The sequence below is a fragment of the Caretta caretta genome, chromosome 3 (genome assembly GCF_965140235.1).
Source record: "Caretta caretta isolate rCarCar2 chromosome 3, rCarCar1.hap1, whole genome shotgun sequence".
NCBI lineage: Eukaryota > Metazoa > Chordata > Testudines > Cheloniidae > Caretta > Caretta caretta.
This window is the reverse complement of record NC_134208.1, coordinates 47616969-47761147: the sequence shown is the minus strand read 5'-3', so window position 1 is coordinate 47761147 and position 144179 is coordinate 47616969. Positions and strand designations below refer to the sequence as shown.

The 144179-nt window shown below is 40.8% G+C and overlaps 2 protein-coding genes across 3 annotated transcripts; both read left to right on the top strand.

Annotated features, from left to right (window-relative positions):
- Positions 1–14096: 14096 nt before the first annotated feature.
- LOC125634901 (paraneoplastic antigen Ma1 homolog) lies at positions 14097–15008 on the top strand. The gene has a single exon (XM_048846241.1). The coding sequence runs from the start codon at positions 14097–14099 to the stop codon at positions 15006–15008; it is 912 nt and encodes a 303-aa protein (XP_048702198.1).
- A 16784-nt stretch (positions 15009–31792) lies between these two features.
- Positions 31793–103340, top strand: BMP5 (bone morphogenetic protein 5). Of its 2 annotated transcripts, XM_075126474.1 has the most exons (8): positions 31793–32019; positions 32605–32972; positions 60112–60304; positions 68237–68385; positions 87222–87419; positions 95360–95436; positions 98583–98693; positions 103019–103340. In XM_075126474.1, the coding sequence occupies exons 2-8, from the start codon at positions 32723–32725 to the stop codon at positions 103166–103168; spliced, it is 1128 nt and encodes a 375-aa protein (XP_074982575.1). In that variant the 5' UTR covers positions 31793–32019; positions 32605–32722; the 3' UTR covers positions 103169–103340. The 2 variants fall into 2 exon arrangements, with proteins under 2 accessions (XP_074982575.1, XP_048701209.1); XM_048845252.2 differs by having other exon boundaries at positions 31793–32972.
- The last annotated feature ends 40839 nt before the right edge of the window (positions 103341–144179 follow it).

Below are 144179 nucleotides of genomic sequence, written 5' to 3'. Positions count from 1 at the left end.
GTTCTGTCATCAGCTACCACCGAGAACAGTCTAGATCCATCCTCTTTGGAAGCCCCTTTCAGGTAGTTGAAAGCAGCTATCAAATCCCCCCTCATTCTTCTCTTCCGCAGACTAAACAATCCCACTTCCCTCCGCCTCTGCTCATAAGTCATGTGTTCCAGTCCTCTAATCATTTTTGTTGTCCTCCTCTGGACTCTTTCCAATTTTTCCACATCCTTCTTGTAGTGTGGGGCCCAAAAGTGGACACAGTACTCCAGATGAGGCCTCACCAATGTCGACGGACATGATCATTCCCCTCTATTCGATCTGCTGGCAGTGCCCCTACCTATACTGCCATTGGCCTTCTTGGCAACAAGGGCACACTGTTGACTCATATCCAGCTTCTCGTCCACTGTAACCCCTAGGTCCTTTTCTGCAGAACTGCTGCCGAGTCATTCGGTCCCTAGTCTGTAGCGGTGCATGGGATTCTTCCGTCCTAAGTGCAGGACTCTGCACTTGTCCTTGTTGAACCTCATCAGATTTCTTTTGGCCCAATCCTCTAATTTGTCTAGGTCCCTCTGTATCCTATCCCTACCCTCCAGCGTATCTACCTCTCCTCCCAGTTAAGTGTCATCTGCAAACTTGCTGAGGATGCAATCCACACCATCCTCCAGATCATTTATGAAGATATTGAACAAAACCGGCCCGAGGACCGACCCTTGGGGCACTCCAGTTGATACTGGCTGCCAACTAGACATGGAGCCATTGATCACTACCCGTTGAGCCTGACAATCTAGCCAACTTTCTATCCACCTTATAGTCCATTCATCCAGCCCATACTTTAACTTGCTGGCAAGAATACTGTGTGAGACCGTGTCAAAAGCTTTGCTAAAGTCAAGGAACAACACGTCCACTGCTTTCCCCTCATCCACAGAGCCAGTTATCTCATCATAGAAGGCAATTAGATTAGTCAGGCATGACTTTCCCTTGGTGAATCCATGCTGACTGTTCCTGATCACTTTCCTCTCCTCTAAGTGCTTCAGAATTGATTCCTTGAGGACCTGCTCCATGATTTTTCCAGGGACTGAGGGGAGGCTGACTGGCCTTTAGTTCCCAGGATCCTCCTCCTTCTCTTTTTTAAAGATGGGCACTACATTAGCCTTTTTCGAGTCGTCCGGGACTTCCCCCGATTGCCATGAGTTTTCAAAGATAATGGCCAATGGCTCTGCAATCACATCCGCCAACTCCTTTAGCACTCTCGTATGCAGCGCATCTGTCCCCATGGACTTGTGCTTGTCCAGCTTTTCTAAATAGTCCCGAACTACTTCTTTCTCCAAAGAGGGCTGGTCACCTCCTTCCCATGCTGTGCTGCCCAGTGCAGCAGTCTGGGAGCTGACCTTGTTTGTGAAGACAGAGGCAAAAAAGCATTGAGTACATTATCTTTTTCCACATCCTCTGTCACTCGGTTGCCTCCCTCATTCAATAAGGGGCCCACACTTTCCTTGACTTTCTTCTTGTTCCTAACATACCTGAAGAAACCCTTCTTGTTACTCTTAACATCTCTTGCTAGCTGCAACTCCAGGTGTGATTTGGCCTTCCTGATTTTACTCCTGCATCCCCAAGCAATATTTTTATACTCATCCCTGGTCATTTGTCCAATCTTCCACTTCTTTTAAGCTTCTTTTTTGTGTTTAAGATCAGCAAGGATTTCACTGTTAAGCCAAGCTGGTCGCCTGCCATATTTACTATTCTTTCTACACATTGGGATGGTTTGTCCCTGTAACCTCAATAAGGATTCTTTAAAATACAGCCAGCTCTCCTGGACTCCTTTCCCCCTCATGTTATTCTCCCAGGGGATCCTGCCCATCAGTTCCCTGAGGTTATCAAAGTCTGCTTTTCTGAAGTCCAGGGTCCGTATTCTGCTCCTCTCCTTTCTTCCCTGTGTCAGGATCCTGAACTCGAGCATCTCATGGTCACTGCCTCCCAGGTTCCCATCCACTTTTGCTTCCCCTATAATTCTTCCCGGTTTGTGAGCAGCAGGTCAAGAAGAGCTCTGCCCCGAGTTGGTTTCTCCAGCACTTGCACCAGGAAATTGTCCCCTACGCTTTCCAAAAACTTCCTGGATTGTCTGTGCACCGCTGTATTGCTCTCCCAGGAGATATCAAGGTGATTGAAGTCTCCCATGAGAACCAGGGCCTGCGATCTAGAAACTTCCGTGAGTTGCCGGAAGAAAGCCTCGTCCACCTCCTCCCCCTTGTCCGGTGGTCTATAGCAGACTCCCACCATGACATCACCCTTGTTGCTCACACTTCTAAACTCAGGTTTTTCTGCAGTTTCATACTTGAGCTCTGAGCAGTCATACTGCTCCCTTATATACAGTGCAACTCCCCCACCTTTTCTGCCCTGCCTGTCCTTCCTGAACAGTTTATATCCATCCATGACAGTACTCCAGTCATGTGAGTTATCCCACCAAGTCTCTGTTATTCCAATCACATCATAATTCTTTGACTGTGCCAGGACTTCCAGTTCTCCCTGCTTGTTTCCCAGGCTTCTTGCATTTGTGTATAGGCACTTGAGAGAACTCGTTGATCGTCCCTCTTTCTCAGTATGAGGCAGGAGCCCTGCCCTCTCGCGCGCTCCTGCTCATGCTTCCTTCCGGTATCCCACTTCCCCACTTACCTCAGGGCTTTGGTCTCCTTCCCCTGGTGAACCTAGTTTAAAGCCCTTCTCACTAGGTTAGCCAGCCTGCTTGTGAAGATGCTCTTCCCTCTCTTCGTTAGGTGGAGCCCGTCTCTGCCTAGCACTCCTCCTCCATGGAACACCATCCCATTGTCAAAGAATCCAAAGCCTTCTCTCCGACACCACCTGTGTAGCCATTTGTTGACTTCCATGATTCGACGGTCTCTACCCAGGCCTTTTCCTTCCATGAGCAGGATGGATGAGAAGACCACTTGTGCCTCAAATGCCTTTATCCTTCTTCCCAGAGCCACGTAGTCCGCAGTGATCCGCTCAAGGTCATTCTTGGCAGTATCATTGGTGTCCACGTGGAGAAGCAGGAAGGGGTAGCGATCCGAAGGCTTGATGAGTCTCGGCAGTCTCTCTGTCACATTGTGAATCCTAGCTCCTGGCAAGCAGCAGACTTCTCGGTTTTCCTGGTTGGGGCGGCAGATAGATGACTCAGTCCCCCTGAGGAGAGCGTCCCCGACCACCACCACCCGCCTCCTTCTCTTGGGAGCGGTGGTCGTGGAACCCCCAACCCTAGGACAGTGCATCTCATGCCTTCCAATTGGCGAAGTCTCCTTCTGTTCCCTTCCCTCAGATGTATCATCTAGTCCGCTCTCCGCATTAGTACCTGTGGAGAGAACATGAAAACGGTTACTTACCTGTATCTGCATTGCTGCTACATGGACGCTCCCCTTTCTTATTCTGGAGGTCATATGCTGCCAAATTTCATCATCGTCCTCCTGTCCCTGCTGCGCAGCCTGCTCTGATTCTTCAGAACATTGTGCCTGTAGAAGCATATCCTGAAGGGTGTATGGCTTCAGATATATCCTCTATAATTTTGCTGAGGAAGATGAAAGATGATTGCTTCAGTGTAAAAGAGGCAGTGTTAAATCTTTCATCCTCATTTTGTGGTGTTCTCCATTTATTCTTCAGTCACAGAAATGGTGTCCTCAGCTTTCAGGAACTAATCACTCAACTGCTCAGAGAGCTTGTACGGCATCTGACTGGCCAGTTACAATATGCCAGTGACAATGGAGAAAGCTACCCCCCAGAATGGAGTCAGCAACCAAAGATATTCAACAAATAACAAGTGAATATTAATTAATATTAGTATTAATTAATATTTGGGGGGAGGGATAGCTCAGTGGTTTGAGCATTGCCCTGCTAAACCCAGGGTTGTGAGTTCGATCCTTGAGGGGGCCATTTAGGGATCTGGGGCAAAAATTGGGGATTGGTCCTGCTTTGAGCAGGGGGTTGGACTAGATGACCACCTGAGGTCCCTTCCAATCCTGATATTCTATGATTAAGTTTAAAAAAACAACCAAACTTAAAAAACAAAACAAACAAAAAACCCACCCGATTAAAAATTGTTAGGGAAGGGATTATGGACAATGATCTTTGGAAGTACATGTGAGATTCCACATTCTACAAGCAATAGTCTCACACACACACACACACACACACACACACACCTCACCGTAATACTTTCAAAACATGTCTAAATATTTATTCATAATTAAGCTTGCTCAATCTCATCATCTATCTGCTTTTTTGGTTTTAAATTGGTGCTATATTTGGTTTTCTCCATCCTTTATATTATTTTGCAGTTTTCCATAATTGTTGAGAAGTAATGGTCAGTGATACAATAAATGTTAGAGTGGCTAATTTGTGTATGTTCAAATTTACCATGTATTTTACTGTAGATTTCATTATAATGCTACAGCAAACATAGTGCCTTTTTGTAAAAAGTTGGGTGTTCTGGCCTCTGTGCAGTCACAATAACTTGATTTGTGTTTGCAATCTTAGTAATTGCACATATCTGAGTTTAAATAAAACAAATAAACAACCTCCCTCCACCAAAACAACCCCCTCCCCACCCGCCATAGTGCCCTTTTGGCTTTTTTGTGACTTACTGGTTTCCCTAGCTGGGCCTGGAGTCAGTACAGCACTTCAGGTGCTTGAGTACTTCGCTGATTAGGGACCCTATTTACTCTGCTGGTTTTGTGTCTTGTTCTTCAATAGGTATGTGATTTGTACATGGTTTCTATCACACTTTGTAACCAATTTCTTCTGCTTGTCACCTTTGTTCCTCTTGCAGCTTCACACAATTTCTGATCTCTGAAAGTACTCTTTGCATTGGGTGGGAAGTGTGGCACTGCAAAGTAAGAAGGTGGTTGTCCTGTGAAAACCATCTTACATCTGGGCCAAGAAGTAAGATGTGCAGGGATTGACTGGAACAGCTGAGTGTGTGGAAGGACTGAAGTGATGGAGCTGCTTTTATCCTCTGTGGAGTAAGGAAGCTGTTTACTTTCTCCAGCATACTGTTAATCAGGCATCATGTCAGACTCTCACTTCCTCCAATTTAACCTGCCTGTAGTACACAGAATCATATGGAGGGTGAGAGGTCTTTAAAAACAAAAACAAAAAAACCCCCACAAAAGCGAAAAGATTGCCTTCCCTGATATCATCATTAAGGACCCATCATCATGCAGACTCCACCCCTAGGAGGGGGAGGGATGAAAGGCTGCATATGCCGCTGCATATGTCCAGCTCAGTTCCTCTCGCTGAGTGCTGGTGTGAGGATATGGCACATATTGCACACAGCCTTGGGAAACTTTTGAATCTCTTTTAAATTTTGGTTTTTTTTAAATGTGGTGTCAGGGCATGGGAAGTTAAACAGAAGAAATACATTAAATACTGTTAGACATGATTTTAAAACAATACCATAACCAGAATGTTCCAAGTCAAAATTTCCAATCAGATCCATCCTGCTTTTCTTACTGTAACAATTGTAACAACTGCTACCATTCACATCCCTAAAATTACCCTCTGTTAAGGTAATCTCTGCATTCATTATTAGATACAACAAGATGGATTCAGGACACAGGTGATTCACCCCATACTTAGCATTTTGGTAGATTTTGCCAGTAGACCTGATGTCAATACAAGTTGTATACAACTTAATAGGAAATTACTTTGGTTGTTGCTTAGTCCCTGCCTTCCACCCTCTTCCCCCCCCCCCCCCCCCTTCTGCCTACTACAGAAATTGACCTATGAGGTTACTGAACAGTTGAGTGTGGTTTTTTATTTGTTTATATGTTTTTGTAAAGAAGAGCTATTGCTCCAAGTCTGCTTTAAAGCTGACACTAATTATACTAAATAATAAATGTAACAATGCAATCTAACTTTCTTAAAGATAATCAACTAAAATCAAGGGCCTGAGCTAGCATTTTGTGTTCAGGCAAAACTCTCATCGACTGCAGTGTGGGAGTCTTGTCTGATTAAAGGTATGCAATACTGGGCCCCAAATTATAAAATCATAACATACTTTCATTGTAATGAGAGCTTGGAAGACTGTTAATCCAAAAATAAAATTATATGAACAAATCAGTTACTGAATGGCTATGTTATATTTTCAAAACTAATATATTTTTTATGCTTCATTCATATCGTATTGAGGGGCAGGGTGGTTGTTGTGTGTGTTTTTTTTTTTTTTTTTAAATAACCATGTATGGTTCTCCTAAATGGCAAGAGTCTCTTTGGAATATATCTGTTTATTTTATTGTGCACTGTTTAGGTATTCTAGGGGAAAAAAAGTTACAGATGCATAATTGTAGCCATCTGTTGTGTTTTAAGTCCATTCTAGCCCCAAAGTCTAAAAAGTCATGGCAACTACTTATAAAAACAATGGCAATAATATGAACTCACTATGGTTACTGGTGAAACTTTATTTTTTGCCCAAATGAAGTAAGTTTCCTTAGAGAATTATCTTAACACTTTATTTTTTTTATTAAATTTGCCCATAATATGATCAGCATCTCAGATAAGATTGTCGTATGGCTGTCTACTTGATAGCAAACCAGCATTTCTCTCAGATGTAGGACTTTGTTGTCACTCAAAGCCAAACATCAAGAAAAGCCTCTGTGTTTCAAAGTCCCTCTTTAAAATATATTTTTCTGGAGTGAACTGAGAAAAACTTTGTTAAAAATCTGTTAGAGCTGTCTGAATAATAGTTTATTTAACCAATTTTATGATAGTTTTCAAATACATTATTTGAATATTTGCCCGATCATTCACCCAAACTACACAGCTGGCTGAATAATTCATGAACATATTCAGCAAATTTATTCAATGAATTTCATGAATATATTTCAATGAAATATTTGACAGATTTTTTTTTACCCACTGTTCATCCCTCTCCCACATATATCTGTTATTCTTATGTATTACTCATGGGCCGGTGGGGGGGGGGAATTCTGCGCCTAAAAATTATGCAGATTTGGTTTGTCAACATAATGCAATATAATCACACCAGCTTCAATTGTTTTGGTGTTATTTAAACTACGATACAGAAAAAAGTCACAATAACTATTCAGCATTTCCTAAACACGTGAAAGTTAAGTTACAAATACTTGGTAACTAATACCCTGCATTCCAGTGTTAATCCTGGATTTTCATTTAAATTACATTACAGAATACCAAACAAGGGGGGAAAAAAGTAGAATGTCACTTTAAATTGCTCAGACTTTCACACATGAAAGTCATAAAGTTTTGCTAATCATTGTCCTGGACCTAGGTGGGTACTTTGAGAAGTGCTCGGTTCTGATTGTCCTGACATTTTATTGACCGCTTGGTAAATTATTTATTTGCCCTCAAAAGTCTTTTTTTTTTTAAATGGGTACGTAAAAATCTAACCCCATTGTGCCACTTTGGCAAAGGGAAAAAAGTGAGAGAGTGTATAGATCTTCCTAGTTGATTCCCTTACTATCATTTATAAGGCTTCCCGACACTGCCAGGGTGATGTAGCCTTCAAACTTCTACAGGTTTTTATGCTCCTGGGGGAATTGACTGAGAATGCGAACAGTTAATGAACAATAGAATAATTAACAATTGGCACAGAATTCTTTCAGGAGTAATATATGGACACGTTGGTTCAGAAAAGAGTAATTGTTCTTTGAGTGCTTGCACATGTCCATGCCAATGTAGGTGTGTGCGCTCCCTGAGCACAGCTGTCATATTTTTTTCCCTTAGTGGTATCTGTCAGGTTGGCTCTAGCACCCTCTGTTCCACACACTGATAGCGCCAGCATAAAGGGCCCTGCCGAGCCCGCTCCCCTTCAGTTCCTTCTTACCACCAGTAGTGGTTGCTAGAACCCCTCAGTGCTCAGACAAACTTTGTCTCGATTGTTTTCTTTTCTCCAATCTTTAGTGTAAATAGTTGTAGTATTTAGATATTTTCGAATGCCTCTGTGCTTTGTTTGCAGAATTGTCCACTTCCCCGGTGGCGGGGTGTCCTTGGTCACCAGGTTTCAAACCCTGCACTTCCTGCAGTAAGTCTGTGCCTTTGAGTAACCTGCACTTGAGCTATCTCAAGTGCTTGGGGGAAGCTTATGGGAGAGACTGCTGCCAGATCTGCAGGGACTTCAAACCCTGGACCAAGAAGGACCAAGACACTCGACTGAAGGTCCTCTCATGGAGGCAGCCTTAAAGACCTACCTCAGAGCCACGCTCGGACTTGGCACCAAGTACCTCAGCTTTAGTGCAGAGCACTCCTCCATCGACCCATGACTCTTGGCACTGGTCATCTTCCCCGGTACCCAAGAAGAAGCATTGCAAACATCAAGACAAGCAGCACCAGTACCAAGGGTGAAAGAAGACAGGGAGACAGCGAGATCTGTGTTAGGCTGCTCTTCCTCCCTGGCACCACATCATCAGGTGCCTGCAACTCCAGTGCTGCAGCAAGCTCCTCATATACCTACAAAAGGGAGAAAGCCTCAGAGCAAATGCACCAGCCGTCAACTCCTGAGGCTTTTGCATCTGCCAGGGACCTTCTTATCCTATCGGTACCAAGGTCCTTGAAGGGTCAAGTCTCAGTGCTACCGAGTAACAGGGAGCCAGCACCAGAATCTCACCTGGTGCCCCGGCCATTTTCCCAGGGAATACCCCCGATTATCACCTTGGTGACTCTCCAGCACCTTGTGGTACAGCACCACCCCGGTCTCTGCACCACAGCTTTCCATCTTCATTGGACTTTGAGGTGGACTTGTTTTCCCCTTCTCAGCACAGCCAATCTCATCGCTCTCTGTGCCATTCATATCCCACCCATGACCCTGACTTATGCAAAGCCTCCAGGCATTTGGCCACCAGGTGGGCTGGGAACTGCCAGCTATCCAATGACTGTTCTGGAACCCTTGATGGTTTACCCCACTGTAGGGCACCCCCTCCAGATGCTCCTATTCTGTTGTCTTGGTGGTCCAGGCGCCCCAGCACTGTACAGAGAGGCTATGAATCTGGACTCTGATACTGAATATGGCACCAAGACTTGGGAGGAAGCCTAGCAGACTCCTGCAGACATTTAGGAACCAGCAGAGACTCCTCAGCCTGTTTTTTTTAGCTTCCTCATCCTCCGCTCTGGACAAGGCACTAGTAACACCAGAGGTCTCCTCGCCACAGGATGCCTGCAAGGATTGCCAGGACTTGTTAAAGTGGATAGCCTTGAACATGGGGGTCCAAGCAGAGGTGGTCAAAGAGGCAACAGATGGTCTCCTAGATATTTTTGTCACCAGTGGACACCTCGAGAGTGGCCCTACCACTAAGTGAAGCCATCATGGATCCAATAAAGGTCCTGTGGCAGACTCCTGCCTCCCTCCCTCTGACAGCAAAGTGCACAAAGTGCAAGTATTTCATACTGGACAAAGTGTACGAATTTCTCTTTTCTCTCCCTTTCCTGGTTCTAGTGGCTGCCAGTGAAAGAGATCACCAGGGACAGACACTCCTATGCCCAAGGCAAAGGAAAAAAGAAATTGGACCTATTTGGATGGAAGGCTTATTCTACAGGGGGCTTTCAGCTCCACATAGCGAACCAGCAAGCCTTGCTGGGTCATTAGGATTTTAATATGTGGCAGTCCCTGTTAAAATTCAAGAACCTACTCCCTGAAGACTCCTGAAAACCATAGCACCTGTCTCCTTGCAGGCAGCCCTGGACGCAGCTAGGTCTATAGCCAGATCAATGGCTACAGCGGTATCAATGTGCCAGAGCTCTTGCTTGTAGTCCTCAAGGCTCCCTCACAAGATGCAATAGACTATTCAGCACTTCCCGTTTTGAGGGATCATCGCTCTTCTCAGAGCAAACAGACACTAGGCTGCATGTTCTCAAGGACTGGAAACCTTGAAATCCTTGGGACTTGGCATACCGGCAGAGTCAAGGAAGCAGTATAGTCCCCAGCAAGTAGGCTCCTACTTCTCTCAGCCACCTAGGTAAGACCAAGACAGGACAAAGAATAGGGGATTCAGGGACAGACCTCCTCTCCCATCCTCCTCATCAGGTCCCGCTCAACCTGGGCCCAGACACTTGCGATTGTCGAAGCACTTGTTTTCATGAGGCGCTTGAGGTTGGCATTGCAATCCCCTGTGTATCAGATCCAGAGGGACCCTTCTCATAATCATCTGTTGGAACAAGAAGTCCAGTCCCTCCTTCAGGTGGGAGCCATGGAAAAAGTTGTGTTTCATGTGAGAGAAAAGGGGTTCTATTCCCATTACTTCCTAATTCTGAAAGCCAAAGGTGGTCTCAGATCCATTTTAGACCTGCGCCATTGTTACCCCCAACTTTGGATCCGGCTTTGTGGCTGACAGACCTCTCTGGGATCAGGGACTGCAGGGGAGTCCTCCCAGCACGGCATCTAATACTGTTCTCCCTGCACCCCTGCCTGCACACTGCCCCTCATACCCCCTCCCTTCACCTTGAGCTACCCCACCCCTGCACCCACAATCACCCCCTGTGTGCACACAGCCCCAGCTACCCCTGCCTGCACCTTGAGCTGCCTCTTGTCTCCACGCAGCCCCTAGCTGCCCCCTTTCTACAATCTAACCTGGTTTCAAACTTTTTGAGCTAAGCCCCCCTCCTTTGAGTTATACGTTTTGGTTGTGCACCCCCAACCCAGACATGCAGGGTGGCCTGCTGAAGTGAGTCGGTGGGGGAGGTGGCACTCCCTCCCTGGACCCCGCCATGCAGAGGTGGCTTAAGCCCCTGCACCCGCAAATAGAAATCAAACTACACCTATGCCCAAGGCCCCTGCCCCGAGCCCCACTCTACCCTGCTGGGCCCTGGAGTTCTTCTAGCCTGTCGAGGAGGGCGTCGGAGAGAAAAAGGTGGAGAACCCCTGCCTTAAAGAACATTAAGCACCAACATTCTATGAGTGATGCTTAATCCGTCAGAGTGGGTGGGGTACAAGTCCATTCAAACATAGGCTTTCAGCTTTATTTACAATCATACTCATGCATTCCTTATTATTAAAAAGGAATTTTATGCTTATTTTTCTTTATAATCTCTCCATACCATCTTAAGAGTGCTTCTGTTTTGTCTGCAATTTTCACACTGCTGCTGTCACCTTCTCCACTGCTCACTCTTGCTCTTCTCCTGCTGTCTTCTCGTCTTGCTCCTGCTTGCTCTCCTCCACTCACACACCTACGCCCAAGCCTGCCAGTTCTCTGCCTTGTATATGATTTTTGGCCCTTTCTGATTGGTTGCTTTCTCAGTTCCAGCTATTAGCATAGATCCCCAGTGGGGCAATACCTGCTTAGCCAATCAAGCTGGACATAGTTGAGAACCTCCTTCTCACTGCTTCCTTCAGGTGTTTTGGAGTAAGCTGAGCCCCACCTTGCTGAACTTTATTTCACCTTATTCTCCTGTCTGCTCTTGGTCAATTTAGTCTGAATCCTCCATTTTGAGGTCTCTAATATAAAATCATTGTGGTCGCCATTTTGGATTTCAAACTATAAACTATCAATATTTATTATCCAGCTACAGGCTGGGGACCAACTGGCTAAGCAGCAGTTCTGCAGAAAAGGACCTGGGGATTACAGTGGACGAGAAGCTGGATATGAGTCAGCAGTGTGCTCTTGTTTCCAAGAAGGCCAATGGCATATTGGATTGTATTAGTAGGAGCATTGCCAGCAGATCGAGGGAAGATTAGTCCCCTCTATTTGGCACTGGTGAGGCCACACCTGGAGTATTGCATCCAGTTTTGGTCCCCCTACTACAGAAGGGATGTGGACAAATTGGAGAGACTCCAGCGGAGGGCAACAAAAATGATTAGGGGGCTGGGACACATGACTTATGAGGAGAGGCTGAGGGAACTGGGGTTATTTTGTCTGCAGAAGAGAAGAGTGAGGGAGGATTTGATAGCAGCCTTCAATTACCTGAAGGGGAGTTCCAAAGAGGATGGAGTGAGGCTGTTCTCAGTGGTGGTAGATGACAGAACGAGGAGCAATGGTCTCAAGTTGCAGTTTGGGAGGTCTAGGTTGGATATTCGGAAACACTGTTTCACTAGGAGGGTGGTGAAGCACTGGAAAGGGTTACCTAGGGAGGTGGTGGAATCTCCATCCTTAGAGGTTTTTAAGGCCTGGCTTGACAGAGCCCTGGCTGGGATGATTTAGTTGGTGTTGGTCCTGCTTTGAGCAGTGGATTGGACTAGGTAACCTCCTGATGTCTCCTGATGTCTTCCAACCCTAATATTCTGTGATTATGATTACTTATCAAAAGCCTTAAATCTCAAACTAACTTCATTTCTATGCATGTTTAAGCATTATGATACTATCAGCACATTTGTTATGTTAATTGGGAGAGGTGATTTCTACAATGTTTTCCACCCCTCTTTGGCTGTTTACAGTTGCGTGGCCTGACCGCTTTCTATGGTACTGTTGATTTCCTTACACAGTATAGAACAGCTAAAAGCCTCTTGTATCATCATCTTAACCGGTATCTCAAGAATTTAAAGTTCTGCATGGTCTCCTTGCTTCCATCATTCCCTCGCTGGATCCCGGGGACTGGTATGCTGCCCTCTATCTAAAAGAAGCATACTTCCACATATCGATCTTTTGTGGCCACAGATGTTTCCTAAGGTTCATAATGAACCAAAGTCAGCATCAGTTCACAGTGCTTCTGTTCGACCTCTCAGCCACCCCGTGAGTTTTCACCAAGTGTATAAGTGGGTGGTAGCAGTATTTCTCAGAAAAAAAGGGAGTCCACATATTGCCATATCTCGATGACTGGCTAGTCAAAGGCCTCTCTGGAGTTCAAGTGGAAGCTGACATCTGTCTCATCCAATTGACCTTCAGTGCATTGGGCCTCTTACTGAACGTACAGAAGTCCACCCTTATTCTGGACAAAAGGATAGAGTTTATCGGGGCTGTGACACTTTAGGACATTATGAATACCGATATTGTAAAATTGGAATGAGTTATGCCAGATATACCACGTAAGGTATCTTGCAAAAATGTTATAATTTGCCAGCTATAATCATATCATTTATGTATTTGTATCACCTTTGCACTGTAAGTTATATGTGTAACCCCTTGGGGTTTAGAGAGCATGGCCCCTTTAAATCTTTTTCCTAGTGGGGAGGGGGAGCAGTGAGAGAAAGGAGGGAAACTTGGGGGTGTGGCTCTGGTGCTCCCGGGAGAGAAGGGCTACAGCCTGGAGGCTCTGGACAAAGTGAAGCAGAGAGAACCTGCCTGAAGCCTGGGAAGTACAAGGCGGCCGGTCTCGTACACCCCAGGACAGGAGCCAGGAGGAGCACTGTGCCAGGGAGGAATCGCCCGAGAAGGACGGCCGGAGCTGGACCCAGTATCACTGCCACCCAGAGCTGCAAGGGGCTGTGAGTACTGGGGCTTGTGACTCTGCACTGGGAATAAGGAGGGAGGCTGCTAGCTAGTTACGTGGGGAGGTTGTCGCTCTATGCAGCTTTGCAGAGAGCGGCAGAAGAGGGCACCGGTGGGGTTTGTTGGGGAAAGTTCACTGGTGCCGAAGATGACCAGGAGCACCCAAGACTCAGCACTGAACTGGAACTTTGCTCAGGACTCCTGAACTCTGTGCTCAGACACATTGCTCGGTGTCTGTCCTTTCAGACTGTGCTACCACTGGGCCTGTGGGGCCTTGGTTTGGATGCAACCCTGTTTTACTGCTCCTGCTATACTTCCCTTGTTTTTCTCCTCTCATCCCTCTGTAAATAAATATCTCTCTTTGTTATATCCACTGTACTTTTCCTGTGGATGTGTGTGTTCACTCTGGGGGGTTTGGAACAGGAGCCCTTGGGGTGGAAGAAATTTTTCCTGTGGCATTCCTGCGCGCACCATCTCTTGGCCAGAGCTGCCTGCAGAGGAGACTCCCTCTTGGCCACGAGGGCGCTAAAGTTACACTTGGTGGCCCGTACGGGGACTTTGCAGTGTACACACACACACACACCCTGGGCTCTCCTTCACAGAGCAAAGAAACTCCTGAGTGACTTTCATCTCAGTTTTAAAAAAAAAATGGAGCGGGGATTACTAGAAGACCTGTGCTGAGGGGCATGAATCCCATGAACCAAAGCTGTGCAGGTGGTTGGGTTCCCAGAAGAGATGGAACCAAATGAAATTGAGGAGAGCCTAGTTGCAGCTGAAATACTGGGGAGAGTGAAGGTCCACACTCGTATTTACAACCGCAAAGTGAAGGGCATGGTAGCACTATGTACTTACTCCAAGGAAGCAGATCTTGATAAAGTACCCAAAGAGGTGCAAGTAGGAGCTATCCCCTGGACAATTCTGGGGGCAGAGCAGTCCCCTAGTAGTGTGCTCGTGTCACTTGAGATGGATTCTTTAGTGCAGGAATTGCAAGCTCTGATGGTGGATGAGAAGCGGACAAGAGAGGAATTAATTTTGGCATTAGGAGGGGCTCCAACACCCGCAGCATTCAGCGTGGTGGGATGGGCAAAAGAGCTGGGAAACGCTCTCAAAGATGCATTGAAGCCGGCATATGAAAGTGCTCCATACAAGCGGTTACATTCTTTCTCGGGGGTGTCACCTGTATCCTCAGGGGAGGATGATTACGAGACCGGGAGGGATTTTATGGTGCCACTTGTCCAAGAGTGGGAATGCTCTGATGCTGAGAAGTGGAAACGTGTGCTTGAACGTCTGAGGGGACTTGCCCTGCAAATTGTCCGAGCTCTGAAAGATTCCCAACCAGCTGCCACAGTGCAAGACTATTTAACCGCTCTTGAGAGTGTCTACGGTTCTATTGATAGCAGTGATGACCTGTATTATTGTTTCTGCCATACTTATCAGGAGCCCCACAAACAATTGTCGGATTTCATCAGGAGACTAGAGGATTTGCTACAGCAGGTAGTGCGGAAGAAGGGAATTCCCACCAAGTGCATTGATTCCGCTAGGTTAGACCATATCTGTCAGGGCACCCGACAAGATGGGTTAATGTTGTGGCAACTGCAACTGAGGGAGCAGGCCCAAAACCCACCCCCATTCCTCAAGCTCGTTTGAGAGATATGTGAAGAGGAGGAGCGATTGTTGCAAGTGGATGCAGTGGTGCAACCGAAGAGGGCAGGGAGTCATACCACCACAGTGCTTGGAGAGATGGTAGAGGCCCCATCAGTGGCAGCAGCACTGAGAGATTTGACCAGAGAAGTGGCCATGATGAAGGCTCCGAGACCTACTGTGCCATCCTCAAGAGGGGAGAGTAGCAGGAGGGCTGATAGCTGGCGAGAAGGTTTCTGTTACAACTGTGGGAGAGATGGTCACTATGCCTTGGACTGCCAAAACAAGACGGATCATGCAAGGGTATCTCAGAGATTGCAGCAAACCATTAGGGAGCTTCAGGGAAACACCAACAGGGCTTGGGGAAGGAGCAACCCAAGACCCTGAAATCCCAAGGCTCCCCAGAAAAAAAACACAAACAGGGGTTACCCAGATGGGCTGGCAGGCCCACAGGCTATAGTACCCGTTCGTATAGAAGGACGATTGTGTGAGGCATTACTGGACAGCGGATCACAGGTCACCATACTTTATGAATCTTACTACCGAGAACACCTGCAGCATTTACTCTTGCGTTCCCTGTCTGGCCTGACAGTGTGGGGCATTGACTGTGACTCCTGCCCCATCTGGGATATATCCTGTTAAATGTCCAGTTTCCAAAGAACGTTGTGGGGGTAAATAAGGAAATAGAAACACTGGCACTGCTCTGCCCAGATACAAAGGGAAGAGAGTATGCGCCTTTAATCCTAGGGACAAATGCAAACCAGTTCCAGAGATTGGCATGGAAATGCTGTGAAACGGCAGGGAACAACTATCTGCAGGAGCTGCCAATGCACGCTTTATGTCAAGCAGCATACCAGCGAGCCAGTGGCCCCCCATCCGAAGAGGAGACCAAAGCTAGACCTTTGGGGAGGGATAGTTTCCAGTTTGGGGATTTCCCCCATTCCTGCTGAAAGAATGGGACCGCCTGTTGTTTCTGGGTGGACAACTTTATTGATTGAGGGCAGATGCATCCCCAGAAGTCTCACCCAAAGCAATTGGTGCCACCACAGAAGTACCAGCAAGGCATGCTAGAGGCCTGCCACGATAGAATGGAGCATTTGGGAGTCGAGCGATTGGAGGCCCTAGTTAAGGCAAGATTCTGTTGGCCCCGGATGGGGCGTGACATTGTCCACCATGTTCGCACCTGCACAGATGTATTCAATGAAAGACTCTGCCTAAGCAGGCAGCCCATCTTGTCAGCATCATAAGTTCTGCACCCATGGAGCTTGTCTTTATGGACTTTCTATCATTAGAGCCTGACCGCCGGGGTACTGCAAATGTCTTGGTGGTCACTGACAATTTTACTCATTATGCCCAGGCTTATCCCACCAAAGATCAAAAAGCTTCCACGGTTACCAAAATCCTGTGGGAAAAGTTCTTCGTTCACTATGGGTTGCCCGCCAGACTACACTCTGATCAGGGACGGGATTTAGAAAGTCAGTTAATAAAAGAACTTTGTAAGATCTTGGGGATCAAGAAATTACACACCACTCCTTATCATCCACAAGGGGATCCACTGCCAGAAGGATTCAACTGCACACTACTGAACATGCTGGAAACTCTGCAGCCTCAGCAGAAAAAATACTGGAGCCAGCACGTGGAGCATTTGGTACATGCCTATAACTGCACTCGACACGATGCAATGGTGATCACACCATACATGCTAATGTTCGGTCGAGAAGCCTGGTTGCTGGTCAATCTCTGTTTTGGAGTGTCTTCAGATGGGGCACTCCCAGAAACATACTGGGGTATGTGACTCGCCCAAGAGATCAACTGAAGGAGGCATATTGGATAGCAACCCAAGCAGCTGGTCACCAGAATCAAAAGAATAAAACCCGATATGATCAGTGAGTGAGGCAACAGGAGATTCAGGGTGGTGACCGAGTTTTGGCCCGAAATCTCGGACTACAGGGAAAACACAAAATTGCAGTTGGGAGTCACACCCATACATAATAGAGAATAAACTTGGGGATCTACCAGTGTATTATGTATGTCCTGAGGGTAGTCATGGCCCCACCAGAACTCGCCACCAGAATCATCTGTTACCTGTAGGACAAGTATTGTTTCCCCGTAAGGATGTTTCTACAGATTCTGAGCCTCCCGGTACCATGAGTCGGACACAGTCCCAACGATGGAAATATACCTGTGCTCTGCAAACACCCAGCTCCTTGGAGAGTGAGGATGAAATGGGGTTTGGCAAACATCCAGTTTGGAATGCCCCAACTCTAATGGACCCTCTTGTTGTTGCACAAAGAGATGGTGAAGGGGAAGAACCCACACTGAGCATTCCCAAGGCCCCACTGTCCAAAGCTGTGGAGCGCCCCCCCTCGCCCCCCAGAACATGATGAGGAAGGTTGAGTGCAGGCAGAGAACCCTGTACCGCAAACAGCCACTTTAAACCTAGATGCCCTCGAATTCACTCTCATTCTCTTGAACTCAGATGTGAGCTTTAGTCTTTGGAGAAAACGTTTTGGAATTATCCTTAGTCTCTTTCTTGTACTTCCAGATCTCCTTTGTCTGTCAATCTCTCCGTTAGCTCTGATTTCCTAAATTTGTCCTAGTGTATAACCGGTAAAGAATCTCAATGAAGGAGAACCTACGGTTGTAGTTATGTTGTCATAATGCTGCTTTATCAGTCTCCAAATCAACTCCATAACTATTCTCCTGGCTTTCAAAAATCTCCATGGACTTACTCCACCCTATTTCCTTGACCTCATATCACTTCGTCCTCCGCCTGCTCCTCTCTGTCTCTTCCTCTCAGACAGAGAGTGCTCTTTTGCTTACATTGCATCATCTGTCTGGAACTCTCCGAATAAATGAGTCACTTCCATACCTTATATCTTGCCTTAAAACCCTCTCTCTTTCTCATGATTAAGGCCACTGGAAATCTGCATCTCAGAAAAAAATCTACAGAATCCTGCGGATTTGCTGTTCTCCACTGAAAAGGCCATAATCTCATACCGGAACTCTTGTGGGATGTTAATTCTCATGCTTCTAGCTGAGTGTTCCCTAGCTTATTGCTTGACTTTCAATACTTGGGAACTGAGCAGAACCCTGTCACTGAAATGAGCTGTCTAGTACTTTCCTCCCTTACTCATGGCAATTGAAATCTATTCTGTCATGATCATTACCTAGGAGGGAGGAACCAGTTGCTGCAGATATTTTGCAGAAACCATTTGATACAATTTCTGTGAATTTTCTATGGAATTTAAAGCTCATCAATTTTAGCTGTTTCTGTGTAACTTCAGTTCACTATTTACATTCTCTTTTCTGCAAATCTGTGCACTGAGGACATATTACCAAAAAGTTGTGTTGTACTTCAATCTTCCGTCAGCTGCTTGTCCATAGTAATAACACTATTTTTTCATAGTAATTTTAAGGACAGCTAAAGGTCTTTGATGGGTTTAAACAATTATAAGTATAAGCCTTGATTAGTATTTGCATTCAGACATCTTCAGCTATTTTCTTTTTTTCAATGGATATAGGGACACATTTTTGTCAACCTTCTGTTTCTTTTGCACCACTCAGAAGGCACAAAGAGTAGAGACCGGCCGTAATCCTCTTGCTGAGGGTTCTCTTGGTATGGGGAACCTCTGGGGTGTGGAGCTGGAAAAATTGTCTCTTTTGCCATTCTCCCTGGTACAGGGAGTATGTTAGAGGGAGTGGCTGGACCATAATGTATCCTGGCCCTCTCCAGCTGGTGGGTGTCTCTTGGGAAACATAGCCAAGTACCTGCTACATGTTAGAGCAGCCTCACTGTGAGGCCAGGTAGAGAGATCAGGGAGCCAACCGGTCATGTCTGGAGTGGCTCACAACCGTTAGTGCCTACCAAAGAGCAGCCATCCCAAACTGGTGGTATGTTCTATAATTAGACTTCGCTAACCCAGTACCAAACATGAACTCCTAGGATCACTATAACAGACTTACCATGGAGTCATAGACAGTCCCCTGAGACTCTCTGTTTGTAACACCTACAGACCCTGGTCATCAACAGGTGCGATCGAACCTGGGACCTCTGGAGCTTACTGCATGAACTAAAAGCCACATGGCTGTATTGCTGACTCATTAATCTCTCTAAGTGGTCTCGGTGCCCCTATGAGACAGAATACCAGGCCCGGGAGGAGTGTGGGTTATACTTCCAGTCTTATCTTGCCCCCCTGGCAAGCTGGCCTTGGTGATAAGTGGTCACTTACACCAAAAGTCACAAAATACTCAGGTTGCTTTCTGTCCCAAGAGACTAGTCACTTACCCCAGATCAATTTGTATCTTAGATCTCACACCCAAGATGAAGCCTGTAGCCAGTCCTGTAATAAATTTAACTAAAGGTTTATTAATTAAGAAAAAGAAATGAGAATTATCCATGAGTCACCATATATGGTTCCTAAAGATGACAGAGATTTGGTAATCTGTCAATTCAAAGTGTCTCTCATGGCAGAAATAGTGGCAAACCGTGGGGATCTCTGCCTTAGTTTAATGTCTCTGGCCCTCTGAGAGTTAAACAGCAAAGGGATGAAAAATTTTCATGTCAACTATTTTTATTTCCCTCTTCCAGCATTTAAACCAATGGGATGAGGCACATAGTTCTCCATGGGTGGATGGGTCAATAAATAGAGCTTTTGTCTTATAATGTCCCACTTAATTTTTGATAGTCCTCCTGGATGGGGTGTGGGGGCAAGGAACAATTCTCATGCCTGGGTTCACAAGTGTAGAGCAAACATTTTCAAAGTTATAAAGCAAAACTTACATAGTTCCTTATAGCATGGAATACAGATATTACAAGTGAGATTAATGCATGCAGCAATTTACAAGCATTTCATAGTGTAAACACCAAATACGTTCTTATAAAACTAATATTTATTTTGAACAAAAATAACATATAGGTGAGCTGTTTTGGTTTCCAGCTATGAGTTCATCAGTTCTTAGCTAAAGCCTACGTCCTTGGCCAGAGCTGGCACTTGGTTTACCAGCATCACACCCCAATTCTCTGCTGCACCCAGTGAAAGGGGGATACAGAAGAAAATCTTCCCCATAGTTTCTAGTCTGGGATTCTTTTTTTAATGTTAAAGGAACTCAACCCCCCTGCCCTCATATTCACTATCTGATAGTCTGGTGGTGTTAGCAGTAATTACTTCCCCTGCTGTTTCAACCTCTAAAGTGTGTTACCCATATGCATATTCTCCACTTCTCCCTATAGCGCACATTGTCCCCATCCTGCGAACATACTCATGTACTTGATTTTAGTTGTTCCAAGCTCCACCTACGAACCTGCCTGTTTATGGCAGATTTAGACATAAAGAATTGAAAGCATTTGGCTGAAAATGTTAAGAGGTGCAGACTCAAGGACTGTATGCTTGCTGGAGAAGGTTGGGGATGCACGCCAACAATAATAAATGAGTTAAAAATAAATCAAGGAGCAGGTTTTTAAGTCTGACAAATTACAGTATATAAACACACCAAAAACTACTATTAATGGAAACAAAAACATTGTTATTAAAGCTGAGCACTGCCATTCAGTTAGCTTCAAAATAATGTTAGTGTCATGCGAATAGTCTGTGTAACCAAAAGGTGGCAGCATTCCATTCAATATTCACAAGGAACAGCTCTTTCAATTACCCATTCTTTTTCAAGCTCATCCTGATAAAACAAATTTTACCCTATGTGCTTCCTAGTCTATTTGAATGCCATATGCAAAATGACATCAGGTGTGGAAGTAAATAGTTTTTAGCACCAGGAACGTAAAAACATCCCATGTATCTCAGCAATGGACAATACACAGCAGGATGCATAAGGATACAAAGCCATGTATAAGAGTTTTACACACCAGTCATGTCATTAGTTAAGAGAATATCTGTAGCCCTTTTGGTCTCTACCTCAAAGATGGCCGTCAAATAACGAAGTTAGTAACAAAGTTATAAATAGTAGTGTGTAATCAAAAAATTATTTTCCCACTAAAAGACCTGTATGGGGGTACAGGACAAGGCTGGTAGTTGTGTATTGGAGGATTAAACTATTTAAAAATCTAAACTGCAAACTTTATCTAGTCACAGATGAGTGGAATGAAAATGTCCCCTACAGGAACTATTGGACTATTGAAAGTTACCGAAAGACAGCTAATGAGCATAAAATATGTGCAATAATCCAGTCAATAATACTAAATTAAAAAAAAATTTAACCAGGAAAGACCACTTGAGGCAAGAGTCTCTTTTACAAGAGTATCCTGGCAAGAGGGGCAGCATAACAGTCAATTATTACAAACAAAATCCAGGTTTCTTAATTAAAATACAAAATACTGGCTCTGCTGTGTAGCCTGTAATAAGTTATGTCCTGAGAAGACTGTAATTATACTGGCGCCTGCTAGTGCCGCCATAGTTAAGTCTGTCACCATTTCCATTATAAACCCCATTTTTAAGCAATTTATAACTCGACCGTAAAAAATCATTCTGGACTGAATCTTGGCATGGAGGGTTTCAGACCAAGAAGTTTTCAGGGTTGTTTTTTTTTTATTTTTCAACAAAAACAATGCGGTTGGTCATCCTTCATATTTTTTTAGGAGCATACTTAACAAACCAGAAATTTTATGGTTTCAGAAGCTTTCTATCCATCCTATAACATAAACATAGTTGCTTTTAAAAACTGCATCTGTTTGTAAACTGGACGAGTATCCTTTACTGCTTCTTACATAGGATTTCACCTCTTCAGAGATCCATACATACATGAAAGATCTCACAATACCCCTGAGAATGGAGAAGTATGAATATCGCCATTTTACAGATGGTGAAACTAGGACTAAGAGAGTTTCAGTAGTAACTCCAGGTCCCATAGCAAGTCATTGTATGAGCCAGGATTGGAACGCAAGAGTTCCTCTCCCTCAGTCACACGCTCAGTTAATTAAACAGCACTGCCTGACTTAAATTCCAAATTATTATTGATCAAACTACTTGTGACATTCCCCAGCCTATGTAGAACAATATCCAGGGAAGATAGAATGATTGATGACTGGTACAACCTCCTATCTCTGTACTCTCTGGCTCACACTGGAGGCTGGTATTGGTCAGATACCAATGGCAGAAGGGTTGCAAGCCGGGTTGTGCTTCCATTACTGGAGAAGCACCTGTTATGGCTCTCATGGAAACAAAAAGGCTGAGGTTTCTTTGCAGATCACTAGCCTCTAGGTAGTCTCCATGCCCTGGCCCTTCTGCATCACTGCTGAGTCCACAGAACAGGGAAGGGGAATACTTTCCCAAGGCCACACATTCCAGTGCGGTGGAATGTCTTCATTAATTTGTTCCTGTGCAGACCTTAACACAGAAAGGGAACATAGGGCCCACTGACAGAAGATTCTAGTATGGTTGTACTCTGAAAAGATTAGACCTGCGTCCTGAGTGTACTCATAATTCCTGCTCACTTTTCTAGCACTCCAAGCCAACAGTGCTGTGGGACATGAGCTATACCTGCTTATGCATTATCAATAGAATCGTTAATTAAGTTTCCATTGCATAACCTGCTCTTATTGATGAGGCATGAACAGACAAAACCCAGTTTCATTTTCAGATCCAAGGCTCTATTTGCAGGAAAGCTGTTAATCAAAAAGCAGAAATGCTTTTTAAAGTCTCAGTCTAGGATTTTTTACATGTACATGGTAGGGCTGTCAAGCGATTAAAAAAATTAATCACAATTAATTGCGTGATTAAAAAAATTAATCGCGATTAATTGCTTTGTTAAACAACAATAGAATACCATTTATTTTAAATAGTTTTGGACGTTTACTACATTTTCAAATATATTAATTTCAATTATAACAGAATACAAAGTGTACAATGTTCACTTTATATTTATTTTTGATTACAAATATTTGCATTGTAAAAAACAAATTTTTTTCAATTCACCTCATACAAGTACTGTAGTGCAATCTCTTTATCATGAAAGTTGAACTTACAAATGTAGAATTATGTACAAAAACAGCTGTGTTCAAAAATAAAACAGTGTAAAACTTTAGAGCCTACAAGTCCATTCAGTCCTACTTCTTGGTCAGTCAATCACTCAGACAAACAAGGTTGGCTACAATTTGCAGGAGATAATGCTGCCTGCTTCTAATTTACAGTGTCACCTGAAAGTGAGAACAGGCGTTGCATGGCACTATTGTAGCTGGCATTGTAAGATGTTTACATGCCAGATGCGATAAAGATTTATATGTCCCTTCATGCTTCAACCACCACTCCAAAGGACACGCTTCCATTCTGATGATGGGTTCTGCTCGAGAAAGATCCAAAGCAGTGTGGACTGACACATGTTCATTTTCATCATCTGAGTCAGATGCCACCCGCAGAAGGTTGATATTCTTTTTTGGTGGTTTGGGTTCTGTAGTTTCCGCATCAGAGAGTTGCTGTTTTAAACTTCTGAAAGCATGCTCCACACCTCTTCCCTCTCAGATTTTGGACGGCACTTCAGATTCTTAAACCTTGGGTTGAGTGCTGTAGCTATTTTTAGAAATCTCACATCGGTACCTTCTTTGCATTTTGTCAAATCTGTGATAGTGTTCTTAAAATGAACAACATGCTGGGTCATCATCCGAGATGACTATAACATGAAAAATATGCAGAATGTGCATAAAACAGAGCAGGAGACCTACAATTCTCCCCCACCCACCCACCCCCCCGCCGCCAAGGAGTACAGTCACAAATTGAATTGACACATTTTTTTTAACAAGCATCATCAGCATGGAAGCATGTCTTCTGGAATGGTGGCCGAAGCATGAAGGGGCATAAGAATGTTTAGCATATCTGGCATGTAAATACCTTGCAACGCTGGCTACAAAAGTGCCATGCAAACACCTGTTCTCACTTTCAGGTGACATTGTAAATAAGAAACAGGCAGCATTATCTCCCGTCAATGTAAATAAACTTGTTTGTTTTACCAATTGGCGGAATAAGAAGTAGGACTGAGTGGATTTGTCAGCTCTAAAGTTTTACACTGTTTTGTTTTTGAGTGTAGTTATGTAACCAAAAAAAAATCTGCATTTGTAAGTTACACTTTCATGATAGGGAGATTGCACTTCAGTACTTGTATGAGGTGAATTGAAAAATACTATTTCTTTTGTTTACAAATATATGCACTGTAAAAAGGATAATCAGAAATAATAATATAAAGTGAGCACCGTGCACTTTGTATTCTGTGTAGTAATTGAAATCAATACTGAAAATGTAGAAAAATATCCAAAAATATTTAATAAATTTCAATTGGTATTGTATTATTATAAGTGCGATTAATCACGATTAATTTTTTTGAGTGAGTTAACTGCGATTAATTGACAGCCCTAGCACATGGACATGCTGCAGTTCCTCCATGATGCACAGCTCAGACCCACTAAAATGCCAGGTCAACAGCACTGAAATTTGTGAGGCTACAGATATGTAAATGAGAGAAGAGCTGTGTGATTATGCAGTGTTTAGATTATGGTGTAGTTTCAGATATGGAAGTTGGAATCGTTCTTTGACCATGCAAGGACGCAGCCTGTACATGTAAATAATTAGCCTGTTGCCTAGAGTAACCTGTGCTTTTCTTGCTCTACTGAGATGGGCCAGTTCTGTTAACTGTTATCCTTCCTAAATCTTGTCTGTTTTGGGTGGGGAGAGGGGAACAGATTACTCTAGGCCATGCGTTCTTTACCTGGGTGTCTTGGGTCGGTGAAGGGTGTTAGACTCTGTGCCATACCCATGCAATGGCTTTGCAAATCCCAACTTCACAACACTGGCTATGTGAATGGAGGAGCAGCAACTGCTAATAATTTTCATATTTGCATCTGGGAATTTCAAGGCACTGCACAAAAGTGTGTGAATATTTTCTGTTATTACAGAGGAAGTAAACTGAGGAACCACAGATCACCCAACAATAGAATAGAATAAACCCAGAACTCTCACTTCCAGTCCTGTACTTTTAACAGCCAGACCAGTTAGCTGTGCTGACGAACTTCATCGATCCAAGTAATGACAATTAATTTTAGCAACACCTGCCTAGCAATAGTGAAATAAGTTTGATCACGTGTGGCAGATGGTCCCCATCCTGCTGCATGGGGGCACTATGCCCTGGAGAGACAGTATGGTTCAGTGGCTGGGGATTCAGGACCTTTCTCTTCTATTCTCAGCGCTGCCACCTGCCATGTGACCTGGGCAAGGCACTTCACCCCTCTGTGTGCCTTGTCGAACTAGACAGTTCCTGCACTGGATGGTTTCTAGTCTTTCCCTATGTGTTTATGCAGCGTTTAGCATCATGGAGTCCTGATGTCGATTGTGGCTTTTAGGTGCTATCATGGTACAGATAATTAATAATAATAAAATCCCTGCCCTCCTGTGTCAGGATCAGTGCTGTGCCTACAAAAATCCCTTTTCGTGCGGCTCATGAGCATTTCACATGACTGTATACTTTGATTGTGTCTTGGGTGATACCACTTTTGTCTATTGTCCCAAAGCTGCTGTACAGGCATTTTGTACCCTGGTCCCTTCGTTGGCCATGAGTTACTGTTGATGATGCTCAAAGAAACCCGTGCACGAGGCTCAGTCAGCATAGTCCAAAGATTTTTAGGGTGTATGTTGTGTCCCATTAATATCATGCACGTCTAGGCACATCTTTTCCTCTGGCAATATTCTTTGCACCACATGCGGCAATTAAGCTTTTAATAATTCATAAGATAGCACTTTTCTTCAGTAGGTCTGAAAGTACTTCACAATTTTTAATATAATTATCCTCACAATACTCTTTGAGGTAGGGAAAGTATTATTATCTCCATTATACAGATAGGGAACTGAGGCACAGGGCGGTTGTGTTACTTATGGTAGTACAAACAAATTGAAAGTATTGCAGCAGCAGCTCCTTCTATGCCTCAAGGGATGCTGATCTATTACAAAAAGAGGAGGAAAGTGCTGCTAAACAAGGGAGAAGGGAAATTGTAAACAAACAAAAAATAGAAAATGACATCTGTCTCCAGAGATGTTGGAAAGAGTAGAAGAGATGTGGGAGCAGGAAGAGGAGGAAGGAAACAGTTATGCTGGGAAAGGGTTCTAAGTTAAGAAAGTAGAAAACAAATGGACATGTGCATATGGAATTAGAGAGAACACGTCAGTGCAACACTCTGTAAAGGAGAGAAACATACGGTGGGAAGATGTAAGGAAGCAAAATAAGAGAGGGCACACAAGCAATCTATGGAAAACACAATAAGACCAAAAGTTTGTAGGGCAAAAAGAGAGTGGGAAACAGTCAGATCAAAATATTTCCAGGAAAGGTGCTAAAGACATAGGTAGAGTACTCAGTGAGAATACACAATAGGGAAAAAATCCTGGAATTTTAGAATAAAGAATTTCAAAAGAAAATTGATCGTGTGACACAGGCATTCAAACTAACGAGCTATGATTTATTAACATAGTCATTTAATATATTGTACAGTAAAGAATGAAAAAGCAAAGGAAGACACAGAGCACAAGCTAGAGGACATCCCTGATAGAGAAATTAGGACAGCATTGGTGCAACAGAAAGGATATGGCAATCCTGAAGCTCGAGGACAATGAGTCTAACAGGTACCAGTTTACAGCTGGGGCACAAGAAATTTTTTTTTAAGCCTAAGCCAAGCATAAACTTTGTAAAAAAAGCTAAGCACTGCTACTTACAAATGTTTTCCACGTCCAAGTGTTTTGCGTTTGCCATTGTGCAATTCTTTTTACTAATTAGAGCCTTATTGTAAAGCAAAGGGGGTTACTGGAAGCTCTTTTGGTTTCTAAAATATGCAAATGACAATGCTTGGCTGATGGATCATTTTATTAATTGTATGTTCTGTGGTTCAAGTATTGCAAATACTATTTGTGAAAGAAAGCTTCCAATTTTTTTCAATCATCAAACAAAATATGATTTAAAAGGCGCATTTAACACATTGCAAAAAAATTTTCTGATTCTTTTGAAACTAAAAATATTGTGGTGTTTTTTATAATAGAGACAATACCATGCTGATGGTTTTTACAGCATAGGACATGGAGCTCTAAATAGAAAAGCTTTCACAGATGATTGTATTTAAAGCTAGAGGTCCTTCTTTGCCTGTAGATTGAAACAAAGTCGACTTATTCTGTTATATGCTTTCTATAAAATGCCTGAAGACATACCACCTAGGCAGGGCTGTGAATTTGTCTGAACTTTCTAAGAATTGGATGAGAAACCTGTAGAGAAAACATAAGTTCCTCTAGGAAGTTGTGTTGTTGACCGAGTTGGTGGCTCTCAGCTGTAAGTCAGTATTGAACCAATGCCTCTGTGTAGTGGGCACTGTGGTGCAATGCATTCATCTGAATAAAACAAGAAATAGAGGTCCTTGCTACTTGTGGTTCTCAATGATCCCATGATGGTACTGATAACAATATGGAAATTAGCAGAAATATCTCCTGGTAAAATTTCAAGGCCAAAGCTTACTCTAAATTTCCCTTGTGATTAAAATTTAATATGGTATCCTCCTTTTCCTGATGTGATGTAGTGGCAGATAAAGTTAGCCCTGTCCACTATATGTAACTAGTAAATGCTTTGGGATCCTCCAGAATGAAAGATGTTTATATGGGTATGCTGCATTTAATCATATGTTGCTTCACTTGTCTCCAGCAGTTAATTTCAGCAATATCCCAGCAAATTTATTCTGACTCATTAAATATAATTAAGAATTCCAAAATAGATCATATTCTCTTTTCTGCCAGCAGAATTCCCTTTCAGAGTTCTATGCATGGCTCAAGTGCAGTCCTATGCAGAGAAGTTGTTTCATTTGTACAGTAAGTAAAAATACAACTTAACACGCACTACCCTTTTCTGTTGAGATACAATTGAAAGCAGTTATGTGGATTTTATTCCTGAGTTATCTAACACGGCCAACACAGGGACATGCAAATCAAGCTCTCCATGCCATTGCAAGTAAGTCTAAGTGCGGTGGTGGTGTAACACACGTGCATTTTTCTATTTGATGATACTCTATGCACTTTAGGTAATGATCCTGTCCCAGTAAGAGAGTGGGGACTAAATACGCTTAATATATATGCCAGGCTTCCTTCCATGCTGCCACTTGTACTTAGAAATCTCACCCTTTCCTTGTTCTTCAGATGGTTTCCCCCGGGTAGTGAAATCTCTCCATAAAAGTCTCCTCTTCCTTTTTTTTTTAACCCCATCTCATGAGAGAGAACAAGTATACCAACAAAGAGCAAACCTGCACTGCTTTAAGGTTGGACCTTCATTTTATGTATGATACAGCTCTGGGTGCTGGATCTATCCCATCGGTTGCATGCATAGAATTGACAGGATGATTGGGCCCTGAGCTGTATTTTCTGTGTCTAATTTAAATTGTAAACATGTGGGAAAGGGACCATGATTTCCTCTATTTTCTATGCAGCAAAACACAGTTATTTATAGAGAACCATTCCTATGATCTGTTCCTGTAAACTGATGTGATATACAGAATGCAGCAGGGTGCTCCTCCAGGCAGCCACCTGCTACATATATTTCTGAGCACCAGACAGTGTCCTCACGGAAAAACAGTGACATATCCAGTGACTGCTGTAACTCGCTGCAGAGTTAAGAATTTTCACTTGTTGAAATGCTATGGTCAAGTATCCTGAATCTGTGAATGGCTATTTCCTGAGCACAGGGATTATTATTTTTTGTTAATCTCATCCAAGTTGTTGTTTGATCTGAACACACTGATGATGCTAATGTTGCCATTTGCAAGGTCTGGAGAGAGATTGCTTACATGCTCTCCTATGTAAATTCCAAGTTGAACCCCTGGGGATGAAAGAGGATCAAACTGTGCATCTTTATATTTCAGAATGAGGATTGTTGGTTTTAGAGAGAGCCAAAACTGGAACCTCAAATCCAAAGTAATCTGAATTTTGGATTCAAACACACTGCTGCAGTTTTGCTTCTGGATCAGATACAAAACCACCAGGGGCCTAGTTTCTGATTCCGATTTGAATGTAGCTAAAATCTTATGAAACTAGTTGGTTTCATACAGTTTCCATTACTTTTAAACTGAAATCTCATGCAAACAGCTCACAAGATTATGTTGTCATAAAATCTGAATCCTAGCTCTAATTTGATGTTGAACCTGAATCCTCACTTCAACCCAACCCAATCCAGATCCAAACATCACTTCTTGTTTCATCAGTAGTCAATTCTTGGGGGACATGGATCAGCGTGCATATCACACTCCCTGTCAGTACCTGGCCCAGGAAAGCTGATAATCCAGCCAGCGGACCAAATTCGGTGATGAATCCTGGTCATGTGCCACTTGAGGCATGTTGTGCATACACTAAGAAGAAGACTTGCCAATAAAAGACACCAGTATACTAGATTTGTGTGTGATGTCTCCATTTGCTAGCCAATCCACCTACAGAAGAGATAAGGAAAGGACCTTATCTACCTTAACTGCTTCAGGAGATCTCCTTTAGCTCAACTGATAGAGCCTTTAATTTTTGGAGCTGAAGGGTTCTGGCACCCTATGTGTGAGATATCTATGGTAAATGTCTGTTGTCTCTAGAACATGAACTTGTTATGGAAGGATGTTGGGTGTGTTCTGATAAAAATTAAGTAAAGACTTTTCTTTAAAGGTTCTAGTCAAGTGGACTTGCTGGCTCAGTAGGAAACCTTTCATATATAGGTCAAGTGTTTGGTTCTGACTTAGTTTGATAGTGACTGAAATTGTCACCATCAGCTGCATGAGTAGTGGTTTATATGATTATTCTGATTCCTGTCAGCCAGCTGTTTACATAATTAAAAAGCATCCTCACCACTGAGAACATTTAGTTGGCACTCTCAGGAGAGAAACCAAAGATTGACTGACTGGGTTTGTGCTTGAGACACTTTAGCCCTCAGCTTGTCTAAGGGGCAGCAGGCAGCACTACGAACTCCCAACATTGTCTCACTGAAGTCTCCAGGGCAATCCGTCCAAGACCTTTCATGAATGCTTATAGGGGAAAAAAATGATGTAGCAATGTTGATCCCAGGATATTAGATAAGATGAATGAGGTAACATTTTATATTGAATCAACTTCTGTTGGTGAAAGAAGAAGAACTCTGTGTAAGCTTGAAAGCTTGTGTCTTTCACCAACAGAAGCTGGTCCTATAAAAGATTCTCTCTAGAGAAAAATGGGGACATTTTGGTGGAAAAGAGAAATAAGCAAGTTTACGAGAGATATGATGGGGCCAGGTGTACAATAACATCGTAGGCACCATTACACCCCTGTGAGTAGGACAAATGGGAGCTCAAACGTAAATGCAAACTGAGATTTACTTTGTAGTGGACACAGCAAATGGTTGCTGAGGGAAAATAAATGGAAAAAGACCTCAGTAGGGTTCTGATCATTCTCCCATAAAGGAATAAGAGTTTTGCCATCAGCTTTGGTGTTAATTGTAGCCATCCCATTATGGGATAAATCCTTCCCTTGGCAATGCCCATCAACTCAACTGAACTCAGTGGGGTTGCCTGGTTGTCATCAGTGTGCCTTGAATGGGTCCTTGATTTAATGGAAAGTGTTCAGTCTACTTTAATGGGAGTTGGATTGGGCCCCAAAGGCATAATATGGACCAGAACATATGAGAAAAGCTTGTTTGTGCCTACTGTACTAGAGAAATTGTTCATGAGTGGCTTATTAGGGTGAGAATATAACTTCTGTAGTGCTCATAAGTTCACTGAGAACTATGGTCATCTGCTGAGTAGGTGCTGGTCACATGAGTGAAAGCTGCCTAAGGGCAATTTAGGAACCTGTTTTTTCTTTGATGTCCGGCATTTCAGTAACTTTTTTCATTTTTTGTCCTATTTCTTCCTTTTTCTGTATTCTTGCCCCCATCTCACTCTCCAGCTGTATCCTCATCAAGGGAAATTTCCCTAACGCTTAAACCAAATTTTAAGAAGCAGGTAACTGGCTGCAAGTAATTTTAAGCAATAGTGACACACAATACTATGATTTTGTGTAAATTATAAGAAAATCCAAGGTGCAGGCCTTAATAAAATTTGGAATGAGAACCATAATTTCAAGTAAAGCATTTGTGAGTAACTGTTTAGCTATCTAGCCAGTTATACTAAATTGGAGAAATAGTTTATTAGTAGCAGGCTATGAAGTTTAAATCTCAGTTTTGCACTTTAACTAGAAAATGCAGTACAATCATGTATTATACAAAACACACTTTAAACAAATGATTATTGCTAATTACTACCTATGTGATGTATAATTACACCATTAACTATGTGCATTTTGAATATATTGCTTGCTGACTTTAATTTAGATTGCCTTCTGTTAATTTACAGCTAAACAGAGAAATAAATTGAGCTTTAATTGATAAATTATCCTACAGGTTTTTTTTTAAAGGTAATCTTTATTTATGTAAGCATCTTAAAATATAAACACTTCTCAGAATGAGATCCTAGTTTAATATGTCATGTGACTGAGTGTGTCATATTCAAATTTACTAATTTGCGGACTCAAAGACCTATATTATAAGCATAAACAAATTTAGGACATATAGTTAAAGTAAAGCTAAATTATAGAGCTGGGGTTTTGTAGAAGATGTTTGTAAATGTCAAAAAAGGTATGTACCCAATTTACGTATATTACTGTACATTGGGGTTCTGGGGGGGTGAAGCTTTGTCTGGCAGCAGAAGGGTTAAGGACTTTTTTGCTTTGCCCGTTTCAAATTACAATGAGAAGCCTCTTCTTTCCCAGCAGGGTTGTGCTTACATTAGTCTTTAGATCTCTGTTGAAGAGAGCTGTTATATTTGTGCCTGCTAGAGTTGGAAATAACAGTTAAGAAGCTGACAGGGGTTGAATGGATTTACAGAAGTTTTTTCAAGTAAATTCAGGGAAACATATGAATTAGATTAGTACATTCTTTAGAATTAGTTTATACTAAGGTGATTCAAAAGATGTTAAAGTTATCACCAGGCTGCTGGACAAATATAAATTATACTACCAAGGTACAGATCAAGACAAATCTGTGACTCAGGACTTTATCTTTGAAAGAGTGCAAGGTGTGAGAAGAACTCAGAATAACAAGAGAAGATAACTCTGGGAACTACAGTGTATCAGAAGATCAGCTCTTGCTAACACAACCCTGAACTAAAGACCTGGTTATCTAAGGTTTTTAATAGGAATGCCTAGGTCAGCTGACAAAATACTGGTCTTCTGCTCCATAAATGCAGAAAAAACGATAACAACAGTGGAAAATTGGAAGTCTGAATTTCAGCTTTCTTAGAAATAACTGCAACCTGACACATTCCATAATATTTAAACGGAGGGTGGGTGAGAATCACCAAAGATGTTATGTTTAGAGATGACATTGACATGAAGAATAGGTAAATTTTGTTTTTCAGCCACTGGTAAAGCAGATCTCATAGGAGCTCAGAATAAGCAGGAGAAATATTTTTGTTCTTTTTCTTTTCAACAATGAACCTAACGGCACTCAAAGCTTTCCTGGGCTTACTTTGGAATTGCTGGGTTCTAGTGGGTCATGCACAGGGAGGCTTAGGAGACAATCATGTCCATTCAAGTTTTATTTACAGGAGGCTGCGGAACCATGAGAGAAGGGAGATCCAGAGAGAGATTCTCTCTATCTTGGGTTTACCTCACAGACCCAGACCATTTTCACCTGGAAAGCAGGCTTCTTCTGCACCCCTTTTCATGCTGGACCTGTACAATGCCATGACAAATGAAGAGGATACTGAGGAACTGGAGTATTCACTGAGGGAATCAATGGGAGGAGAGAGCAAAGGGGTAAGAAAAGGATACTCCGCATCTCCAAATGGATACTCACGGAGAATACAATTATCTCGCATGACCCCCCTGACCACACAGAGTCCTCCCTTAGCCAGCCTGCGTGATACCAACTTTCTGAATGATGCCGACATGGTCATGAGCTTTGTCAATTTAGGTATGTCTAAACATTTTTTTTCTGCTCTGTTTGACAAACTATCACCCTGATCCTGTAGTTTGTACAGAGGCAAATCTCCCAGTGTGAGCTTAGCCTGTATAAACAAAACAGGATTGGGCCCTGGAAGTTGTACTACTAATAAAATAGAAGTTCTGCTAATGGTAAAGTAGCTACATTGTAGGTGGCCATGGAAAAAGGTTTTTCTCACTGTTTATATAAAGTCAGTTTCTATAACTCCCCTCTCCTGGCTTCTGTTTTCTTTCTTCCATTGATGTAATGAAAGTGCTAGCCTTAGGCCAGCTCCGTTTTTTTAAAACTAAAAAAAAAAAAATCAAACACTTATGTGTGTTGGTGGGTTATTTTCCCCTCCGTTTTATGTAAAGCTCAAACATAAACAAACATCAGATGTTAATATTTTAAAGGCTAGAATGTGAAGAGGGTGGGGAATCAAGTCGTTTCTAACGAGAAGGGTTTTTTTGTTTTTTTTTCTGTTGGTAAATGTCAAATTTTTGTTATCTTTTCAGCTGAATGGCTGGATTTTGTGGCATCTGCTGCTGATTTTTTGTTGTTTCTATTTTATAACCAAGGGTTGTATTTTTAGTGTTTTGTCAGGGTGTCTGGAACCTGGGTTCGGTCTTAAAATGTTGTATGTTTATTTATAACATAAATAATAGATATAATATTTCAAAATTCCAGGAACTCTTCTTTTTTGACTTGTTTCTGGTATGAAAGTGTATGTAAATTAAGGTATATGGATGAAACCCAATTATATTTGGTCTTGTGGAGCAACATGTTTACCAGTTATGAAACATTACATAATTCAATGAAAAAATCAATTGCACGTTTCTTAACTAGAATAGGCGACTTAAATGTCATTAAGAATGTTGCAAACAATCCATTTAATTTACTCACCAGTTTTACAATCTAAAAATGAAAAAGGAATATGCTGCAAGCCTGACAGCACTATTTATACAACTTCTAATTTGACTTTAGTAGCAAAAGTGTGTAAATGAAAACCTGAAGGTTTTCTACAAGTGCTGTAAAAGATCTGATAAACTGTCTTGCTTTCCAGAGTAATCGTTATTATGGTAACTTTTTTAATATTGGCTCATGTTCTGAAATACACATCATCACACACATTTTAGACTTTTTTTGTCTTCCAGGTCCCTAAAACCTGCTGCAGGATTAAACATGTCTAATCACTAACCTTCTTAGCTACCAGAATTTGTAGGAAAATGACACCCTAGAGTTCAGTTGCCATAATAATAAAATCATATTTCACTAATTAGTTGGCAGGTTAGTGTGCTCAATTTCCAAATGTTTTTTTTTTTTTAAGAAAAATAGCAACATTTATGTGCAACTCCAAATACAATTAATAAATTAATGTAATTACATTTTTTTGTTCCCAGAAGTCAACAAGTTGAACAGAATAGAACTTATTATTTTAACGGGTCAGTTCCTTTCCAGGGATTTTCTAAATATTATACTTCTATATTATCTGCATATTAGTTTTAAAATGATTGGAAACATGATACAACTCACAAAAAGTACTCTACAGCATTTGAAGTTAAAATGCCAATATTTAAAAAAAAAACAAAAAACAAACCACTATGATCTCCTAAGCAATAGTCAAGTATCCAATCCTACAAAAGTTTACATATCTACTTAACCTAATACACTGTGGTCAAATCCTCAGCTAGTGTAAATTGGTACAGTTCCATTCAAGTCAATTGAGCTACATCCATCTACAGCGGCTGACGATCTGACCCTTTGAGTAAGCCTGATGATTTTAATAGGACTTCTTACAGGATGTAATATTAAATACGTGCATAAGTCTTTGCAGGATTGGGATCAAGACTGGAATGGTCGGATTCTGCAGTGCTTACACAAGCAAAACTCCCATTCAGGTGAATGCAAGTCTTGTCTACGTGTCTTAATATTTCTGCCTCTCATTCTGGCCTGAGGTCCATATTCCTTTAAAAACAAAAACCAAAAAAATCCCTTTAAAATAACATTATATGCTTTGTCTTACATTTTTTCAACTGAAAACTTGGAGTGAGAGTTTTCTAGTGGTTACAGTAATTAGACATGATTAAAATCTCAAGAATACTATATAAATTCCAGATTTTGTTTGGTATTTATAAGCCATTAAAAATGTATTTTAAACCTAAATTAGGTTTAACACTGCATCAGTTTCAATGACATTCCCCAGTGTTCATTCTGTGTAATTGTGGTTTATAGCATGCTTCACTATGTAACATTCATAATAAATATTGATGACTAATATAGATTAGCTTTAACATTTTTATTAAATGAGCCCATGTTTTAGCATAATAACTTATGACTAAATAAGTCATTGAAGCAGGTAACCATTTGGTATGATTTAAGATCCCAACAGATGAGAGCAAGCTATGTTAACATATAATGGGGAAAATATGCATTGATAAATTAATGCTATCACTATACCTTAAAATCAATAAAAATTGAGGTATTGTTAGTAACAGAACACAAGTCATTTTGGGTTTGAAGCACTGAGCAACATTTATCAAATTAATAAATCTTTGTAATCCTAGATTGCACTGATAACATGTATTTAATTAATTATATGCCAGTATTAATATGGTCAATACTGCTTCCAAAGCAGATTAATCATCCTGGCATTTTACATTTAAACCATTGTATTGCCAATTATAATTACTTAAAGCACATATGGTAAAACAACGAATGTGTAAGTGTCCTGCTGGAGAAGCCTTATTAGGTATGAGCTACAAAAATAAAATCATCCTTATGGGTAACATAATAAATTACAAAAGAAACTAGGGGAAAGTAAAAATCAGTGAAGGACAAATCACTTTCTACTGAAGAACAAAAACTGCAAAAAAAGCTACCTTTCAGAATGGAGTTCTAAACTTCTCACCTTTTAAAAATACAACCAAGGGAATTACAATTACAAGAATTTCCCTCGAGCAACCAGGAGCAAAAAATGAACATATTTATCTTGTCTAAAATTAAAATTGTAAGCACATGCTGCTTATATCAGTATTATGGTCTCTTCTTTCTCAAAAGATATAGACAGGGCAGGGACTATGTATTCTCCCATGTTTTATACAATGCTGAGCATATTGGCAACTCCCCATAAATATTGATGATTGAAACACAAGAGTTAACGGGGTTGGTCCAGAAGACAAAGAATAAAACCTCACCAAAATAAACCACAGAGCTTTTAATAATCTGATCATATAACCTACAACTTCAGAGCTTCTTTGTTTTGTTCATGGGTGGTTTTTTCCTGTTACGTTTTGACCCAGACTGTTGTAAGTGAGTGACTGCAGCTTAGAGTTCTGGCATCTTCTTTTTGGCTGATCTCCAAAATGACATATATGACACCGTATTCGCCAGGGAAGAGCTAAATCCTATAATAATTATACAGTCCTTGCTCACTGTGTCCAGTGGGAATTATGTCAAAGGAAGGACTTTGCTGGAAAAAAAACTTCACGGTTTGCCCACCCCACACCTTAAAACAAAAAAGCAAGATTGAATTAGAGAAAAAAAATTGGCTCAAGTTTGGACCAAAGAAACAGAAAGGATTTTAACAGTTATGTTCAAACATTTCCAGTAAAAGGATTACGTTTTCCATATGCCATCACAATGAGCACTGCTACCACTGTGCTTAAGGGTTTCTCCCCATTTCTATTAATATATTTATATATTTTCTTTTGTTTACAAGTCATCCGTAAAACTTGCTGTAAGCAGATATTTGCCTTTAATAAGCAATTCTGTTTTCTGTCTTCCTATATTTGGTTTGAATACATTTGGCCACTGTTATATTATGGAATACAAAAATAATCAAACCTTTGGTTTTCAATTATTTTCTTCTTGCCTAACATGAAAGTGGTTTGAATTTTTAAAAATGCAGATGGGAAGGTCATTATTATATTTGTCAGCCGGAACTTTATATGCTATTTTAAAGAAGGAACTGACTGTGATCTTTAGCTTTACAAAGCAGCTAATGTCTATAAACAGAAACTACTCTTTCATAAGGAGTTTTTGGGCTGGATTCTGCACACCTAATTAAAAGTGTTCCCCCACTAGACCCTTTGGAGTCAGCTACTGAATCAAAGGTTGAAATCAAAGAGAGTTTGCTTGTTTAAGGCATATTTATGCTCCTCTTTAAAATGTGAATCATGTATGGACTCATTACAGCCTATTGTTTTTCTGTATTACAAAGATGATAGAAAACAATTTTTATGAAGTCATTTTAAGGCTGTACTATGTTTTTAGTCCATACTCAAAATACTTACAAATCTATGTATTACTATTTGAGTTATATACAATAAAACGGGGGCTCCTATCCATATTTAGCCATTGTGCCTGTACGGTAGCTAGTTTCTTAAACCAAAATAATTGACTTGCTATAACCTCCCACACTAAAGTAACCAATCAATACTGAAGGATATGGCAAACTAAGCAAGAAAATGTCAAGAGTAGTGGAAACTGAGCTAGTTTTGATATATGACTGCAAAGAGCACCCGAAACCATTAACTTCTGTATTCGTTTAGCACTTAAGAATGGCCAAACTTTTTTGTATGGTTTAAAAAAAAAAAGTGGTCAGTTTCTGACCTTTTAGGCTTAATTTTAGCTATGAGTGAATTTCTTTGGATGTAGTACAGTATTTACCTCACAAAAATACAAGTTTTTAATGGAAACATTGAAACAACCTTAATGAAAGTGATGCAAGTGGTGTTTTTACTATCTGGTGTTAAACAGTCAGATGCTATTATAGAAATGAATAAAAATTAAATAAAATAGCCCACAGATCTTAATTATTTGTATAGTTGGGCAAATGCTGCAAAAAACTTCATGACGATATTGAACGGAAACTACAACAATCACTGTTTTTTCTTTGTTTTCTGTGAATTTTCATACAAGTGAAAATTTTGCAAGAAAACTTTGTAGCAAGTGAGTCTTGCTAATACTATCCAAACAAAAGCCATGCTGGCAACTTGAAATCTCCTTTGACTTCCCTTCACAATACAATTTTTAGTCATCCAGTCAGTGAACAGAAACAATCTAACGTGACTTAGAAGTCCAAACAAACATCACAAACAATGAGTAACAAGGGAATAATTTTATATGTTTACATAAAATGCCCAAACGGCTTTGAATAATGAAAAAATTAACAAATTTGTTACAGGAACAAAAATCCAAATTCATTGAATAACTTATTCACTACCAACAGCTCACCCATCTCTAATCATTTGTTAGTCAGGGCTAACCAATTTTGACATTATGACAGAGCAGGTTGTTAGGATTTCAAAAGGGAAATATTTGCCTGTCTTTCTAGTCTGAAACTATATTGCTTTATCACTTTGTATTTCTATATTTCCTTGGAAATTTCTCATGTTACATGAATGTTATGAGTTCTATAGATATACCTCTAGATAGGTTTGTGTGTTTTGCATGACTATCATCTAACAAAATAATATTTTTATAACCGTCAGTTAATTCTTTGCCAAAGTTAACACTTTAAATTCAAGTAAATTGTTGTAGCAACTTGGCCAAAAATATGTCAAGCTCTCCATTAACTGGGGCATAAAACTGTCTAACTTCCCTTGCCGACAGATTTGAAAGAAATTGCAGATAACTGAAGAGAAACTGATTTAGCAGATGGTCAGAAGTGCATGGTGAAGGGATATCTATAATCTCTCTCTCTCTCAAATTGTACATAAACATATATTTAAAATATTAATATTTTCCCATTGGAAGGATGCTGACCCAGTTCTGCTTCTTTTTCTTTAATATGTGTTGCTTTTCCAAACTAAACACAGCTTGGGTTGGGGACGTAAGGATTGTGTGTATTGTACAGTACATATTTTCCTCAGAAAACACCAATTCCTAGTGACTAGCTACAAAAGAGGATGAGAGAGGCTGGTGAGGGCTTACTCTCTGAGGAGGATCTTCAGTGAGTATTAAGTCTCTAGTGGGGCTGTGGAGATGCCTTCTTGACTTTCTAGCCATGACACTTCCTTTGTGCTGGTTTTCTTGGGCCTATGGGCTAAGTTTAGCAGAAAAGTGATGATCATTTGAGGTGCAGTCTTGTATTCCCACATAGCTGAGGATGAACAGTTTATGAAGTTCCTGCTAAAGAAAGGCTCCCCCAGGGCTTCAGGAAAACTCTGGCTGCTACCAGACTTGTAATTATTTCCCACACTCTTCCCATAGTCTCCTCCTTGTCCTCCTCCCTGCCAGCAAAGGTGGGTCACTGAACTTTAATTTTATGGCAGTTTCATTTTGCTGCTCAGACCAGTGAATTAGAACAATACTTTAAGAAAGCATTAAAGAAAGTATTAAGAAAAATGAATGCGATAAAGATGACAAAGGAGAGAATGAATGAGGACAGTTCAAGAGTGTGACCCCACTGGAATTGCTGATATGGAACGTGATGTATTCCCTTTGGTGACACTTGTATACCTTGTCATGCCAATAAAGTTCTTGAGATTGGAGGTCGTGTTAAAAGAGAGACAGGAGAATGAAAGGTTGCAAGATGAAGATGGATGAGGTGTAAATGGGAGGGAATGAGGAGGTGCTCTTGAAACCATGCAGGTGGAAGTAGGGAATTGAATACTTCATCCTCCAATTCCCCCCTTATAGCAAAGTAACTTCTTCAATGTCCCCAAACTATTCAGTTCCAGATACAAATCCTTTCATCCTAGCAAAAGAAAATAAGCCCCTTCTACTCCAGTATGTGTGTGTAGGGAGCACAGAGACTGGCTACTGACACTATAGTCATAAATAACATAGTAGCGAGCTTTTAAAAACCACAGGTTAAAGGATGAGGGCTGCCATGACGCATACAGAGAGACTGAGATCAGAGGATCAGCTAAAAGGGATCAGGAGGAACAATGAATCCTCTTGTTCCGAGTTATATTTATGAGTACTTCATTGCACCTAAAGTTCATATTTTATTGGCTAGGCCATGGGGTTTCCCCATTTGCTCTTCTCTTAAAATAACACCCCTGGCTAAAATTTCCTATAAAACACACAAGTGCTACAGCAGGCAGAACTCGTCAGCCCTGACAACAGCTCATTTAGTTTGCGGGTGGGGTGCATGGGGGCAGGAGTTGGTTTGTATTTTGTATTGTATTTTAAGACTTGATTTCTGTGCAAAAATTACTGTAAAATGAGTACAATCGTATTGGTTTTATGGTCCTGTACTTTGGCCAGAGTATTACAGAGAGATCCTTCGGTAGTCAAACCAAGCCAGTCATTTCCAACCATTTTAAGCAATTGTGCCAGTATACTAGACTATGCTGATGGTATCATCCACTCTGTCTCCTCCTATTTAGTGATGTGTATTGTACCCACAATGATAAGAGTAGAACTTGGAGCGGCCCATCCTCTTTTGCAGATAGGGGCATGCACAACTGATAGACGACAATGACACAGTGGGGCCCAGCACAAAGGCACATTACTAAAGTAATGAGTGGAAGCCTAGAAAGCTAGTCAGGAAAACCTGAAGTATCAATGCTAGTACATGGTATGCATCCATTGTTGGCAACCAACAAACTAGGGGAAAAAATTCCTCCAGTGCTCCCTTGTACGATATTGAAGGCTGAATCAGACTTTACCAGGATGACCAATAGTATTTTCATCCATATAAATACCTAATATTTACGGCTAAATTCTCTACTGGTGTATGTGATGTCACCTATAATGTCTAATATTTTACTCATTCATGTCTGCAGAGAATTTGGCCCATGAAGACCCTTTACATGTAGTTTTTTAAATGAATTAATTTCTTCACCACTATATTATTGTTTTTAACACTCGTGTATTTAAACTACAGTAAAAGGAATGAAATTAAAGGAATACCTATTGCAAAGTCCCAATGGCCTACTCAGTTGCGGCACATGAAAACATAAGAATGGTCATACTGGGTCAGATCAATGGACCATCTAGTCCAGTATTCTTTCTTCCAACAGTGGCCAGTGCCAGATGCTTCAGAGGGAATGAACAGAAAAGACAATTAATTATCGAGTGATCCATCCCCTGTTGTCCAGTCCCAGCATCTGGCAGTCAGAGACACAGGAACATCTGGAGAATGGGATTGCATCCCTGGCCATCTTGGCTAATAGACATTGATGGACCTATCCTCCATGAATGTATCTAATTCTTTTTGAATCCAGTTAGACTTTTGGCCTTCACAACATCCCCTGACAATGAGTTCCACAGGTTGACTGCGCATTGAGTGAAGAAGCACTTCTTTTTGTTTGCTTTAAACCTGCTACTATTAATGTAATTGAGTGACCTTTTGGTACTTGTACTACATGAAGGGGTAAATAACACTTGCTTATTCATTTTCTCCACACCCATCATGATTTTATAGACCTCTGTCATATCCCCCTTTAGTCATCACTTTTCCAAGCTGAACAGTCCCAGTCTTTTTAATCTCTCCTCACGAGGAAGCTGTTCCATACCCCTAATAGTTTTTTGTTTCCCTTCTCTGTACTGTTTACCATTTTTTTTGAGAACCAGAACTGCATGCAGTATTTAAGGTGTGGGCATAGTATGTAATGGTTTTATGATATTTACTGTCTTGAAAATGATAACGCCTCTTAACCATTTTTTTTATTTGTGAAGGAAATGGTCTTTAATCTGTGAAGTTTTAAAAGGATGGATGTGCGTATATATATCTATATCTATATATATCTCAATCCTTCCATTTTCTCTTTCTTTCTCTTTTTCTCTTTCTTTCTCGGACTGTATTGCTGTAACATGTAGAAGCCCTAGTCATGGACCAGGAGCCCATTCTGCTAGGTGCTATACAAACACAGAACAAAAATGTATGTATTCAGTTGTAAAATACTTTCTTAAAATTATTTTATATACAAGTACAGATATATAGATATATAATGTGTGTCAAAAACACATCTGTTCATCTTCCTGATGTGGCCAGAATTGCTAATTAGTAATCTACTAACAGTATAATTTGCCTGGGGAGAAGGTTGAGCTGATTCTTATGTTGTGGTGATATTAATTTCTGTGCTAATAATTTGATAAGGGAAGTCAAGGGACACAACGAGAAATCTTTGGCCTGCAGGTTAAGGACAATAAGAAAGAGGTTTTAAAATGCATTAGGAACAAAAAGAATACTGACAAGGGTATTGGTCCATTACTAGATGGAAATGGTAGAATTATCAGTAATAATGTAGAAGAGGCAGAGGTAATTCAATACATATTTCTGTTCTATATTTGGGGGTAAAAACAAACGATGCAGTCTCATCATATGGTGGTAACACTCATTCCACTAGTTTCTCTGGAGGATGTTGAACAGAAGCTTACTAAAGTTAGACATTTTTAAATCAGCAGTTCCGGATAACTTGCATACAAGAGTTTTAAAAGAACTAGCTGAGGAGCTAGCTGGATCATTAATATTGATTTTCAATAAGTCTTGGAGGACTATGGAAGTTCCAGAAGACTGGAACAAGGCTAATGTGTCATTTTAAAAGAAAAAGGATAAATGGTATGATCTGTTAATTATATTCCTGTCAGACTGACATTGATCCTGGGCAAGAAAATGGAGCAGCTGATACAGGATTTGATTAATAATGAAATAAAGGAGGGTAACGTAATGAATGTAGATCAACATGAGTTTATAGAAAATAGTTTGACTGTAACTTGATATCTTTTTTTGATGAGATTACAGGTTTGGTTGATAAAGGTAATAGTGTTCATGTAATATACTTTGCCTTCTGTATGACATTTGATTTGGTGCCACATGGCACTTATATAAACCAAATTTCTATAAAATTAACTAGGAATACATTAAATGGATTAAAAACTGGCTTACTCATTGGTCTGAAAAGGTAACTGTAAACAAAAAATTGTCATTGAGGGGGTCTGTTTCCAGTGGGGTCCTGCAGGGATGGTTCTTGGCCCTACCCTATTTGTCATCTTTAGCAATGACCAGGAAGAAAACGTAAAATCATCACTGACACAAAAATTGGGGGAGTGGTAAATAGTGAAGAGGACAGGTCACTGATTCAGAGCAATCTGAATCACTTGGTAAACTGCGTGGAAGCAAGCAGTATGCATTTTAATATGGCTAAATGTACATGTATACATCTAGGAACAAAGAATATAGGCCATACTTACAGGATGAGGGACTTTGTCCTGCAAAACAGTGACTCTGAAAAAGATTTGGCGGTTATGGTGGATAATCAGCTGAACATGACCTCCCAGAGTGACTTTCTGGCCAAAAGAGCTAATGCAATCCTAGGATGCATGAACAAGGGAATCTCAAATAGGAAGAGAGAGGTTATTTTACCTGTGTGTATGGCACTGGTGTGAACACTGCTGGAATACTGTGTCCAGTTCTGGTGCTCACAATTAAAGAAGTATTTTGATAAATTAGAGAAGGTTCAGAGAAAAGTCAAGAGAATGATTAAAGGATTAGAAAACATGCCTTAAAGTGATAGACTGATCTCCTTGTGTCTATTTAACTTAAAAACAGAAGGTTATGGGGTGTCTTGATTACAGTGTATAAGAACCTCAATGTGGAAAAGTATTTAATGGGCTCCTGCGTCGAGTAGTGAAAGGTATAACACAAACCAATGGCTGCATTTTGAAGCTAAACAAATTCAGACTGGAAGTAAGGTGTAATTTTTTAACAGTGAGAGTAATTTATTGTTGGAATAATTTACCAACCGTTGTGGTGGATTCTCCATGACTGACAATTTTTTTTGAACCAAGATTGGACGTTTTTCTAAAAATGCTGGGGAAGTTCTATGGTCTGTGCTATAGGAGGTCAGATTCAATGATCACAGGGGTCCCTTCTTGCCTTAGCATCTATGAATAAAACCAAACCACAGGAAGGGAGGTAGTGGTGACTCTACACAGGGCTTTGCTTTAGATCAGGTGGAGAATGGCACGTGGTCACGCATGATGTAAGATGCCAAAGGATTATTTGAACCCACTCTGCAAAAGAGGTATGAAATGGGAAAAATGGTAGAGATCCTGAGGATGGATGATGGAACAGCAGGCCCAGCATGCAGCACACCAACAGCAAATGGTTTTGCTGTGATTTATGATGGAAAATAGGAGGCTCAGGCAATTGCCCTGTAGTAAGACTGTTTTGGAACAGGTGCTCCAGAGGTTCTTTAACCCAGGGCATCTCCTAGGTTGCCAGCGAGTATTTGTCCTTCTCTGTCCTAGATTAAATAGATTAGACCTCAGAATGGCAATCAGTCACCCTCAAGTTAGTGGTACTTGGTGTGTGGAACGTGGAAATCTGTATGGAGGCTGAACGGCTGGAGAGTCTACCACAGCCACGGTCGCAGCCCAGACCTAAAGGACAGTCAATGGGCTGTCCAAGGAAGAAAACCAGAGAGATTCACTTTCCAGACAAAGATGCCCTGCCTCAGTTTCTCCATCTGTAAAATAAGGATGCTTGTATGGAGCTTACATGCCTTGTGAGCTCTAATTCCCTTGGACAAACCTTTCCTTCTCTCCATAAGCACAGAGGGCCAAAGATGTTTCAGAATTGGTCTAGGACTGTGGTTTCACCCAGTGGTGGAGGCAGAATTTGGGGGACCAACAAAGGTTTGAGCTCCCTGTTCGTCCAGTGGAGGTAGACATGGTGGATCTGCAACTACATAAATCCCGTGGCCTCTGTCCCCCACATACCCTATTTTTAATGTGGCTGTGCACTTTGTATAAGATTTAGCTCTTGAGAGCTTTGTAGCCCCTTGCGCTTGTACTGTGCATTCTTCCTGGGGATTTCAAAGTGTCCTTGTTCTAGAAGGAGATGTCAGTAGATTGCTGTGAATCATAATCTTCAGGATGTATTTATAAAGACAGACAGTCATGTAGATGAAACAAAGAATTATTAAGACTAAAGCAGTAAAAGCTGCCTAACTCACTCAGGTATTGTGAGACTAGCCTAGTTTATGACTGCAAGGTATAAAATTGTGCAAACTTACTATAAAATGTCTCTACATAATAAAGATAAAACACAGAAAGCACATACGTCTCTCTAGTTTAATACACTGGGGTTGTTGTTTTTCCTTTTTTAAAAAGTCCTTAAATTATACTATTTTTCCCCTCATCAATACTGTGCAGCCTTAGCAGCACTGACCTTTCCAGGCTGCCTGTTTGGACCATGGTTTATCAGATGACCATTTGACCCCTTTGTTAATTGTGCTTAATTGCATCCTGTTGCAACATTTTGAAATAAGGATGAGAGTTCATGGATCTGCTCCCAGGAGTTGAGGACTAATAACAGCATTTGAGCCTGGTGCTGTGAGATGCTGAGTAACCTCCCATTTAGTTCAGTGGGAGTTGAGGGTTGCTTAGTAGCTTGCAAGATAAGTCCTTTAAACTCTTATATTTCACAAGTAGGTTCCCAGTTACTTGTAAGACCTGGAGCTTTCCCAAAGGCCTCAATGCTGCATTGAGGAGCATAGGTCCCTTGTATCAGCTCCATTAACTGGAGTTTGAAGAAGATAACCTGGGATCTGTGCCTCTGTTCCCATGAGAGAGCTTACTCTGTCTTTCCAGAATTTCTCCCTTTTACTTCTCTAATGCTGCCATTTCTCCTGAGCTGACTGTGAGTCTCATGAAGTTTGGTGGTCTTCTTGGAGTCCAAGACTTACGTGAGAATCTCAGCTTTCATGTTTTTTTTTCTTAATGAAGTTTCTAATCCTATGGTTGCAAAAAAAAAAAAAAAAAAAAAAAGTGGCCTTTAAATGTTCAAAAAGCAGAAGGCAAGTAAAAAGAACCCAAACTTTATTTTTTTAAAACCATGATTTTTAAACCAGTCCCATGATTTGCGTGTGTGAGGGTGTCTGTCTAAGGAATTTTGAACACTAGGGTTGAAGATACTGCTTCAGTCCCCCAGAGGGCGGAGATTTCCATGTGCCCTTTCACTGTGCAGCAAAGATGGGAGAGGCTCCCAACAAATAGCATTGCTATTGTTTTGTTGTTCAGATCTCACAAGGAAGTTCTCAGAGTGCTTCATATCTGAAAACAGATGAAGAAAAGAAGCAATAAAATTTAAAAACAAAATCCTCAGCTGGTGTAAAATAATTTACCTCTATTAACTTCATTTGAGCAATGCTGATTAACACCAACTGAGGATCTGGGCCCAAGTTTTTAAGAAGCACAATATGGAAGAGTATGTTATCAAACGATGATTAAAAACAGAGATAATTAACCTCTTAAGTGTTTTGTGAAGAATTAACTATGGTTGTGGAGGATTGTAGAAGAAGCCCAGTTACACAATGTTTGCCATGTAGTAGTTGGAATTTAGAAATTGTTTGACTCTGGATTGTAAGAACCTAGGTGGATCTGGCACCAACTCATGAACCTGTCTCTGAAAAGAAAAGTGTTCTTGAAATAAATACTAAGTTTTAGAGGTAGCACAGGCAAAACCTGCAGGTTAGATTTCTATGTTCACATTTACTTATGGAAGATGCTATCCTTCTTTCAAGGTGCTTAGTTATGATCCTGTTTGGTTTAAAAACCAACTCCAACAAGCTGAATATTGCAGTAGTCTAATCAAAAGGAGATAAAGACATGAACGAGCTTCATGGTCTCAGACAAAAATAAATATAATTGAAATAATAGAATATGATGTGATGACTTAAAGGAAACGCTGCCTGTATTCTGGTGATCTTTGTGAGGGATGTTTATTGTAAGACAAGATAATAATGTTTATCAGTATGATTCACTTTTAGGTGGCACATCAGAATATAGCCATTTCCTCTTTTTAATGCCTGCAGTGTGCACTTCAGATATTTCCTATCATAGCTCATTATGTGTGCTTGTGTTCCCTTATAACCACCTTGAAGTCTTCCAGCAATACACTTTCAATTCCCTTTTGCATTCTGGAATCGTGTTTAGTGAGGCTCCATAGCATACACTATCATGTGGATAGAGACCTAAAAAATCCATAGTGTAGCCCATGTTACAGAGTGAACAGATGACGGGGATTTTGTGTTGTGTTTTTGTATCACAATTATGGCACTGACTTAAATATATGAGAATAATATTACCCTTCCCCCTCCAACTTAAATTCTGAAACTGAAGACCAGATTTTTCAAATGGATATATACCAAAGAGCATGCCCACTTTTTCCAGCTTAATACAGATGTGCAAATACCATAAAGTGCGCATACGGTGGGGAGTTGTGCACATATGCTAGACCAGACTTGTGTGCAAGCATCTGATGATTTGAATACTAGACTCTATAATACAATTTCCTAAAAGGGGATTTCGAGCCCTATATGTTTGTCCTGTGTTTACATCACCACTTGCTGCAGTATGTGAAAGAAGCCTGCTTTGTTAACATGGCATGAACATCCCTTTGGACTAGTGGGATATATTATGGCCAGCTCCAACCAAATTGTTCAATCTTGCCTTCAATGTATTGTCAAGAACATGAAAGCAAGGTAGCCCCAAAAGGTAGGGTACAATCATGGGCTGGGCAACAGATAGGGCTATTTTTCGATTAAATGTAATTTGGAACCATCATCAGAGATTACGCCAGTAGTCATTTTTAGTCCTAGGAGAAACAAGAGCATACTATAAACCGCAGTCAAGAAAAAGGTAGATCCTGCACTGTGTTGTAAATATCAAATTTTCCTCATTGTCCTGGCTCTACAAACATATAGTTTGAAATAAAAATACAGAGTAGCATGTTAGTGCTCAATTTATCAAACACAAGTATCTGTCTCTTAAGTTTAAGCTCCGCTAACAGCCAAGCAGCTGGAGTTGTAGCACATAAAATACATCTTAAGATTGGGTTAATTATTCCAGAGATTAATTATATTGATGAATGACTCTGCAATCAACATGGGTGTTCTGATTGTCTCACTCTCCTAGTAATCCAAACAATAGACAGCTACATGTTAGGTTCGGGGTAGGCATCCATTGTGGTTCTACCCATGGCTAAACTGAGTTCTTCCCAGGCAGACAAACTTGCATCAGCCATATGCTCCTACTACCACAGAGGCAGGGAAGAAAGTTGCGGGGGCTTTCAATATGCTCCTTGACTTGCAGCACCTGGAGCGCTTTGGTAATGGGGAGCAAGATAGATCCAGAGTCATGCAACCTTCCCCAAATCCAATGCCTCTCTTTTTTAACCTGGTGATAAATGTACATTGGGAAAGAATTGTTCAAAGTATTCATGCAGATTGGTGAGTTCTGAATTCACTTTAATCGTTCAGGAAAGAGTTCTGGGTTTCATTGTGGACAGTTCAGCAAAGGTGCCCAATGTGAAAAATGTTAGGGTGCAAAAGAAATGTTTTTGTTGTTCCCATCCTATCATTTGGCCAGGAATAAATCATGATCCAAACACACAGTGAAGCAAATACTGTAGTTCTGATTACGATTACAAGCATATCCGGTGTGAGGATCAGTAAGGGTAAATGTCCTTTTGCACGCTGCAGATTTTTGGTATGCTTTAACTAAACTACTTCCTTGTAGTTTTACAATAAACAATAAAGTGACATTGCTACATAAGTTGCAGAACTAGAACACGGAAGGCATAAAATATATAGGGTGGTTTAAATCCACTGGTGTAAATCGGTGTAGCTTCACTGATTTCAGTGGAGGTACACATATTTATAATAAGTCAGGATATGGCCCAAAATATGTTAAATTATGTTGTTTATGCAAACTTCAGCGTATTTACAATGTCTCACTAAGAAAATATTGAATGTGTCAAAGTAATTCTAAAGTGATCATCTACAATACACTTTTCTGTTTTCTCTAAATGTATGTTCTGGGCATTTTAAATTTTATTTATTTATTCATTCATTTATGATCGTTGTTACAGCTGGCTTGATTTTGTTTCGTGTTTAGTCAAAGTTGAAATGCAGCATTCTAAAATGAAATAGCAGGAGGTTCATTGTTCAGCACAGTTAATAGTAATTGCAGCATAGAGTTCCCTATTCAGCCAATGAGTATTTGAAGGGTTAAACTTTAATTACTGGTTTTCTTAACCAGAAATTGTTTCCCTGCTTTATTTCTTATTTCATGTAAAATGTGATTCACTGATCATTCTAGATCGAATTGGTAGTGAGGGTAATGTTAAAACATCAGTAACCCACTAAAAGGAGGTAAACTTTAAAGAGCAATACTACACTGATTCATACCTTATTAGGGCAAGTTGATCATGAAGTAAGAAGGTAGAGCTCACATGGAAGCCTCTGCTGAACAGGACAGTGTTAAACATTGCATGAAGTTTGTCAGAAAATGCATAAGTGGTCAAATAACTTGCCGTGATTCGGTGGATTGGGGGGGTGGGGGGATATAGTGGGGGGATATAGTGAGAGAAGTAACTAACAGGAGGCGAGACAATCAATGCGCTTTAGCTTCTATACTCCTGTTGCCTTATGGTCCTACATTCCCCTTCAGCCTTCTCACAAGTTACACTCCATCTTCAAATTCTTTGCCTGTTAAATCAGTTATAACGTCCACCCATTTTCTGACCAACTTTCCCCCGATGTATAAATTGAGTTACTGTTCAAACTCTGTGGAACCAAAAAGCAAGCGACTTGAATGAGATTGCACTAGGTGTAGGTTACGGCAGAATTTGGTGCTGAAAGTTTCAAGAATGAGGAAAAAGAAGTGTGTGTGTGTGTGTGTGTATTCCTTCGATTCCTGCATGTACTGTAGACGTAGGTCAGGAATCTGGATTTGAAATACAACCTGACACGTTCAATAGCAATAAAAGTTTCAGAGCTCTCATTGTGTACAGCTAGTTCTCAAGCAGTTTTTTTCCCCCTGTGGTTCACTAATCTGCAGGCTGTGTTGGCCTGACATCCTGACCTTTAGGTTTGGAAAGAAACCTGGCTATAATTGTTACCTTTCATTGCAACCATTTGGTATGGGAGAAAACTAGAGCTAAATATTAGGAAAAATAATAGATTATTGACACACCATATCAATATGTACTTGATTTTTCTAAACCATAGCCATCAGAATAGTTGACTTAACTGAAAAAGCAGAGAAAATTAATATCCTTGCTCATGGTGTTCAGATGAATTATCTTAGATGCCTTCCTTAATAAAGGGCTGTATAGTAAAAACTAGTCTCCTAACAGGACATGAAATAAATGTGGAAAATTTGACTTCCTGCTTGAAATGGGAGCTCTAATGTAGTCTGATCTAGACCTACATGATACTTTATTCATTTCTGAAAGACTTATTTTCCTTAGTGAAATGGTAATGCCAGTCCAATATCTAATGGGCACACTATTTTGAGTGAGGTTATCGGTGTCTAGCATGCCTATGTAATAAATGTTGTCATATCATTGGTGAGGCCTCATCTGGAGTACTGTGTCCAGTTTTGGGCCCCACACTTCAAGAAGGATGTGGATAAATTGGAGAGAGTCCAGCGAAGGGCAACAAAAATGATTAGGGGTCTGGAACACATGAGTTATGAGGAGAGGCTGAGGGAGCTGGGATTGTTTAGCCTGCAGAAGAGAAGAATGAGGGGGGATTTGATAGCTGCTTTCAACTACCTGAAAGGGGGTTCCAAAGAGGATGGCTCTAGACTGTTCTCAATGGTAGCAGATGACAGAACGAGGAGTAATGGTCTCAAGTTGCAGTGGGGGAGGTTTAGATTGGATATTAGGAAAAACTTTTGCACTAAGAGGGTGGTGAAACACTGGAATGCGTTACCTAGGGAGGTGGTAGAATCTCCTTCCTTAGAGGTTTTTAAGGTCAGGCTTGACAAAGCCCTGGCTGGGATGATTTAACTGGGAATTGGTCCTGCTTCGAGCAGGGGGTTGGACTAGATGACCTTCTGGGGTCCCTTCCAACCCTTATATTCTATGATTCTATGATCATTTAAAGTGATGGACTGAAATAAAGGGTCCTTATTTGTTTCTCACAAGAAAAACTGTTTGGTCCAGATTCTTCTCTCAGTTGTGTCATTTTGTGACACTTCAGCAGCAGTCCTGAAACTGTCTCAGCTGCCTATGGGAGGATTAATTACCCCAGCAAAGCTAGAACTGCTGTTCGTGGCACAGAACCATAGTGACAGATCCCGTGCTAGCCCAACCTCCACCAAGTGACATGGCTGGGGGAAAGAGAGCATAGCCTCAAACTGCTCTAATTTAAGCCAGGGGACTGGACTGGTACACAGCTGGCCTAGGATTAGTGAAGTGCAGAGATAGTTGTGCTGTGTGTTTCAGCCAAACATCAGGGCTACAGGATTCAGTGGAAGTTTTGTCTCCAAAGGTTCAAGCCTTAAATACAATGGAAACAAGAAATAATGGAAATTACTTTCAGTTCGTTCTGATTTTTGTTGTGGTGATGATGATGATAATAATACTTAGCTTTTCACAGTGCTTTTCACTTCCCAAACCCTGTTCCAGTAGGAACTAGACTCCGTATTTTTTGCTATTCCTTATCCATACTGTTTCACTGGCAAGGTTCAAACTAGCTTAGGGAAGATGAAGCGTTTTTCCACTTACAATATCAATAACTGAAAACCTTCCAGAATTTAATAAATTTTGGGTCAGCTGTAGTGTAATACTTGTTTTGACTTGTAAAGGAAGTGCATGTGACTTGGAAGGCATAAATGGAATGAATACCATATGTTTACAAATTAGCTTTTCACCAAAACAGTTAATGTAGTGAGACTGGTTATTTCTTCAAAATGTATATTTACTTCAGGGATATTTTAGCCTATATAAAGTGAATGGAAGATGCTGCTGGTAGAACATACTGGTAGCTTACTTATGATAAGATCCAGTTGTGCCTTTTCACACTGATGCACGTTGGAGTCTGTGCAGGAGAGGGGTACTGGTAGACACTGTGATGTTGTCCCTTGGAGCTCTTGGAAGTATTGCAGAGAGAGGGAACTCTGGGGAAGACAAGTCTGGGAGAATATTCTGATGACTTTAACTGCTCAGGCTTTGCGTCTTAAAGGAATTAAAAGGAGGAGTAAATAGATTTTACTACAAACCCTTCTATACTTCACTTTCTTTCACACACACAATTTTCTTTTTCTCCTGGTTGCAGAATTGGTGTCTGCCATTTATTAAAGTTGATTATGTCACATGGATGTTTTGAGAGGAATGTCACAAAGACCCAGCTAACCAATAGCTAGGACTTTTGCAAATTCATATTTGGCTAACCCATAAAAACCCTTTTGTTCTCAAAAGTAAAAAAACCCTGTGGTGTTACAGCAGTTCTTGGCAAAGATTTAAGAGCAAAGTGCTTGGGAGAGATCCTTTAATACTAAGAATTCATGGCTTTTACAAGATACTGAATACTGCAGTAAATTATTTACAAAAATTCTATGAATGATAAGTAATTAAAACTAATCTATCCTTGTAAGAAGTGAACAAAGTGCAGTTTTGTTGCAGTACCCTTGATTGATTTAACCATAGTTGTTCCCTTCCTCTCTAAGGTTCTGATCCAGTCTACTGCAGTGAATGAAAGCCTTTCCATAAATTCCACCGCTGCTTTGGGTCAGGTTCTAATTCATATATTTCAATAATTCTGAGTAATTACTAAAGAGGTATTATCAAATTACTGGATTTAATAAACATTAGTCAGCTAATTTTTTTAATTGAAACTGGCATGATCTGCACAGCATTTTGTCAAACAGTTCATAGAACGTATCTTTTAGTTCAGTTGAGGACAACTGGGCAAATTCTGCTCAGCTGATCTGGTAAACAAATAACCTCTTTGGCTTCAGTGTAATGGCTCTGGACTTACGTAAATTAGTGTCACTTGCAGCAGAATTTGACCCATCAGATTTCATGTTTTGTAATTTAATAAAAAAAGACCATTATATGTAAAATCTATTTATATTACACTTTCAAAACCACATCTGGAGACCTACAATTAGCTTAAATAAAACCAGGGCAGTAATAACAAATGCCGCATCATTTAAATATATAGTTCTTCAATAAAAGTACTCTTCAAAGACCAAAGTGCTGCAATGAAAATTTAACTTACTGCAGACTTACACTCCTTGCTCAAGTAAAATTCTCATTGATTTTGGTTGTGGTTTTATCTGAGTAGGGAGTGCAGAATTTGGCTCCTAGTGTTCTGTCACAGTAAGCTTTATAGTATTTAAACTGTAACTTTTACGCTGTTGTTTGTTTTCTGGTAAAAGATGTTTTTATCACTTTAGTTGTTCAAGTATTTTTCACTGCAGTTCAATTTGAAGGTTCTGTTCAACCAAAAAAAATCCCTGGATCTTCTAGAAGACCGTGGGCCTTATTCAAAGTCCATTGAGGTCAATGAAAATACTTTGGATTGGGTCCTTCATTTTTAGGGCTTCCAGAGTACAGCAGAGAAACCTATATATATATTTTTAATTAAGCCTATTTCTAGCTTGTAAAATTTGGACTCCTTGCTTTCCACACTGTGCAAGCCTGTACAAAGATACACCGCTTTAAAATACAGTTTGTAGGTGTTAGCTTGGTCTCCTCATGCGCTTGAAGTGTAGAACATGAATGGGGGGGTCTGAATATGGCTCTTAATTTTTCTTCAATGCATTGAATTAAAATATTTGCATATGGGAAAACAATGGTTTTATCTTTCACCCTGCTCTAGATTAGACCACTTCTGCTATCTGCATACCTTCACTAAGTTTCTCAGTTTGTTGTGATTTTGTTTGTTATATAAAGTGTAGCCATAGGAAGTAAGAATAGATTTCTAGTCATTTGAATTTTTGGAGAGAAGAGCAAGAATGCTGTAAATAGCTGTTTGATGTCTGTCTTTTCACAGTAGCACAATAGCTAATTCCTGGGGCCTCTGACCTTTTAGTGTCCTGTAACAAAGTATTTGCATTAATCTGTTGCTTATCTGTCACCTACCACATTTGATATTTCCAGCCTCTGCTTTCAATTATCAGTCATTAGAGGTAGGACTGGGTAACTTCAGGAGAAAACTCCTGGAATCTTTGGCCTGTTTTGTCAGATAACCACAAGTATTTACTGTAGATAAACTATCATTTCATTGTATTCAAGATGTAAACGAGTGTAGTTTGTAGTATATCAGCTTACCGTAACCTCTCTCACCTTGAGGTAGTTAAAACTGACTAGTTTATTTTAGTGCTTGTGCAAAGAATTCAAACAGTGAAATTTAGTGAGATTAGGATAAGTGACCTGTTACAGTCACATGATCTATAAGCCCCACCAGTTTTGCCAGTGCAAGTATATTTAACAGTGAAACAGTGACAATAAGCTAAGTAGTAAAATATCACAGCTTTAATATGTGTAAGTATAATGTGTAGAAAAAAACTTTGTGATCATGCAGGACTTCAATTTCAGTGACATGTGTTGGAGGTCTCATGGTACAAAACCCTCCTCAGAATTTCTAAGCAATATCAATGAGAATTTCTTAACTCAAAAAGTGTTGCAGCCAACATGGAGGAATTCTCTGTTCGACCTTGTCTTTAAAAAAAGGAAGTAATCAGAGAACAAAAAATTAATGATCGTTTCGGTAGAAGTGATCATGACTTGATCACATTTATAACACGCAACCAGAGTAAAGTCCAGACTAGTAACATATACACGTGGTGCTTTAATTGGGCCAATTTCACAAAGCTAAAAACAATTTTGAGGCAGATCAACTGGGAGGAAGAATTTAATCAGAACATTGTGAATTATAATTGGGAATCATTTTAAGACCACCTTATTAAATGCCAAAAACCACAATCCCCCATTCGGGAAAGGCTGTACTGCTTAAGAAACAGATCTGGTCTACAGGGGAACTGAAGGCAGCTATTAAAAGTAATGTAATATATAAAATAAATGGAAGAAAGGGGAAGTTGATAGTAATGAATATAAATCAGAAGTTATCAATTTTCTACAATTCCTAACGGAAGCAAAGGGACATAAGAAATCTATGCTCGGCACAGTTAAGGACTATAAAATGCAGGTTTTTTTAAAAAGAGGATTGGGAACAAAAAGAATCCTGAAAATGGGTATTGATACATTATTAGATGGAAATGGTAGAATTATCAATAATAATGCAGAAAAGGCAGAAGTGTTCAGTAAATATTGTTCCATATTTGCGGAAAAAACAGATGATATTGTCTGATCAGATGGTGATAACAGTCTTTCCATTCCTCTAGTATCTTTGAAGGATGTTAAACAGAAGCTACGAAAGTTAGACATTGTTAAATCAGCAGGTCCAGACAACTTGCACACAAGAATTTTTAAAGAGATAACTGAGGAACTAAGTGGACTGTTAATGTGGATTTTCAATAAGTCTTGGAGCACTGTGAAAAATCCAGAAGAGTAGAACAGACCTTATAACCTAGGTAGTTATAGGCCTGTCAGTGTGACATAGAATCCGGGCAAGATAATGAAGTAGCTGTTATGGAACTTAATTAATAAAAAAGCAAGGAGGGTAATGTAATGAATGCAAATCAACATGGGTTTCTGGAAAATAGATTCTGTCATACTAACTTGATATAAAAGTAACATGGCACATATTAAATGGATTAAAATCTGGCTAATGGATAAATCTCAAAATGTAAAAATGTAATATGTAAATTGGAAATTGTCATTAAGCAGGTTTGTTTCCAGTGAGGTCCTGTAGGGATTGTTTATTGACTCCATTCTATTCAACATTTTGTCAGTGACCTAGAAGAAAACATAATATCATCGCTGTTTGTTAGTTTGCAGATTGGGTGGGGGTGGTAAATAATGAAGAGGTCAGGTCACTGATTCAGAGCAATCTGGATCACTTGGTAAACTGGGCGCAAGCAAATTATATTTGTTTTAATATGACTAAATATAAATGTATACTCTAGGAACAAAGAATGTAGACAGTGCAAATTCTCTGCATCTATTTCAGTGGAGCTGCCTCAGTTTACTCCAGCAGAAAAATTAACCCAATATTTTCTCTTGAGATCAATGGTGATCCGTTTTATAAAGCAACTCTTAGATGTGGCTCTTTTTTTTTTTTTTTTTTTGTAATTTAGTTTAGTATGAATGCATTGTGACACTGAATGTTTCACTGGCCATATTGATGGCTGGCAAGAAAATGCTCTTTGCCATTTACTCAGTCATTTCTTGTTAATATCCCCCTGAGCTGGTGGTGAACCAGTGCCCCAATGTAGTGTTAAACACGTATGTTGGAGGTTCTGTTTTTAAGATGAGATTTGAAACCTAGGTCCTAGGCAATTGTAACAACTTAAGATCTCCCTTTTATAATACCGTTTGCTCTGATGTTCTAGTCAGATCCCAGTTTGAGTAATTATATTCCATTTATTTAAGTTCCCCTTGCAATTTCAAATGGTTAAGATGTATTTCCTCACTTCCTGTTGTTAGCTGTTGCATAGTATTGCTGTACTGTATTCCATTAAACTGCTGTTGTGATCCATCCCTGTGATGGCTGCCTTTCAGCTAGTGAATTGGTGCGTGTATGTATATGATAGAGAATTGGAGTAGTAAATATTTAAGGTTTCTTAAGTGTTTCCTTTATAAGAACCTGTTTTTCAGAGTCTCATAACTTTCAGAAACTTCTGCCTCCTAAAATCTTTTTGTCATGGGACCAGATCCTGGATGACACCATGGCTCCCTTTGTGCTACTTCAGCATGCAAAAGAACCTGAAAGCTTCCCTGAATGGAAAGAAGAGGATTTCCTTGGCAGAAGGGAATCCCTTACCAGTACAGAGTTAATGTAGGGGTGTGGGGTTTGTCTTTATACAGATTCTATTATATTATCTTCGCTACTAAGAAGTTTTATTTCAATGGATTGTATGGACTCTCTTAGAAAGAATGTTACTCCCCCACTTCTATGACCTAATCTGCCCTTCTTTATAGTTCATAGATAGCTATTATTATATCACATTGTTTGGGGTTTTTTTTAAATTCCATTATGTGTCAGTAATGCCTATTTCAAAATCTTATTTGATTGCTAGGCATTCTAGTTCACCTATGTTTGCTTTTAATTTTCTCATGTTGGTATACTGAAATCTACAGTGTGAAATCCCAACCCCACTGAAGTTAATGGAAGTTTATCCGTTGACTTCAATAGAGCCAGGATTTCACCTATGGCTTTTATTTTTATTCAATTCTTTATTTGGACAATCAGTTATTTTTCTGGCATTTACCTCTGTTTTTTCAATTTGTCTGAATGTAATTCAGTCCTGTTCAATTGAAGATCAGGACTAAAAGAATGCACTGGAACAACAGAGGGGTGTGTGTGTGTGTGTGTTCTCCATATTGCAACAGTGCCTTTTCTTTGAAATAATAGAAATAGATAAGTAAAATGTGTGTTAGCCCTATTTAATATATTTAATTTTGTTTAACTCAACAGTAAATGATAAGTATTTTTTCAGTAGTTGTGTGTGCTTCTAGGAGAATACTATCAATGCTGTAATACGGTGTGTTGTAAATACTGATCCTATTTGTGTCTGAGTTATACCATGGGGGATACTTACTGTTTCCATACAAATGTTATTAATTTGAATTTATTGCAAAGTAGATAGACATGAAAACCAGACCAGTAATTCTGGGATTTGAAATCCGCATTTGGGGCCTAATTCTGCAACCCTTACTCACAGTGAGTAGCACTTACCCACATGAGAACTCCCTCTGAACTCCTTCAATAAGTAATAATCAAAGGGTTGCAGAATTGGGCCCTGGATTAATTCTACTTTTAAAATATTTTAAAAATGAAAACTCTTGGCACATTCTGCTCCCAAGTAGTCTTTAAATGTTCAATTATGACATTCATAATTTATAGCAAGATCTTCACTGTATTTTAAAAAAAAAAAAAAGCATCCCTGAACAATTCATTGTGATTGCATGTGCTAATTCATGTTGTACTCTGTATTAGTAATGAAAGACTTTAGTGTGTATTTTTTTAGACTTTTTGTTGAGGCACAGTTACAATAAAATGTTAACATACTACATCATACACTACTTACTACTTATTTAGGATCAGGTTAATATTCCAAGAACCTGGCTAAAGATTCTAGCTTGTTGGTTGGGGTGTCTGCCTCCTCTGAGTGTGCTAAAAAAGTTGACAAAATTTCTAAATTCTGATGCTCTTTTTAACACTTCTCTTGTGTATGTACTTGGTGTGAATGCTTTTACATATTTTTCTATACTGTAATTCCATTGAAAGAGTCCATTTTTCCATGAATGTGCAATACAAAGTCTAGCTGCGAACAATAAAACAGAAATTGATTTGTCGTCCTGTTTAAAATATAGATCCTTTATTGGAGCATTAAGTAAGCCGATCAGGGGATCTCATTGCTTTAAAAACTGGTCTGATATCAATATATATCTTGCTGTTTAGGAGCTAGTGATGGAGGTATTAAATAGACTGTATCCTGTTTCTCTTCAGTGGCAGCCCATTTATCTTTGGCTGCAGAGCGGGTAGTTTACATGCTTCTGCCTCTTGACTTTGTCTTACATGGAACAAAATCTCAGATCCTTAAAGTCAAAATGTGTATTTGGGCTAACTAACTCCTTGAGTTTGTTTAGAGAGGAGTTTTATGGTTCTTTGTCAGTCAAGAGAAATTTCATCTTCACTGAAGTAAAGATAATACTTTCTTATAGATAATATAGTCTGTGCAGTATGTTAGACTGACAAAGCAAAACTTGTCAACAGATCTGCACATTTAAAGAAGTCTATATTAATGAAATCCATTTCCAGTTATGCTTTAAAAGACTAAATAATAGGTGCATACTTAAGGACTGGCATTGAGAGTTGACAGAGGTGCTTTAAATACAGTTCTGAAAGTAATTTCAGCGTTTTTGGAAGGACAACTTTTACGTCCGTGTCATTAACTATGCACTTCAAAACCTAGCCCTATTTTCCTTTCCTTTCCCTTTTTAACGTAGAGTGCTTCAGGGCCAAAATTGTTACTCTCTTGGATCAGTGGAATGAAAATAGTAGATCTGAAAGTAGGAGAAGGGGTTGTGTGGGAAAAGAGTGTAGTGGGGCTTAGTGAGACTCAGTTTGTCGGCTCATCCCAGCCGAACTCAAGTTCTGAACCCTTTGGACTTCTCCCATCACTAGTAGACACGCGCTAACTCTTGATGAGACAGATGAATGGATCTGAATTCTTGACTCTGGACTTGCCAAATCTAGTAAGGTACAAAATTCTAATGCAGTTGGGGATCTACCACTGATTACCCCATAGGCATAAAAATGATGGGTGATCTTGTTTTTCATACATGTAAAATCACATTGAGTAATTATGTGGGCTTCTTTGATGCATCAAAACAAATATTCTGCAAAGACGTCCTCTCATACTACTGGGCCAGAACCTCAGCTAGTGTAAATTTAGCATAGTTCTGGTGATATTAATGGAGTTGTGCTGATTTACCCAGCTGAAGATCTGGCCCTCTGTTCTTAAAATACTGTGGGATCCTGATTAACTAGTTATGAGGATAGATTTTAGCTCCTGGTGGACCTTTGCTGCAATAAAAGAAGCATTGGAAACTGTACATAAACAAAAACATGGCAGAGAATTAATATATATGTGTGGAGAGGACTTATACTAGGAGTGTTGCTTCAATGTGCAGTTTGGGTGCCGGAACCACATAGCTCTGACTTGTGGTTCTCTTGCTCATACCACTGAAAGAGGACACTTTTATGCCATAAGATGACAGCATGTGTTAATTTATATGATGTAGTTTCTTCTTAAATATGTAGCAATTACGGTGCACTTAACGCTGTTCCAGAATTTATTGCCTCAGACAGAAGTAGTCAGCTTTCCCTGTTTTCTTTCCCGATTATTACCTACAGTCATGTACGCCAAGATCATTTGTGTGTCTCAAATAATTTTTGCTGTACATGTAACTAAACCCAAGTATCAAATCCTTCTGCAACTTTCATTTTATCCATATTTTTAGTTGCTTTACACCATGACTACTTTCAGTTTTCTTGATATTCTTTCCACTCTGACTTCTGGAATTTGTATAAAACCACAGAGGGTTTTTCCTCTTGAACTGAAGACCATTTGGCTTGTGGAGTTTCCTTTAACTGGAAATATGTCTGGATTTGTGGCTGTATTATTTGCACAGTTTTATATACTCCAGTTTGTTGGGATTTTTTTTAAACATAGTGAATGCACAGTTAATGATTGGATTGGTATATTCATTTCACTCCTTTAATTTAATTTAATTTTTTTTTCATAGTTGAAAGAGACAAGGACTTTTCTCATCAAAGAAGGCACTACAAAGAGTTTCGATTTGACTTGACTCAAATCCCACATGGAGAAGCAGTGACAGCAGCTGAATTCCGGATTTACAAGGACCGAAGCTACAGTCGGTTTGAGAATGAAACAATTAAGATTAGCATATATCAGATCATCAAGGAATACCCAAACAGGTACTATTTATTTAAAAAGAAAAAGAAAAAAAAGTCCTTATATTAGCATTCTCTCAAATGGAGAAGTGATAACTGGATATCTTTCACAAATTCATCTGCATCTAAACGTCTGCAAGATATTGTCACCATCAGTTAATTTAAGAGGCTGTTAATTCCTGGGAAACAACAGAAATTCAGCTACAAAAAAATCTTGTACAAAATGTCTCCATTGTTGGCAGAGTTTTTCCAGCCTGACTACCTAATCCGTGCACAATACATGCTCTCCATGTTTCTGTGTGCAGATGGGTTAAGTTAACTGTTCTGGATGAGCAAATGTCAGAATTGCATGCCCAATTTAAGTGGCCAATGTTAAAAAAGTTAGCCTTCATTGAAATATGGATTCCACAAGCCAAGTTTCATTTAACTACTGTATACTGTACAGTTCAGCTTTATTTATTTTTGTCAAAGCAAGAGCTGTATTGATTTTTTAAAATGTTATTTATTGTTTAAATACTGCCAAGGACTGCTATGTGTGTCTGTGAGTGAGTTAGGCAGTGTAGTTATGGCCGTGTCAGTCCCAGGATATTAGAGAGACAAGGTGGGTGTGGTAATATCTTTTACTGGGCCAGCTTCTGTTGGTGAGAGAGAGATACACATTTTGCTCCATGGGATTACCATATGTTAAAGTTTAATGCAAATAAAGCATTACAAGTGGACAAAGCAATAATCTTTGAGTGCAAGTTTACAGAAAGCTCTATAGGACAGATTGTCAAGTGTGTCCAGCACCTAAGTAAATAATTAGATTTTCAAAGGAGCTCAGCACCCGGAAGTGCTCATTTTAACCTAGCAGCAAGCCCAGTCCTGGGTTCTCCCTTTCCTACTGCTAACCCTGAAAATAGTCCTTCAAAATGATGTAGAGAATCTCCTGCTTAAATATGTGGATCCAAATAGTCAAAAGATCTCAGAACTTGGCTTCCATGGAAATTCTTCCTTTTGAGAATCTGGCCACTTCTTTAGGTGCCTACATGGGAACAGCTGGATACTAAGCTGTTTTGAAAATCTGGTCCTTCATTATTTTAGCAGGAGACTTCATACATCACCCGAAAGGGATATTTTCAGGGTTAGTAGCAGGGAAAGGGAAATGAAAACCCAAAATTGGGTATCATTTTACAAAACAAAGGAATATTGTTAAAATGAGAATCTTGCTCAGAATATTACTCACCACAGAAAATGGTCACCTGTAACCAGAATGTTGCCTCTTATAGATCTGCAGAGCAGGAGCTGATTTCCTGGGCATGCATGTTGCAAAAAATTCAAAAGAACTGTGACAACAGGTTCTAAAAAGGTACTGTGAGGAAGAGGAGAACGTGAGGGGACATCGATATCTTTAAATAGATATAAATTAAGGTGTGAATGAAACAGGGTTTTCAAATTCAAATTTGAATTCAAATTCAAACAGGGTCTTCAAATTCTATAAATTCAAAAGACTGATAAAGAAGTCCAAGTCCAAAGGGCAGCTCCACTGCCATTTGCTTGTGCTGAGGTCTGAAACCTGCACAGCTTGTTGGATTCCCAACTGCCAAATAGCAGTGGTTGCCAAGAATGTGTTTATCATTTGTGCTTGGCAAGAAAGTTCTTTGTTTTGGTTTTCAGACCTGGTTACAGTTATTCATGGGTCTGTCACCTCCAGGTTGTACTCTACAAGGAGGCTACATGAGAACCATTCAGAAGCTGCAGTTGGCGGCTGCATTCTGCAACTGCTTAGTAAGCAATAGTTACTTGGGGCTATCCATTAGCTCCTGAGTGAAACCAAACATTGGTTTGGACATTAAAAACCCTAAATGGTTTAGGTCCTGGTCACCTCAGAGGCCTTCCTCCCAGTATGATACCACAGTAACTGCTATCAGCAGACTTCTTCAATAAGATAGTCTCTTGGTTTAAGCAGGGAAAGTGCTGGGGCATCTGGGGTGCTTGAGAAGTGGTCCTAGATTCTGGAAGACACTTCTTTCCACCATTTGGACCACCAGAGCCCAGTTTTGTTGACTTTCAGGTCACCAGCAAAGACTGTGTACTCCTAGACTTTTTCTGTCTCTGTGGCTGTTTGGCCACACATGAATGTGAACGACACTTCGGGTTTGCATATGACAGCCTGTGATGAGATGTACAGGCCCCACACGGATGAGGAAGGGGCCAGAGAAGCCCTTATGGAAGGGGTAGTCTCACCCCTCTGGCTCTGTCAATCATCCATGATAGGGAGGAAGCTGCAGCCAGCAGGGAGGGGAGGAGGAGGATTGCCCTAAGCAGTAGACTGCAGGAGTGACTTCTGAAGTTGTGGAGGGAACTCCTAGGCAGGAAGCCTTCACCCCAGCCCTGAGGAGAGTACAACGAACTCCCAGGGTAAGGGAGTCAGGCTGAGCTGATCTCAGAGACCCGGCCAGAGCGATTTCACCAAACTCATTGCATGGGTCTGGATCATTGGCAGTAGGGTGACCAGACAGCAAATGTGAAAAATCAGGACAGGGGATTTGGGTGGGGCAGGGGGTGGAGGGTAATAGGAGCCTATATAAGAGACAGAGACCCAAAAATCGGGACTGTCCCTATAAAATCGGGACATCTGGTCACCCTAATTGGCAGCATTATCGATGTGCCACTCCCCTTTGCAGGGAACACAAGAAGGGAGTACAGTAACTTCTCACTTAAAGTCATCCCACTTAACATTGTTTTGTTGTTACATGTTGTTAACATGCTCATTTAAAGTTGTGCAATGCTCCCTTATAATGTCGTTTGGCAGCTGCCTGCTTTGTCCACTGCTCGCAGAAAGAGCAGCCTGTTGCAGCTAACTGGTGGGGGCTTAGAACCAGGGTGGACCAGCAGCCCCCCTATCAGCTCCCCATTCCCCTAAGTTTCCTCTGCGGCAGCTGCTCAACAGGCTATCAATTGCCGGCAGTTCAGTTGTCCCTCCCCCCCACTGTCATGTGCTGCTCCTGCCCTCTGCCTTGGAGCTGCTCTCCAGAGCCTCCTGCTTGCTGTGTGGGGGGGAGGGGAAAAAGTGGGGGGCTAATGCCAGGGTGTCCCCCTCCCCCCTGTTCCTGCACCCTGCTTACCCCATCTTGCATAGAGCAGGGGGGACAAAAGACAGGGCTCAGGACGGAGGGAGCTTCCTGGCAGCAGCTGCCCTCTCAGCTTGCTGATTAACTTAACAAGGTAGTCTACTTAAGAGTGGGGTCAGCTTACTTAACAGGGAAATGCGCATCTTTCTCTCGCTCACGGTGTGTCTCTCTGGCTCTGTCTGCCAGGCTGTCTCCCCTCCCTCCATTCGTGCTGCCTTGAGGAGTGTGAGGCTACATTAACAATAATGCATTAACCCTGGAGGGGGTCAGCCAATTGCTAGTTCATCATTTAGCAGTAAGGCATTCCCTGGGAAATATCCCACCCTCTGACTCCACCACCTCAACCAAGCTTCACAATCATTGTCACGGTGTAGCAGTATTAAATTGTTTGTTTAAATCTCTCTGTCTCTGTGTGTGTGTGTGGTCTTTTGTCTGGTGAAAAAAATTTCCCTGGAACCTAACCCCCCCATTTACATTAATTCTTATGGGGAAATTGGAGTCACTTAACATCGTGTCCCTTAAAGTCGCATTTTTCAGGAACATAACTACAACGTTAAGTGAGGAGTTACCGTATCACTGAATGTGTGGGGGGTTGTGGCTTTATTTTGATCCCCCAGACAGAGAGACTAAAGGAGGCCCATAAAGGGCAGAGCCCCGAGGCAAATAGTGGGTAAATGGGGCCTTAGTACTGACCACCTAGTATAGCTCACTGGCTGTGGTCAGGTTCCTCCACCCACCTGAGGGAGGAACCCCTATAGACTCTGTTACACAGCCTCTCAACTTATCCCAAGAATACATAAAGCATGGGCAATAGTGCAAGATTTTCTACATAGCTTTGCCAATGTGCTCCAACCCTGAGCTGGACTGACCATTCCCAGTGACGAAAGTAATGCAATCCACCGGCCAAATACTTGGTTCTGGTCTGGTGGCACAGAGTCATGAGCTTAACTAGTCATGTGCTTTGCGGAATTGTCAGGTGCCATAAAGACGCCGTAGCAGAGCCCTTGATTCAGGGAGTGAGGGTAGGAGAAAAGGAATACTAGCGGGATATCTCTAGCTAGCTGCTGTAGTAGTCCTGAGGTGGCCTGGGACAGATCTGCCCCAGGATTCAGGGGCTCACAAAGATGATTTTGTGAACCTTTATCCTGCCCAGCTCTTGCAATCAGAGAGCAGCTCAGCTGGCCATTGGGGATCAGGAGCTGCACATCCATTCTGTCCAGAGCTGCCTCTGCTGAGACTCTCAGCTGGGGTGGATTTTCTATCATGGACAGCTGACCACGAGGGACTGGACTGAGGTCACCAAACACATTATGCTTAGACACACAATAGCCTTTCTCGTGGTAAAATCTTTGTCACTACCAGAGTATGTTATGATGGAGGCATTTTTCCTCCCTGAATTTTGTAACCAGATGTTCACTGTTTTGTTCAATCTTTTCTTTCAGGCTACTTCATCCCCTTTCATGTTTTCATTACATGTGATAGGCTACTTTTTGCATAGAAAATATGAAATTTTGCATTTTGAATCTGAATGTTGAAGCTGCCTATCATTCAGAATGGACCCATGCTTGCTTTCATTGGATAAAAGGAGAAAATCCACAAAATGTGGTGCACTTTTGGGTGAATTGGGCTCAAATTAAGGGTCACATCCTGGCCCCAGTTAAATTAATGGTAAAACTCCCACTGATTTCATGGTGGGCAGTAATTCACCCTGAGTTTGAAACAAAATGTGAAAAAAGTCAAATTTTTGTTGCAAATATTTTGAAGTTCTGTATTAAGTTACTATTTACCTGGGCTAGATTCTTTGCAGTGATCTAGAAGTGAAAGTCTCTATATTGTATTACCATTCCCTTGAGCTATCATTTCTTGTTTTCTGTAGTTCCCTAAAATGAATAACTTTTCCATACGTGAAGCCAAGGAGAAAGAATAATCCCTTTGTTACAGCCAGTTACACTACCTGATTCTGCTGCGTGAAGAAGGAAGAACCAAAAGATCGAAGTACCAATGCCAAAGGGTAGCCAAGTTCATGTCAGCTGCAGCAGTGCAAGTAGACTAAGTTATATTGGCCAGCTCTGAGATCATTAGCTGGGCGAAACTCCCTTTAGGGATTTTGTCTCTAAGAAGGAGTTGAGGACTAGACCCATTATTAGGGGCTTGTTTCACTATTGTATAAGAATGTTCCGCTCCAATTGGCTTTTTCGTGGATATATCTGAGGGCATATTTGGAATCTTTCTGGTACAAGTCAAAAACATCGCAGTTAGTAGCTTTGTGAATCAATAAGGGAGAATAACTAAGAGAGGGAGTGCAAATCCAAAGGTTCCTAACTCCTTAGGCATGTCCACACCACAGCCCTATTTGACCTGTGTTAGGTCAACTTCCAGCCACTGCAGTAATTACTGATGTCCACACTACTCACCTTCTGTCGGTGGTGCGCATCCTTACCAGGAGTGCTTCCATCAACTGAAGAGGGGCAGTGGGGGGGTGTGTGTGCGGGAGGGGGGGCTGAAAGCCAGGGCTTGAGCTCTGGGCAGCTCCCCACTGTGAGCCCAGCTGCCCTCTCCTTTCCCCCGCCCTCCCTCAGCTTTCGCCTCCCCACTCCAGCCTGGGCTTTGCAACTCCCCGCTCCCAACCCAGAGAGTGAGTGTGTGTGTGTGTGTGTGTGGCGGGGAGACAGCTGCTTGAGTTTCTAGGCTCCCTGAATGAAGAACAGGGAGCCTACAGGCAACAGCCAGCTGGGAGTGGGGAGTCAGGGGCAGCTGAGCTCTAGCTGCCTGGCTTTCTTGTCAATTTCATGCTGCCAGCATAGAGCCCTGAAATTGACAAGACAGCCAACAGCGGAAGTAAGTAAGGCAGCGTCCACACAGACACTGATGCCCTAACTAACATAAGCATATGCCTCTTGTGGAGGTGAAGTTATTATGTTGATGTAGAAGGGACTTACATTCACAGGGCAAGGCTGTAGTGTGTACACTGACATAATTGTGTAGTGTATACCAGGTCCCTTGTAAAGGGCTCTCCTGCAAAAATGACAGATCTGGAATAAAGGCTAATTTGAGTCTTAAAGAAAATCATGTTTAACAGATATTATCACATGGACTCCTTGGTGGGGAGTGAGTATGAAACTACCAGTTCTGTTATCATTGTAAAGTTGTTTCAGATGTGTTTTAAATATTTACTACAAAATCCTGAGTTTTGTAAACATTTTTTCCTGTTTGTTTTTAATAATTTAAGTAATTTGTTCTTGAAGAGAATAGTAAACATTAAAACAGTCAATTTTTAAAAATCTCATATTTTTGCTCCAAAATAGTATTACAGAATTGTCATCTTTGTGTACATTTGTTACTAAGTGATATAAAAATATTTATAAATAACCATCTTAGAAGGCCATCTCATTTACAGCTAGATGTTTAATATTTAAAGTTCCGATAAAACTGCTTATTAGAGGAAAATTAGGCATTTAAGACCCCCGAGAATACCTTTTATGAGCTTGTGGTATGCTGTTAATGCGTTCAGTGCTTGAGTAGCGGGTCAGGGTCTCGTGAATTGTAGGATTTTTTCATGTTGGTTATACCCAGAGGAAGCAGTATGTTTTCTTCTTGTGTGGTCATTAACACATTTCTGCTATAATCAAATAGATAGGAGCACAGCAGGAGAATGTCCTCACTAGCATTATAACTTAACAGAGAAATTGGGGAGCACTGGCTCAATGTGATTGATCTTGTTTTAATAAAGAGCCAGTCTCCTCTCCAGAGGTCACCTTTTATTAGCCCTGATCCTGCAAACACTTACTCACTTGTGTGTACTGTAGTCCCTTGGGGGTCAGTTGGCCTGATGCTTAGAGATGCTGAACCCTTGCAGCTCCCATTGACTATTATGAGAGCTGAGGTGCACAATATCTCTCAAAATCTTGTGTGTAAAATTACTCATCTGTATACATTTGCAGAATCAGAGCCTATGTCTGCATTTAAAACTGACAGTTTAGACATGCCAGTTTCCACCCGTCATGTCACTGTGATGTCCATCTGCACAGCTGCTGGCTGAAGTATCATTTACCCCAGGCCACCATAATTTTTAACCTGTTCGTTTCATATTTTATAAGCTTGTTGTCCCTTTGTATTTCTTTAACATATGATCTTGGTGTGTGCAGTTATCAGTGTAGTTTTTAGAGAAGGATGGATTAAGTTTGACTTGAATCATTTACCATTAATTCAGACAGAAATAATTTGGAATCAGATACTTTACTTACTAAAAGATTTCTGAGGTTATAAAAGCTTGCCCACCATGGCAAATAGGGGTAAGAATGTTTACCTTGAACTTGCATGCTGCTTTAAGAAAAGTAAACTGATACCGATATTATTATTATTTTATTTATTTGTAGTACAGTTGTGCCCAGGAAGCCCCAATCATGGATCAGGGCTTATTGTGCTAGGTACTGTACAAACAGAAAGAGATGATCCACACCAAGCACTTAGGGTATGTCTGCACTAAAATCCAGACTGATTCCTAGCTTGAGGGGGCACACTTCTTGCAAGGTCTCATATGCGCTAGCAAGCTAAAAATAGTAGTGTAGCCGTGGTAGCTATATGACTGCCTGGTGTAGAGAACTGGCTGTGGTCAGGTTCACTCCCTGAGAAAGGAACCACCAAGGACTCTGTTATAGGCAGTCTCTTTCCAGGGGAAACAGCTAAGATATGCAAATACCCTGTGTCACAGCAAAGGAAGACCAAAAAGCTGTGCCTCATTGCTCACATGGGCCCTGTCAGATCACTCTCAGGAGTGCAGATGAACACAAGAAACAATGACTTTGCTATTGCCCTAACTTTCTGCTGTTTGTTTTTAAAATAGGGATGCAGAACTGTTCCTGCTGGACACAAGGAAGACTCAAGCTTTTAATGTGGGCTGGCTTGTATTTGATATCACTGTGACCAGCAACCATTGGGTGATTAATCCACAGAACAATTTAGGCTTGCAACTCTGTGTTGAAACTGGGGATGGTAAGTTACAGTTTATACCTCATTTTATATGCTTGGGGTGTGGCCTGCAAGCCCGCTGTGTGCAGGATCAATTTGAACTGCAATGGATAAAAGTTGTACTTGCTGCTGGTTGACAGGATGAGACTGCTAACTTACCCTGTCACCTCCACAACATGTTCTCAATGTAATAGAATATGGTGATTTTACAAACTGGAGTGAGTCTGATTACACCTAATGAACACTTAGGTAAGATTTATTGTATGGAACTGCCACTGATGATTACCCATAAGATGACAGGGACAAGACGGGTGAGGTAATATCTTTCATTGGAACAATTTCTGCTGGTGAAAGAGACAAACTTTTTGAGCTATACAGAGCTCTTCTTCAGGTCTGCAACACAGAGAATTCCCATAAGATATACATTCATAGAGTTTAGACAGACCCTTCTTTAAAAAAAAAAAAAAAAGAAGAAGAAAAAAGTCTTGCCCTAGGTAGTCATGGCTTCATTTTTCATCCAAGAGAAATTATCCTAACAGTCCTCTGTTGAAAATTGACTTTTGTGGGCCCAAAGCTCCTACCCATGCTACCTCCAGAGCCCTGGCCTTGACTGAACTGCCCAGAGTCCTCTCCACTAGAACCACCACTGAGCTGCCGCCTTTAGAGAACGATATGGAGGAAGAAAGAACTAGGTCCGACATTTTTTCTTTCCTATGAGATTCAAAAATGTTTTCCCATCTTGAATTGGGTCAAAAAGTTGAAATCTTAAAAAGTTTCACAAACTGTTAAGTCAAAAAGGTTTTCAGATTGGGTCAATTGATACATTTCAACCTTTTAAAAACATTACCTTTTAAAAAACGTAGATAACTAGGGTTTGTCTTCACTACTCGCCGGTTTGACCGGCAGCGATCGATCCAGCGGGGATCGATTTATCGCGTCTAGTCTAGATGTGATAAATTGATCCCTGAGCACTCTCCCATCGACTCCTGCACTCCAGCGCCATGAGAGGCAGAGTCAGAGAGAGGCAGAGTCAACGGGGAAGCGTCAGCAGTCGACTCACCGTGGTGAAGACACCATGGTAAATCAATCTAAGTACGTCGACTTCAGCTACGTTATTCACGTAGCTGAAGTTGCATAACTTAGATCAATTTCCCCACCCCCAGTGTAGACCAGGGCTAAGATGTCAAAACATTTGGTTTTGAAACCAAAATATGAAACTTTTATTTTGAAAATATATGTTTTGAATGGGGAGGTTAGTTGAAACCTACCTTGTCCTGCAAAATTCCTGATCAGTTGTAAAGTGAATACTTGAACCCTATGCAGTAACCTGGGATAAAATTCATACCACTTTCCCTCACCTAGCTTTAGGGCAAGGAATGGGGAAGGGAATAACCCCAGTCCCCTGCTGAATAAAAAATCTGCCATCTTACTAAAATAGCAACTTGTCTCTGCTGAACCAGACATTCACACCCCTGGTTATACTGGTCATTTAAAAGTATGTCTTCTAAACACAGCTGCATACAGTTTATGCATAAATGCAAGTTTAGTTACAAAGAATATTCTAGAGAATTTAGCCTCTACATACGCATCATTAAAAACCAATTAAAAGTGAAATACTAGTAAACTGAGTTATCATATGATCTCTGAAATGGTTTAACTAGCCCATACTCCACAAAAAGTCTTCCAAATTAAACTCTTGACCTGTCAGTTTAGTATTTGTGTCGGAGGTCAGGTGATCTATGGTGTCAGTTAATCTGAACATTAGCTGACATGACGTTAATAAGGACCAGAAGAAATTCTGGGGTCAGGATTGATATTTTTCTTTTTTCCTCTGCCTAGGCAGCACTTTCTCATTGTTAATGATCTGGGTTCAGAAATTGCATTTCTCATTCATCAGTCTGTGAACATTCCCAGCTTTAGAAAGTCTCCCCAACTCCTTCTCTGATAGGTCCCCACCCAGGCCCTTGCCTTATGAAGATATTGCCCATTTTTATTCACAGATCTAAGAGCTCCTTTTTGCTGAAGTTACTGTGGGAACAGATGTTTTCAATAAGTGAGACAATAATAAATAAATGAGGCTTCAACAGTTTTTCTGTCATTTTTTTAATCTGACACTGCATTTTAGTATATGGTTTTTGGGAGACTGCAAACCTTCCACAAAGTAGCTTGCTTGCAGGATCATAAGTTAGCAAATGCTTGCCGCTGAACATAGGCACATCGGTGGGAATATCCTTGGTAGTAAGTATGCACCCATTAGTAAGTGTTAGTAGATCAGGCTATTAGGTAACTAACACGCATTGGTGCATTCAAAGGGGGTAAATCACCATCTTAATTTTTCCAGAAAGCTATTTGTTTAAAATTACTGTCTTGCTGTATGGAAAATGCCTGTGAACTCTTAACTGAAAAACTACTTTCCACCAAAATGAGTTATTTTTCAAAAACCATACTGCAGTGCTCCGATAAAGTATCCTTCCACTGTCATATTGTCTACTGACAACCGGTGATTCTCTGCCAAATTCAGCTCTTGGTTACAGAAGTGGACTAAATCCAGAGTAGCTGCATCATCTTCTGACATGCAGCAAAGACAGATGTCAACTCATTCAAGAAATTATATAAAATTAATAGGGCTGTCAAGAAATTTAAAAAATTAATCTTACTATTAATCACACTGTTAAACAATAATAGAATACCATTTATTTAAAATTTTGTGGATATTTTCTATATTTTCAAATATATTGTTTTAAATTACAACACAGAATACAAAGTATACAGTGCTCATTTTATATTTTTGATTACAAGTATTTGCACTGTAAAAATGATAAACAAAAGAAATAGTATTTTTCAATTCACCTAATAAAATCCCTTTATTGTAAAGTGCAATCCCTTTATCATGAAATTTGAACTTACAAATGTAGAGTTATGTACAAAAAACCTGAATCCAAAAATAAAACAATGTAGAATTTTAGAGCCTGCAAGTTCACTCAGTCCTACTTCTTGTTCAGCCAATCACTCAGACAAACAAGTTTGTTCACATTTGCAGGAGATAATACTGCCTGGTTCTTGTTTACAATGTTGCCTGACAGTGAGAACAGGATTTCTCATGGCACTGTTGTAACAGGAATCGCAAGATATTTACGTGACAGATGCACTAAAGATTCATGTCCCTTCATGATTCAACCACCATGCCAGAGGACATGCATCCATGCTGATGATGGGTTCTGCTCGAGAACCATCCAAAGCAGTGCGGACCGACGCATGTTCATTTTCATTATCTGAGTCAGATAAATCAACCTTCTGCTGGTTGATTTCGTTTTTGGTGGTTCGGGTTCTGTAGTTTCCACATCGGAGTGTCGCTCTTTTAAGACTTCTGAAAGTCTTATGCTCCACACCTCATCCCTCTCAGATTTTGGAAGGGACTTCAGATTCTTAAACCTTGGTTTGAGTGCTGTTGCTCTCTTTAGAAATCTCACATTGGTACCTTCTTTGCGTTTTGTGAAATCTGCAGTGAAAATGTCCTTAAAATGAACAACATGTACTAGGTCATCATCCGAGACAGCTATAACATGAAATATATGACAGAATGCGGGTAAAACAGAGCAGGGGACATACAACTCTCCTCCAAGGAGTTCACTCTCAAATTTAATTAATACGTTTATTTTTTTAACGAGTGTCATCAGCATGGAAGCATGTCTTCTGAAATGGTGGCCGAAGTATGAAGGGGCATATGAATGTTTAGCATATCTGGCATGTAAATAACTTGCAATGCCAGCTACAAAAGTGCCATTCAAATGCCTGTTCTCACTTTCTGGTGATATTGTAAATAAGAAGAGGGCAGCATTATCTCCTGTAAATACAAACAAGCTAGTTTCTTTTAGCTATTGGCTGAACAAGAAGTAGGACTGAGTGGACTTGTAGGTCTACAAGCAGGCTTTACATTGTTTTGTTTTTGAGTGCAGTTATGAAACGCAAAAATCTACATTTGTAAATTGCACTTTCTCAACAAAGAGATTACACTACTGTACTTGTATGAGGTGAATTAAAATACTATTTCTTTTGTTTTTCATTTTTAAAGTGCAAATATTTGTAATAATAATATAAAATTTGATTTCAGTTACAACACACAATACAATATACAGTATGTGAAAATGTAGAAAAACATCCAAAATATTTAATAAATTTCAATTGGTATTCTATTGTATAACAGTGTGATTAAAACTATGATTAATCACAATTTTTTAAATTATTCATGTGAGTTAACTGCAATTAATTGACAGCCCTAGAAATTAACAAATACATGATCATTCTCCTTATAAAAATAATATGAAAAATAAAAATAGGTGATTTCCTGCCTGCCTCCCAAAAATTGATATTGCATTATTTCACCAATGTATTTTTAATTCATAAGTTACTATTCCTATCCATCAGCAATTGTTGTAAATTAATATAATCTCAAGATGTCTACCTACAAGGTGATATAGAGCAGAACCCTGAAAAGCAGTATGTGTTCGAATTGTGGCGCTGCTTAAAGTTATTGGTTACTTGACACTTCCCATTATGAGACTCTGTTTTTGGCAAGTTATAAGCAACCGAACTTTAACCATTTGGGCTGAAATTTTCCATATGAAGTGTATGCTTGAGGCTGCATTTTTATTTTATTTTTCTAATTTCAGCAAAATTGGTTCAGCTCTTTGCTAGAATCAGAAGAGAAGCAGGAACTGACATTGTTTTGCCCGTGTTAAAAAATGCTTACAGCCATAAGGGTATGGAGTGTAAGAACAGGGTTTGAACTCAGGCCCAAGCCTAACCCCCCACCCCCCCATCCATCTACACACAAGTCATGCTTGAGACCAGGGCCTGGTCTCAAGATCCCATGGGGTGGAGGGTCTGAGACTGAGTGAAGCTAGGATCTAGGATTCAAGCTCTAATGGGCCTGAGTCTACACTGCAAAGCAATAGACTCATACTCTGGGAGTCCATCAAAAGTGTTCCACGATACCAGGGGTCCGACTTTTTTTGTCTTCTGGACATTGAAGTTCTGTGGACAGTCAAGTTTTCCCACACAACACCATGAATGAAGGGCTAGAGTGACCACAGTTTGGGAGGGTTCTAGGAAGTCCTGGGATATGAGTGGTAGGTCTCGGATAATAATGCTGGAGTCCCAGGGTTCAACGATTCCTAACCTGGAGTTACGAATGAGTGTAGATGCTCAAGCCCTAGATTAACAAACCCAGGGTCTACTCACCCTGTGCTTACATAGCAGTGTATACATACATTTAATGTTCTTTAAACATAGGTTTTTGGGTATAATCATGGATATAAAACATAGTATTGGATATAAAATAATATTCCTACTGCAGAAGAAATTTTAGCTGCTTTTTTTTCAGGAGCTTCATGTAAATTCATCTTCTTTTAAAGAGTTAAATATTTAAAAGTTAAATATTCTTGAATACCCTATGGGAGGCATTCAGTAAGAAAATTTGGAAAGAAAGGGGTGAAGCAATTTGTTGGCACTAGCATCAAAATTCAGTTAATAATGAGAGATTGTATAGGTAGAAAGTAATCTTTTAACTTACACATTGGAGAAATTGTCTAAGTACAGCTCATCTTTATATAGATATTACTCCTGTCTTGTTCCCAAAATCAGATGACAGGTAATTTTCTGCTTAAGTGCGAGTGCCATAGGCAGTTTGAATTTCTATGCCTGACTTGTCTGATTTCTGTGATGTATTAGCTAAATGAAGACCTTCATTTTGAAAGGTAGTTCTCCTCTTTCCTCACTTTTTTAACTTTTCAGTTGATTCATGCCAGAAGAGTACACATCCATAGTGAGTAAAGATTTTGGTAAAGTTCTAGGAGAGAGTTATGCTGTGCAACTTCTTTAGTTTAGTAATAGGAAAATCATCCTTAGATACTCTTAGAATTTTGGTCTTAAGGTTTTCATTATTTTTATTGAACTGCATTTATTTCTGGAACCTATTATACTATAAACATAGACCACTAAATGACGTGTTTGTGCACAGATGGAATATGTATTTTTACACTACTCAGTATGTAACAGATTCTGTCCATGAGTCAGAGAACCCCCTCTTCCCGCCTCCCATCTATTTTATATATGCACATGGGGCTTGATCCAGGGCCCATTCAACTCCATGGAAAGCCTTCCATTGACTTCAGTGGGCATTAGAACAGACCCCTGATCCTGCAGTCCTCAAGAAAAATTCCCTGTAACTTCCACTGGAGCTCTAAGTGAGTGAGGAATGCAGGACTGGGCTGTGCACTGGAAAACACTGAGAGATTTTAGGCCCTGCTTCCTAGTTAAGATCCATTGGTACAGAGCATTGCGTCCATGTGGAGTCCCAGTGAAATAAACGGGATTCTGCTTGGGTGCTAGGGTCCATGCCAGGGGATCCAGATGAAGGATTGGGACCCAAAGTGATAAGCTCTTTGAGGACAAGACTGTGTTTATTTGTATTTATTTCTATGGCACGTGCTCAATAGGGCCCCAATCATGATCCAGCCTTCCAGATGCTACTGCAATACAATATTAATTAGTAATTATTTTCTGAATGTCATTTGTAGAGGAATTTTCAGGGAATTAGAAAAATGGATATTTCCCTTGTGCCATCTCCCTTGGTGAAGTCTGAAAAATAATGTTTAAATTAAAAATCAAGAACATTACTATTTTAAAACAATAATGCATTAAGAATAAGAAATGTTTGGTTATTGTAGTTCATTTTTTTGCCCTTGAAAATGCTGAAAATGTACAAATGTTCACATGGCATTGGAATGTGTTGTTTTCTTTAAGATGTATTTGGTATCACAGGCATCCTTTGGTATGAAATGTAGCCATTTTTCTGTTAATGGGACATATATTGAATAGTAAAAATGAAGAGTTGCATAACACACATGGAAGCTGTCAACATATAATTTACCATTTCCCTGGAGCTGTGGTAAATTAAGGATCATGTTTGGGTTTTTTTTTTTTTTTTAAATTCTGTCTTTTTTGAAATGTCTACATATATCTCCTCGGCATTCTTCATGCTGATTCCATCCTTTTGATGCTGAAAGCCTCTGTGGTGTTTAAAATCAGGTGATCGCTTTCACACTGATACGAGTGGGGTACTAGATGAATTCCAACATATAATTTATGCAGATGCAGAAACAATGTGAAAATTCATTCATTTTATGCTTTTCCTGTGTATCGAGCATGCACCCCATAGGCCTTTAAAAATAGTGTGAGTGACTCAGCACCTTTTGTTTTCACGCTTAACATTTGTATAATTGGAAATTAGTGACAGTTTGCACATCATTTTTACTACAGGAACATAAGAACCCAGGGGAGATGAAAAAGTATCAGTATTTCTTTTGCTGTCATATTGTTCACTCTGGAGAGAACTCAACATGTTCTCTCCTCAATACAAAGGAGAAAAAAAATGTATCTCTGTAACATCAAGGACAGAAAATCCACAGAGCGAGCAGACTGCAGACACATAGATCTCAGCTCAGCTTCAAGGAGAGCTTTTAGACCCTGCACTTTCCATGCAGCTTTCTATGCCCATGCTGCTCTTGGCTGTTTCTCTTGTTGCTGAGCATTGTGGGGTTAGAATCTTAGAGTGACTTTGAAAGAGTTAAAGCTGCTTCTAGCAGCGTTTATTATCGTGAAGATTCCCCTTGGGATTCTGTCAGGGTTTGAAATGTGCATGCTGTGTGGAGCAGCTGCCCCAAGTCTGCCTCTGTTACCTCGGCTGTTTTCTCAGAGGAGGGGATGTGGATTACTGGGTCTAGGGAAGCCCAACTTTGAGTGGTGTGCTCTCTGTCCTCTCCCCCAGATTTGCAGTAGCTCCTGTCCCATGTGCTGCCCACAGAGTGGGAGATTGGACACTTGTGCCATGTGCTGGGTTTGGGGGGTGGTTGTGGGGAGCCTGGCCTGCCTCTCTCTCTTTCACACCTCCCCCCATTAGCCTCCATTTCTTACCACCCGGGAGTTGGGGAAGATCTTGCCTCCTATAGTGCCCCAAGGGTGGGAGAATAACTGGGCCGCTGGGACCACATGCTGCGTTGGGGCTAGTCAGCTTCAGTGCAGCATCTGGTGGCAGTGGAGCTGATGCTTTCATGGCGGCATGAGCCCGGCCTTTGAAAGTTCAGTGATTTGGGCAGGCTGCCAAAGTTTTCCTGAGGCTGCAAGTCAGAGAGAGTTTTACTTGTATTTTACCTGTACTTTTGTTTGTATTTTTACTTTGTCTCAGCCAAATTTGAGTGGCATTTCCTGGGACAAAGAAAAGGCATTTTATAGCGCAAGTGGATCCTCCCACAAACAATTTAGGTGTGAGAGCTTCTCAGAGAAAAATGATTGCAAAAATGCTTTATAATGGAAAGTCTTAGGCAACCTAAATATATGGGTCCCTACTTGCTCCCCCTATAATTATTATTCTGGTACTGCTTGAAGGCTAGAGTGAGGATCAGGGCCACATTGTACTGGGTGTCCCTTACTCTTAGAATTCCACCTGTCTCCTTGTGTGTCAGTGAGCAACCTTTCCTTTTAAATCCTTTCTTAATTTTTTTCCTCCATGAGGCCCATCAGTATTAATCCACCAAGTATGGAACATTTGTATAATGTATTGCCCATCTATTAGCTGTATTTATAGGTAAACTGAGCCACATGAGTCTGCACATTCAGTGATGCCTCTTCTTGTAGATAAACTCGATTATGAGCTCCTTAAAAGAGGGACCATATGTTACAGAACTGAGTACACATTTGATACTTAAATAGTAGAAACACTAGGCCTGAGTCTGTAGTCACTTATACTAAAGAGCAAGGAGGTAATATCTTTCACTGGACCAACTTCTGTTTGTGAAAGAGACAAGCTTTCAAGCTTAAACAGATAGAGAACATCAAAAGTGATTTCACAGTGATCAGTTGACTGTCACTGGGATAAATATGAGTTCAGAATCAGCCCCACTGCATCACTTAAATAAGTTGCCAGCATGCCAGATGCAAAAATAGGAGTTTGGTTAGTTTTATTTGGAAGACTGTTGGCTCTTTTTAACTCTTCCAATGGATGACTGAAGAATCCAATCTCTCCCTATTTTATCCTCTTGCTGAAAATACAGTAAGCATGCCAAGAAAGTTGAAAGACTCCCACATACCATTCACAGTTTAAGTGCATTAAATGTAAAGAATAGGTCAAATATTTAAAGGGCCATATTTTTATATGATTACAACATTTTTCTTTTAAATAATATATCATACTGTAGTAGAATATACTGTTCTATGGATCCTCAGATGTTCATAAATTATCCAGGGAGCTTGCCTTACAGTGCTTTTCAAATACCACTTTCAACATGTATAGATAAATGACAAAAAAAAATGTAAAATTAATTTTGCTGGTCTCACTTAAGGCAGCAACAGGAAGATTGCCAGAAATTAAAGCTAAAACTTCAGCTTTGACTTTGGCCTAGGCATGGTGGGACTTAAGTGGCCTGACTTTGTTGGGCCAAAGCAGTGCAACACAGATTCTACATGATCACACATTGTTCTTGAGTGGGGTTTGTGTGAGTGTAGTTAACTGCAATGAAGGGGAAAATATTAAGGGAAAGTTTTATTTGTGCTGTTTAGCTTCATTGGCCCAACGCTGCACAGATTATTCTGCTTGAAGTCAATGAGACTGCTCTGGCATAATGGTCCTCACAAGCAGATCTCTCCATCCTCACTAAATTTTTCAGTTTAAGCTAAAAATATATCCAAATACTACAAGAATTGCTACTATCCTCCTAAGCTGTGGTTAATTTGTAAAATGTGTTTTGTTGCTTATTGAACACTGTAGAAGGTAAATAAGTACTTTCTGTTTAAAGACAAAATGAGTGCCTTGCTGCAAGTGGATGACTCAGGACATAATAATGGACTTTGTAATTTTGCTGGCTGCTTACTGGCCACCTGCTCACTGCTCTCATAAAATATCAGGGTTGGAAGGGACCTCAGGCGGTCATCTAGTCTTGCTCAAAGCAGGACCAATCCCCAATTTTTGCCCCAGATCCCTAAATGGCCCCTTCAAGGGCTGAACTCACAAATCTGGGTTTAGCAGGCCAATGCTCAAACCACTGAGCTAACCCTCTCATTGTGCCCCCTCCACCAGTCACCCTGTTGGTCACTTCTCTCTGCTGCTGCCTGCTCATCATGCCTCTCTGCCGCCGCCCTGCTGGCTGATCATTCACCAGCTGACTGTTAGTCACTTTCTGCCTCTCTGCTGTGACCTCTGCACATCAGTCTCTCAGTGATTTTAGCTCTTAGCAGGCAGGGCAGAAACACAGTCCTACCACAACTGGTTTCAGCTCTAAATGAGCAATTAAATTAACAAAAGAGGCTCCTAATGAAGTCTATTTAGCTCTATTCTTTGAACAGTGGGAAAGAACAGAGGACCCCTGGGGGGGGGGGGGAGGCAGGGGTTGTGCAATCTCCTGACCAGGACTCCTATCCCCATCCCTCTTATTTTCACAGGGCTCTGACATTGGAGCCCCTGCTTAATGAAGTTCTTTCAACTGAGGGTGCCCCCCCCCCTCATTTTGGACAGGTTAAGAACAGTCCTGCTTTCCTGTATTCCTACAATAATTACAACATTGGTAACCATATTTCACTACCCCTGCATTCAGTACTAAGATCATTTGTACCCAACACCAGACAAAGTTGATCATTTGACACAGCTGTAAATGATTATGTAAACAGAGCCGGAGCAAACTGTATTTACATAAACACACCCACAGTCTTTTCCCCTTCCAACTAGCTATCAGGGAAGCATTCATTCAGACCCTGCTTACATCTGGACAACTATCACCTTGGACATGTGGATTTTAGACACAGTAATGGAAGGTTATTCCATCCAATTCAAATCCTTTCTGCCATGTAGCCCCCCCACTATCCTCCCTTTTCATGACAGATTAAAAGCAGAAGTACAAGCTGTACTGCAAGCAGGGGCTGTAGAAGAAGTACCTTTAATTTACAGAAACAAGGGTTTCTACTTTCTAATCCTGAAGAAAAATTGAGGTTTCAGACCAATTATGGATCTCAGGCCTCTAAACAAATATGTCAGGAAGTTTTAATTCAGAATGCTATCTCTGGCTCTGATTATTCCCTCCCTGTCAACCCTGGATTGGTTTGCTGCTCTTGACCTCAAAGATGCATATTTCCACATCCCCCTAAGACCATCTCACCACAACTATCTACATTTTGTCCTTTGGTTTGGATCATTTCCAATACAGAGTCTTACCCTTTGGCCTCTCCACTGCACACAGGGATTTTATCAAATGGCTGACTCCAGTAGCAGCACATTTAAAAAGACAAGGGATCTTTGTTACCCCTTACTTAGGTGATTGGGTGCTCAAGGCCCCGTATGTAAAGGGTTTAAACAAAGCCATTCAGGTCACTTTTTCTCTGTTTGAAACCATAGGTCTTCTCATAAACAAAGAGAAGTCCTTTCTGATTACATCACAAAAGCTTTCCTTCATTGGGGGAATCCTCGATTCCATAAGGGAGACAGTTTTGGAACTAAAGACCACTATACAGAGACTGCTGCTACAACCCTCTCAGAGGATAATGTATTTCCCGGAGTTAATGGGCTTCAGGGTATCCACAGCGTATATGTCCTCATATACCGGACTCAGAATGAGGCCACTTCAGCACTGGCTATTAAAGAACTTCAAACCCACTATGGACAATATGCTCAAAAAACTCACCATTCTGAGAAAGTTGGTCTTTCTAATATGGAGACTGAAACCAAAAAATGTCCTCAAGGGAGCATCGTTAAATCCACTTCCTCCTTTGCAAATGGTCACCACAGATGAGTCCAGAATAGGCTGGGGTGCACACCTCCTCAACCTTTACATTTGAGGTCTTTGGAATGATAAGGAATCCTTACTACACATAAACGTGTTAGAACTGAAGGTCAGTCAGTGGGTTCTCAAGGCATTTCTTCTGGAGATTCAGGATGTGGTAATCCAGAGGACAAAACTTTGGGACTGGCATATCCTATACAACATTTCCCCAATTGCCTTATGTGTTGCAGGACAGCACAGTGAGCTTGCAGATCATCTGAGCAGAGATTCCTCGCAGATGCATACATGGTCTCTAAAGGATTCAATGATTCAGAACATTTTCAACCTTTGGGGAATTCACAACCTAGATCTATTCACTGAAAATTCATTACAAAATGTGCTTGTTTTTCCTTGAGACTGGGCTCAGACAAACAGTCATTGAGGAACACATTCCTCTTAGACTGGGAAATGTAGGTGATGTAAATGCATTTCTCCTAACCCTCAAAGAAAATAAGATTCACCAGGATGGTTCTAGTTGCCCCAGCATGACCAAGACAACAGTGGTATAATGAGTTACTCTATCTGTTCAGTGGAAAATACAAGATTTGGAAAAATCAGAGAATCATAGATTATCAGGGTTGGAAGGGACCTCAGGAAGTCATCTAGTCCAATCCCCTGCTCAAAGCAGGACCAATCCCCAACTAAATCATCCCAGCCAAGGCTTTGTCAAGCCTGACCTTAAAAACCTCGGAGGAAGGAGATTCCACCACCTCCCTAGGTAACACATGCCAGTGCTTCACCACCCTCCTACTGAAAAAGTTTTTACTTATATCAAACCTAATATCCAACCTATCCAATATCAACTGCAACTTGAGACCATTACTCCTTGTTCTGTCATCTGCTACCACAGAGGACAGTCTAGATCCATCCTCTTTGGAACCCCCTTTCAGGTAGTTGAAAGCAGCTATCAAATCCCCCCTCATTCTTCTCTTCCGCAGACTAAACAATCCCACTTCCCTCAGCCTCTCCTCATAAGTCATGTGTTCCAGTCCCCCTAACCATTTTTGTTGCCCTCTGCTGGACTCTTTCCAATTTTTCCACATCCTTCTTGTAGTGTGGGGCCCAAAACTGGACACAGTACTCCAGATGAGGCCTCACCAATGTCAAATAGAGGGGAACGATCACGTCCCCTGATCTGTTGGCAGTACCCCCACTTATACAGCCCAAAATGCCGTTAGCCTTCTTGGCAACAAGGGCACACTATTGGCTCATATCCAGCTTCTTGTCCACTGTAACCCCTAGGTCCTTTTCTACAGAACTGCTGCCTAGCCATTTGGTCCCTAGTCTGTAGCAGTGCACAGGATTCTTCCATCCTAAGTGCAGGACCCTGCACTTGTCCTTGTTGAACCTCATCAGATTTCTTTTAATCATATCCTCTAATTTGTCTAGGGCCCTCTATATCCTATCCCTACCCTCCAGCGTATCTGCCACTCCTCTCAGTTTAGTGTCATCTTCAAACTTGCTGAGGGTGCAGTCCATGCCATCCTCCCAGATCATTAACAAAGATATTGAACAAAACCGACCCCAGGACCGACCCTTGGAGCACTCCACTTGATACCGGCTGCCAACTAGACATAGAGCCATTGATCACTACCTGTTGAGCCCTACAATCTAGCCAACTTTCTATCCTCCTTATAGTTCATTCATCCAGCCCATACTTCTTTAACTTGCTGGCAAGAATACTCTGGGAGACCGTGTCAAAAGCTTTGCTAAAGTCAAGGAACAACACGTCCACTGCTTTCCCCTCATCCACAGAGCCAGTTATCTCGTCATAGAAGGCAGTTAGGTTAGTCAGGCATGACTTGCCCTTGGTGAATCCATGCTGACTGTTCCTGATCACTTTCCTCTCCTCTAAGTGCTTCAGAATTGATTCTTTGAGGACCTGCTCCATGATTTTTCCAGGGACTGAGGTGAGGCTGACTGGCCTGTAGTTCCCAGGATCCTCCTCCTTCCCTTTTTTAAAGATGGGGCACTCCATTAGCCTTTCTCCAGTCATCCAGGACCTCCCCCGATCACCATTTTCATGCTCCAGTGAAGTGCAGTAAATTCTTATTAATGCTCAAAAACCATCTACCAATACAGCTACAATTTCAAATGGAAGAGATATGTTATCTGGACAACTAATAGGAGTTTCTGTCTCTATGCAACTGGTTTTGTAATACTTGATACACTTAAAGACAATGAGCTTGTCTCTCTCTCCTCCATTAAAGTCCACTTAGCGGAAACAGCAGCATTCCATACTTACACTGATGGTAAATCCATAATGCACAAATAATCTGGCAAGAAAAGCTTTTTAAAAAGTTTATTGAATCTGTAGCCCCCAATTTGAGATCCTGTCCCTCCGTGGAATTTAAACTTCGTTTTAATATGGCTGCTGTGTCTGCTGTTTGCACCACTAGTAAGCTGTTCTTTGTTTCATCCCTCTGTGAAGACAGCCTTTATAATAGCAGTCATTTCTGCCAGCAGTGTCCACGAGCTTCATGTGTTGATGCTGGACCCCTCTGATACAGCCTTTCATAAAAAATAAGGTGGTTCTTAGATCAAACCATAACTTCCTTCCAAAGGTGGTTTCAGAATTTCATATAAATCAAAGTATAAATTTACCTATTTTCCCCAAAACTATTACAAGTGAAGGAGAATCTAGATTATGTTCCTTAGATGTGAAGAGAGAGCTCTCATTCTACTAGGACAGAACTAAGAGCTTTAGGTCTTCTCCCAAATTATTTATTTCATATGCTGGCTCTTCAAGGGGTCAGGCCATTTCAGCACAATCCCTCTGTAGTTGGGTCAGGCTGTGTATTGAAGAGTGTTACCGAGCAGCTTCACTCTCTCCTCCTGCTCCCCTTGAGCACATTCCACTAGAGCAGTTGTGACATCTGTAGCATTCACTAAGCATATTCCCCTTATTGATACATGGAAGGCTGCCTGCTACATGGAACTCCATGCATACTTTTACAAGACATTATGCACTGGCTAGGACATCCAGGTGTGATGCACAGTTTGGCAGGGCAGTACTTCAGTCATTGTTTAGGTAGGACTATGCTCCCTCCTTCCAGTTTATGGTACTGCTTGCCAAACCAACCCAAGAATGGGAATATGCAGAGGATTATCGAAGAAGAAATGAACATTACTTACTTGTAATAGGAGTTCTTCGAGATGGACTCTGCATATTCACTTTCCCCATCCACCTTCTCTCCTCTTGCAGAGTCCTAATTTAGGGTTAGTTCATATTCAACTTTAGTGATTGGAAGTAACTGAGGTGGCAATGGGTGCCATGCCCCTTCTATGACCAAGCCAAGGGCAGGGGAAGGAAGGGCGGCACTACAACTAGAAGATTCCACCATCCCAGATGCTCTTGGTCAATGCATCCCAAAGAAAATGAATGTTCAAAGACCATCCTGAAGAACACTGGTTACAAATAAGTAACCATCAGTTATCTTCATTGGGTTGCAAAGTGCATGCTGGCATATTTAGGATAGAGAAGGTTATGGGGACTCTCTGGATCCTCATCTTGAAAAGTAATTCTTGAATGATCTGCATATTTTTTTCAAGAGTAGGGATTGGTCCTTGTTGCTCAGTGAGCTGAGTGCCGGTTGATCACCAGCTTGCTGCCCTCCACTTCAATGTTGATGGTATTTTTGTGATTCTGTATGTACATACAGTACTGGAGATATGTGCTTTGGAATCTTTCAGGATTAAAGGTGCGAGATAAATGTAACTGTGATCTAATTATTAATAGAAGAGTTAATTGACGCCTGTGAAGGGTCAGAGAAATCAGCTTAAGGGATCTGGACTGCTGCACTTTGCCATTTGATATGACTCTGAAAGGGATGATGCAGCCTGAGTGATGCAACAGTTTTTGGAATATATCACACTAATAGCATAACGAGGAGAACTGTGTCTCAAGAGGACCAGAACCTGCAGTTCTAGTGAAGTCAAAAGGGGATTTGCTGGCACGTGGAGTAAAAGCCAAAGGTTTTGGCTGCAAAGAATTGGCACATTAGAACAGCTTTCAAAATTTTGCTAAGTGAATCTGTGTATCTCTCTCAAGCTAATCCATTTAGATATATTAAGTTTTGAGTGGTAACTGTCCCTGTCACTAGCCGTTCAAGACCTTTTGATAAACTAATGTTGGCAGACCTTGTTAAGCATTAACTTATCCATTTCCCTTGCCACAGTGTAGAACACCTCCTGAAATCGGCACTACAGATGAAGGTTTAGTCTCGGAGCAGTGGCTAACAAGCAACCTTTGGCACATTGGATGAGGTAGAGTAGGGAAGGGAGCTTGAGGCAGTTCAGAGGCATGGGGTTTGAGGGATCCCCAGGTTTATGGAGAGGCAAACTTTTATATTCTTTGGTCTAAGGGGGTTCCTGTTCTTCCCAGGGAGCAGTCTTGTGGATGCTCTGCAAATGCAAATTCTTAGATTTTTTTCTGAAGTCTGCACAGAAGTAACCTACAGGAGACAGTACATAGTTTGATGTGTATTTTTTGTAATTACCCTAATCTAGCTAATGTAAAATGTAGCTAGTACTACTTGTGAAAAGTGTATATTTATTAGGAATCATCTTCTGAAAGATGCAATTAAATCTAAAGCATATAATAAACCAAGGTAGGTAATGGGACTCAGTGTTTAGAAGTAAAACTTCAGTTGGACTTTTACCGTTGACTTGAGGTCTGGTAGAATTGTGTCCTTATCCACAGTAGGGTTGGGGAAAAAAACCTCTTTTCCTAAAAAAACTTAGTTTGGCTACTCAAAAGATCAAATAAACAGAAGGTATAGAGCCACATAAACTGCTTCTGTGTCTAAAAAGAGTGTGGGTTATGGGCTTCAATTTTTTTTTTCATGGTTTATATCTCTATACCTTGAGTAAGTAAGTAAACCTTAGCTTGTGGAATCTTAATAGTCATCGCACTGCTGAAGTCTAAAGGAAACCAAGAGGAAACTTAATAATATTAAAAGTTATTTTAAAGGGAGTTCACATGGGTTTGAAGGGTATTTTGCTTCTCACACAATATCCACCTTTGTAAATTCAGTGAACCTAGATTTAAATTTAGAGAACTTACACACATCTTTTACAGTCCTCAGTACATAAATCTAATAGGATTCCTAAAATGTCTGCCAGTAAGGTATTAATCTTTTACAGATAAAATTAAAATTCTGAAAGTCACTGGAACAAAAAGAATTCCCTCTAGAAAAGTAAAGGAAACTTGGAACTTTGTGGTAAGTGGCTGGTCGGTCCATGTTGTAATGAATAGAGAATAGTCTGTACAGTGTTTCATATCTGACCTGCTACAAGACTTGAACATTCAGAAATTAATTTTAATGTGTTATTTCATAGTCATTTAAATAGATGAAGAGAAGAATTAGATAAACACAGAACTAAAAAGCCATTTAAAAATGAAATCAGTAGCTTCAACAAATAATTTTTTCCCTTCTAGTCAAGAAAGCAATTATCAAAATTGTTCAGAATATGTTGCCAGTTACTCTGCTCCAAAACTGCTAACTTTCTCAGTTCTTCTTTTGCCTTTGCTGGGCTCTCTGTCACTGGAAACATCTTAAACCAATTTAAAGTGCTACACCTGAATAAACATGTTGTAAAAGTGTTTATGTATTGAAGTGGGTCAGTTCAAGGTATGGTATTTGGCTGGAACTTCTAATTTCTCTTTTTACAGCAAAAGGGCTGCCAGAAGGAGGAAGTCTGAGCTGAATTAATACATTTGTTACAGTGGAAGTAGAATGGAAACTGCTTTAACCACAAATCAAACTGCCTCTTTCATTTACGCCAGTGATAGAGTTTTTCTAAGAAATATAGACTCTGGCACAGAGCCATTGTAAGTTTGCATTCTAAAGGAAACCTATAGGCTTATTTGTTTAAGGTTTACTCCTATGATTATTGGTAAGGTCTTTTTCTGGTAAAATTAAGTTTAATGGCATTATACCGTACATTTGTGAGGCAGATGCTCCTTTATTGTCCTTGTAGCTATTTAACAAACCTTTCCAATCTATTAGTACCATAGTTGAGTGCCCTGATGCTGCCCACACCAGTGCATAGACTATTTCTTGACCAATACCTTCACATTTACAGGACCTCTGTGTCCCCCAGCCTTGCACAGCTGCACAGCTTCATGTGACACGGTCTTCTTTTCTGACGGTTGAAGGGCTCTGCATAATACACGTACACACAAGTGTTTATGCTGCCAAAGTCAATTCTGTTAAGAGCAAGGGTTTATTTGTTAAAATGTCACTGATGCAGTTTCAATGACTTGTTTTGCTTACTTTTCTTCTAGGGAGGGTCAGTTCCTCCAATACAGTGAGGTTACCACACAGTCCTGACTGAACAAATATTTTAAAGAAGTACGTACATCCCTTAGGAGAAGAACTGGAGTCAATCATGTACATATTTCAAACTCTTTTATATTTCCCTTGAAAGACTGAGTGCCCCTGTATATGTAGTGATGACTTCACATGAACTTGGAGTAATGCTTTACATTGTTTAAAGCGTAAATATATTGATTGCCTATGCTTCTCGTTCCTATTGATTTGAGTTGGAGAAATAGAATCCCAGATTTAACATACTTGTGATGTATGTTAAGATGACTGCATCATGTTATCCTTTTCCAAGAGCATAGAAGTTAATGGAGTTGATTTATTTCTTTGCAGTAGATTAGTACATATACCACTGAATTAATATATCAGGGTTTTGTGTAGAATGCGTGGACAATGTTTTCATGTAGTGGGAGTCTGTGAAGTTACTGAAACTTTTGTAAATAAATCTGTTGAGTTCTCTGCCTTTTAGATTACATTCACCAAAATAAGGTTAAGGTTTCTAATATTGTAACTTCAGGATCATGGGTAAAATCCTTTCCCCGGTGAAGACAATGGCAAAACTCCCATTGACGTCATTTGCGCCAGGATTTCACCCATATATTTATCTGGCAACCAGAAAGAGCAAAATTGCGTACGGTATTAATTGTATGTCTGCATTATTTTATAGGTCGCAGTATCAATGTTAAATCAGCCGGCCTTATAGGAAGACATGGGCCTCAATCAAAGCAGCCATTCATGGTTGCATTCTTCAAGGCGAGTGAAGTGCTTTTTCGATCTGTCCGAGCAGCCAACAATAAAAAGAAAAATCAGAACCGCAACAAATCCAGTAGCCATCAGGATTCTTCCAGGATGCCCAGTGTTGCAGGTAAGATGAAGCCATAGTACCATCTATGCAGTAGGCATCTGAGAGTACAACTGTAAGGGGGCACATTTCAAAAGTTAGGTACTGTGAAATAAATTTGTGCATTCTCACATTCAGTGGTCCAAATGAATAATGCAGTGATGATTCAGCCGCCTCCGTCTTCTTGGCTGGTGAATTATTCACTGCAAACTTTGGCTGGGAAAAGGTGAAAGATCCAACTCAGATTAAAGAAACGGTCAGTAGTGAGATTGAAAATGTGTAAATCAGCCACAGCTACCAGTACACGTCTTGCTGAGTTAAATGTGTACTGTGCTATGTGAACTTTTAGTGTACTAGCCGGTGAGTGGGTAATTCAGCACACTTTTTCAATGTTTGTGCCTGTGCAGGTGAGCCATCCGACTAAAATCCCTTCTCGCAAATAGCCGTGTACATGCTATGCAGATAATTAAAGGATTTCTTATCCCAAATGTGGCGAATTTGAACCTTTTGATAAGTCACTTGAATGTTTTTTGTCTGAAAACTATTTTCCATGTCTCATCTTTCAGAGAAGAAAAAGCAATCTATTGGGATGAGTGCAATCCATTTGTTGTTTTAGACGACTGAGATTTCTCTTGGTGTTATAAATCCACATGGTATCCCTAAATGCTAGTATGCCGTGTGCAATTTGATCTCTTTCTTACTTGAAAAGTGTTGAAAAACTCACATAGTCAGACACTAATGCATACGAGGATGCTCAAGGTGGTTGTTTGTTCCATTAGGTGTCTGGAATTAATTATGGTCTATACATTATTTCCTGGTATGTTTCCAGTTAGAGGAGTATGAAGAACTTGTTTGAAATTCAAGATCTCCCCCTTTTGGAGAAACCTTGTCTTTCTTTTTGGGGACAGGACCTGCACATCCAAATATGTATCTTTTAGAGGATACTGTAGCAGAGTATAGTATTAGTGGATCAAGAATTTCTCTTGAAAGCTGTTGCCAGCCTCTCAAACATGTCCATTATGTAAGTAAATTAGTGCCCCGAAATGCAGTTTTGTGACCAGAATTCAGCCATAGGGTGGTATTCATGTATTTGCAGAGATTAGTATGTCCCATTCAGACCCTCAAAATAGCAGGTTAAGTTGGTCTTAAGCAGTGTATAAGCCTTGTGCTGGCCCTCTGCTCAGGGATGGATTTCACTTTCACTTGATTTCATGATCACTTGGGACTGGCTGTCCAAGTGTTTCCGTCAGAGGCTATGGAGATTTACCAGGTGATCTACTGGATCCCAAACCTGCTTTTAAGGTATAAATAAATGTCAACACCCATAAAACGCCACACACAAAAAAGGAAAAAAAGCTCATTCAGTAGTAGCTATTATTAATACCTATCATGGTGGTGATGGATTTTATTTTTATGTAAAATATAACTAAAATGCTGTGCTGTCTGCTGGAGCAGGGCTTCTTCCTCTTTGCTCCACTCTACATGGAGGAACTGGAGCAGAAATTATCCTGTGAGGCAGGCAGCAGAGAGATAACATGCATCTTTTCATTGTGCTCAGGGATTGAGAACCCTACAGTCCAGCCTTTGAAAAGCCTCCTGTCCATATATTCAAAAGCACTTGCAAGGTGTTAAGACTTAGTGGTGCTTTACTTAAAGTGCTCTCTTGCCTGTCCCTTTTGGGTATTGTAAATTTCTTTCATTTACTGTTCAAATGATCTCAGGAACAACTCACCTGCAAGAGCACTTTATAGCCCAAGAAAGAATCACGCAGAGGAACAATTATCAATAAATAAAACAGACTGGACAGTTTTAAATTATTACTGGTGGAAGAAAAAAAACTACTTATTGTTGCTGTACATCAGAAAACCCCATTTGATTGTTTTAAAGCACATTTACTAAGAAATGAAGAGTAATTAAATGCTTTTAAAATTTCAAAAAGGGGCAATCCATTGAGGTTTAAAAATCTATTAAGCGTGTTTTAAACCAGCTGAGAAGTTCAGATCTGGTATTAGCAGGTGTAACTCATTGTGTCAAGTCAATGGAGTTTTGCCGGCTTACACCAGGTCTGAATCTGTCAAAATCCATTGACTTTAATAGAAGGAGTTGTACCTGTTTATACCAGATCTTTGTTTGTTTCTGTGTGTGTGTAATTGCAAGATGGTCAGGAATGGCTCTAAGGAACTGTTCCTTCACAGTAAATAATATTGATATAGAAAGATGCATTTTCCTCTTAGAATAAAATGGCTTTGAGTAAGGTGACATAAATAGAAGTTTTGAAAAGAAACCTGCTCAGATACATTCAACCAGAATGACTTCAAAGAAGCAATCACTGATTTCCAGGGTGAATAGTACTTCATACATAAATTATATATAAAACTCATTGTTGCATATTTTCCACAACATTTTTACTGATTCTGATAATCATAATTCAGTCATGTAGGCCTGTTTGGTAGTTCTGTTCCCCAGTAATTATGTATTTTATTCCCATGCTTTTCTCTCAAGAAACTAATTTTAAAATAAGAGGTAGGTAAAGAACTGTTCAGAATTTTAGTGGTAAAAAATTCAAATTGTTTTGTGATGTTTATCAATGATTTTTGACCAACATCACCAAATTTTATGAATGTGCCATCATTTTGTAATTGTTTTAGTAACTTTGTGAAAGCTCCTCTAAAAGCTGGATTTTGTAATGATTCATAAAAGCCATTCATCTGTAGACAGCACTATTCCCTTTAAATCAACCAGGCTTCAGTGTTGGAGATGTCACTGTGATGTTACAGAGGCCGTTTGAATAATATGTAAAGACAAATTCCTAAACTCCAAAACCTTATAATTAAGGCTTTCCTGGCACTTTTAGAAAGAGCAGTGGTGTTTGCCCAATGTCCTGATCAAATTCCAATTTGGGTAGTTATATTCTGCTATTACAATCTACTTATATTTTTCCTGCCACCTAAATTTAGTATGTACTACTTCTTCATTTCAAGTGTTGTACTGCACTGTTAAAAATAGTCATGTTCCACCCTAGAGATGCTTGCATTTCAGCGGTTAGTGAAATGATTCCTACATATTAACAATGACTGCACTTATTTGACCGTTGGTTCACTGATGGCTAGTCATATCCCCCACACTTATATGCTGTGAGTTGCTCCTGTGCTTATCCCATGACCCATATTTCCCGAATTTCAGGTCTGTTCAGAACTCTTTTGAAAAACGGTGCTGTAATTATATTTAGCCATCTATATTTCATGTTGCAAAGTGCCTTGGGATTTCTTCAAGTTGAACGGGTCTGTGTGAGCATGAGAGAGTTTTCTAAGTCTGAAAGTAGTCTTGGAGTTTGTTTGCATATTTTCACAGTATAGCTGAAGAGCTTTTAGTTTGCATCTCAAGAACTTTCTTTCAAGTATTAAATGGTGCAGCTGAAAAGAGACAATCAAGTAACGGGGCCCTGTAAAACAAAACTGTCCTGAGAGGTAAGCCATGGTACCTACTTTCACCATGGCAAACCAAGCTGCTCTTACATTGTCTTGCTTGCATTTTCTCTGAACAGTTTCCACATCACCCCTTGCTGTGTAACTGCACACCAGTCCCTTTGGTTAGGGTGTTATTAAGTATCAGTTATAAGAGTTGAACAAAATCAACTTTTCAAGATCTATAATAGCTATTGCAGTAGTTACTATCTGCAAATGAAGATATCAGTCGGTGCAAGCTTAGTGACTGATTCTATTCAGCTGCTCTAAGGTGTAAGAAGGGGGAGAGGAGAGCAAAATAAACCACTAGCCTTCTTGTCTCCTTGCACAATGGCAGAATGTAGTCCCAATCCCTGGGTTCCTCTGCCCATTTACCAACCACTGGAGCTGGGAGGTTCACAAGGAGGAGTATGCTGCATCCCCTGCAGGGATACAGAAGAAGGCACAGTCTCCCAGTTTGCAGGGGTGCAGCAGTTCTGCACAGCCCTACCAATGGCCAGTATCTAAAAGGTACAGTAAACTGCTGTAAACTGAAGAGAAAACCTAATAGTTCTGCCCACTATGCTCATCCTTGCCCATGCATAGGCAATAGAATTTGCAGATTATCGTAGCCTAACTATTGACGTTTATTAGAGAGACAAGGTGGGTGAGGTAATATCTTTTATTGGGCCAACTTCTGTTGGTGAGAGGGACAAGCATTTGAGCTACACGGAGCTCTTCTTCAGGCTGGAGAAGGACCTCGAGGAAGATATCTGAGTCGCTTGAAATCTTGCCTCTTCACCAATAAAAATGGCCCAAGAAAAGATGTTACCTTACCCCTTGTTTCTCTAATATCCTCGGACAAATGTGGCTACAACAACACTGCAGATACCTAAGCTTATGTCAGTAGGCCAAATTCTACTCCAGTTTATATCCCATGCAACTCCATCAAAGTGAATGGCATTGTAAGTGGTGTAATTACAAAATTTGGTTCCTTATCTCTTTACCTGTTGTGAAACCCCTGGCCAAATGCCTCAGAGTCAAGTAGTTTTGGTGGGAAATGCTGTTCTGCATAAGCCACATGACATGCTCCTGTTATGGTTGCTGTCATTTGTATAGCACGGGGTTTAGTCTTATTTCTTTTTCATTTTGCAGAAGACACTAGTTTGGGGAGTTCCTTTCTTGACTTTAACCTGATCATTCTTACCTTTTGATTTTGTTCTCACAAGAATTAAGTTCATTTCACTCTCTCACCAAGTCAAGAAAGACATTCCTACTTGCCATAGTTCACTGCCTTCTTTTCCCCCTTACAGTTAATTAAAATTGTGAAACTCCTTTTTGAAATACTCCCGCACATGCATGCAAACAAACAGAATGCGAATAAGAACAAAACCGATATAATATAACAATCTGGCAAAAGTTTTCTTCTTGATGTTGACAGGTCTGTGCTTAACCTTCCTCTATTGAGTGAAAACTTTAGGGCACATGGCTTAAATGCATGCAAAAACACAGTGCAGAAAGCAGAATGTATCCTCCAGGCCCTCCCTTCTGTTCCAAGCAGAAGGGTGAAATTTTCAGTATTTCTTCAGTTCTGACTCAGGTGCTACTTCCATTTTGGTCAAACTGGAGTTGTCTGGCAGATAAGGGACTAGAGGAAAAGTATTTTTCTTTCTTTAACTTGTCCTGAAATCGACAAAAAACAAAAACAAATCAAAATTTTTTTCCTCAAAAAGTGGTTCTGAAAAGGGGGAGGGAAATAGTAATTTGGCACAAAATGAAATCTATATTTTAATAATGTAAAGGCAATGATGCAAACTGACATCTACCCAGAAATTCAAAAGCAAGGCTGTGGTACTTTTCATTCCTGATGCTATGAGATAAGAATGGAAAAACATGCTTAACTGTGTATTTCCTGGATTTTATTGGTTGCTGTCACACTAATTAATTAAACATATGGTACTTTGTGATAGTAAATGCAGGCAGGTTCCTATGTTTCAACTTCCATCTCATCTTTAGAAACCAAAATCCTCTCTGAGTGCCAGTGAATATGCATAGGAATAAAAAATCTGATTCCCTTGCCCTACCCCCACAGCTCCTCCTGCCACATACAGATTTGGAACACAACTGCAGTCCCTGGATGGCTTAGGTACAAAGTTTACTCAGTCATAATATCCCATGGTTTTGATGCCTGACAGAATAAGCATATGGACCTTGAAGCAACAGAATGTGAAACTGGATCCTTGGCACCAGATCCTGTTGTAAATGTCACTGTGGCTACTTTTATGTAATGTTACATTACACACAACATTTGTCTTATATAAAAGGCAGAATGTAGGGAAGGAATACGAATTTGCTTTAGTAGTTTAGCATTCTAAATAGGTGTGTGGTTAGGTAGGTTTCAGAAAGCTATATATCAAATGCATGTCTGCATATCAAGTATCCTGGGACTTTTTCACATCCACACAGCATTAATCTGTTTTTTTTTTTTAAGTAGTTTTTGGGATTTTCAAGACTATGAAGATATTTGAAGTGATGCCATACATATTTATTATGGAGCCTTCTTCCCACAGGCCTAGGGTCCCCTCCACATTCTTTTTGGTGCTGAAGGTTGTGTGTTAAACATGAAAAGTTCAAAATATTAGAAATTGATTCCAGAGCTCACGCTGATGGAGAACTTAATGAAGAATAATTTATTCACCAGCTTCCACCTGTTTTTCTGTTTGTGGACCATCTACAAATGGATTGTGACTTTCTCCTGTGTGTTTCTTTCTGAAATCATTCAGTCATATTTTTCACACATTTCATTTATACTATGGCTTTCTATTCTAAATTTAGTGCCTGAAATTTGAAATGACATATGGCATTGTCTTTATTTCCTTGTTCAATGAGTAACTCATAATCTAGTTTCTTGTGTAGATTTTCATGGAACATGAATTTAAAATTGATTCTGAGAGTTTGAGCATGCAAGCTCAAAATTCATCTTGAAGGAGCATTAAAACTAGTAAAATATTCATAGAATGTTATCAAAGAAAACTTGTTTAAGATTTTGAACTAATATTAGTCAGTGTATTTGCATTATTAACCAAGGACACACTCCTAGCTAGTGGTGAGCACTCCAGCCCAAAGTAGAAAAAAATTATTTAAAATTAAGCTGAAGTTAATGAGACTATTAACCTCTTTAAAGCTAAGCACATACTTCAGCATTTTGGTGATCTAAGCTGGAGAGCACTGTGCAGAATCAAGCCCAAGTTCTAACCAGAACCTTTAATGCCAGAGCTATTCCAGGCAACAGAAAGTCTAACCGTGTCATTCCATAGTACATTAAATAGAGCAGGCTGTCATTTATCATCAGAAATTTAAAAAAAGGCCCCCTGCATTTCCCAAGAAAATGCGTTGTTAACGACAGACACACAACCCCCCACCCTGAAACCTCCAAAACTTTTGTTTTTTGAAAACCATTCTCAGTTTTTAAAAAAGTCAGTTTGGTAAATTTTGGGTTTTGAATAAAAATTTCAATTTTCAGAAAGTATTTTGGGTTTTCAGTTTCCAGGTGGGGGGAGCGCGTGGTTATGAAATTTCTACCAAAATGAAAATGGCCCATGAAAATGTTTGGTTTTGATCAAAAAGCCATTTTTTGTCTTAAAACGTTTTTTCACCAAAACCATTCTTTTTTTTAACTGGCAGGAATACTGGTCATCATCAGGAGACATAATCACTCTCCCAGATCCCAGGCAAACAGGAGAATGGGCTAAGCTGCAGCATCCCTTGAGGTGCTACTTCCTGTGGCCTCGCATTCCTATCCAATCGCTCAGATAGGGTGGTGATGGGATGGGACCAGGACTTCCCCACAGCTTTGTACTTCCCCAAGGAGAGATTATGATTGTCCCTGGCACAAGAGTGTAGAGAAGGTTCTGTGGGTCTTCCCATTTTAGCACACCTGTGCCAGGGCCAGAGACAATCAGGCCTTTAAAGTCCATCTGTTGTGCTACTTGTTTAATTCGTATTAACAGCTAAAGGTCATTAGTTAGGCGGATATTTTTTACAATGGTAAAAAAAGTAGCTGTACAAAATGTGCTAAGATTTAAATAACTGGAATTATGCTTTTTATATTTTTAATTTGAAATTGGGGTCTCTCCCACTCTTTGTCTGGCACTTGAGACCTGATCCAAAGCCCAGTGCAAAGACTCCCACTGTCTTCAGTGAGTTTTAGATCAGGCCCTTGATGTTTTTTTTCCAGCTTGCAAAATTACATCTACCTGCTACTTCGATAGCTAGCAGCTAGGCAGCATAAAAAGTTATTTCCCCTAATCCTGAATGCATCATTTCTGCTCCGTACGCAAACTATGCCAGCCTGAGATTGGGGATTCAGAACTTCAAAAAATGATATTGACTTTATGGACCAGCCCTAGCTGTAGAGTATTTCTGTTCCTTTGCTTTGTGCAAGTTTGCCAAGGAACTTAAAACAGCTGAATCTTGTCTTCCATAGCAGTGTGTCTGAACAGTGTCTTTTTCTTTCTGTAGATTACAACACAAGTGAACAAAAGCAAGCCTGTAAAAAACATGAACTTTATGTGAGTTTCCGTGACTTGGGATGGCAGGTATGGATACCAACGCTCTTTCCTATCAGTGCTAATTTCTATAATCTCTTTTACAATCTGCCATCTGTTGTAGAGGGATTTTCCCTGGTGGTAACTGGTGCTGCACTGAAGAGGCAAGAATTCTCAAAGTGCACTTGGTAATGATGTGTGATCCTATATGCAATCCTTTGATAGCAGTTATAGAGCGATTCATGTTTACAGCCCACTGAGCCCTGTGGGAAAATAGCTGATGAGTCTGTGAGAGAAATATCCCAGGCATAAATAGTTTTATAGCCCTGATAAATTAATAGGTTTTACTAGGGATAGGCCCTAACCGTTACTCCAGATCTGAACACCCTGTGCACACTGGTGGTGGTGGGGTTTGAATCTGCATCAGAATACTGCCACTCAACCCTCTTTCAATATTTGATCAAACCAAAATCCCAGGTCTGAACACCCCTAAACTTCATAGTGCTGGGGCTGCTGCCACACCCCTTGGTTTGAAGTGGTTTCCATCATTTTCAGGGTTTACAGTTTGGTTGAATGGCTCTCAGAACCCCCATTATACAAATTGTTCCAGCGCCCCGGCTAAATTGTGGAGTATTTGAAATCCAGATCCAGATTTGGCTTGAGTCTCTTTCTAGTTCCTGCACTTGCTGTGTAATGACAGATGAGAATTATACCATCTGGGTTTGGAGCCCTGTGGAAGCAGAGCTTTCAGCCCCTACAAGGTGTTCTGAATCACTCAACGGCAACCCCTTTATGCAGTCGTAGTTTAATGGAAAAGATGGTGCCTATGGGGCCATGAAAGCAAGGTAAGGCAACAAAAGACAGAGGCTTTGCTGGGTTCTTCCAGGGAAGCAACAGCTGTTTGCAAAGGAAATATTTTATTAAGGAAATAATGGGAAGGCCATCAGCAACTGATTTCGATAACACACTTCAGGTTTCCATGTGTACTTAAATTCCCTCTGCAATATCAATTTAATACAGAATTCATTTTTGCTTCCTAGATGTGTAGAACTGCGGTGCGCTCTTAAACAGTTGCAACATTATACCCCAGAGGTGGTTTCATTTCAGTGATGGTTGATGTGATTCCTATAAATAATATAAAACACTCATGTTAAAACTAAAGTGTTCATTGTTCGGTATAGTCAGGATGTAATCCCTAAATATGAGCTGTGGCATATACTTAATTGCCTCTAATACCGTACTTGGTCTTAGCTATAAGGCCAGAAAGAATCAACTGGCTAACATTTTCAAATTGGCTTATGTTAGGGCCCTAAATTCATATTTAAGCGCATAAACAGAAGTTGAGTGGGTAATATGGATATAGATATTTAACTGTAGGCACCCAAGTTTTAAATTTTTGGCTATTGTTCTTAGGGTTATGTCAACTGCCTCCAATGTTAGCCATAAAGGGGATTAAAGTACTGGAAACACCACTAAAAAGGCAAAAAAACTGACAAGGAGGATTGAACTCAAGCAGCATTAGCTTCTTTTGACTCAGCAGAAGTTCCTTTATGTGGTTTAAAGGAGAGTCACTCTGTGGCATCATTCCCACCAAAGCCATTAACGTTAATTCCTTTGTTTTCCTGCTCAGTCTGGCAGTCTCCTTGGAGGGTGGAGAGGCCAGCCTAGGGCAAGAAAGAACTGGACTCATGGCTCATGTGGTGGGATTGTGATGAGGATCTGAGTAGGAATGTGGACATAGCAGCTCTTGCACAAATGCCTCTGCCTTCTATGGTGTCCCTATACTATTTGTATGTGGTTCATGGCGCAGCTATAGGACTAGCATGTCAAGGACCCTTCCAGCTCCGTAAGCAACAGGCCCTGACACCCTCAACATTCTTTGGAAACTCTCTAGCTTCTAGATATCTGTCTTAGTTATTTATAGTGCTCCTATTATTGTAGTATCCGAGAGTTTTAACCTCACAAAATCCCTGTCAGGTAATATACTACTGTTGTTCCCATTTTACAAATGGGGAACTGAGGCACAGAGAGGGTAAGTGACTTGCTCAAGGTCACACAGTAAGTCTGTGGCAGAGCAGGGACTTGACTGCAAGTTTCCCAATTCCTAAGCAAGTGCCTGTCTTCTGGACCATCCTTCCTCACTACATGTGTGTTCAGAGTTTTCCAAGTACTTGTTCTCCCATAGATTATTTCCACAACAGGGCCCATCATTTGTAAGGGACTTTGAGATCATGGGCAAAGCAAGGTGTCACAGAAATGTAAAATATTATTATTTCATGAAAATGTTGCAGCTTGTGTAGCTCAGATTTCTCTAAATACATATTTATAAAAAGAATAGATAATCTCATAATGCAAGCACCTAACCAAGTATAACAATTCAAAAATGGATCCGTGAAACTAATGGTGAATGGGACTACAATGAAAATTGGGTTAACCCCCAAAATATGTGCTTAATGCTCCCCCCTGCCTCCCCACCTCAGCTGGGCCATGGGGGAATTCAGCCAAGAAAAATTCTCTAACTAAACTTTTAAAAATACCTTTTTCTTTCTGTGAAAAATTATCTGCTTTATGGTTTGGTGAAGACCCCCAAAGTTGATCATTCTGTGACATCACTAATGCCACCATCCTCCATGCAACTCCTGAGACCATAAATACTTTTAGTCTCAAACAAATCATCGGGATTAATGACACTGGATATGTCAGAGAATGATACATTTGGGATGTTTTTAGTGAACCAGAAATAACTTGAGAATTCATAGGTGCTGGAACTAAGGGTGCAGGGGGTGTCGCAGCACTCCCCAGAATGAAGTGGTTTCCATTATATACCAGTTCAATGCTCTCAGCACCCGCACTGTACAAATTGTCCCAGCTCCCCTGCGAGAATTTCAAAGTGGGAGGAAAAGTATTTTAAAGGCTAGTTTCAATGTATTTCTTTGCTAAATTCCCTCACCGGTTGGTTAGTTGGGGGTATTCAGTACATAGTTCTAGGTTTAACTCAATTTTCATCTTGATTTTGAAGGAAAAGGGATTTGGACTTTTTTTTTTTCCAAAATATTGTATTTCTGTTTATGCCTTATTCAGTCATCCTGGATCCAAATTAGAATGACAGTGATACAGTTTTCAATTGATTGAACTGGGAAGGATTGAGAGTGTTTGTGTTTGTTATTATTTACTTTGCTTGTGGTTTTATTTTTCAGGATTGGATAATCGCACCAGAGGGTTACGCTGCATTCTACTGTGATGGAGAATGCTCCTTTCCACTCAACGCCCACATGAATGCTACAAACCATGCCATAGTTCAGACTCTGGTATGTCTGCTAGATCATTTTTGTAACATGCAAATAACTTGGGACAGGGAGCTATGTCTTCCTCTCAGTTTATTATTATTGGTTTGCGGTTAATTTTATTGGATTTGGATTAATTTTGTTTAAATTACACCCTTGTACAAAAGCATTCGTGATTGCAATAGCTAGTGGATGAAATGCCCAGAAAGTCCTGTTTTATATATTTACATTCGGTTTCTGACCCAGTAATGCATGAAAAAGACTGTGTCACAGCACTGAGGGGTTCTGGTGATGCAGAGGCGGATTAAGGTTTCATAGGGCCCTGGGGCAGAGCAAGTGGGGGCCCCTCCTCACCCCTTCCATCTCTACTCCCTCCCCCATTCTGCTCCTTCTGTCTGCGGCCCTGCCCACAGCCCTACCCTATTCTGCCCCTTCCCACGGCCCTGCCCCATTCCACCCCCTCCCCGCTGCGGCCCCATGACTGGAAAAGCTCTGTCCTCTCCCTCCCCCGGCCACACGCCTGGGGCAGCAGCAGCGAGTGAGAGCTGCCCCAGCCCTGAGGCCGTGGCAGGGAACTAGAGCTCCTCCAGTCCCGGGGCTGCAGCCAAGATCAGGGCACAGGGGCTTCCCCCACCTCACCTGGCATTCCTGCCAGGGAACAAGGTTGGGGTGCCCATTTTGGGGGGGTCCCCCAATTGGCCAGGACCCCGTTGACCCAGTGGCTAATCTGCCGCTGTGCTGATGTAAAGCAAAGAGGGGCTTCCTTCCTGCTTCCAAGTGTTTTATGCAGCTTTTGAACTTCCTCATCAACATTCACAGTACAGTCTCTGGTAACTTTGACCTGTGCTGCATGGCAGCTCTCGATTTTCAGCTGTTATCGGAAAAGCCTCAATCAGTTGACTGGGCTGAAAAATACCTTTTCATTTAAGATGTGTGAGTTGATGCAGTTGCAAGCAAGAAGTGTGCTGTGTGCCTGGCTACCAGTTATGGTTAGAAATATAGTACCATTTGGATTTGATTCTCCGCGTGGTGCAGCTGAAGTGGGAAGAGCCTTACAGCTGCCTTTCCAACTCTCCCAGTCCTGGTTCTAGCTGGGGGTCAAGCCAGCCTCCCGCACAAGATGGACTGCCACAGGATGTTCTGACTTACATTTGCTGGAACAGTCCCCTAGAAAAGCTTCGGTGGGAGCTACTGGGTGCTCAGCAATTCACAAAACTAGGGAACTTATTTATGTGCCTAAATATGGACATAGGCGTCCAATGTTAGGCTCTTATTTTTCATTTACATCAGCTGAGGATACAACCCGTGCTCTGCACAACATAGAAAATTAAAAGACAGACCGATGAAGGACAGGGGAAATGGCTTCAATGGACAAGCAGGTGATTGGGATCATGGCAGGCACATTTCTTGTTAGTTCCATTTTTAACAAGCACTAAATGTGCCTCTTCTCCTCCCACCATTCAATCCCCTCACCCCCAGCAGTCCCCAACTACAGAGCCAATGACCTTATATCCTTCCATCCCAACATTCAAGCCAGCAAGATCCTATACAGAGAGGCAGAAGGGACAGGAGGAGGGGAGGGAGTCAAAGGTGGAAATAAGCAACGGGCGGTGGGAAAAGAATTCATTTGCAGAGGGAAAGTAATGCTCTTTGGCAAGAACTAAGGCAATGCACATACGTGATGATGAAGAAAAGCATATTTACAATAATAAACTGTTGTTTCTCTTCAGCTATTATGGCAAAGATTGCCTAGAAAAGTTGCCAAGCTTCAGTGAGACCTTAGATTACAGTTTCTCTCATGCAACTATCTGTCATGCAAGATAAAACATAGCAGTCCAACTTTCATGTGTGCACCTAGCTTTTACTGAAATCCCCCATAGTTAGTTTCTTAAGGGCAGGGGGTTCAAATTGTACTGCACACACATTCTATTGGGCAGCCAAATATCCATGGGGCTAATTGAATTTTAAGTGCACATAAATTAGCTGGCCAGCCACTTTATGTGCACTTAAAAGTACAAAAGTGTTCAGCAGTAGCCAAACACTTTGTTTGAAATTAAATCTAAATAATCTGTATACTCAAGGTGTTCACACAGGGAGAGTTCGGGAAACAATTATTCATACACTCTCCCCCAATCCAAATGTAATCAATTCCTGTCCATGGTGATTGCACCATTCTGAAAAAGCAGCTTTGTTTTGGGACGAGATTGTTCCTTGAAACCCTTCCAAATACAACTGACTGTTTTGGTTCGTTTTGTAACAATCTTTGGTCCAGCACATCGTCATTTCCACGTGGGGCTAAGCTGCTTTTTCGAAGGTGTATCCATAGGAGTCAAAAAAGTGCTTGAGTAGAGCTAACGCTGCTCCCACTGACATCTGTGGGTAAACTCCTATTGACTTCAGAGGAAGCAGAGTTAGGCCAATGCCAAATGCTTTCGAAAATTCCACCCTAATAATACTTGTTTAAACCTTTAAAAAGTGAATCCTCACTCCAGTACAAATACTAGTATCAGTATTATTAGAGATTGTAAAATTTGAATCAGGATATTGCACATTGAAAGTATGGCTGTGTTCAGATACAGGGGTTGGCTTTGGTTCCATCTCTAGTTACTATTTCCATTTTGTAGATGGGGAAAGTAAGGCAGAATGATTAAGTGGCTTGACCAGGGTCACAGATGCAGTCAGTGTCAGAGCCAAAATTCATGAGCAGGAGTTCCTTGCTTCCAATCCTGCATTTAATCCTGCTGGTCAAGCTGCCACTCTCGCTGCTGAACTGTCAAACCTGCTCCCCTTCTCTGTCCTATAGTGGTGGGAGGCCAAATTAGCTGCTTAAAAGAAGAGCTGGCTCACTGGCAGGCAGCCAGGGAGTAGCTTGTGGAGACACTAGCTTCTTCAGCAGCAGGAGTGGCATCCCTAAAATATCACAGAACTCAAAAGCTAGGGGGTTCAAAGGCTCAGGAGGCTGACCCTGGATGGCTCTGAGTAGAGATTGTAGGCGCAGTAGAGATAAAATCACTGCGGCAAATTCCAAATCCTCATGACTAACTTACATTTTCAAAACTATCTTTACAGTAGAATAGGCAAGAAATGTATTTAGTGAAAGCCAAATTTAGCCCAAACATCCACACGGGGTTCCCAGAATTGGGATGCTGGTGGCTGTGGGCTTGATAGAATCCAGAGGCTGGCTCTGGGTGAACATATGCTTAGAAGGAGGACAATTTTTTTTTCTCCAATATTTTGCTTGTCATTAGTTAATCAGTTTTGAAATGTGTGTGTCTTTACATCCTTACTAAACTGCTACTTTGGGATTTATTATTGCTCATTTTGAAAGATCTTCTCATGGTAACAGTTACATAAAAATCACTTCGTGATAGACTGTTATTGGTCTGGCAAAGACCATAGGCTTATATTACTGCTAGAAAGATGGCTATAACAGATTTTAAAAGACTTCGCATACAAATGAAATCCATTACTGCTGAAGTCTTCATCCGTACTGTAATAGTCTCTTACCTTCTATATCACAGCTCCCTTCTCTCTGGCCTCCCCAGTCTCCAGCTATCCAGCCGTGTAGAATATCACTTCCAACTTTTTTGGAAGGATAGAGAAAGTATGTTTAGTTGCCCTTATTTTCAGTTATTTTCACGATATCTCCATTCATTTTGAGATGCTGCTCAAAATAACCTCTCTTTTATTTAGCATTCCATTGGAATACCGCAGCCTACCTCAGAGAATACCCTCTCTTTACCCTTCCCTGCATCTGACACCCAACTTTTAGCTTGATTCTGCTCCCCTTGACAAAATTGACATTGACTTCAGTGGAATCACTGATGCCAAGGCAATAGAAACCTTAAAAGAACCATGTTCTTAGAATCTTCATGGAATCCAGACATTCTGTGTGAGAGCTTTCGCCTCTACATTTACTGTATGGAACAAACTTCCTTTCCCCCTCCCCACTGAGGCTCTGATTCAGGAAGACAGTTTAGTAACTAAAGTCAGGGACTTAAGCACATGCTCAAATTCTGTCCTGAATAGTGATGGTATTAACCACATGTTTAAGAGCTTTCCTTAACCAGGACCTATCTCCATTTCTTTTTCAAATCTCATCTGAAAACCAATTTTCTCTCTTGGCTATTCCTCCTAATTTATCCCTCCATCTGCTATTATTGTATAACTCTATTATGTAAATCAGTAGAGCATTCTGGAAGTGAGCTTTGTATGAAAGTTGCTAAATGAAAGAAAGCGGAAACTACAGAACTCTGCAAATTGAATAGAAGTGTTTTCCATAGATTTGCCATTACACCTTTCTATTTTGATATATAAGCAATTTCGCTCTCTCTCTCTCTCTCTTTCAGGTTCACTTGATGTTCCCTGATCATGTACCTAAGCCATGCTGTGCACCTACAAAACTGAATGCAATCTCAGTGCTCTACTTTGATGACAGCTCCAATGTTATTTTGAAAAAATACAGAAATATGGTGGTGCGTTCGTGTGGCTGCCACTAGAATAAAAAACAAGAAAAAAATCAAACCCAGTGTTTGTTCAGAATTGTAATCAAGTCAAAATGCAATTCTTGCTAGTGAAAAGGCATCCTTATACTTATTCCATTTCATGTCATCTCTCAGTTAATGTACAGTAATGTATATAGTATCTTTTATTTATTTAAAGGTATATCTTTTCTTTGGGTGAAAGAAAGATAGGTTTCTTTTCTATGGGTGAAATTTCAAAACAGTTTATTTTATGGGTCACCTTACTATGTCGGAGAACCTCCCAAGCTGGTTTGCAATCAATCTCACTGAGACCTTTTTCTGTCCATTTCAACATTTTAAAGTAAGACCTTTGTATAGTTTTTTTTTTAAGTTAGAAAGCCCAGAACTCCTGTGATTGTTTTATGTTGTTAAAGGAAATTGAATACATTTGGTTATGTTGTGCAAATGAAATATATACTGGGATATTTATTTAGAAAAGGCACTAAAAAAAGAAACTGAAGAAAAAATCCTTGGTGAAACATAATTTTTCTTTTAGAAGTTCTAGTCCATTAGACAAATTGAAATGTTGAACCGTGTTTAAATAAACAAACAGTCGGTAGAACATAGAAGCTGAAAGACTGCACATAATTGTTATAGCTATTTTCTTTAACAGAATCGGTGTAACTGGAGGAACATGTTACGTCTTGGCTTGTGGAATTTTGCAAAAGGCTCAAAGCTTCAGGAATTCTGTGGAGAGAGGCTTTAGTCTGTGCCTATAGCTTTCCAAGTTAACGCTAAAAACTTGTAGTACAATGTTCTTTCCTCCGATAAATTGTCAGTTTATTATCTATAACACTACGGCAGCCGATTTTTTTTCATGTTTAATAACAACCCTCCCCCCCCCCCAAAAAAAAAAAAACAAAAGAACCCTCCACACTCACCTGAGCTCCCTTACCATATGGGCAAGAATTAATATATGTGTGCAATGTGTAAAAGATTAAAATCTGGAAGGGATTTGTTTTCTTTAGCTTCCTTTTCTTGCTGGGTTTGATAATTGGTGCACAGTAAGGCATTTAGGAACATTGGAATTGCCATACGTAGTCAGATTTGTGGTCAGTCTAGTACAGTGTCCTGTCTCTGACAGTGGCCAACAGCAGGTGCTTTAGATGAAGGTGAAATAAATCTTATATGGCAGTTTTTAGGATAATCTCTGTGCACAGTAGGTCCTCTCCTAATCTCTAATCTTACTATCTCTTCCAAAACTTGTTTGCAGTAACTATTATATTCTGGATATTTCTGTTTTACCCTATAAATGTCAAATCCCTTTTATTGTCTTGCTAAGTTTTTTGCCTCAATTACATTTTCTGGCAGTGAGTTGTACAGTCGAATTACACATTGTGTGAAAAAGTAATTCCATTTATCAGTTTTCAGTTTACCATCTTTTAATTTCATTGAATATCCCCATGTTGTTATGGGAGAATAGAAGGTCCTGATTTCCCGTCTCTACAACCAGTCATAATTTTATATAGTTTTGTTGGGAATTGCCTCAGTAGACATATTGCTATATTAGAGTGTTATTTAAAATGAATAGAACACGCCCATTTCTTATGCCTTAGAGAATCTTTTCATTTAAATTCTGATTTCTATGGTTATTTAATGCACATTCCACAAAACACAGACTATTGCAGAATAATATAATCAGGTGTGTGTGTGTTTTGCAGAAACTAATTTATTTTATCTCACTGTCGGAATATTGTCTTAAATTGTTAAACATACACTTAACTTTTTGAAAAATTAAACAGGGTGTTTTTTTTTTAAGTCATAGCATTTTCTCCAAACATTACATTTCAATTACTATTTTATACTTTATGTACCTCCATAACTATGTCTAATTGCAGTTCATGTACAATAAGGTATATTAATAAAGTTTCATCAATGAATTGCTGTTTGGGGACCACTTAGATAATGAACGTTAAACTGCATGGGGGATACTTTCAGAAAAGTTATGGGTTTGTTTATGAATCGGGTAGATGGTTATGATGTTTTGAATTCAATTTATTCTAAATAAAATTTAATGGAAACTGAATTTGGTGTACATTAAGTAATATATTTTTGAATAATGGTGTACTATTTTGAGAATAAGAAACTGAAAATTATATTATTCTTTAAAATGTGCTGTTGGAATATGTTTCTATATTTTAAGATCTAATAAACCTGTAATACTAATTTGCTCTGCTATGCTTTTTGATTCTGAGCCATGTTATACTGGAAAGTCAAGTTCATGTTCTTTAAAAGCTAGAACAAAAGAGAATGGCCATGACTGAGGATAGTGTTTGCTGAATTTTGTGTCTTAATACTGTCATGTGTTGCAAAATGGCTTTCATTTTGTTGCTTTAAAGACATAATTATTATTTGAACCATGTACAGTATTAATCACAGTTTTACAACTCTCTAAGCTACTAAAACAGCAATTGAAGTCAAAATATAGCAGAAACAAGGAAGGATGGGGAAAAATATGCTCTGGAAATTCCTTACTAGTCCTTCCTCTGTTTGAGAGGAGAGGCAATTGGCATTACTGTTTTCACAGACTCCAAATAAATGCATACATATACCTTTGGGTTTTAAAACACACATGTTCAACCACACCTTTTTCCCATAGTACTTGATGTAACACGTTCCACATGTCTGTCTTTTCAAAAGTACTAAGTAAATGTCTAAGGTCATTCCATTTCCATTCAGGATTCATAAGAGAGTATGTTCCCATTTTAATCAGTTTTACTTTCTTCATCATCCTGAGAGACTGAAAAAAAACAGCGGGTACCTAACAAGCCTAATGAGCTAAAAACAAAAAGAGAGAACATATATATTTTCTCTTAAAATGTATGGGCCAGATCCTCAGCTGGTGTCAATCAATGTATTTCCAATGACTTCAATAGAGCCAATTGCCACTTATACTCTTAGGGCAGGTCTACACTTAAAAAGCTGCAACAGCGCAGCTGCACCCCTGTACCGCTTCAGTGAAGACAGTCCTTTGCCAATGGGAGAGCTTCTCCCATCAGCATGGTTAATTCACTTCCATCAGAGCTAGTAGCTATGTCAAAAGGAAAAGCCTTCCCGTCAACATAGCACTGTCTACACCGGGGGGTAGGTTGGTATAACTGTGTCACTCAGGATTGTGGATTTTTCACACACCCTGAGCGACACAGGTATTCTGATGTAAGTTTCTAGTGTAGACTGGGCCTCAATCCTTATCTTATTCATAATGTTAATACCATGGGCGGTGCGTGAACCGCTGGATGGGGGAGGCTAGCCTCCAGCCTTGCTCTTTCCACCTGAGCCACCGCCCCTTCCATCCCCCCTGCCGGAGTCCAGAGCCCCTCTTCACTGTGGCCACTGGCCCCTGCCCCAGGCTAGTCCCGCCCAGCCCCAGAGCACCAGGAGGGCAGGCAGCCGATGTCTTCCCCCTCCCCTCCAAGCCTTGGAGCACTAGAAGGGCGGGCAGCACAGGCCACTGCACAGGAGGACTGGAGCCACATGCAGAGTGGGTTGGGGAGGCCTGGGGGTGGAGCATGGGCAGGGCCACACCTGGCTGTTTGGGGAGGCACAGCCTCCTCCAGCCTAAGGTATCTGCCACCCATGGTTAATATCATTGCTATAAAATCTCAGCTAGAATCAAGCTACTACCATACATTTCTAGTACACATTACTTACTTTTCTTTTTTAGCCCTACTCATCTAAGTCAGGGTTGGAACTGGCCCTCTGAGTGCATATTTAACACTTCTATTGTGGTAGCACCTGGAAGCCAAAGAGGTTGGGACCCCATTGTGCTAAGCACTGTATAAACTAGAGTAAATAACAGTCCTTGCCCCTCCCCAAATGTTGTTACCTTGATGATTGTGTTATAGCCGCTACCTTGGTAGGTTGTCAGCCACGTTCTATTTGGAATCTAACATTCCTTTCCACTTGCAATAGAGGTAACGGGGCATTTTTTTAAAATATATTTCTTCTGTTCCATTTTCCTTTCCCTGAGTTCTTTTGTAACAGCTACGTAATTAATTTTCTTTGATTCAGGAAGCTTGTAAGATATTGACAATAAGGTTTTTGTCCTTTATTCATAAGTCTCTGAATTGTTGATCCAAATAAAGCATTTTGGGTGCTGTGAGATTCTCTAACAGTTCGAAATATGGATCCCTTGAATCCAGGGCTTTTGTCAATAAAGTTCTTTGCAATTAGTACTGACTTTCTTGTTCACACATTGGTCTGTGCATATCAAGAGTTTGATATATTGTACTTGTCCCTGGTATATTATAGAGGCTTCTCTGTGATTGCTGCATTACATCTGTAAACACATGCCCTGTAAACAGCAATCTTCTTCAAATAGTGTCCCCAGGGGTGCTCCAGTAGAGGTGTGCTTGCTTCCCTGCACTGCCGTTTGGAGAACTTTAAAACAGTGTCCATTTGGCCCGCACATGTGCTGTCCCTGCCTCATGCTCTGCCACATTGCTAACCAGCATGCATGGCCAACCCCCCCCTCAGTTCCTTCTCAACCACCCCGGCTAGAGACTGAGCTATTAACAGTCCATTCATTGGATCATTATCTCTCTCTTAGCACTTCAATAGTTAGTTAGTCCTTTTTCTCTTAGTTGTAGAGCTTGCGGGGGAGGGAAAACTTCTTTCCCCCTTTGTCTGAGGTTGCCTCAGCAGACAATACATTTGGTTCACTGAGCTTTAAGAGGTGCCTCTCATGCAAGTAGGCCATCCCTGTAATGGATAAGCATTCCTTCTGTATCTGGTGCCTCGGGGAAAACCACATTTCCTAAAAGTGTGGTCTCTGCCAAGTTCAGATCTTGGAAGGACAGAGAACTGAGACTAAAACTCCTTCTCATGGAGGCAGCTCTTCAGCCTTCCCTGGACCTGCACCAGGAGTCACCAGATGGCACCTCTAAACCTCCAGAGGAGATCATGGAGAAAAAGGAAGGCAGATTCGAAGAAGTCGTCACAGCATAGACCAATATCTCTTCCTCCTCTCCAGACAAGGCAGTTATGCCCTCACCACCATCCCTAGCTGATGACTTCAGGCTGTTTCAAGATCTAGCTAAAAGGGTGGCAGACACACTGCAGATACCCTTGAGGAGGTAAAAAACACACATAGTAAACTCTTGGATATCTTTCACTCCTCCTATTCCTCCAGAATAGCCTGCCCCATCAGCGAAGCCCTTCTGGACTCAGCCAAACTTATATGGCAAGCCCTAACATTGGTCATGCCCACCTGTAAATGGGCCAGTAAGAAATATTGTAGCCTGGCTAAGGGTATGGAATTTCTTTTTCCTGCCCACCTCTAAATCCATTGTGGTGGACGCAGCAAATTCACAGGGTCACCAACATCAGGTGAGCTCCACCCCCTGTGATAGGGATTAGAAGCACCTCAACCTGTTTGGGGAAAAAGGCCTATTCCTCCACCACACTGCAATTCTGAATTACAAACTATCAAGCTCTGGCAGCAAAACATGGCTAAGTCGGTTATACCAAGCTTAAACACGTTTATTGATCAGCTCCTGGAGTCACACCATGAACATTTTGGGCCATTGTTACTGAGGGACAACTGGTGGCCAAGACAGTGCTCCAGTCCGTGCTTGATGCAGCCTACACAGTAGCCTGGTCCACCTCTACTATAGGAAGTCCTGTTAAAAATAAAAAGAGAGAGAACAAACATCATACTGATTGCTCCTTCCTAGCTGAGACAGATGTGGTACCATTACCTGTCACAACTGGTGATGTGCCCACCAATTTCTTTCCAACCTACTCTATACCTCCTCTCTCAGAACGAAGGATGTGCTCTCCATCTCAGTCTGCAGATACTCCGACTCAAGGCCTGGCTCCTTCACAGTTCCAGCACATACAAGGTCCTGCTCTGAGGAGGTACAGAAACTATACTACACAGTAGAAAATCTGCTACCCATCGTACTTACCTGCAAAAGTGGGCCAGGTTTCAGGTCTGGTGTAATTCCAGACAAATTTTGCTGACATCTGCTACTCTCCCAATGGTCTTAGATTATATACTGACTCTCAAGTAATGAGGACTACCTCTTTGTTCACTCAAAGCTCACATAGTGGTCATAGCAGCCTTCCATCAACAAGTAGGGGGATACCCAGTGCTCTCACACCCAATCACAAAATGATTCCTCGGGGTATAGTAAAACTTTTTCCTCAACCCAGACATCCTACCCCAACATGGGACCTAAACCTAGTACTAAAGAGCCTGACTAGGCCACCCTTTGAACACATGGCTACTTGTTCGCTTGCATATCTGTCTATGAAGATGCCCTTCCTGGTGGCTATCACCTCAGCAAGAAAAATAGGGGAAATAGCAGCACTGATGGCACATCTCCCTTATACAATATTGTTTTCGGACAAAGTTACTCTCAGACCACACCTGAAGTTCATCCCCAAGGTGACCTCATCTTTTCACATTAAACTAACTGATTCACCTCCCGACCTTTTACCCTAAACCTCACCGTGATATCAGGGAGGCTATACTGCACATGCTAGGTGTTAGGAGAGCCCTAGTTTTTACCTGGACAGGACAAAGGTCTTCAGGAAATCTCCTAAGGTTTTTCCTATCCATTGTGGAAAGGTCTAAAGGTGCAGCAATATCGGCCCAGAGACTCTCCAAATAGTCTTGAACTGTATCAAACACGGCTATCAGGTTCACAACATAATAACTCCATCCAAAATCTGCACCAACTCCACAAGGTTGGTTTCCTCCTCTGTCGCCTTCCTAAAGAATGTCCTTATCTCAGAAATCTGTAGAGCCGCAACCTGGGCGTCTGTGCATACCTTCACAGAAACCACTGTGCTTACCAGGACTCTGCTTCCAGTGCTAGCTTTAGCTCTGAAGTATTGTTATCCAGAACAGACTCAACTCCGAAACCCCAGCCTCCCACTGGGGATACTGCTCGGGAGTCACGTGCAGTAGAGTACCCTCAAAGAAGAAGTTACTCACCTTGTGCAGTAACAATGGTTCTTCAAGATGTGTGTCCCTATAGGTGCTCCACCAGCCACCCTCCTCCCCTCTACTTCAGAGTTCTTGTCAAGGACTCTGCGTTACAGGAGGAACTGAGAGAGGTTTGCACACGCGCACTGGTGATCCTCATGGCCGAGCACAAGGAGAAGACAGCGCATGTGTGGGCCAAAAGGACACTGCTACCAAAGTTCTCCAATCAGCAGCTCAGGGAAGCAAACACATCTACAGTGGAGCACCCATAGGGATGCACATTTTGAAGAACCATTGTTACTGCCCAAGGTGAGTAACTTCCTCTTCTGCAACAATTCCATTCAATAAAAAATAATCCTTAGTTTTTTTCTATTATAATTCAAGTAGTCCAGCACCGACCATGGACCAAAGCTGACCAGGAATCACATGTTGAATTAGTGGTTCTTTTGCATTGGTTCCTGTATTTATTGTAGATTTCACAGTTGGATACTTTCACTGGCAGCCTATATTCCTGGCCAGAATAGGGCATTTGGGGTCTGGTCTTGCACTGCTTGCTATCCAGATGGGCACAATGGATTAAGAATACTACTAGAAAGCTTTTCATCAGTAGATCTCAAAACACTTTACAAAGGAGGTAAGTATCATAATTCTTATTTTACAGATGGGGAAAGAGGCACAGAGCAGTGATTTGCCTGTGGTAGTATAGGGAATACAACCTAGGTCTCCAGAGCTCTTCAGTCCAGTTCTCTGTCTTCTAGGCTACACTGTCTGAGCCATATATACATTTTGAACACCTTCTCCTACAGCTCCTTACATTTATTAATTATGGACATTCTTGAAAACGTATCTGGGCCTGTGTTATGCAGTTAATGCATATTTTTCAGTTTCATGATTGTTTTCTGAAGTCTGGGCAGTAGCTGCTGTTAAAGCCAGTAGCAGTGACATGAAAGGGCTCCTCTTTGCAGACTACACCCTTTCTCTCTCTTTGTGAGAGAGAGAGAGAGAGAGAGAGAGTGTTAGCCACCCCTTCACAGAACTGATTGTTCCCTGCCCCAGATCTTGCTGAGTCTCCTCAGAAGGATTTGGAATCTTCCGCAGGAGGTCAGGGTTAAGAGCAGTGGTACGTGTATTTTTCCCATGCTCAATGGAATGCCCAGTAGTGAGTCAATGAAACCTGGGGACCAGGTTAATATTTTTGCATGGAGGAATCCCATGCAGCATGGAGGGGCAAATGCTCCTCAGTGAAATGGAGGGACAAATGTTCCTAGGGAGAAAACTGTGAGGAGATTCTTGTGGGGCATTCTATACCTCAGGCCTCCTTCTATGACAGCGGGAAATCTGGGCTGAGAAATCTTGAGTATTGCTAGCTAGGGAATTTCATAGAGATTGAAGCTGGAACGAGATAGGGTGAAGAAACATGGTGTTTGCATCAAGATAGCCCATGTTGATCTTCTTTAAAAATACTGCCTATCAAATCATCGTGGCTGTGGTGTTTTTTGTTTTATTTTGTTTTGTTTTTTTTAAATGATGGAGCCCTCTTGTACCATTTTACCACAGGAAACTACATTCCTTTCTAGTGGGCCTCCTGCACTTCCATCATTTTGATTCATTTTAAAAACCAGCATCTCTCCTTTAACCATGGACATAGCTTTTTTCTACCCTTCTCTGCATTGTGTCTGTTCTATTATTCAGGGCTAATAACTTCCACCGGGAATGATTTTGCCTGCACTGTGTTGCAGGGATAGAAGAGAGATAGGACCTGCCAAATTGGATAGTTGTTTAACGGGGATGTGCAGCTTAAATAAGTGTGTTTTGTTACTTTTCCCTTTCTCCTTAAACATATTTGGATAGTTTCTTGGTGTACCCTTCATATAAATGCTCTTAAGGAAAAAAATATATACATAACTAAGTGCAGGGCACTCCATGCTATATTGTTTTGAATTATACTAAAGCACTTAGCGATCAAGAAATATGTGTAGTAGAAAGTAAAAGTGGTAAATGGAAGGCAGCTTGATCCAAACAATCTGGAGTTAAAGGAGTCATGGGCAGTCATTCAGATCCCAGTCAGCCTCCTCTCAAAAATCAAAACTAAAAAAAAAAGATGATTATGCTTAGTGAAAAGTTTGTATTCCCATTCAGGAGGCAATTTTACCTTGTTATTGAGATTATTTGAATTTTATTTACTGTAGCTGGACAGAGCAATCACTACTAGCTTAAGTTACAAAATGAAAAGGGGTTTTAATAAACAGGAGCATGAATAACTTGTGTCCGTTAGGATGGAAAGGGCCAGATTTTTGGTCTCAGTTATGCTGGTATAAATCCAGGAAAAACGCCATTAAAGTCAGTGGTGTTACTCCACATTTACTCTGGCATAAGTGGGCTCCGAATCTGGCCCAATCTATTCTACTTTCCTTGATCCATTTTGCTTACTTCTGTTTAACAATAAAGTAAGAACAACTTCAGGCATTGCTTATAATTGGAAAAGAAATAACTCTTTCATCTTCAAAGTTCTTGTTCTCTCTGCAAGGCCCTTCGCAGCTCTGCTCCTCACTATTTATCCACTGCTGGGCCAAAGTCTCTGCTGATGTAAGTGGGTGCAGCTTCAGTGACTTCAGTGGGTTTTGCCCATTTGCATCAGTAGCAAGACATGAGAGCTTTTCTATTAGGAGAGAGTACTCTGTTCAGTGGTAAAACCCATTTTACCTTGTCCATTTGTGTCTACGAACTTGCTGAGCTGTGGCATGGTTCCTTCATCTCCTAAAATAGCACATTCCCTTGTTAAGTAGCTGTGGTTCTATTGAGCATATCCAGAAGATTCTTGGTAGTTATCTCAATGAGAATGCTACTACAATGGTGATGAAGGTTATACAATAGATAAATCAATGGTGGAGAAAAATTGAACCTCTTTTTTTCCTTGTCCCCCTCAAATAAAAAGGGGAACTTGAATAGCCCTTGGATCACTTTTATTGTGAACATAGAAATTGCCAGGCTGGGTCAGACCCAAGATCCATCTAGTTCAGTAGCCTGTCTCAGACAGTGAGCAACACCAGATGTTTTAGAAGAAGGCATAAGAACCCTACAGTAGGCAGATGGTCTCATCCCAATAGAGATTGTTCTAAAACCTGGTGTAAGAGGTTAATATTCTTTTCAAAATTTGTTGTCGCTAATTATGAAAACTCTGGATATTCTTGTTATTCATAGAAATGCCGAATCCCTTTTTAGATCTTGCAAAATTCATGTCCTCAGTGTCTTCCTGTGCCAATGAGTTCCATAATTTAATCATACGTGGAAAAAGGATTCCCTTTGATTTGGTTTTGATTTTCCCCCTTTTAATTTAATTGAATGCCCCCATATTAATGTATTATGAAACAGGAAGAATAGAAGTTCTGATTTACCTTCTCTAGATCATTCACTATTTTATATACTGTTATTGTATTTTCTTATTTGTCTCCTTTCTAAAGTCAACAGTCCCAATCTCGTGAATTTCTCCCATAAGAAAGTTTTCTCAGGAAAAGTATCATAAATATTATCATTCTTTTCACCAACATAGAATAACATAATTCCTCTATAATATGAAGCTTGCATATTTTGACACATCAACCATATGACAGTGTTAAAGATATATAGCACAAAAGTGGCACCTTAGAGACTAACCAATTTATTTGAGCATGAGCTTTCGTGAGCTACAGCTCACTTCATCAGATGTTTACCGTGGAAACTGCAGCAGACTTTATATACACACAGAAATCATGAAACAATACCTCCTCCCACCCCACTGTCCTGCTGGTAATAGCTTATCTAAAGTGATCAACAGATAAGCTATTACCAGCAGGACAGTGGGGTGGGAGGAGGTATTGTTTCATGATTTCTGTGTGTATATAAAGTCTGCTGCAGATTCCACGGTAAACATCTGATGAAGTGAGCTGTAGCTCACGAAAGCTCATGCTCAAATAAATTGGTTAGTCTCTAAGGTGCCACAAGTACTCCTTTTCTTTTTGCGAATACAGACTAACACGGCTGTTCCTCTGAAACCTAGCACAAAAGTGGTGAATTAACTTGTGTAACTCACAAGAAATTCACATTTTATGAGACATAAATAATTGGAAATTCTGTCTTGAGACTACTGTAATTTACCAGTTATCTATAAAATAGAAACAGCTTCATAATCATTAATTCACAATCATCATTAATGATCTGGAGGGTGGCATGGATTGCACCCTTAGCAAGTTTGAAGATGACACTAAACTGGGAGGAGAGATAGATATGGTAGGGATGGGATACAGAGGGACCTAGACAAATTAGGGATTGGGCCAAAAGAAATCTGATGAGGTTCAACAAGGACAAGTGCAGAGTCCTGCACTTAGGACGGAAGAATCCCATGCACCGCTACAGACTAGGGACCGAATGGCTAGGCAGCAGTTCTGCAGAAAAGGACCTAGGGGTTACAGTGGACGAGAAGCTGGATATGAGTCAACAGTGTGCCCTTGTTGCCAAGAAGGCCAATGGCATTTTGGGATGTATAAGTAGGGGCATTGCGAGCAGATCGAGGGACGTGATCGTTCCCCTCTATTTGACATTGGTGAGTCCTCATCTGGAGTGCTGTGTCCAGTTCTGGGCCCCACACTACAAGAAGGATGTGAAAATGTTGGAAAGCATCCAGCAGAGGGCAACAAAAATGATTTGGGGACTGGAACACGTGACTTATGAGGAAAGGCTGAGGGAACTGGAATTGTTTAGTCTGCAGAAGAGAAGAATGAGGGGGGATTTGATAGCTGACTATCTGAATTATCTGAAAGGGAGTTCCAAAGAGGATGGATCTAGACTGTTCTCAGTGGTAGCAGATGACAGAACAAGGAGTAATGGTCTCAAGTTGCAGTGGGGGAGGTTTAGGTTGGATATTAGGAAAAACTTTTTCACGAGGAAGGTGGAGAAGCACTGGAATGGATTACCTAGGGAGGGGGTGGAATATCCTTCCTTAGAGGTTTTTAAGGTCAGGCTTGACAAAGGCCTGGCTGGGATGATTTAGTTGGGGATTGGTCCTGCTTTGAGCAGGGGGTTGGACTAGATGACCTCCTGAGGTCCCTTCCAACCCTGATATTCTATGATTCTATATGTACCATTTGTTAGATGTTTTTCTTTTTCTTTTATGAACAACACTTGTTTAAAAAAATGCTCTGGTCTTTGCACAATGAAGTTTAAGATAAATTTCTGCCCAATGCAAACTGCTGCAAACCTGATAAATTTTCTCAGCTGCTATTGTTTGTAGAGTTGGTGTTTCTGAAAAACAGACAACACCAAAGGTGTCTTTCAGTTCAGTGAGTTTACTCTCACTTACATCTAGTTTTCTCCTCTGCCTTTTTGTCTCTACTCTAGTTCAGAGATTGCCAACAGTTTGCAGAAGTAATTTCACACATCTTTAAACATTTCTTTAGTCACAACTTACTCTTCCTTTGGCTAACACATTTCTAGTCACACATTTACTTCCTGACCTGGTGCCACACTCATTTATTGTCACCCAGAACTTTTGTTAATCATTTTTCCCCTCTTCTTACGAATTACTGGCACATCTCAAAACCATGCCACAATACAAATCCATGGTATGCCCACACCTTGAATACTGCATGCACCCCAGTTCAAAAAAAGTTCTATTAAAATTGGAAAAGGTACAGAGAAGGGCAACAAAAATGATTAGGGGCATGGACCAGCTTCCGTATGAGGAGAAATTAAAAAGACTGGGACTGTTCAGCTTGGAAAAGAGATGACTATGGGGGGATATGATAGAGGTCTATAAAACCATGACTGGTGTGGAGAAAGTGTTACTTACCCCTTCATGTACACAAGAACCAGGGGTCACCCAATGAAATTAAGAGGAAGCAGGTTTAATACAAAAGGACATATTTCATCACACAAAATGCAGTCAACCTGTGGAACTCATTGACAAGGAATGAGTCAATGCTTTATTGTGGCTAAGACTATAACTCAGTTAAAAAAAGAATTAGATATGTTCGTGGAGGATAGGTCCATCAATGGTTATTAGCCAAGATGGTCAGGGATGCAACCTCATGCTCCAGGTGTTCCTAAGCCTCTGACTGCTAGATGCTGGGCCTGAACGACAGGGATGGATCACTTGATAATTACCCTATTCTGTTCATTTCCTCTGAAGCACCTGGCATTGGCCAATGTCAGAAGACAGGATACTGGGCTAGATGGACCATTGACCTGACCCAGTATAGCCATTCTTATCTTCTTTACAATTTTCCTTTTCACATTTACTCATTATTCTTTAAAACCAAGTTCTGTACCTAAAATCACAGTGACTCCTCTCCTGATTGTGTGATGTGTGGGCCCCTCAACACCCATTTAAATGAAATTTGATTCTTGAGGGGGAGAAAAGAGCGTGCGCTACACCCTGCCTGATGATCTGCTAAATATCTTGTAGCTCCCTATATATTCTCTGGTTTCAGAGGAACAGCCGTGTTAGTCTGTATTCGCAAAAAGAAAAGGAGTACTTGTGGCACCTTAGAGACTAACCAATTTATTTGAGCATGAGCTTTCGTGAGCTACAGCTCACTTCATCAGCTGCCTTTGGAGTCTTGTTGTAAGACTGCCATCTTCTGACCGACTGACTTCTTATGAATGCTCTTCCCTGCGTTTAGCTCTGCTTCACTTGGTACTTCTGTATGTCCCTACTTTGTAGAAAGATGTGGCTTTCTTGCTTCTCTTTTGCTACAAATACCTGACAAGCTGGTTAACTGAGTGAGATACGAAGTAGTACCATCATCTGGGCCCAGCTGAGCAGTCCTTGACTTTGGCAAACTCTTAACATTTACACCTACAGGAAAGGAAAAATCAGGCACTAGAAAGTGAAATGAAAATACAATATGTTCCACTGAGATATTTTCGAAGCTGTCTTGGTACATTCTGTAAGATTATAGCACTGTCCCCTCAACTGCTGCCAAGGTCCAGATCAGGTGGTACTGTATCTTCTGTTGATGTAGAATCTATTACACTAAGGCCTGTCTACACTGGCAAGTTTCTGCACAATGAAGCAGCTTTCTGCACTGTAACTCCCGGGGTGTACACACTGCCAAGCCCCTTAGTGCACAGAAACTGTGCAGTTGTGGCGCTGTAAAAAAACCACCCCGACGAGAGGCGTACAGCTTTCTGTACGAGGGCTACAGCACTGTGGTGCCATTGTAGACATCGTGGTCAATTACAGCGCTGCTACTGGCCTCCGTGAGGTGTCCCACAATGCCTGTTCTCACCTCTCTGGTCATCAGTGTGAACTCAGTCTGCCCTCAGGTGACTAACCATCATCCCCACCCCGTACATTCCTTTGGAATTTTGAAAGTCCCCTTCCTGTTTGCTCTCAGCGCATCTTTCCAGGTGGCCATGCCTGCTCCATGCACCAGGTGATCTCCTGCTTGGAGCAATGCGGAGCTGCTGGACCTTATCAGCATTTCGGGAGAGGAGACTGTCCAGTCTGAGCTGCACGCCAGCTGTAGGAATTATGATACCTACGGACAGATTTCACGATGCATGACAGAAAGGGGCCATGACCGGGACACATTGCAGTGCAAGGTCAAAGTGAAGGAGCTGCAAAACACCTACAACAAGCCGCGGGAGGCAAACTGCTGCACTGGTGCTGCGCCCATGAGCTGCTGGGAGCTTCATAGATATGTCCTTGGGAGCCCAGCCTCCCTCTTTGTTATCAGCGGCTAAACGGCTGCGCAGAATTAGCAAGCAGCCGAGAAGCACTAAGGAGGACTTTCTGCGTGATGTTATGATGCACTCCGCCGCTGAGAAATAGGAATTGAAGGAGTGGCGGGACAGTGATAAGATGGACCGGAAGGAGAATGCAGCACACCAGAATGAAGCCACGGAGGCTCTTAAAGGTTATAGAGTGCCAAGCAGACACGCTCCAGGCCATACTAGCTCTTCAAACCGAGCAGCTCCGCGCCCGCCCTCCCCTACAGCCACTGTCGCAAAACTCTTTCCCATGATCCCCCCCAGACACCACCAACAAACTCTTATCAATCTCCTGGCTCCAGTCTATACCCATGGCATTCCACTCCTCCCCCCTGACAGTCCAGCACTGTGGACTCCCAGTACTCACTGAACTCAACACCCGTCCCTCTGCAGTTTAGCCCTGCTGAAGTATAGTACCTGGTGCACTGTACTCCAGAGGAGAAGGCTGAATATGATTCCTGGACATACACAACTCTTTAGCCATCCCGGGACCCCTCTTCCTCCTGGGTCCTTCCCTTCCCCCATCCCCCTCATTGCTGTTTTTGTTTTGTTTTTTGTTTTTTGTTTTGTTTGACTCTTTCCTCCGGTTATTGTTTTTTAATAAAAGATTTGTGTTGGTCTGAAAGCACTCTTTATTCTATTGATTGAAAGCAAACAGAGCCCTGCAAGGCAACATACAATTATGTTAAACCCACATATTGCATCGTCTGCACCAATCATGTCTAGCATTACAGGCACTGCACTCCCAAACACAGCAACAAATATTAGTGGTTTTCAGCCTCAAATTGCTGTGGCAATGCTCAAGGCATCCCTTACCCTTATGGCCCCATGCTGTGTCCCTCTAATAGCCCTGGTCTCTGGCTGTTCAAACTCAGCCTCCAGGCACTGAGCCTCTGTGGTCCAGCTCTGAGTGAAGCTTTCACCCTTCCCTTCACAAATATTATAGAGCATACAGCACGTGGCTGTAAGCATAGGAATATTGTCATTGGCCAGGTCCAGCTTCCCATAAAGGCAGCACCAGCATGCTTTTAAACAGCCAAAAGCACACTCAACAGTCATTCTGCACTTGCTCAGCCTGTTGTTGAACTGCTCCTTGCTGCTGTCAAGTTGCTCCGTGCATGGCTTCATAAGCCACGGCATTGGTTTCCATAAATTTTAACAATATGGTTGTGACAGAGTGCAGAGGCCCTATATGATGGACAGCAAATAGGGGGTTAAAACCCATTTGGCTGAAGGAAATTAGATAGAATGGCAGCCTCATCAGGCTCACAAAATGAAGACAGGAAACTATATAAGAATGGCTCTTCTGGAGTAAGAAGGCTGGGTCTACACTACAGACCTATATCAGTATAACGATGTCACTCAGAGATGTGAAAAATACACACCCCTGAGCGACGTAACTATACCAACATAACCTCCCATGTAGACAGTGCTAAGTCGATGGGAGGGCGTCTCCTGTCCACATATTGACTGCTTCTCAAGGAGGTGGATTAACTATGCTGATGGGAGAAGCTCCTCTGTCAGCATAGGAGTATCTACCCTAAAGTGTTTCAGTGGCAGGGCTGTACTGCTGTAGCGCCATATGTGAAGACAAGCCCTTAGTACCTCTTCCAGACCTGAAGGAAGAGCCTGTGTAGCTCGAAAGCTTGCCTCTCTCACCAACAGAAGTTGGTCCCATAAAAGATATTACCTCACCTGCCTTACCTAGTCTTGTCTCTTGTTGCTTTTCCATCCTTGGTTCCTCTTCTCCATCAACACTAGCCTTGTCTGTCTGTTCCTCAGCTTCTCATACAAATGTCTCCATATCTTTTTCAGTGTTGCCTTCTTTGAACTGATCCATACAGGTTCCTATGCTCTTCTCCTTCAAATCGCTCTCTAAGGTCCACCACATATGAGATGTGAGAAATAAGCATTTTTCAGTTGGAAGTGCAGAGTTCAATATGTATAACCAATAAAGACAACATAGATTTTTATCCTTGTTACTCACACCCTACTTGTAACTGCTACAATCAAAACTTAGTTATCACTCCAGCACCATCTATTATTCAGGACCAGCATGCCACAAAATGCTGCAAAACTTCTACTGAATTATATTTGGATTAAATGAAAAATATTGCACATGTAATATGTAACAGTTATTAATTTTGATTATTTTTCTCTTTTTAATAGACCCTCCATAATCGCCTCTTCAGTTTTTCTTTTTCCCTTTCCACACAATATACTCAGAGGGGCAATAAATACAAAAGGTTCTGACAAGCTGAATATGTTAGGGAGTATCTTTTAGCTGCATTATTTGTGAACTCCTCCTGCAGAGGTGGAGATATGCTGTCTTTGGAATTGTTGAAGTTGTTTATCCATTTATAAGTAGAAAAGTATGTCTAACAATCAAAGACACTACAGTTGAGTGTAATTAATTGGTTTATGTGCTCTAAATCCCTCAGGTAGGGTCAGAGATCAATATGCTATTTTCAAGGTCTGGCTTTTGTAAACGGATTTCCAAATTAGCTGGACGGTATGTAAAAAATCACATCTAGGCAGATAGGTCCCACTAGGCTTTGAATTTGAGCCCAGCTGAAGCATGCGGCTTATTCTAGTTAGAGTATGCTTATGAGGAGACTTTCTTCCTATAGGATTAGGCAGATAGATGTACAGTGGGTAGGGCTATCACCTTCTCATTTGGACTAGCTAGGCCCCTCTTCTGGGACACTTGAGTACAGGTGTGATGGCCCCATGTGTCTGTCCCAATCCGTATAGACAAAAGACAGCAATATCCTGGCATGGCTACTCCTTATTGCTTAGGCTATTGCGTGTCACAATCCCGCTTTACTTTTGGGTGATGCACAAACAGACAAGGCATGAGAATCAAGAGTTCAGTTCTTGGGCCAGATACTTAACTGGTGTAATTTGGAGTATCTCCGTTCACTTCAGTTGACACCAGCTGTGGATCTGGCCCTATGTTTTGTGACAATGATTTCCACTCTTGCTATATCAATATCATACACACTGACAGTGTTGTGCATACGGAGATGGAACCTAGTTATGGAATTTATCCAACAACCTACATAAATATAACTGACAAATAATGGAAAAAAATAACAGGCCTACTATTGAATCGTATGGGATTCCACTAGCAATGGAAAACAACTTTAGATCACAACAATTTACAAGTTCCTCCCCCTGCCTCGTTTGATAAATTGCCTTTACAAGAATGTTGTTACATGATAGAATACTTAACCAGTGTCCCCTCATCGCCCCCTTCTCTTTCCCTGACCTCCACATGCTTTTCTAGTTTGGCTGCTGTTGGGAGTCTTATGGAAATAGTACAAAGGAAAAAAATATTTTCTTTCCATTTTTCATCTGCTAAGTCAAGTCTCAATGTTCTTTCCTAGACTTCATACCAAGCTTGCTGGTGGTCCTGGAGGGCTATATCATCACACATAAATGAACAGGAGAATGCTGTTTGCAGTGTTGAAGAAATGTTGACATGCTGACCTGAAGAAGAGCTCTGTGTAGCTCGAAAGCTTCTCTCTTTCACCAACAGAAGTTGGTCCAATAAAAGATATTATCTCACCCACCTTGTCTCTCTAGGAGAATGCTGGCAGCAAGGATGAAAATGAGCATCCTTTCGCCTCCTCAGTTATGTTGCTAAAGCTTTGGCTACTGCTATAAAGGGAGTTGAAGGCTTATGCTCTTGCCCTCTTCTTCCATAAAAGTTTGAAGAGATATGTAGGAAGTAGAAAATGACTTCCTCTCTTTGTACAGCTTAAGGTTCCTTGGGGACTGAGGGCCTGTAAAGTCTTTGCCTGTGCATGGAATCTTCCTGAAGTGTTGACGCAAGAGTTCTGCAGGAAGCAAAACATTACATCAGACCATATTTTATATTGTCTCCTGTTTAACAATCAAATGAATAGGTTTGTGTGCCTATAACTCAAGCTGATTAAGTGTGGAAACAGGTCCTGGTCTGTAGCTACTGCAAGCAGTACAGAAGCATTTTGTTAAGAAAAGCAGTTATGGCAATCAGTCTTCCATGCAACCTCTCACTGAAAATAGTAACAGCATCTTGTACAATAATTATAATTGCTATTGGAAGAACGTGTGGAGAATTATTCAATATAGGTAATTGTTCCATATCAGTAGCCACATGTTAAAGCATAGGTTCCCAAATCCAGAATCTGGATCCTCAAAACACCCACTGAGCTGTCAGATTTCAGCTGGTTGGCATACATAAAGCCACCTCAATCCTGACACCTAGTGCCTACCTCTCGCGTAAGCCTCAGGGGGAGCCTCAAGCTAAGTGTTCACCTGTCTATCCGGCCCACCCTTTATACCCAAATAGCCCAGTGGTTAGAGCACTTACCTGAGAGGTAGGGAACCAGACTCTTCCCCCTCCCAACTAACCACTGGGCTATGCTTGCAGGGGAGGAGGGGGCTGTTCCACTTAACTATTCATTGGGCTAGAGCGAGATAAAGTGAGAGATTTGGTCTATGGCACAGTGGTGAGGGCACCCTCCCGGGACGCGGGCTAGTCAGGCACGAGCGTTGCTCCACTGAATATTTAATGATTTATACAAAGTGGAACAGCTCCAGCATGCGAGCTCGGTGATAATGGCACCCTTCTGGGAAATAGGAGACCAGGATTCAATTCCCTACTCCAAGTCAGGCAAAGTGCGGATTCCTACCTCACTCTACCACATTGAAGTTGTATGTGCTAACCACACTGGGCTATTGGTTATCAGAGGACACAGGTGCCTGTATTTTCCCATCATTTGTGCAGGGCTTGAGCTGGTAGAATTGCCACTATAAATGACAATGAATAGTCATTGGCCAGGGAAAAAGAGGACAAATGATTTTGTAACGTGGTGGGTAAGGCCCACACCTCGCTTGTGGGAGACTGACATTCAAGTCCCTGCTCCAAAGGCCGATTAATTGTTTATAAAAAGTGAAGCAGCTTCAACAGGACAGAGTGAGAGGGACTCATCCCAGTGTATCATAGATCCTAGTGGTTAGGGCACTTTCTTCTCATGTCAGAAACTAAGTTCAAATCCCTTCTCCACACCAAATAGAGGAGGAAACTGAGTTTCCTGGGCTACGTTTCCAGGTGGACCTTCCCACTGTTTCTGAATCTACCCTTTAAAACATGCCCAAAACAAAACATTTCGAGTCAAGCGATATATGTCATTTGACCCACAACAGATTTTTTTTTCAATTTGTTGACAAATTGTGTGGACAGTTTGTCACAAGGTTGGCTTGGGGAATTGAGGAGGCAGCTGCGTCTTACAAACTCTTCAAACTTTGGCCTTACTGCTGTGACTGCCAAGAAGGGTGCCCACTTATGGTGCTGGTTATGCGGATATGGACCCCTCATTGCTGGATCAAGATTAGCAAAGGACAGGGTCTTCATTTCATCTGGAGAATAGTCTAAGTAAGCAATCACCTGGAGCTCCTCAAATAAAGGGAACAACAAACAGAACTGGCATCATCATGGTCACTCAGCAATAGGCCATACTCTTATTTGTCTTCAGTGTTTCTGCCCACTTGATTTCCCCTAACTCTATGCAGACAGGAGAGAGAGACACCATTTTGACAGTGCTATAGTGAAGAAAGGAGCAGGAAGCAGTCAGAGGAGGGGGAGCTAGAAGCTGAATGCACCTAGTACTGCCCTTGATTTCAACAGAGACTCAAATAATAATAATAATAATAATAATTAATAATTAATTAAAAAACAAACTAAATAGCTGTAAAAGGTAGGAAAAAGACAGCTTAATTACAGAGCTGTCCCCAGCTTATTTAATGATTGACATTGTGTCATGAACCCTTGAGCTTACTGATTTGGAAGAAGATACTCTGTTATAGAGATTGATTATTCATGCTGCTTCTATCTATATATTTTTCTTTTTTTATGACCCTTATAGGATTATAAGGGGTGACATATTGTATCAGAGCAATGAGATGATTTTGAGAAATATACCCTGTCTACAACAGATTTTTTTTCTAACTCATTAATTAGAGGTTGGCTTAGTCCTTAAAGCGTGATGGTTTATTTCCCTTCTAAAACTCTTGGTTATTTTTAAAATCATTACTGTTAACTCTGGATGTTGTTATTATCCATGTAAATGTCCAATGCTTATTTGAATTATGAGTAGCTCTTAGCCTCAAAGATCTCTTGTGGCAATGAGTTCCACAGTGCAATGTGTAAAAGTGTATTTCCTTTTATCACTTTTAAATTTGCTACCTCCTGATTTCGTTGACTGTCCTTTTTTTTCTTGTACCCTAAGATGATGAACAGATATTCCTGATCTACCTTATTTATATCATTGATTAATTTGTATACCATTATCATTATCCCACTTATTTGTCTCCTCTCCAGGGTAAACAGATCCAACTACTCCAATCTCTTTTCATATGATAAAGAATCAAAAGGGACTCTAGTGAAGAGAATTTCTTATCACCTGTATTCTGTTCTCAAGGAAGGGAGCAAATTTTGTATTTCTCCAAATCAATGACAGCCAGAGAAAAGCAAAGCAACTAAAATATAATTTTCACAAAAAGTATTTCTGGGGAAAATATAAGCAAACACTAAAACTGGCTCTTAAGGGAAAAGCATTTGTTTCCTTAAAAGAAAGGAAGAAGACTCCATAGTAAAAGTACTTTCTCAATTAATAATTGCATAAGAAAACTGGTATTTTTCTAAATGTGGTCCGTCATTATTTGCTGTAGATGAAAATGTTAATAGCATTAACTTTTGGAGTTCATTGTCTGCTAATACAACAACTAATTCAGTTTGCACAGCTGGGAGACTTCTATTTTTTCAGCCTTTTTTCCAGCTCTGATTTGTTATTGTTTGAAATTCTGAGAATGCTTAACACACATTTACAGTGTACAACATTTGGACACTGATAAACGAATGACAAGTATGATATAAAGACTAATAGAAGAGCCTTTAGGGCTCTAACCAGGGAGAAGTGCACATCTGTCTCCAGCTGTGCAGCTATTTAGAAGTGAAATGACTCGTTCTGGACTGGGGGGAGATGGTAATTATTTTTGTTGATGATGTGAAGATCAAAGGTTATTCTCAGGAAGTAAGGACAGGGACTTTGGTATTTAGCAGGAAAGATTTATACTGGGCAGAATTTAGTCCATGGTTTGCACATTAACCTGGTGCTAATGCATGTAGATGACAGGAGTAATGTAAACAGTCCTGATATAAGATTAATTATAATTGGTGAAAAGCAAATTAATCTACTGGTCTTGAATCTCCCACAAGTTAGCTGAATCTCCCACAGCTGTTACATTCCAATATCACACTTGGAAGAGAGGCTGCTTAATTTAAGGATTGCTGGCCACAGTGCAAACAATGTATCCTCTTGCCCTGATGCAGTCTTTTAATAATGAAACCTCTACTTTTAAAACAGCATCCAGTGATGGGGTAGCATTACTCACAAACGTCTTCCTTTAAAAGTAGAATCCTAAGGGTTTGTAATGTTTATAGATGCAAACTAAAGGAACAGCAGAAATAGTTTATAAATGACTTTTCATAATTGAGCGTACTATGACCTCATGGTCAGTAGATGAGATGTAATGTTTACTTCTCCACAGTTTCCTGATACTAGGCCAGAATTCCATGAAGTGGCTTTCTCATATTTCCAGTTCCTGAACTGACTTACATATGCAAATGGTATTTCTCTGTTAAAGGTGCTTCAGTATAACATATAAATATACAAATTGTTTAAGCAAAGAGGAACAGGAACAAAATAAATAAACCGTGTAAGAGGGAAGGTTGGGTCATCTATAAGCCTACCAACATCAGCTGAGATATTTACCTAAAGCATTGTGATGTGAAAGTCCCATATTTTTACAGTAATGTTGACAAAAAGCCCTCTGTTTAAAAATACCTGCTTGCGTATATCTCTCTATGCATTGGATTAAATAGGGCCTTGGGTCTCCTCAGTGGTCCCAATTCTGCTTTCATTACCCCAGTTTAAATTCGGAGCAACTCTGTTGAACTCCGCAGGGTTACATCAGAGGGAAAGCAATATAAGTTACTTCAGAATAAGCTTCTAAATAGTTAACAGATAACCATTGCAGGTACCTATAACACGACTATCATAAAACTAGTGCTTTCTCTGGACTTCATTATATATTTCACATAACTTTATTTTTATGGGAGGGGACTTGCAAAAAAGTGTGGGTGGAAATGTCATTTTATAATCAGAGCTCATTTATTTTAAAAGCATATAATATGGTTACTTCTTTCCAGAGTATGAATGAGTGCATTAAAGTTCCAGGGATTGCCAAATGAAGACATCTGTTACACCAGCTTTAATATTTAAAAGATTTGTGAACTATATACTATGGACAAGTGTCTAAATGGTAAGGGGGGTAAGTCATATGCAGTTAGCTGTGGTTGTTAGGGAGTATGCAGAGATATTATGGATTAGAATGGCTGAAAGGCAATTAACAGGGAGAGTACTTATAGAACCACTGGGGGGAAAATTGGTGTACCTGCTTTTTTGTATCTGCTCGCCATGGTAATACCTCCATGATTCAAGATGCCTTATCAAACCTATTTTAGCAATGTAATAAAATAAGCACAGAGAAGGTGAATATAGCCATGTTCCCATAACTAGTAGACAGAGACAAATTTTGACTACATGAGTGTCACAGTTCACTGAATAAACATGGCTGTTAAACTATCAGTAACTTGTGATCCTGATTCTCTCTGTGAAAAGTTCAAAATGAAATGCTAAAACTTGAAATATTTTTTCATTCCATTTTGAATTGGCAAAAAGGTTCCAACCTATGAATTTTTAACAATGTTACTTGTTTACCCCATTTTACATTTTTTGTTCACTCAAATGTGCTCTTGTTTTCAAACACAAAACCCTAAGGTCTTCAAACAAAAATCAGCTTAGTATCAAAAAACATGGGAAAGGTCACATTTTTATTGTGGCCATGGCTATTTCACAGAGGTTTCATGGTAGGAAAAAAAACCCAACAACCCCATTTCTGGCTTACCAAATAGTCCATCGTGATACTTCTATAAACTTTTCATACAAAATATTTTTGGGAAAAGTTTGTCGCTTCTGTGAAGTTCTAATCTCTAGCTTTCACAAAGGTCACACAGGAGGCAATGTATAAGCATATTGAACAAATCATTCTGTGTGTGGTTTACCTCCCAAGAGCAAGATGGGCAATTCCCACATATGTCATGTTTTCCAGACTGAATCTGTGCTGTATGATTTTTCCTATGTTACACATCTTGTGGTAGTAGCTCATAAAAGTCTACAACAATGTTAGTCATTTAATAAAGACTCCTAACATTATTTGGCAAGTGCTGGGGAAAATGCAGTCTATACCATCAACAAGCTAACCCACAACAGATCTCCTTTTTGCACGCCTTTAGGGTGTTAACAAACTGCTTCTTGAACAACCTTTGGCAATAAAACAAGATAGTGACAATATTAGAACATAGCAGACTTTGAAAACAGTTTTTATTTTTTATGCCCAGAAGTATTTTCTCACAAACCCAGCACCACAGATAAACATTTGTTCCATGATAAACCATTGGGTAAAACTGCATCTGCTGCAATTCATTTAAATAACAATAGCTTTTTACCAATTAAAGTGTAGCAACAAGTGCACCATCAAATTCAACTCATAAAAATGTTTTTTCTTTCTCCCAAGCCATGCAAAGACTTGGTGAGCACTGGAAATGTAGCTCTCACAGAATTTATCTATTTATTTATTTTTTAAGACAACTGTCAGAGGTCTGTTAACGAAGACTGCCATTAGACAGGAATGTTTATGGTCATCAGCCTTCAGGCTAGACTCATCAAAGGGATAATTCACAGTTACTTTTAAAAATGCTTTACAACTAAATGGAATTCCAATACTTAATTTATCTACATTCAAAATGTCGACTAGTACTAGGGGTTATTGCATAATCTCTATATTTAAAGAAAGCAATCACAGATGTAGCAGTCCCACACCTATATGTCAGTCTTCTAAAGCTATAGGGGCCTGATTTTATAGAATGTTTATTTGGCATTCCTAGCCATGCAAACTACAGAACACCACAGGTGTACCAATATTCAGGTCACCCTATTCATTGGAAAGATCAGCTAGCTGAGGCAGCCCAGGAAAAACAAAGTGGTTCCATGGCAGAAAATGTAATATTGATATAAGGATTTTTTTTTTCATGCAATGCACAATTAGCCTGTGGAACTTTATTTCTACTTGGGCTCATTGAGGGTAGGAACTTAGCAGGATTCAAAAAAAAATTGGACATGTATATGGCTAACAAGAACATCCAGAGTTATAATAGTAAGGGTTAACAAGAACTAGCCAAAAGTTTCAAAAGAGACATAATCCCTCAGATTTTAGGATGTAAACCAACTTCTAAAGGATGGAAGGTAGGGAGAATCTGCTGGCATCATATAGTTTAACCTGGCTACTATATGTAAGCATTTTGAAAATAGCCATGATGATCCAACAAGGCTTGCATTGATTGTCACAAAGTGGCAGCCTTTCCTGTTCATATACTCGATTGATGGGATGGGCACATAAGAACTGTTGAGGGTACAGTTTGGGAAGTCCAGCTGCTCAAAAAGCCCTTACTAATCTCAGGTTTCAGAGTAGTAGCCGTGTTAGTCTGTATCCGTAAAAAGAAAAGGAGTACGTGTGGCACCTTAGAAACTAACAAATTTATTAGAGCATAAGCTTTCGTGAGCTACAACTCACTTCATGGATTGCATCCGATGAAGTGAGCTGTAGCTCACGAAAGCTTATGCTCTAATAAATTTGTTAGTCTCTAAGGTGCCACAGGTACTCCTTTTCTTTTTACTAATCTCAGGCACATTTCACAGTTGTTTAAATGCTCCTACAGCACTTGATGTATTGTCATACACATGTCCAACCAAACAGCGCCAAAGGTGGACTTTCTAATCGCAAACTGATGCCCCATGGACTGGTAAGCATGCGAGCATACTTCCAGCTTCCCTAGGGCAATCATCAGTTTCTTCTTCACGCTAACAGGGGCTCTCATCTTAATGGTCAAGTACTTTTTAAACATTCTGCCTGTCTGACAACGAGGGAAGAAACTATACTTTGATTGTAAGATCTTTGTGGCAGGTATTGTCTTTTTATTCTGTGTTTGTACAGAGCCTTGCACAATGGGCTTTTGGTCCTTGAGTGGGGTCCTAGGCACCATGATTATACAAATAAATAATTACTATGATCCCATAAAAAGAAAAGGAGTACTTGTGGCACCTTAGAGACTAACCAATTTATTTGAGCATGAGCTTTCGTGAGCTACAGCTCACTTCATCGGATGCATACCGTGGAAACTGCAGCAGACTTTATATATACACAGAGAATATGAAACAATACCTCCTCCCACCCCACTGTCCTGCTGGTAATAGCTTATCTAAAGTGATCATCAGGTTGGGCCATTTCCAGCACAAATCCAGGTTTTCTCACCCTCCACCCCCCCAACACAAATTCACTCTCCTGCTGGTGATAGCCCATCCAAAGTGACAACTCTTTACACAATGTGCATGATAATCAAGTTGGGCTATTTCCTGCACAAATCCAGTTTTTCTCACATCCCCCCCACCCCCATACACACACAAACTCACTCTCCTGCTGGTAATAGCTCATCCAAACTGACCACTCTCCAAGTTTAAATCCAAGTTAAACCAGAACATCGGGGGGGGGGGGGCGGTAGGAAAAAACAAGAGGAAATAGGCTACCTTGCATAATGACTTAGCCACTCCCAGTCTCTATTTAAGCCTAAATTAATAGTATCCAATTTGCAAATGAATTCCAATTCAGCAGTTTCTCGCTGGAGTCTGGATTTGAAGTTTTTTTGTTGTAAGATAGCGACCTTCATGTCTGTGATTGCGTGACCAGAGAGATTGAAGTGTTCTCCGACTGGTTTATGAATGTTATAATTCTTGACATCTGATTTGTGTCCATTTATTCTTTTACGTAGAGACTGTCCAGTTTGACCAATGTACATGGCAGAGGGGCATTGCTGGCACATGATGGCATATATCACATTGGTGGATGTGCAGGTGAACGAGCCTCTGATAGTGTGGCTGATGTTATTAGGCCCTGTGATGGTGTCCCCTGAATAGATATGTGGGCACAATTGGCAACGGGCTTTGTTGCAAGGATAAGTTCCTGGGTTAGTGGTTCTGTTGTGTGGTATGTGGTTGTTGGTGAGTATTTGCTTCAGGTTGCGGGGCTGTCTGTAGGCAAGGACTGGCCTGTCTCCCAAGATTTGTGAGAGTGTTGGGTCATCCTTTAGGATAGGTTGTAGATCCTTAATAATGCATTGGAGGGGTTTTAGTTGGGGGCTGAAGGTGACGGCTAGTGGCGTTCTGTTATTTTCTTTGTTAGGCCTGTCCTGTAGTAGGTAACTTCTGGGAACTCTTCTGGCTCTATCAATCTGTTTCTTTACTTCTGCAGGTGGGTATTGTAGTTGTAAGAAAGCTTGACAGAGATCTTGTAGGTGTTTGTCTCTGTCTGAGGAGTTGGAGCAAATGCGGTTGTATCGCAGAGCTTGGCTGTAGACGATGGATCGTGTGGTGTGGTCAGGGTGAAAGCTGGAGGCATGCAGGTAGGAATAGCGGTCAGTAGGTTTCCGGTATAGGGTGGTGTTTATGTGACCATTGTTTATTAGCACTGTAGTGTCCAGGAAGTGGATCTCTTGTGTGGACTGGACCAGGCTGAGGTTGGTGGTGGGATGGAAATTGTTGAAATCATGGTGGAATTCCTCAAGGGCTTCTTTTCCATGGGTCCAGATGATGAAGATGTCATCAATGTAGCGCAAGTAGAGTAGGGGCTTTAGGGGACGAGAGCTGAGGAAGCGTTGTTCTAAATCAGCCATAAAAATGTTGGCATACTGTGGGGCCATGCGGGTACCCATAGCAGTGCCGCTGATCTGAAGGTATACATTGTCCCCAAATGTGAAATAGTTATGGGTAAGGATAAAGTCACAAAGTTCAGCCACCAGGTTAGCCGTGACATTATCGGGGATAGTGTTCTTGACGGCTTGTAGTCCATCTTTGTGTGGAATGTTGGTGTAGAGGGCTTCTACATCCATAGTAGCCAGAATGGTGTTTTCAGGAAGATCATCGATGGATTGAAGTTTCCTCAGGAAGTCAGTGGTGTCTCGAAGGTAGCTGGGAGTGCTGGTAGCGTAGGGCCTGAGGAGGGAGTCTACATAGCCAGACAATCCTGCTGTCAGGGTGCCAATGCCTGAGATGATGGGGCGCCCAGGATTTCCAGGTTTATGGATCTTGGGTAGTAGATAGAATATCCCAGGTCGGGGTTCCAGGGGTGTGTCTGTGCGGATTTGATCTTGTGCTTTTTCAGGAAGTTTCTTGAGCAAATGCTGTAGTTGCTTTTGGTAACTCTCAGTGGGATCATAGGGTAATGGCTTGTAGAAACTCGTGTTGGAGAGCTGCCGAGCAGCCTCTTGTTCATATTCCGACCTATTCATGATGACAACAGCACCTCCTTTGTCAGCCTTTTTGATTATGATGTCAGAGTTGTTTCTGAGGCTGTGGATGGCATTGCGTTCCGCATGGCTGAGGTTATGGGGCAAGTGATGCTGCTTTTCCACAATTTCAGCCCGTGCACGTTGGCGGAAGCACTCTATGTAGAAGTCCAGTCTGCTGTTTCGACCTTCAGGAGGAGTCCACCTAGAATCCCTCTTTCTGTAGTGTTGGTAGGGAGACCTCTGTGGATTAGTATGTTGTTCAGAGGTATTTTGGAAATATTCCTTGAGTCGGAGACGTCGAAAATAGGATTCTAGGTCACCACAGAACTGTATCATGTTCGTGGGGGTGGAGGGGCAGAAGGAGAGGCCCCGAGATAGAACAGCTGCTTCTGCTGGGCTGAGAGTATAGTTGGATAGGTTAACAATATTGCTAGGTGGGGTGAGGGAACCATTGCTGTGGCCCCTTGTAGCAAGTAGTAGTTTAGAAAGTTTAGTGTCCTTTTTCTTTTGTAGAGAAGCAAAGTGTGCGTTGTAAATGGCTTGTCTAGTTTTAGTAAAATCCAGCCACGAGGAAGTTTGTGTGGAAGGTTGGTTTTTTATGAGAAGAAAAGGAGTACTTGTGGCACCTTAGAGACTAACCAATTTATTTGAGCATGAGCTTTCGTGAGCTACAGCTCACTTCATCAGATGTATACCGTGGAAACTGCCTATATGCCACAAGTACTCCTTTTCTTTTTGCGAATACAGACTAACACGGCTGTTCCTCTGAAACCTTTTTTATGGGAGTATCCATTTTTGAGAGCTCATTCTTAATCTTTCCCTGTTTGCTGTAGAGGATGTTGATCAGGTGATTCCGCAGTTTCTTTGAGAGCGTGTGGCACAAGCTGTCAGCATAGTCTGTGTGGTATGTAGATTGTAATGGATTTTTTACCTTCAGTCCTTTTGGTACGATGTCCATCTGTTTGCATTTGGAAAGGAAGATGATGTCTGTCTGTATCTGTACAAGTTTTTTCATGCAGTTGATAGATTTCCACTCCATACGGCTAAATGCAGTGCCTTGCATAATGACAGGTTTCAGAGTAACAGCCATGTTAGTCTGTATTCGCAAAAAGAAAAGGAGTACTTGTGGCACCTTAGAGACTAACCAATTTATTTGAGCATGAGCTTTCGTGAGCTACAGCTCACTTCATCGGATGCATACCGTGGAAACTGCAGCAGACTTTATATACACACAGAGATCATGAAACAATACCTCCTCCCACCCCACTGTCCTGCTGGTAATAGCTTATCTAAAGTGATCATCAGTGATCATCAGGTTTCATATTCTCTGTGTATATATAAAGTCTGCTGCAGTTTCCACGGTATGCATCCGATGAAGTGAGCTGTAGCTCACAAAAGCTCATGCTCAAATAAATTGGTTTGTCTCTAAGGTGCCACAAGTACTCCTTTTCTTTTTGCGAATACAGACTAACATGGCTGTTACTCTGAAACCTATGATCCCATATTAGATATGATGGAGGTCATTTGGCATGCTTAGTGAAGTTCTCCAACATCATTCCTAAGAGTCTGCTTTCTGGTTATTAGGCCCAATAGAGTCAGAGAGCTAGATTCACATCAATTACACCAGTATACAACTGGAATAACTCTACTGAAGTTCACAGTTACTCAGTAGTGTGTGAAAGATCAGAATGAATTATATAGATGCTTACCCATAATTTCATCTACTGAATTTTGTTACTTTAGTTAGAATTTATTTATGTTTTGATTGTATAAGTGATAATAGGTTATTACTATTGCTGTACTGATGGAAGAGCATAAAAATGTATAGGATATGCCCTGAAGTGAATGGGTCACCCTGGCTTTATGGGTAGTGAATTTGGTAATTAAATCAAAGATCATCAAGAGGATAGAGGGTTCTGTGCCTATGAGTAGAGCTTCATCCTGACAAGCAAGCACTGTTCAAGGGTCTACTTTGGCTTTGAGTTTCCCCACTGGAGATTTGTGCCCTCTGAGGAGTGAATCTGTGAGACTAGACAGATTGGACTAGTGGCAATGCAGAGCTGATTTTGCAGTGTGGCTTGGCCAGACCAACAGTGAAAGAGAGCTGATTTCACCTCATAAAGGTGCACCAGCCTGCCAGAAGCAGAGCTGATACCCCAGGTATCTGCAAACTGTGACAGGACCTGGCAGAGCAGTTCTCTCTGAACTGGAGCAGATTGGCAAAGCAGAACCACACTTTGATGCCCTTTGACTACCACTGAGTCTAACTGGATCCGTGAGTTGGGGTTTTAGGTGGTAGGGTTTGTGGTGGGACCATGAGTTCTGGATCTCAGCAATCTGTACAATTACTTTTTGGAACTGTGGGGCTGACCAAACTCGTGAGGTACTATTGCTCCATTTTGTTTCATGTTTCCTTTGTTTTTTTTCCCTTCCTTCCTTCCCCTCTCTCTACCCCCCAGAAAAGATACTTGTGGTTTCATGTTCCCAGGGGTTCTGTGTGCTTGCTAGTGGGGCAGAACCATCTGCAGAAAGGAGCAGAGAGATTCTATTTTAACTTCCCAGAGACAAAATAAGAGTATATGGCTTGAACCCCCACCCAGAGCCAGTTTTATTTTAAAAGACCCAAAGATTTAAAGTTGATGAAAGTTATAAACAATTGAAAACAACAGGGTCTTATAATAAAGATCAGGCAACCTAAACTATCACTGACAGCCTCCGCATATAATTTCCTTACCCTTGTTACTAACCTTTACCTCCTATTACTAAAATAGAAAAGAATCTTTTTATCTCATTTACTTTTCACTTTCTACGCTGCTTATTTACATTTTGCAAGTCTTTCAGCTCAGAAAATGGAAATAAACCAGTTATTTTCCATTCTGGTTCTCACACACTAGTATAGTGCTGCAGGGTTTGACTGGGAAACACTTCGGGAAGGAAGTCCTGGGACCAGTGATATTGGATGTGCAATAGAAAGGGTTGTTGTTGTGGGTTTTTTTGTAAAACCCACATTTTGGGCCAAATTTGACCCAGCACTGTCACTTAGGCACATATTAGTGCCAAATTATCAGGCTCAGGATGAACTGAATTTGTAACATTTCCAGTAAGTGTAGGTTCTCTGTTCCACCCTAATGTGGGGACATGATGCTATAGTCCATTCAGAGTCCATTCAGAACACAAACTGCAATGGCACCAAACAGTAAGAACTGGGCAGCACAGCTGGGCTAAAGCAATGTAAGAATAACAGACACGATGAGAGATGATGTTTATGTTTAATGAACAGACAGGATAATGCGATGCAACCAAATGTCTGGAAATATTCCATGAATACAAAGAAACAACATGGAAAATTCCAATGTGTGTACTATGGAGCAGAGGGCTTCTCTTGGCATAGGAATAATTTTTTATTTTATTTTGATTTTTTGAAATCCCCAAATTGCAAAACCCCAGAGAGTCTGTAAATTAAAGAAGGGATTACTTTACACCACCAATGAGCACTCTAAAGAGAGAGATTTTTTTGGAGAATAAGAGTTACACATGTATTAAGTCAAAGTACAAAATAGACATTCACTGTGCTCTAGCAAAAGTAACCAAACCCTTTCAAGAATAAAAAATAGATTTAGGTTTCTCAAGTTGCAGTTTTTAAATGGTTTTCCATATATTATATATATTGAGATTAATCATAATTTTAAATTGGTTAGAGGGCCCTTCAGTATTAATCAACTGATTTTTCTTAAGGAATATGTTTTTATGCCTTCCTTTCTTTGAGTCCTTGAATTTAATAATGTTGGGATTTCTGCCTCCAATGTTGGATCTGCTAAATAAATTAGAGCAAACTCAAACATTTAAAAAATGAATAAAACCCATGACAAATATATATTCAGATAGCATCAGGAATCTGATTGAATCTACCCCTTTAAACACGATGGTTCAAAATTAAGCCTGAAACTCAAGCCTTAAGCTTATCCATTGTCATTCACTATTTTTATACACTGTAATGCAGAGGTCCCCAAACTGTGGGGCATGCCTCCCTAAGGGGCACTGAGGAACACTGGGGGGCATGGCAGGGCTGGGCTGGCCCCCAGGTCCTGCCCCATCCCTGTCCCCAGCCTTGGTGCAGCTCTGCTCCAGCCCCTAGTTTCGGCCCCTGGCTGCAGCTTTGTCCCCACTCCTGGCTCGAGACCCACTCCCAGATGCGACCGCAGCCTTGGCCCCCTTACTCCTGGCTGCATCCCCCCATCTCTGGATCCACAGCCCCACTCCTGCCCTAGGCTCTGGAGGAACGGGGGGCATGGACATGCTGTAATCCCATGTAATGCCAGTTAGACTTTTGAGGTCTGATTCTCAGCTTTGACCAAGCTATGCTCAGTGCAAGACCTGAGGGATGGGGCAACGGTGCCTGTTCACCATCTGTGGTAGCTCCATGAGTTTGGAGCTAGATGAGGGTTAGTTTGGTCCTCAGGAGAAGCTAAAGCAGCCTCAGTGCTACTCTAACTTACAGGAGGCTGCCCATAGTCAAGAGAGACTTACAGCCAGAAATAGCCAGAGCATATCTATGCTCTGACCATGACCCATTTCCCCCAATATGAGGGGACTTCATGTATGTGTAAGAAGGGAGGTTGGCGTAGAGCTCCACACCACCCAGAGAATTTTCTTTATAAAAGGAAAGTTCTGAGGTGGCTGCTCTACTGGCTTAACTGGTACTTTTTACTGGCAGAGAAATGCAAAGGGGCCTATTGTAATGGAGAATAGGGCCCTAAATATTATTTATCTTCTGCAATAGTAAGATAAAATGCAAGGAGATGAGACTAGCATCCCCTAAAAGGGGAGATATGTTCCAGTGGAATTCACCCTGCAGGGTAAAATATCACCTGGAAAATGAGTGGAATCTGAAGTCACACCTGACAACTGTGCGGTTTTAAAAATTGACGATGGGGATAATTTGTATTTTGCATTTACTCTACTAGCCCACAGAACGCTTGGAATTTATGAAAAAGGCAGAAAAGGGACAAAAAAAGTAACTAGCCCAGGTTAATTGTGAGGGCACGTATGTGTTTGTACAGTGCTTAGCACAGTGACACCTGTCACAGTTCAGGACAACTGCACTTGTATTTTCCCTTCATGGTCCACCGAGGACACCCACTCTTGGCTCCCAGCTCCTCAGCTGTTCCCTCCCTTGAGTGGAGACCTGTCTCTTTTTCTTGACCAGGGTTTTTCCAGGCTGCACAGTTTCCTGCCCCTGTTGTGCTATCCCCAGCAAGCCAAAGTGCGTAAGCAGGCCAGCATCTGAACTTTGCTTTCTCTTCAAAGGCTTATGGACAACACAATTACCAGCTGTTATAAGGTACCACACAGACCTTTCTAAGTAAGTACATCTACTTTTAAGGTGAAAGCATTACAGAGAAAAGATATTAAAAACAACAAAAGTTCCCATATGTGTGGTAACAGCTTACCATAATCACTCATCAGTCTGATGGGGCCTCAGTGGACCCAAGTCCTTCCAACACTTCCCAGGCAGGATTGCCTCCCAACCCTTGGACAAAAGTACCTGTCCATTTGCTGGATCACAAAGAACACCCTAAGTCAGTTTAAACTCAGGCTATTTACCCTTTCTTTGTCTGTTGGTCCAGACCAACAGAATCCAGTCTGAGCCAGTATATGCGAGCTTCTCCAGGTGATGGTACCTCTCTAGAGATGTTGCAACCTGAGTGAATTTGTCAAATAACCCCACACTGTTCTTAATTCCTGGAGAAACTGTGGTCACCCTCCTCCATGGAATTACATACACTCCTTGCCCCACAATGATACATAAACTTAAGGCAGTAAGATATCCCAAAGATGTTGCAGGAAATTGCCATATCTGTCACAGCTTGCAGCCTGACTGTGGCCGGAAGTAGCTACCATAATATAAATGTTAAATAGTAAATATATATGTACTTCTAGACTCATATGCTACAAAAGCTGCTTTGCAGATTTCAAAGAATTATTTGACACTTACTCATATACAATATCAGCTCTAGTAAGCAGTTCTTGTGGTGTCATGCTCAGTATGATTCTGCTAACCTGAAACTGTAAACATGATATGGTGTAATGGCCAAACTGCAGATATTAATTCTGCTATATTACACATGTGGTAGGCAATTTACCATGTGCATTTAAAATCAGACAAATGAAAAATGTATCTAAAATTGATACGTTTCTATTTTCTTTATACTTGGGCGGTCCTATGGTTTACGTATGGCCACATAGGTTTTAAAAATATTTTTAGAAAAACAAACAAATTGCACCCTAGGTGCAATCAGTTGTCAGGCTTGATCCTACACTATATATTTTTAGAGACAGCTAATAGACCCATGTGAAAGTGCTCTAGGTGTACATAATGGAAATGCTGACAGCCCCTTCACGAGAGCTGTGCTAGCAAGCCAACTCTAATGCAGTGGCATTAATTAAGTAGCTGACATGGAAAACAGAGGGGAAAATTAGTTCAAGTTCAGTGGTTACTTGTTACAGTTTGTAAATGGGCGCTCCACCGTGGAGATATGTAAAATAATGCTCTTGTTAAGAGTTATGTGGAAAATAAAGGTTCTCAGCAAGCTAATTTTACTCAGTTACAAAGCACAATTTCAAACTATTCTTGTTAACCATCCACCCACTTTCCTTTCCTTCACCACCTCAGATTTACAGATAGGAGGTACAATTACAGTTCTTTGTTTCATCCTTAGATCTCTTTACAAAATAAAGTCTGCTTTCAGCCTGTTGAAACCTATGTGCTTTCCTTCATTGTGTGAAGCTAAAGGAGCTGAGGTCTTACTTAAAAAGTTTAAAGTAATCCTTTGTGTTCCCCCCCACCCCCACCCCTCAACCACCTCTTTGTGGTAAATATATTGTAACTGTGTGCTTTCAGCTGAATATTTCCCCCGGTAAGCGAAACAGCTAAAGTAGGCTGAAATCCTGCCCCCACGCAAGTCAATGGCAAAGCTCCAATTGACTTAGTTAGGGCCAGGATTGCACGATAGAATCACAGAATATCAGGGTTGGAAGGGACCTCAGGAGGTCATCTAGTCCAACCCCCTGCTCAAAGCAGGACCAATCCGCAACTAAATCATGTGTCCACATTTATTGGTGTTGCTTCCTATAGCCTTGACAGAAAAATATAGTGTGAGTTACCTTGGCTCATACACATTCTGCATTAAACTACTTTTCTATTCCTCCTACAATGCTGCTTCTTTCCCCTCTCCATTTAATTCTTTCCGTTTTCTCAGGTTAGGCACAAGGGGAGGCATGGAGAGGGGCAGTGGGCTGTGCGTTTGTGGGGGGAAGATAAAGAAAGTTGCATAACCCTGAATCCATCCTGGTGCCCAGTTTCTCTCCTAAATACTTAAGAAGAAGGATGCTTCTTGGAATTTCCTCCATTTCCACTGTGGCCCTAAAGAAGCCAACCATGGAAATGGGCCATGTTTACAGGATTGTAGATCCTCTTCTCTGTTTGCAGGGAACTCTGTTCAGCTACAAAGTACCCCAGCTTCATAGAGGCAGCAGTGGATTTCCAACCTCACTCATGTAGACTTTCAGGGAGCTGGGGTATGAGTAAGGAGAGCCACCTAGAGAGTGGTGAAGCCAGGAAGGGGAGTAAAAATAATTCTGAAAATAGAAAGCAAAACAAACAAAACCCCAAATCAAACAAACAACAAAAACCAAAAGATGGTGACAATCTTTGGAATTTCAAGCTGACCAAAATAAGGAGAAGGGAAAGCAGCCATCTGCCAATCCAGCACACTGGGGTGCTCCAAGAAAAATAGTTTGGGACTATTGTACTAGTGCTTTGAGTGTAAGGTGAGTAGGTATGCCTGAAACCCGGGAATATTCCTGTTTTCAGTGCCTGGCCTAGTGTTCTTGACAATTTTCACAAAGGCAGCATTTCCGCCCTGTTCTTGAAGGAGCCATCAGGCTGGCTAAATGTATGTGGCCCTGCAGGTTAGCCCTCCCTATCTTCTCCAGCAGGCCTGGCATATGCTGGCTTCCTGGCCTTCTCTTTCACTCCCATAAAGCCTCTTATTGATACCCCCCACACTATATGGAGGACTATAAGTGTCCTCAAGGCCACACTCTCTTGTATGTGGTGTCAAATGCACCGGATCAGGGCACCAAATCCCTGTATTGTGGTTGGCTGTCGGGGGTCGGGTAGAATGGTTGCATGGCAGTTTTGCTTGACTGATGGAGAGGGGGCGAGGGGAAGGGAGTGCTGAAAATGTTTTCTGTGCTGGACAGCAAATCGCCTACGGCTGGCCATTCACAGAACAGCAGGGAGGGAAGTTAGGGGATGTGATTTGTTTGACTAAGCAGGAGGAAAGTATTCCCTCTTTCTCTCCCCCCACCCCGTCTCTTCCCCTGCCTTTCAGTTATCAGAACCCCCTCCACATACACCTTCCTGAATCTGCCACCAACACCCCCACCCCACCCACCCTCTCGTCATCCCCAGGACCATTATCCCTTTTTGTACTCAGCATTCGTCTATACTAGAAACACTACAGTGGCACAGCTGCAGTGTGGACACGTATTATAGGAATGGAAGGGGTTCTTCTATTGCTGTAATAAATCCACCTCTCGAAGAGGCTGTAGCTAGGTCAACAGAAGAATTCTTCCATTGATCTAGTAGGGTCTATGCTGGGACTTAGGTCTGCTTAATTGCATTGCACAAGATGTGAAATATTTCAGAGCCCTGAGGTACGTAGTTAGGCCATAATGTAATGTAGACCAGCCTTTGGTAAATCTGGTCCTCTCTTCAGCTTTTGCAGCACATTTCTGAAATCCATGTTGTAAGAGTGTATTGTGGGGGTTAAACCTTAATAAACTACCTCTTTATAAGCTTTTCCCTTCCGAAGTAGACTCACAGAGCACTTTGACTGTATTCACAGATAAGCTACTTCATAGCTCTGGCTTTTAAAATTCATGTAGGCTCTGATTCTGCTAACACTTCCAACTGTGCTTAACTTTAAGCACATGAGCAGTCCCATTGAGGCCACAGTCTGTCCCTTCTCCTTTCGCTGATTCACTTCCTAATTTCTTTGCCTATTCTCTTCCCTTCCTACCACCTTGGTCCCCAAGAGCACCTGCCCTGAGAAGCCATTGCTTCTAGCATTATTGTGCACTGCTCACCACCACTACACTTGGACCCTGGTATTCGCTTCCCTACTCACAGAATCATCCTGAAGGCATCTACAAGGTCACCTGTATGCAGAAAACACTTAAAGACCCCAAAGGCAAATACCTGGGCTAACTCATTATGTTGTTAGTGACTGTTTATGCCTGTATAGCTGTCATTATGTTAATGACTCATGCAAAGAAGACATTCCCCCCAGCACCTTTTATCTTGTGAAGTCACAGGGTTCAAAAATGCAACAGGACTCTGACATTTTCTGAGCACATTTTGGGGATTTAACCACCTCACTCCCGTCAATAGAGAAGTTAGATCTTATCACACACTTATCAGAACTTACCACACACACTAGGAAAAGCAGTAAAGGTTTATCTTATAATTGTAAAATAGCATTTTTCAGCTTATTCTTAGAATAAAGCTTTGATAAGTATATATAAGTTATGTGACAGAACCTTTTGAGACAATGAGTTGTTCAGGGTCACACTACTCCCCATTCCCAGGCATCTGGATTTTGGGGTTTAGATCTGGTGAAGATCAGATTTAGAAAAAAGAATACATTAGCTCTTTTTGGAGAGGTTTTCAGATTTACCAAAATATTATTACCACTTTTGTTTAAAAGTTGCAGGAAATGTGTGTGTGTGTGTGTGTGTACACACATATATAGTATATAACAATATAACATGCACACACAGAGATATTGGATGTGTGAGTGTTGAAGCAAATGAATCAGGGACAAAACCAAAACTTGGATTTGTTCCAATCCCAATCTTAGTGATATTACTGTGTTTGATGTATCTCTTGGTACCTGCATTATGCCTTTTGGAACCAATGGTATTATTTATCCCTCATTCTCCTGAGCACCAAATTCAAACCAAAATGCTGGTTAACAGTCTTGAGCAGCAGTACTTAGAGTATGGTATATAGACTACCAGAGGACTATAGAGTCCTCATGGTGGCCTGCAAAATTAAGAATTTGGCAAACTGGACAGTCATGATTGGGAAGTGCAGCTGGTTCAGGAGAGGATCCCTTTCTCACAAAGTGGTCTGAAGAATGTAAACATTAGGGGAGCAAGTGACAGACAGCATGAGAATGTGAGTTTTCACTGAATTTCCAAAATACCTTTGTCAAGATCTGAAATAGTCATTAACATACCTCACCTGTCCCAGCCCTAAATGTACATTTGAATTCTTTTCACCATAGTAATTGACACAGCATCTTTAATCTTCTCTCTTGCATTTTTAACAATCACTCTTTTCTCAGTGAGTTGGGAGAAAGACACTGTGTAGTTTTCTATTGAATGTCAGTCTAAATGTTCATCATAATGACATGATAAATTAACAGCTTGCCTTTCAGTGATTTCATCTGACTGGAGACTCAAATGGCCATGATAGATAATTGTGGATTGTTTGTGTAGCCTACCAGGATAGGTAATTTCTTAAATGCAACAATTTCCCTAATGCTGTATGTTGAGTTAACTACAGGATGCTGTGCTTTGAGGGACTGAATAGCTGAAGTGATTAGTAATTGAATTTAGAGATGTCCTGCTTTATGTCACCAGTTCAACCCCAGCCTGGTTTGTTAATGATTGGATGAGGTGTTTGTTTAGGCAACTATGCTAAATGATCTACTGGCCATAGTTCAAGCCAGGAGTCTGTGTTCCCCCAATCACCACACCAGTTGGTGTTAATTAGTATCCTTAGTAACAGTTTCAGCAAGGACACCAGTGAATGGAGTTGAATATCCAATACCCCTGGCTCTATCTAACCAAGCTTCCACAACTGTTCTCATCACTGCAGTATCTTCAATACCAGTCACTTAATTTAGAGATTAAGCACATTCACAGTCCTGAGCCTGGAAAATAAAAATAACAATGTCAAATAATATCAAGAAGCCCTTATTTTTTAACAGCAATTCAAAATACATGGACCAAAGGGTTGGGAGCAGGGGAAGAGAAAAACATCATTGCCTCTGTTCATCTGCCATGTTATTTTTTTAATGTACCAAGCAACACTCATTTAAAAGTTACTGTAATATCTCTACAAATTATGCTGTTTTTTTGGAAGTGTATATTTTCCTGTTCTCCCCCGCGATCATCTTTGAAGTAGGAGGAGGTGGGGTATGAATTACAGAATGAAACAGGACCTTTTCCAGGTTGCAATGTGAATTTACAATTCATTCCGCAATTTTAGGAACAAGCTTGCCAAACCCTGGCTACCTTTATGCAGAAAGCGCAAAGACATACTCTTTGCAAAGTACAATATTTATTTTGGTCCTGGTAAATAGCTGTGCTTTGACAACTGAATCTAATCTTTGCTCTGTTTTTTGTCACATTAGCTATAATGGCAGCTAGTGAAACCCTATCATTTCCTACTGATATTTCAGAATTAAAATCCAAGAGTAAAAAAATCGAACAATTTGTTTTTCAAGAAGTTATGGGGTGTAAGTTATGCAATTTAGCTGCTCTCTCAAGTAGTGGGCAGTAATCTTGTCCTATCGGAATCTTGGGGAGGAAGGAGGATCATACCCTCCCCAAGTCACTCCGTACACAGGGTATTATGAAGATTGCACTCCTGACATCAATCACTTACACTGTATTACCATCTCTGTTCATGGAAGGTGATATTAAGGCTGTATGTTTGAACATTGGTAGAGAGCTTTCTGCGAGCATTCCTCCAGGACACTTAGTTATGGACATAATTCAGTAAAGCACATAAGCAGGGGCTATAAGAATGAGTGGGGCTATAAGAGCCTGCCTCATCCTGTCAAAGAATAGAAACAGCCCCATGTGACTTAGGTGACCAATCACAGCTGAGCCACGCAGTTTGACTACCAAATTATCAAAGGTTTCAGAGTAGCAGCCGTGTTAGTCTGTATTCGCAAAAAGAAAAGGAGTACTAGTGGCACCTTAGAGACTAACCAATGTATTTGAGCATAAATTGGTTAGTCTCTAAGGTGCCACTAGTAATGAATTATCAAAGAGCAGTCCCTACATTAAACAAAATTTGCAAAAAGTTTTGTCAAATACTTTCAAATAGAGCATACATCTGCAAAAACTGTAATCTTCTCGGGGACATTTTGTGACTAGGAAAAAAGATGAAATTGTTCATTGTAAATTAATTTTCTTAGGTCTGTTGTTAATGAAGAAAATGTGAACAAAATGGTGTGTAAACCTTCTTTCACTATATATTAATATGCATTTAATTCATTCATTTCAACTTCTGGGAGGTGTCAGTCCCTTAATTTAAGAGCTTTTACAATTACCAGGGCCAAAACTAACATGCCACTATGTGCCAGATGTAATGACCATAGAAAACCACAACAATACTTGCCCATGATAATAGCAGGATTCAAAAAAGGATTGGACATTTGTTTGGGTGACAAGAACATCCAGGTACAATAGTAAGGATTAAAAATAAACAAGATTTTGGAAAGGATATACATCTTCATGCTTCAGGGCATGAAGCAACTTCAAGGTTTTAAGATCTTCAAGTCAGAGACAATCTATTTTAGGTCTGCAATGTGCCTATCATAATGGAGCCAAATTCTTAGGTGGTTCCAGGGCACTACCTTAATAAACACAATAAATATATAATAATGAATGGGAGTCAGGAAACTTCCCATATGAGTCAGTTATGCCACATT

Excerpts from the sequence above, each read along its gene's own strand:
- LOC125634901 (XM_048846241.1), top strand. The coding sequence starts at position 14,097 with ATGGAACCAAATGAAATTGAGGAGAGCCTAGTTGCAGCTGAAATACTG.
- BMP5 (XM_048845252.2), top strand. The coding sequence starts at position 32,489 with ATGAACCTAACGGCACTCAAAGCTTTCCTGGGCTTACTTTGGAATTGC. Across the intron at positions 87,420-95,359 it reads CAGGATGCCCAGTGTTGCAG|ATTACAACACAAGTGAACAA; the intron begins GTAAGATGAAGC and ends TTCTTTCTGTAG. Across the intron at positions 95,437-98,582 it reads TCCGTGACTTGGGATGGCAG|GATTGGATAATCGCACCAGA; the intron begins GTATGGATACCA and ends TTTATTTTTCAG.